At 43.4% G+C, this 142,599-nt stretch overlaps 8 protein-coding genes across 12 annotated transcripts in view; 4 read left to right on the forward strand and 4 right to left on the reverse strand.

Annotated features, from left to right (window-relative positions):
• The first annotated feature begins 3,949 nt into the window (after positions 1-3,949).
• On the forward strand, positions 3,950-8,678 carry LOC104572797 (purpurin). Its single transcript, XM_010219972.2, has 4 exons — positions 3,950-4,067; positions 5,567-5,703; positions 7,160-7,272; positions 8,443-8,678. The coding sequence occupies exons 1-4, from the start codon at positions 3,951-3,953 to the stop codon at positions 8,667-8,669; spliced, it is 594 nt and encodes a 197-aa protein (XP_010218274.2). The 5' UTR covers position 3,950; the 3' UTR covers positions 8,670-8,678.
• A 5,252-nt stretch (positions 8,679-13,930) lies between these two features.
• On the reverse strand, positions 13,931-59,075 carry IDUA (alpha-L-iduronidase). The gene is given in 15 exon segments (XM_010219961.2): positions 13,931-14,175; positions 16,148-16,248; positions 17,043-17,119; positions 17,767-17,892; positions 18,899-19,020; positions 19,602-19,817; positions 20,396-20,612; positions 22,198-22,233; positions 22,235-22,378; positions 22,767-22,969; positions 23,523-23,618; positions 24,265-24,372; positions 24,925-25,007; positions 57,445-57,585; positions 58,918-59,075. Coding segments are annotated over 15 exon segments (1,899 nt in total). The 5' UTR covers positions 59,040-59,075; the 3' UTR covers positions 13,931-14,068.
• On the forward strand, positions 35,106-51,111 carry SLC26A1 (solute carrier family 26 member 1). 3 transcript variants are annotated; one of them, XM_010219960.2, is made up of 3 exons: positions 35,106-35,213; positions 47,856-48,506; positions 49,176-51,111. In XM_010219960.2, the coding sequence occupies exons 2-3, from the start codon at positions 47,862-47,864 to the stop codon at positions 50,697-50,699; spliced, it is 2,169 nt and encodes a 722-aa protein (XP_010218262.1). In that variant the 5' UTR covers positions 35,106-35,213; positions 47,856-47,861; the 3' UTR covers positions 50,700-51,111. The 3 variants fall into 3 exon arrangements, with proteins under 3 accessions (XP_010218262.1, XP_088394018.1, XP_088394019.1); XM_088537892.1 differs by lacking the exon at positions 35,106-35,213 and adding an exon at positions 40,524-40,540; XM_088537893.1 differs by lacking the exon at positions 35,106-35,213 and adding an exon at positions 44,700-44,721.
• Positions 59,076-78,699: 19,624 nt separating the features above from the next.
• On the forward strand, positions 78,700-84,361 carry CHRNA6 (cholinergic receptor nicotinic alpha 6 subunit). The gene is made up of 5 exons (XM_010219959.2): positions 78,700-78,854; positions 79,544-79,588; positions 80,448-80,557; positions 80,672-81,659; positions 84,164-84,361. The coding sequence occupies exons 2-5, from the start codon at positions 79,562-79,564 to the stop codon at positions 84,284-84,286; spliced, it is 1,248 nt and encodes a 415-aa protein (XP_010218261.2). The 5' UTR covers positions 78,700-78,854; positions 79,544-79,561; the 3' UTR covers positions 84,287-84,361.
• Positions 84,362-87,913: 3,552 nt separating this feature from the next.
• On the reverse strand, positions 87,914-94,969 carry CHRNB3 (cholinergic receptor nicotinic beta 3 subunit). The gene is made up of 5 exons (XM_010219958.2): positions 94,829-94,969; positions 93,658-93,702; positions 90,481-90,590; positions 89,414-90,296; positions 87,914-88,099 (listed from the first exon to the last, which is right to left on the reverse strand). Exons 2-5 carry the CDS (start codon positions 93,682-93,684, stop codon positions 87,965-87,967), a joined length of 1,155 nt encoding a protein of 384 aa, XP_010218260.2. The 5' UTR covers positions 93,685-93,702; positions 94,829-94,969; the 3' UTR covers positions 87,914-87,964.
• A 13,063-nt stretch (positions 94,970-108,032) lies between these two features.
• Positions 108,033-113,227, reverse strand: THAP1 (THAP domain containing 1). Its single transcript, XM_088537889.1, has 3 exons — positions 113,076-113,227; positions 112,615-112,810; positions 108,033-109,584 (listed from the first exon to the last, which is right to left on the reverse strand). The coding sequence occupies exons 1-3, from the start codon at positions 113,144-113,146 to the stop codon at positions 109,120-109,122; spliced, it is 732 nt and encodes a 243-aa protein (XP_088394015.1). The 5' UTR covers positions 113,147-113,227; the 3' UTR covers positions 108,033-109,119.
• A 1,819-nt stretch (positions 113,228-115,046) lies between these two features.
• LOC148591273 (transcription factor JunD-like) lies at positions 115,047-116,319 on the forward strand. The gene has a single exon (XM_088537894.1). The coding sequence runs from the start codon at positions 115,102-115,104 to the stop codon at positions 116,317-116,319; it is 1,218 nt and encodes a 405-aa protein (XP_088394020.1). The 5' UTR covers positions 115,047-115,101.
• Positions 116,320-142,069: 25,750 nt separating this feature from the next.
• LOC104572782 (E3 ubiquitin-protein ligase RNF170) overlaps positions 142,070-142,599 on the reverse strand; it is a 12,153-nt gene continuing 11,623 nt past the window's right edge. For all 3 annotated transcript variants that reach the window (XM_010219957.2, XM_010219955.2, XM_088537891.1), the window contains exon 6: positions 142,070-142,599. This exon is cut by the window's right edge and continues 679 nt beyond it. The gene's annotated coding sequence lies outside the window, so the exon portion shown is untranslated.

A 142,599-nucleotide genomic window follows, 5' to 3' on the forward strand; every position in this document is an offset into this window, starting at 1 on the left:
CATTCGATGCCTCTGGGCTTTGGTCTGCCTCTTGCTTCCGTGTGCGAACGCAGCGACAGGCCTACCCGCACCTCTGTGCTGAGTCATGAGCTCCTGGTCTTTAAACCAGGCAATGTGTTCATAAATCACGTCATTTAAAGCTCTGAGGTATCTAAATGGCACTTCAAAAGTCATAGTGCAGTAATTTATGCTCTTTTTTTATCTATTGATGTAACACACCCAAGGACCTTAACCTTCAAGTCATATAGGAACAAACTTCAAATGATTTCCTATTCATCTGTTTTGGGTCACTTTCTTCACCTGGGAAAGATCAGCAGTTTTCAGTAGAAGTCACAGAAACTGATAACGGGTAACCCCTTAACTGATGGCCTTCACATGGTCTGCCACCATGGAAAAGCCTCATTTGTCCTGCTGAGGTAGAGAGAGTACCAATCATAAAAATCATAGAATCGTTATGGCTAGAAACCACCTTCAAGATCATTGAGTCCAACCGTAAACCCTGCAACACCATTCCTGCTAAAACATGTGCCCAGGTGCCTCATCTACACGTGTTGAGCTCCTTGGCAGGGACAGGGCTACAGCCCAGGCTCCTCAGATGCACACTGAAGAAGGAAGCCCTGAATACTTAAGAATACGAATTAGGGCTAAAGCTACCGCAGGAAAACCTTACTGTATGATAACCACTATGATATTTCTCAAAAGCCACTCAAGATGTACCCATCATGTAGCTGTTCTCCAGCCCGCTGAAGAAAACGGCGCACATTGACTGCTAGCTGGACATCAGCAAACTCAGTACCTGATGCAGGAGCTGCTTAGGGACCTCATCGTGCCATCAGTTGCTGAGCTGGCACATCTTGCTCAATCTGAGCTAGTAGTGCAACTGCAGCAATTCCCAGAGCAGTTTACCCACTGCTTATTCCAAAAGCACATGCAGAAGGAAGGGTTTTTTTACTAATAGGAAGACCAAAGGATAGGGCAGAAGATATCATTAAATCATCCTGTCTGCATACTTGTTTTAAAATTGCCATTAAATCTACCAGTTACTCGTGGGCTGAATCCAACAGACTGAACATATATTCTATCCAGTCAGGCCATCTCTTCCAGAAAAAGCAAGCAGACATGACAGCTAGGCTCGTATCAGAGCCTTCAGTCTAGTCTTCAAAAAACAGCCCCTCCAGTGCATGTTTGTTTTTCTAGAATCCATTTCATGTTAAAAGCAAGTTTAACTAATTCAGAAGTATGCCTATCACTTTTTTAGGCTACTCTCTTTTTCTTAAGTTCAGCATGAACTACCAGGGTACTGTGAAACTGAAGGTTATTCTGAATTTCTTTTCTTCTTGCTCCAAACAGCAAATAATGCAGTGACAGATGTTATGGTAACCAACCAAAATCTTGTGCTGTGATTAGCTATTATTAGCATGTCTATAATCCTCAAGGGATTAAGTGGTCACCTAAGCATGGCTTCCAGTGTCCCCTGTGTCTCACAGGGGCATAAACTAATCTGTTTTGTTGGAAATAGATGAAGTGATAAACGTTTTGAAGCCTTTCTGATTTACAGAAAACTCATGTCTTTCATTCTATCTTAGACCACTACTTTGTGGTAGAAAACGGTAGTTCTCCATGTTGATTCTGTTTCAGACAAATGTCCTTTGAAAAGTTAGTAGGCACTCAGCCCTCAAAAACAGTTTAAAAAGTTGTTCTTTATGTCCTTATTTAAACAGCCAAGCATTTTACAGAAATTAAGTGATGCTTCTGTTGATTTTCCTTTATCCCATAGTGAAGTAAATGCTGGTTGCTGAAGAAAAGGAGTATGTTACAAGAGAGCTTTTGGCTCCCAAATCACCGAGATTTCTAGATTTAATTCACAGTCCTTTTGTTTTTAAGCCCATATTCAGTCAGCCTCCCCTCCCCTTCGGTAGTTACGGTGCTGCCTGTGAAGGGTCTGCATGCAAAGAAGGCGCCAGATGACGGTGCGCGTCCGACGCCTTATGTAACCCGTCTTGCCCAAATTAGCCGAGCTGGTTATCGTCACGCTCGGTGCAGACGGCTTCAGCCCTGTGCAATCCCTGCAGGACCCTGCTGATCCCCGGGGCACCGCACATATGGCGAGCAGACAGCTGCACATGAAGGATTACTTCGGCAAACAGCCATTTGGCATCTTTCTGGAAAAACAGGGCACAGGTCTGGGCAGGACAGGGTAGGTCCGTGTTGACCAGGGCATGCAGCACCCAGGAACTTGTGGTGGCAGAGGGGCAGGTGCCATCTAGGGGGAGAAGAGGCAGATGAGAATATTATTCTAATGGTGGGCACAAGTTGCTGCCAAAACTGCTTTTCTAGTCATTCCTGGCATCCTAGTTATTTGTGCATTGTTGCATCCCCATGGAAGGCTTCTACAAAAAATATCTTGGGAAGGAGGGAGCTTTAGTGTTTGTGCAGCTGGAAATGTCCACAAAACAAGCTGGGAAGAATGTGCATAGAGATGTTTCCAGTGCATGGGTGAACTGGGGACTCCAAGGGTTTGCTGTGGTCCTAAAGACCAAACTTTTATTTCTGCAGACTTTTCTGCTTCAGCAGACGAGGCATAGCACCTGCCTGCTCTTGCAGGGATCACCTTCATTTGGTGGTGCTCACGATATATCTATCTCATGCAAGTCGGCAAGTATGAACACATGCCCATGCCAGTGCGCATGCACAGTCCATGAGTTTCTGATTAATGCTCTACGCTTATTCTCTTAACACGTGTAAGGAGCAGAAAGACTTCAATGAGACAAAGGTGCGGTGCAATCACTTCAGTAGATTTACTAGCTTTCGGGGCTGTTTTTCCATTATGTAAAAGCTGTGTTTGTATTAGTATAGCAGTCAGACCCACCAGCGTGAGGATTACAGTTGGTTTTTACATAATGGATTATCCAAGATTAAGCGTTTTATTCAGGCACACGAGCAAAAATAACCAATTAGTGACTTTGCCGATTCATTATTTAAAGGCAGCTGGAGGGCAACTCGCAGAATTCTCTCTGGCTGACTGCAGCCCCAGGACCGAAGCAGAGTAGTCTCAGGGACCTTCAACACCTCTACCCCAACAGGTAGGTCTCTCGCATCTGGTATCTCTTGCAGCAGGAGCCTGCAGCTTGCATGGCAGGAGCTGGGAGCAGGCTCGGGTTTGCACCTCAGCTCCGACGTAGAGGTCAGGTTTATCCATGTTTTAGGTTGTCATCAGAACATATGCTGACAGACGTGTATGTAGGGGCTCTCTTTTTACAAAAATGAGAGCCAAACACGCTGGGGTGCAGGTGAGCGGGGTTTCACCAGTGCCTGAACGCAGCCATGGCCATCTCCTGCCCGCACTGCAGAGGAAGATCAGCCCTCCGGAGACTCCGTGTTATCTGCTGTGACTGTAGGAGGGATGATCTGAGGGAAGGAAATACTGAAATGTAATTTGTCATTAGAGTGGGCTGCTCTACTGCCTGATTAGGTGATGAGAACTGGGCATAATTACAGTTTTGCTGGTTTCAAAGAGTAGAGAAGCACCACAATAATTAGAAATAGCAGGCTTCCAACCTACACTGCTTTACCAGAGCTGACCTTTTTTTTTTTTTTTTTTTTTTTTTTTTTTTTTGTCAAAAGGGAAAAACAACCCATTTCAAATGTTATAAATTATTACCAACTTTACCTAGAGTCTGGCTTGATTTATACTGTAAAAAATGGCATGAATTGAAATACTACTAGCGACAACCAAAATACTTTTGCAAAGTATTTCCCCTGGTGCTCAGATGCACATAGTTAGCTGGATTCAAGCACCATAAAGACTTAGATTTCTCAGTGAAATAGTTCTATAATCAGCATGGGATGAAACAAGTTTTTAAAATAAATGGAATGTATCTGTAGGCACAGCACTGGCTACCACATCTGCTGTGAAATAAGACTCTGCATGTCTGCTTTTGTCTTGCAGAATGAAATACGCACAATATGTTTTCCTGGCATCGATCTTCTCCACTGTTGAACATAGCCTAGCCCAGTCCTGCGCAGTGGAGTCTTTCTCCGTGAAAGACAATTTTGATCCAAAAAGGGTAATTATAGTTATTTAATCTGCTATGTCAAGAAGCCTTACTATATCAAATGTTTTTCCAAGTTATAGGCTATGTAAAGTGGTTTATTGCAACGAAGTTAACCTGGTTCATATGCTGCCTTGTAAACAATATTTCCATAGTTCGCTCTTTTTGGTAGTGTTTGACTTGCTGAAAACAATGTAAACACTGGCCAAAAGAGACCAAGATGTTATTCTACTAGACATAATCTTCTGTTAGCTCAGTTTCAGTATGGCTTTCAGTTTGAGGCAGTCTCATAAATGGAGCACTTTAGATTACTAAACAGAGAAGGTACAAACAAGGTACCCCAAGGACTTGCATCCACAGCTGGCCACTCTTGGGAGCCACAGCAAAATGAGTATTTATCTAGCTGGGTATCCTGATCACAGCCTGGGTTTTTGTTCTAAACAGAGCATTTAATTTGTCAGCCCCTGAAGAGGAAATCACAGCTGTGTGCAGTAAAAGCCAAGTTCTGTGTTCCTGTTTCGACTGGCACCTGCAAACATCACTTCCAGCCTCAAACAGAATCTGTGGGTTGCCAGCATTTCTTCTGTACTAAGTTTCCATTACTGGAAAGAAACTCATGTCTAGGGAGAGTTTTAGGCTCATCAGTATCTTACTAAATTGGAGTTCTGCTCAGCATCTTATATTTCAGAGATAATGCACTCTATTTCACTCCTAAGTGTGTAACTTTCTAGACAGACTTCCTTGACCGAAGAGTCAAACGGAGGAGAGAGAAGTTCTGCTAAGTTCTGCTTTCCCCACTGTTTTTACCAACAATGGCAACTTCTGAGGGTCTTCCTATCTTGCAGTGACTTCTGTAGATCTTATTTTTGTTTTAATAGATACTGCTTTAGAATTTATCATGATCTCCTTTAATTATTTTCTTCTTCTTACTCGGATTCCATTTACCTCATCTGCTCAAGCCTCCAGTCCTTTCTTTCCTCTTCCTAATTCACATAGTCTTTTTTCCCTGCTTCTCCAGGCAGACCTGTGACACCATCAGAGCTCAACCTGGGCTCACAACAGCCAGAAGAATGGCTACAGACAGTTTGCTAAAGGCTTTGCAGCTCTGATTTTGTGTTCTCATTGGCATGTGCCATGGAAAAGCTCGGGCCTAAATGGGAACAGGGAAGAGCCAGTCTGATTCAGAGCAGACATTTCAGGGTGGGATTGTGGAGACGCGTTCAGAGCTCAGTTGTGGCTACAGGAATAGCTAAGTGGCAAAAAGTGAATATGTATAGAAAGGTGGAGGTGCTAGAGCCATTCCTCACGGTGCTTCACGAAGCTCAGAGGCACGGGATTACCAAACGGAGCAGCAGGACCTGTGCGGTGCCTTCCCACCTACAGGAAGTGTGTGGGTGCCTCCCTTCCTTGCAGGCCAGGCAGTGGCTAGCGGGAGGGGAACTGTGTTTACACTGTCCTTCCGCATCAGTCTTGCTGTGGCCCTTAATCCAGGTGTTAATAATCTCTCGTTTTAGTATGCTGGCAAGTGGTATGCCCTGGCCAAGAAGGACCCAGAAGGCCTCTTCCTTCAGGACAATATCTCCGCCGAATACACTGTTGAGGAGGATGGCACAATGACTGCATCTTCCAAAGGCCGAGTGAAGCTTTTTGGGTAAGCACGTACCTGTCAGCTCTAGGTGAGGAACTGGAGGAGGGATGGGCAGAGGTCTACCCTGAGTGCGCAGCTTGCCTTTACCATGAGAGAAGCTCAGCCAAGCTAAAGGTTAAGCTCATGGGAGCCCTGGCTGAGTTCTCAGCCTGCCTCAGCCTAGCCTCGTCGCAAACTACTGTGTAACTGCCAGCGCAATTAGAGTGTCTAATCTTTAATTACAGAAATTTAATTATAGAATAGTAAAAAAATTGCAACAAGGAGAGAGCAGTGTAGCCTGCAGGCCCAGGAGTAGCACAAGCGGTTAGATTTCTTTGAAAAGAACGAAATGAGTATAAATGCGCATTACTTCAGTTCTTTCAACATAGTGTTGGACAGGCTTCTCAGGGAAACAGTTAGCTCTTGGATATTGCTGTGATGCCTGACCAGGCACATGAAAAGAAGCTTATGAGTTTTTCTTGTCAGTAATGGTTACCGTGAGGGATTACAACATGGAAAGAGATTAAATAGATTTCTGGGTGCACAGAAGAAAAATAGGAGCTTCCAGGAGGTCAGCATCAGGTCTGTTCTTTGTTAATTGCCCAAAACTGCCCAATGGCAGGAACAAAAGAGCAGAGCAAGTGGCTGTGGACCTCAGGCTTAACATCGGAGCACTGTTAGGATATTTTCAGACAAAGCTAAATGAGGCTTTGCACATATTCCATGCAATGTGGGTGGGGGGCCTCTTCAAAACCAGGTGGGATTTCAAGGTTGCCATAAATTTGCTTATGTAAAGACAGGGTCAAAAGGAAGCTCATCCTTTGCTAGAAAGGGAACAAAGACCTCAATGGTCATGCACAAAACCAGGCAACTCTGCGTGTTCTGGCACTTGCAATACAGCAAGATATAGGTAGCATTTAAAGCAAAGTAGATGTAGGGACAATAAGGGAAATGGATTAGTATGATGAGCTGTTCAGGTGACAAGAAGACTGTCTTGTAACCTGAAGGCATTTCATCAGTTTGGATGGTACAGTGGCTGTAATCAATTTCTTGTATGTTATAGGCATCTCCTAGGCCAACCCCCAACCTCTACCAGGGGATACAACAAATTTTCCCTATCTGTGCACAAACACGGGCCGGTTCACTCTACAAACTGCAGGCAGGGAAGCTAGAAGCATTCACAGCTTTGCATGGATGTTGTCTAGTTGCACCCAGGCGAATACTCAGAAGCATGTGGAGCTGCAGGAAGGTCACAGCAGTTTCTCAGCCATGGGCTGCACTGATTACCGTGCACTGATGGGAAATCCCAAACTTGCTCTCCTTGCAAGCAGGAGTGAGGCTGTATCAAGAAAAGCTGTTGCTGTGGGTGTGCCTGAAGGCACTGCACCCCAGGCTGGTGCTCCCTCGGGTCCTGCATGAGGCTGTTGTGGGGCACTCGCTCAGCAGGGTTTTGCCTTCAGCCTCGGGGATCTTGTTGCAGGTTCTGGGTGATCTGTGCCGACATGGCTGCTCAGTACACGGTACCCGACCCAACCACTCCAGCAAAGATGTACATGACCTACCAGGGCCTGGCCAGCTACCTGTCCAGTGGTGGTGAGTGAGTTTCTTCAGTTCCCCCCTCCTCGCTCTTAAATCTCCTGAAATGTTGGTCTATGGCTTATAGCTCCCCAGATTTATGTATTTCAATATGGGAGCAGGAAAAAACAGCTGAACAGAGACTAATCTAAATGGAGATAAAGCATCGCTGGAGGGGGATGCTTTTTCCAAGCAGTGTGTTTTATTTCCCCACAAGGTGCAGATCCAGAGTCTCCCCAGGGACCCCCCCACCATCCACCAGTTTAATTGACAGGAAAGATGCAGCTTAGAGAAGATGGGAAGTGCAAATAAATTTCATAGAGCTGAATACGGTCGCCTGGTGCTTCCTGGGCTCCAGAGTGGGCATTATAAAGGTGCTCAAGATCAGGCCCATTCTTGCACAAGTCCCCCTTGCTGAAACTCCTTGAGTTGAATCTTACTAACGCACCCTACACACCTCATATTTCCAGACTGAGTCTCCCATACCCATAGGATAGCACTTGGGAAACTGGGCGTGATTTGGCTTGCTAACGTGTAACAAAGAAATACATATATTCAGATCTGGCAGCTATGCTATAATATGCTTTGTTGACCAAGAAGGCTGGAAAAGAGGAACCAGGCTTTACTGAGGCTTTTTGCACAGGAAATATGATCTGTCTGGGGTTTAGCACCACCCTCCCCGCAAATGCACCTGGGAAAGAAATATAGAGAATTTGTCAGCATGTAATCCTGTGAATACTAGAAAATGCAGGGAAAATGCACTAACCCCAGAGCCTGACTGAGCAATAATTTGTCTTGTTGAGAGGTACCACTGGAGCCTGCCTAAGCCCTCACCTGCAGGGTGGAGATCAGGGAGTGATGAGATGATGTTTAGCCGTATCTGAGACATTCAGTCCTGTTTTGTTTTGTTTTGTTTTTCTTGGCAAAAGTGTCATGTACTGCAATGACATGATGGGGTGCATCGAACAATGGGCTGAATTCAGGAAACACCAAGTTTGTCCCAATTCTTCATCTCACAGTGTGGATATAAGAAAAATGTGGGAGGTGATTTCCATCCATTGGGAAGGCCATCCTTGGGCCATCCTTGCCACATGTTGCTGTAAAGTGTCTCTTGGCTGGATAAGCACCTGTGTCCACCTTTGGCCTGTTTCGCCCATCCTGACAAGCACATGTATTCCGATGTTTCAGGGGACAACTACTGGGTGATTGACACTGACTACGATAACTATGCCATTACCTATGCCTGCCGCAGCCTGAAGGAAGACGGGTCCTGTGATGATGGCTATTCCCTCATCTTCTCACGCAACCCTCGTGGCCTCCCCCCTGCTATTCAGCGCATTGTGCGTCAGAAGCAGGAAGAAATCTGCATGTCTGGGCAGTTCCAGCCTGTGCTTCAGTCAGGTACTTGGAGTTAATTAACAAACTCACAGGAACAGCTGCACTGCCAGCATGTACAGCAGATGATTGCATTCGCTGTAAATGCAGCAAAAGCAAAGCAGGTCCACTCCAAATGAGTTCCATTCTCTCAGCAGTGTGTTTTTTAAAGCCACATTTACTCAGAAAGTTGCTGCAAAAGCAAAGTCCATTGGAGGGTTGTCAAATCCACAAGAGCATGGTTCTGTAGCCTTAATTTTCCCCTTTTAGCAGGGTGTGTGCCGAAGCTGCCACGCTACAGAAGAAAGTAAGGGCTTCTTTTTTCCTAAGACATACACACACACACAAAAGGACTTGGGCAGGTTTAATGGTGTGTTGTTTCTGAACTTGTAAATGCTTGGTTTGGGCATCTGTATAACAGCAACTTAACTCAGGCGTATGCGCTGTGCCATACCAGAAAAGCTTCTTCCAGATGGGAACCCCTTACTTTCACTCAAAGCTAAAAATGTTGTTAAAGAATGTCACAAATTTACTTCAGTGAACTAAAGTTTTTTTTTTTCTTTCCAGGGGCCTGCTAGAAAAATGCTTCTGATTCTATCCTTAAGCACAGAAACCAGACCTCTTGGTCTTGAAGTTGTCATTCAGCTAATTAAGAAAAAAGAAACCATAGTTTGGACTAGAGTGTTTTTCCTGAGGAGCACATGAAAAAACGTTTGTTTTTTTGTAAATTGTGTGCAATACAGTAATGATATTTGGATTTTCAAGGGAATACCAAACACAGCATTTGTCAATAAATGTTTTTAAAAAAGCCCCTGTCTGTTTTTTTGCTACACACTGCTGGGGAGGGGTTTTTCACCTTGGGAAGAGAAGCAGGGAGCCAAGGGCAGCCCCTGTTCAGTCGGGCAGTGTCTCCCCCCACCAAGGGGACACAGGGCAGGGACAGACCCCACTAGCAGTACCATGATCAGCAGGACACCTGCACAGTGACAAGACAGGTCCAGGGTCCACCCAGTGAGTCCAGACTGCGAGTCAGGGCAGAGGGGCACAGGGCTGGGCACAGGCACGGGCACTGGCACATCTACAACGTGGCCCCTCGCTTACCAACATCACTTGTTTACATTCTGAAGCTCTAAAATCCTCTTGAACAACAGTTCTGAGATGAGGTCGATAATGTGAGCCTTGCTGCCTGTATATAAAATAAATATAATTATTTCTGGTACTATTTCTAATAAGATCCTTAATCAAGAACACAGTAAAGGAACTGCTCCTATAAATAGCACCGGGCTGTTTCTTTAATCGAGCTGTCACTTCCATTTTGTATGGTATATATGGTAATTTATTCCCCATTACTTCGTGATCCAGCCTCAGTATCTGAAAGAGGCACAGCTGATGGAGTTTTTGACCAAGAAGCTCAAAGATCTGAGGAACCAAAATCTAGGCAGTTCCGTGTAGGAGTTCAGATGTTTTCCATTACCCTTGATATAATCACATTCACTATGAATGCTTCCCATAAATTTTCTGGGAAGTAAGTTCTCTCAAGCTTGTTTTTCTCAAGGTTTCCAGTTGAGACTCCTAAGCCCCTCCAACCAGTAGAAACTAATATGGAAAAAGTGTTTTTTTCTCTACTGATGCAGGAATGGTACCTTGAAGGAAAGTTAAGGCAATGAACCACCACCCAAAGCTTAGGACAGAAATGGAAGAGCAGCTGGCCATACAAAAGAAAAACATATAGATTGAGACTATCTAATGTTGAAAAACTGTTAGCCTTTGTTCTGGACTAAGTGCAAGGTCCTGCATTGATTGAATGTTCAGCAACTGCCCCCCTCTCCCATGAGGAAGTATTAGGGTGGAGTTCTGTGAACTTAGGACTTGTATCACTATTGATTAGACAACATTAACCCACAGTGAGGCAGCCTAGCCTTTGGCCAAGATGTATAGGCCAATACTACGAGTTCTAAAGCAGTGGGATTTTTAAATGTCTGCAGCTATAGTATCTGTATGATCAGAATAGCTGAGAGTTCCAGCAAGCAGGAATTAGATGCTAATGTCCTTGTTGTGCTTGGTAGAGCCTATCCAGAAGAGCTAACACCTGAAATCTCTTCTCTGCTATGCAGTGTTGATCCTCTGAGGATGTAAGCAGACAGCAGCGTTTCTGGGAGAACACACTGCTCAGCTACACAGGACCCATGAGCCTGCCTTGTCCTTGGAGGAACTGGGGGAATATGTGCCCATCAGGATTGCAAGCCCTTATAGTACGATCTGCTTAGTTAATAAATAGATGGGACCACAGCAATTAGCTAAATTCTGTTTCCCTCCACAGACTACAGAGAATACATAGACTAGTCAGGCATGTAGGGGTGTAATTCTGCTTTGATTTACAGCTGTCTCATCCTATTGAGATAGACATATGAAATAGTGGCCTTGGAGCTGGCTGGCTGTGCTGCAAACAACATTTTGTTATCTTACCTTTAATGAGCCAGGCTGTTATTCCCGATTTTAAGTATGTACATAGGTCCTTGTCCTGCACAAACTTTCCACTAACAAGAGAAAAGAAAAAGCTGTTTACAAATGAAACGGACTGTTGTTTTGTCCTCACAAGGTCCTTTGGTACTGACAGAGTAGCTATGACTGTGCTAAAGCAGGAGGAACCCTGCAAGGATTTTGACCTTCACACACCAGTGAACCTCCTACCACAAGGACACTGCAAATCCTGAGATCTGATGCTATAGTATCATGTTGTGTTAGACCAGTCTCCCCCTTGGGTGCAAACAAGACTACCTAGCACTGCAGGCACTGAGCACAAGGCTATATATGCCTTTACATTTCTACTTTAACCTTGAAGTATCTTATAGACATACTCCCTATGTCAATATAAAGTTGGAACTTGGTGCAAGTTCCACAAATCAAGATGTCTTCTGTACCTTGAGAACTGACTTTACTTCAAAGTCAAGAGAGAGTCAGTGACAGATAATTACAGAAAAGTCAAGTTTCCTGTAAAATAGTATTTTTTTCATTCCAAAAGTTTAGTTACAAAAAAAGAACAGAGCAGCCTAAAACTTACATACTTCGTTGAAAATAAAATGCGTCCTGGAAATATCAAACCATCTCCTCTGATGCCTTTTTTTTTTTTTAACTTGCTCATTGACTAAAGGAGTAAGTTTATACGAAGCTCAGAAAAACAGCACAGAGGTAAAAAATGCTGAATTTCAAAACCTGTTTCAGTACAGTAAGACTACTATTTTTTGTTCAGCTCTGGTTTGTATGCATTTGCCCAAAAGAAAACAAGTGAAAAAGCACTGTGCCATTGACAGAAATATTCAGCAATATGTCTCCATACTCTTGATGATATTAAGGGTAGAAGTCCTAAAGGAGGGAGCTACAGAGGAGGGAGCTTCAAAGTGCTGGAACCTAATTATACTAAGAGATTTGATTATATTCACATCTATCATATGCTGTCCTCTGACCTTGCAAATAAAACTGCTGCCCTGAGGGGGGTGAGGGAAACTGGGGATTCAACAGGCAATATTATAATGTCTGAAATTTTAAATTGAAACTTAAGAAAACAGATCCTGCACTTGAACTTCTAACGCAAAGAAAAGTAATCATGAGAATTAGAAGGCAAAGCAAAGATTCCAAGCGGGATTTCTCATTAACTCTTTTATTTGTGTCTGGGAAATTAATGAATTAAGCAGCCTCATATCTCCTTTTTCTGCTCTGCACTACCACAAGCTTGCGTGGGTGGGAAGCTGGCAGATTAGGATGTGGCACAGGCTTCTTATTCAAAAAATAAGGAGACACAAAACTGATTTATCTGATTTCTGAGACAACGTGGATCTTTCACAGCTAAATTTCAATACAAGCACATCAACAATACAAGAAAGTTAGTAGGTAACAAGCCTCTTCTGATATATACTGACTTTTTATATACTGACCACCGCCATTGGCTCTATCCTACTGTGAAACTTGATTTTCTGTCTGAGACCTGACTGTTTCACCAAATATGCAAGATTTGTTGTTATGCTGGTGAAGCACTCGATGTCAGCAAAGAGAGCAGTAGGGGAGTTGTTTGTGCAAAAAAGCTGCTCCTCTAACAGAAAACACTTCAGCTGTTTTCACTGGCATTATCCTTCCCTCTATAAGCATTTTAAAGGCAGAGTTCAAAGTGTTCTAGTTTTGAAGACAGGAGAGTTTAAAGAAAAACACCCCTGGAATTTCAGGACACTTTTTTGTTGCATAAAAGTGTTTGGATTTTGCATGGATATTCACTGGTGTTCTGTACCCCTTTATCTGAGGCAGTAACACACTTGCAAACATGTTTTGCAAAACTCAGGAGGTCAAGTTGTTCTTAATTTCCTAATCAGTAGCATCCCCCTGCAATATACAAAAGCATGCCCTGCTATGGCCTGAGAATATAAAAGGCTCTACCTAGCATTTTAACTTTCTCCTTGCCACTCAAAACCAAGCTTCATCTCACTTACAGTTTCAGCATGAGATGCTGGAAAGAAGTTCTGCTGGAGAGGGAGATGCCAGCTGTAAGGATGCAGGAAACCGGGCCAGGTGAGCACAGTGAAGATGAAGAGGGGCTTTCAGGGCAAGTGTCCATGATGAGGCAGCAATTGAGGGACACGTATCAATACAAAGACCTCGAGGGTGTAAGCAGATGACTTAGGCTAAAGCAGAGAGTAGGGCAGGCAGGTAAGTCTTGAAGCTAGAGCTTTCACTGAGGATGACCCGCTACTCCTTCCTTTGCCTGTGTGATGGCAATAGTTCTGACATGCAAATAACAGTCGCCAATGCAAAAGCTCCTGTGTGAAAACCCCTGTATGAGGAAGAAAAGAACCTCTTATGTTTAGAGACAGGGCAAATGCATGAAACAAATGATTAGAGCATGTGCAAATAACCTGCAGTCCCACTATGGATGTGTGGGGACTCTTCAAGCTCTGGAGGAGTCTGTGTTGTAGCCATTCACTCAGCCTCCCATCTCCCCGTTCTAATAGTCAGCCTGGATGCTGTGGGCAGGCAGTGCTGTCTCCTACAGATGTCTTTGCAGCCATCCTCACCTGCACAGTGAAGCAATGGTACTGTTTCTGTTGCATTTTGTGGCTTTCATAAATCTTCGGCAGCCCCTGATGTTAGGTCAGTGTGATACAGGAAATAATAGTTATTTTTTCACATAATTCCTAATTCCCAAACGAAATCCCAGTCCTTTAACAACCTATTACAATTCTACCAGTTGGGTTGTTGGATATGCTTGCTTGGTAAAGTTGCCTTTGAGTTCTGAAGAGTTAATAGGGGCAGTTGCTTCTAACTTGCATTCTTAGCTTGCTTCATTGGGTCCGTTCTGTACTCCCTCCTCAGCTTGGGAGGAGTATATTTTTCTGGAGAGTTGTCATCCGCAGGGGAGCATTCACCACCCAGCCACCAAGCCAGGCACCACTCTTCAGACTTGCTTGAAAGTCTCGACATACTTTACAGGAAGAGAGGGCAGGCCAGCCTTCCCCCAGTAGTCAATGGCACGCACTCTGTAAAAGCCGGAGACTGAGCTTCCTGCAAACGAGAAGGTTAGATATGGTCACTTTGAAAGGCTCACATCAATGGTGCTTGGAGGACATGGAGAAGGCACTACTCTTACAAAGCACAGGTTTGAGGAATGGACTGGGGAAGTGGTGAAATCAGTTCTGCTCCCTAAGTAAGTGTCTGGGCCTGTCTATCTATAAGTGGTAGAACCAAAGGTTGGGTTTTCTTTCATTGCACCAAGGACCTCCTCTCTCCTTATTATAATTTGGGAATCCAGTTACAGGTCTGCTTTTCCCCGTAATCCCTTTGGAAATGGGCTATCACAACTTCTCTGACTAATAACAACTACTTTCATTTTTCCTGACTCTCTTGAAATTCTGACTGCTCTTATGCATTTGGAACAGGCAATGTGCGGACAGGACAGTAAAAGAGCAGGACAGGCAGCATGCTGACTGAAAACCCTCTGCTCAGCTCGAGAGGCATCACTACTTAGTCCAAAGGTATGTAAACTGATATTCCATAGCTGTGATGGTTTTCATGCTTGCTCTTGTTCAAAGAAAGCAGCCTTCACTGTCAGAGATTGTACCTCACAAACAATACAAAAAATTTCTTAACTACTGCCTTCTTTTTTTTATGCTCTTGCATATTTCATGATTTTCTTCTGGCAGGCTAGAAGGTTAGAAATAATGAGCTAGGCAAAAACACCTAGCAAAAAAGGATGTTGAGATGTGGGATTTTCTCAAACCTTTTTTCTTTTTTTCATTGAAACAAACAATTAAATCCGGTACATTCTGCAAATGTGAAATACTGCATGATAATGAATTCTAAACTCAAGGACTTGCCTTAACCACGACTTACAGTCTTTCCTTTTCTGTACAGCCTTTATGTTGCAATACTGTCTCTGAACATTATCATGTGCCCTTTACTAAATCCTAAGCATTGCTCAGGTTGAGGTGAGCTCACTTTTCAGGCAAAATTCTCTCTGAAATTGCTCATTTGTATCTCTTTGTTTCATACATCTATGATCAGTGCCTGATTCTGTAATACTTCTTGGACCGAGTGACATTGTGAATTAGACCACTTACAGTAAGACAAAACAAAACAAGACAAAAAAAGAAAACATTCCTACCTTCTTCCAAGTTTATTCATCAACATGTGTTTCTATTACATTTAGAATGTACTGCAAGAGATACAACCACAGACTCTAAGGGAAGGTTTGCCTACTGACAAATACAAAATTCACGTTCCTCTAAAGTGAAGCATCTAAAACCTAGTCAGCTTGTCAAAACTAGCTCTGTATCAAAGAGAGGGATTCATCCATGACTAGGTATTCCAATAGCCAGGACAAACTGTACTACTATAGAGCCTCTTCTCCTGTTCTTACAAGAGGAAGCTTGCATATGGCAAGATGTAATCCAGCCAAACGGTATGGAAGTAGGAGTAGATGATCAAGGGGAAAACAGAAGTGTGAGCTTACTGAGTAGCCCAGCACACAAGAAATCTGCAGGTCAGTTTTGTGTCTTCCCAGTAACTCTGTAAAACATAAGCAGTACTTGCTGACATTTCTTACTGTGTGTCCAACTTAGAACAGTAGAATGTGGAGGATTATTTTTGTTCTAATTTTTGCATGACTCTGTACAAGAAATGTGAGACTAAGTATGGAGACAGAGAAGCTTCCTGGCCCCTCAGGTTGCTCGCCAGACCCATAGTTGGGTGATTTTGGTTTCTACCAAGCAAATTACTCTCAGCAGTGCTACTCCTAACAAAGCCCTCATGAGTGTCAATAAATGCCTGTCCTTGAAAAAAGACTTTCATGGAGAAGTTGGTCCTAAAAGAAGAAACATACTCTCATATGTGATGAGAATGTACATCAAGCAGCAAGGTATGTATTTTCCATAGCCATTAAATGAAACTTCATTAATTTAAATGAAATTTCATTTTTCTTTCATATTTTCATGACTACTACATCACAGATCACCAAACATGTGCAGCAGTGCCTTACCTGGACTGTAGACCCAGAGAGTGAATATTGTGTCTTTGGCATTAATCCTCTGATATGCTTTTCCATCTGATGAGAATTCCACTTCAAATGTTTTTATACATCTAGACGAGAAACCAGAGAGGCTGCTAATTTCAGCTGAAAATGCAGTGAAAGATCATATCTTTATCTCAAAGAAGGACAGAAGTAAGAATTTTTTAGTGCTCATTCCTACCAAATATGAGTTGGTTTTGCCTTGGTCCTGCCAAAAATTAGTTGCAATAGGTTATCAGAATTGGAAGATTCCACAGCTCCAATATCCCACAAAAGAGCACCAAAACTAACTTGCTGATGTTGTATATAAGGAGCATCTGAAGCTGGTAAGTGTCTTTTATTCCCATATCAAGAGTTATCAAGGCTAAAGAGACTTAAGCGAGCCTGGCTTGAAAAGAGTGAAGTCAGTGCTTCCTGAGACATTCTGGATGTGTAATGGACAGCCACTGATAATTGATGCATGTGTTTCTGATCAATATAAATTGCTGGAGCAAGGAAATGGCAGTTTTCTTTTCCAGTCCACAAGCCCACAGAAGAGTGTATTAGGCTTTTATTGTGGATCTTCCTATCTGCTCTGCAGGAAACAAGTCCCCCAAAATGCCACTGGGTGCTTGTGAGCCACTGACTGATTCTCCTGCTGAGATGGCAAAATAGTTAGGAGTGTTCTCCATGGTATTGCATATGGATCTTTGCTTTTGTTTGGCAAGATGAACTGTCAATGGTTCATCTTTACAAAAAAAAAAAAAAAGGCAGTGTAGCATCTCTTAGGGAGTTAATTATTAATTAATGATTGTTCACTTTATAGAAACTGATGGCAACTTGGAGAGTCATGTACTGGTGATTTGGATATATCCATTTTACTTACCTTGAATTCACACAGCCATCATCCCACAACACAATAACCTGCCCCTTCGTGAGAGGGATCAAACGAACACCAGTCACCTGCCCAAAAACAAAGTACCCTGTAAGAAAGCTGTATAAACAAATCAGCCAGGCCAAGTATTCTATACTCATCCTGCCTTTAATGAGACTTCTTTTTTTGATTCATTCCTTTGAATGTAGGGATAAAACAAAATTCCTGCTTCTGTGGCTTTGTTAGCTTATGTCTCCAAGTAGTGAGGTGCTGTCACATACCTGACCACTTGCTAAGGAATATCATAGGTTCTGGATACCACTATGAATTCATGCTCAGGATTGAACAGATTCAAACAGATTCAGTTTAGATATCTAATCTATGACAGTCATGACTCTATTCTTATTTTTAGCTAAAATATTTTCATAGGAGCAGTTGTGAAGCCTGACAGCATATGACGGGGGAAAAATATATACTGCGATTTCCATTACCATGTCATTATTTTAATGTCATTTGTAAGCTTAGATTTATCCCAGTGGTAGGTCCACCCACTTTCTGTGAAATGCTGTATCTGGAATTAAGCCTTGGAGTGCCTTCTCTTTTTAAGGAGTGAAAAACATTTATTTACTAAGTTGTGGTAAACTCAAACACTAGTCTACTTCCTAGTGAGATTTAAGGAAGTGTTGTGGATGCAGTTCCTAGCTTGGTATTACTCATGGTAAAAGACAACACATACTTGATCAGGAACAGAACTAGGTCTTGCACATATGTGGATGAGAAATACGGAAGGAACAGGGAAATCTTGTTTCAGGATCAGGGCGCCACCTTCAGGGACTGGGAATGGGCCTGATGCCAAGGGGTCCTGTGGAGCCAAACAGAAGCCTTGTGAATAATCTTTCACTATCATTACAGCTATTAATGCCTAACTGCTAGATCAGTGTAAAGTAACTGTGTATTTGCTTTGGGGCTGTAAATTTCTATTAGCGTTGTAAACACATACTGATAAATGGCTAATAATTATAAACGCACTCCAGTCCAGGAGACTGCTTTCTAGCTACTCTGTCTTTCAGCTCCTCAGGGAATGTGCTGAGTAGATCACAGATGCTACATGAGAATACCATTGGAAAACTGTATTTTAAGCAGCTGGACTGTTACTTCTTGTAGTCTCCCAGACACACAAATATTTTAGTGACATTTTCCAAGCTCCTCTCCTATATCTCCAGTATACAATGAAAATTATTGCCAATTACAAGGCAGACAGCCAATCTTTGAAGATAAGTTTTCACAAGATGACCAAAAAGATCCAAAAGCTGTTGCTGCTCAGCAGAATGAATATCTCCTGAACTTGTTCTGAGTAGTTCCTCTCTTGAGGAGCTATTTGAGGTCTGTTGGGGAGGGATTTTTTTTTCCATGCTCTATTGAGACAATACCTGACCTGTTCTTAACCCACACAGGGTTAGGTGACTTGTTAGGGGTGACTGAGCAGAAACGGTTTCAAAGCTCATGGAAGTTTCACAGCAGAGGTGGAACTTGCTTCACAGCAGCTCTGCCTTCTTAGCTGAGGGTAGGCCAGTCATTTTGCCAAAGGCAGCAAATAGTGAAGAAGTTGACTTACACTTAGCATTTAACTAACTGGTGCTTTGCATTTGGATAACATGAATGCAAAGGCTTACGGTAACTTACATTTCTCTCAGTGGCTGCAAGTCCATTTTCACACCAGAGATGTGTGTGATTGTGAATTAAGGAAATTCTGACTACCTGCTGTCTTGTCTGCTTAGTTGTAGTTACCACCTCAAAGGCAGTTTACCCGTTACAATGAGTACCCACTGTACCCATTTACAATGTTTCAAGCAATCAGATGGTCATACCTCAGCATCCCTTATTTGCTGGAATTGTTCTGGCGAAGGAAAGTCAGGGCTTCCTAGTTTTTTCCATGTCAGGTAGGGATTTGTTTGGTTGTTGTCCAGATAGTATGTCACATAGACCAGATCTTTCAGAACACAAGCAAAAGAGAGTAAACCCTTCACTTACTTAGATCTGCAGGCTGATGAGTAAATTTAACACAAAATGTTGAAGTCTACCTTCTCAAAAATGTTTTGAGCATTCACAAGTCTGAGACTGGAAAAGCCTACAACTTATATTTTCCAGCTCAAAGTTCGAGCTGTTACTTCCATCTCCAGAATAGAAACGATCATATACATTCATAGGTGTTTGCTTACATCTCTTGAACAATTGTGTAATCATGTGGTCATGTTGGCTACCTTGGACTGACCTCAGTATAGGAAATTGTTGCTTGGAAACTTCCAACCGAGGATACTGAGATGAACAGCTTTCTGAAAAGGTAGCATTTACAGCTGTCATTATAGACAAGGACAAAGTGCAGGCATTAAGAAACTTTCCTAGAGGCACATCAGATCTCAGAAAATCTTGAGACAGCCCAAAAGACTGAGAGTTACAGTTAGCAAATGCAAGTGTCACTTGTGCTACAAAATACAACTCTGTAGAAATGCTTCAGCAGACATAATCTCGTAAGGACCAATGATACACACTGCCTACAAGGTGCTTTCTTACCTTCAAATCTGGGTAAATGGGTGACATTCACAGTGACAGTACTGATGTTGGCTGAAGTCCTGTTATCTTCACTTAAATATAACAGTAGAGTCACTTGCCAGCTGTCGGACGTCTGCTGCTCAGATGGTGTGTGCAGAGATGCCAGGGCGCCAACCGTGCTGTTCTCTGTGCTCTTGCCATCACTGCTGAGTACTTCTGCAAAAATCTGCTTTTCTCCTTTAAAGAAACCCAACAACTCTGTAAACACTACTGCGCTTCTGATACAAAGAAAGAGCTAAACAAGGGGTCGGCTGTAGGCTAAACTGTGCTGTAGCTTAATATACCAGGGATAGCATCAGTCAGGCTTACAGATGGTTTTTACAACTGCAGAGCACTCACATATTACTGCAGTTCTTTTGCTCAACTGTTCATTAGCAGAGCCAAAGCATGTAGCAGTAAAAAAAGACCTTCCTTTAGTGTGCTGTCTATATTTAGGATATCTCAAAAGCCACCTGCAGAAGTGATGGCACATGAGGGAAGTAAGAGACGACAAAAAAGGGAATGTTTGGCACACAGGCGTATATAAACAAAGCAGTAGGGTTAATAAAGGAATGTCAGACTGTCAGAAATATCTCCTGAGCTACTAATTTCTCAGGGGAAATGAAAAGTTCATTTTCTTAACACTCATATCTAGAAAATCAGAGAGCAGAGTAAATCCCAATTTTATTGGTGTGAGATGGATAAAATAATACTTCTCAAACATGAAGTTTTTTGGTAGGTAAGATTGATGTGCTTTTAATCAGTGTTTACTATACCTAGGAGTGCCAGTAAGCCCATGACAGTTAGTACTGGTTTCCGCACCATCTGGACATGTGGTGGCTTTGTGTTGTTCATCTGAAACCGTGCAGTTAGAGTCCTCTGGGTGAAGTAATGGGGGTAGTAGCTCATGAAGGCATTGTCGTTACTCAGCAAAGTATAATTGATGGTGTTGTTAGGGTTGGAAATCAGCAGGTTTTGATGCTGGATGATTATCTGAAAAATCACAGAGAAGACGGGGACTTTAGCCTGGAGGAAATCCAGCAAATGAATTATATCTTTTTTTTTTTCAAAGCTTTATATCACACTAAAAAAAAAAAAAAAACTGTAACAGTGTAATTTAAACATCTGTAGAATTAACAGTTTCTCATAGCTTTTACAGAAACTAATTACTTAATAATGGCTTACACATAACTCACTGAAAAAAATAAGTATATACAGTTTAGCCAATAAAAAGCCTCTGAAATGATTATTTCCTTAGTAGCAATATGCATAAATTTTTAATATATTTTCTTAGCTACTGTAGCTATCACTACAAGTGATATTCCTCTGACTCGAATATGAGAATTTACCTGAATATCTGCATTTACCTGGATAATAAGAAATTAAATCTGAGTGGTTATCTAATTTTGCAGTTTCTTTGTACCTGCTATACTAGTGTCCCTCTGATAGTCATGGATTCTGTTCACTAGTGAGAATTCTGTTCCTCAGCAAGTAATTTTAGCCACTTAGTGTCCATGTAAAACTAGCTTTTTCCCAATATTTCACTGATGACAGTGCTATCCAATGCAATTTAGCACTGCTAAGCTTTCTGTTTCCAGACTGTGCCTAAATATCAGAATGAAACAGACTTGCAGAACTCTGACAACAGAAGAGGTCTCACAACTGTGGGTCCTGAATAAATTGTACTTAACAACACAGGATTCCAGCTGCCACCTACCCAGATGTTAATCTTAAGCTGGATGTGTCTTTTTTCTCCCTTTATATCACCACTTCACTATACTGTCTCATCGCTGCTATTTGTTCTCAGCAGGCAACAGGCAGCCTGAAATGTAGTCAGTGACTTGCTGCTTTGGAGAATCTCCTCAGTGAAGCCTATAGGAGCTGGGAACCACTATAAGTCTCTCCTGGAGCCCTGATGAGTTATATCCTGTTTCTGGGAGATTCTCCCAAGGAGATGCTGTATAATGGCTCACAAGCCAGCAGGAATGCAGTGGGGGCTCTTGCTCTGCAGGAGGAAACACTCAGCTTGCTCAGGGGCCAGGGTACAATTTCTGTTAAGGGTGGGAATGCTGTGCATTCGGCTTTACTTCTGCTTTTCCGATTAAGACTACTGATAGTAATAAGAAGACCATTGGCTGTAATGAAAGAATCAGAGGCAGAGCCATCCAAAGCCAAAGAACAATCCAGTGCTGAAGCTCAACAGATTTCTGAATTATTTTCATGTCTCTCAGTGAGGTGACAGGATCTAGGGAATAATGCCCAACAGAAATGAGTGATTAGTATGTATGGAGAGGTGTGTGTGGATAGTCTTAGCGGTTACATCTAACTAGGCAACTACGGAAAATTTCTCACACATTCTGCAACACATAGAAGGCTAAAAAAAAGTAGTTCTTGGATTTTTAACAGAAAGATGAGGAAAATAAAGACAAACTAAATAAAACTATTGAAAACAGACTACTCAAGCCCACCTGCTTGTATTACTATTCTGGCTCTATTTTCTGACTAGCCATGTAAAAACTGATGGTATTAGCGCTTCAGGAGACTCTACTGCAACAGGACTGTCAGTGATCTGAGTTACCTTTACCACCATAGCTGCATAGGTGACATCGGCTCGGCCACAGCTGTGGAACTGACCATCCAACCATCGGATCTGCTTCATCATTGTATATGGGAACAGAAGCAAAATTTGGAAAGAGCTTCTGAATTTGCTCAACTGTGTCCACTTCTTGTTGCAAGATGTAGTGAGAACTCCCAGCTCCCTGCAACAATATTTTATATCTGCTTAGTGAGAATGAGAAAACAGTGGCAAAGGTACAGTATTCCTGAAAATGTCCCTGAGTTTTCCAAAGAGTTATCGACCAGAAAGAATTAGAAAATTGTACTTAATGAACTCTAGTGTGTGGTGTTTGATGAGGATCTTTTAGAAAATAACATGAAAAGAAATAGAGGAGTTGCTCCCATCTAGGAATAAGAAACAGGCAAGTTTGCTTTGAGTTTAGATCTTTCAGCTAAACATTTTCAAACTTTCCTTGGAATAGGTTGCTATTCTTTCTGTTATAGGCAACACCTCATAAATTAGAATAAAGTCAAAATTTGACACTGAACTGATTAAGAAATAGCTTGTTTTAACTGAATTTCTGGAGTAACCTTTTTATGGAGAGAGATATAGTCCAGCCTAACACCAGTCTCTCCTGTGAAGAAGTTGGTTCCATTGTAGCAGTGATGTAGAAGACTCCAGCATATGGGTGACTGGGGGAAGGGGTGGAAGGAGTCTCCTGGCCCACCAAATTTCAGTAGAGGACTGGCTGCTCTTAGTCCTTCTGAGCAAGCATCATAATAGTTGAGAAACCCTGAAATCCAAGAAGACACATATATTAAAAATGCTAAGAACTCAAAACAGAATCTTGATATAAAACTAAAGAAGAAGTTATAATTCTCTATATTATGCCTTCACTGCTAGGAAACATATTCAATGAGTATCAGAACACAAGGCTACTCTTTTCTATGCACTGAGGACACCAGAATTTAAAACCCCAGCTTCATTCAGGATGTTCCTCCAAAAACTTTGTGAGGACAGGTTCCCAGTCAATACACAGTTTTCCTCTAACTCCACCATCACCCTCTTGCCCCCAATAACCCAACATTTTATATCCAAATAATGAAAAAGGTCTTATTAATGTAACTTCATTTCTGTTTTCCCCGTTGCTATTTCCATATTTACATTGATGTTCATGCAGGGAAAGTGCCTACTGCAGTCAGTAATGTGGCCTTAGCAAAACATACTAGATGATAGACCTCAGTATTTCTTATCTATCTCATTTCTTTGCCAGTATCTCCACTTTCTCCCTGTTAGCCCCCAGCCCTTACATTATTAAAGAAGCAAGTGCTCCAAAGCATGCTTACCTTTAACTGTCATAGACACATTATCAAAGTCATGATGATCTGGTTCATTCCAAGTTTCAAAATTCCATTTAGCAACATGTTCCAATCCATATCGACCTGTACAAGAGGCTTCCTTTAGCAGTGATCTTCAGTTTATGTACAAACAATTTCTATCAGTTAATCTTGTATTGCATATGAGATTTAGCAGACAGAGCTAAAACAAGGTGTAAATATTACTTATTTTTTATAATTAGGAAAATACGATTTGGGCCATTTTTGAACGATTTCTCATTTGAGATAAAATATAGCCATATTTGAAAAAGATGAAAGGATCCACCTCAAAAAAATAGAGAGTGGGATGTTGTGGTTAGGACATTCATCTAACCTACAAAGGATCCAAGTTCAGGCTTCTCCATGGTAGGGAGATATTTAATCTGTCATGTGAGAAGGATCCAGGTTATCATGCCCTAGGGCAAACCAGCTATTTATTGCCACAACAACATAAAGAATGTAAAACTCCAAACTCAGAAGCAGGCCAAGTATGGTGTCCAGAACATATTATTTGTTCAAGGTGCTGCTCCTGGCAGCAGAAACAGAGCTATTGCCCCACTTGCTGTTATGACATGAGTTTTCTGCTCTGAAATACCATTTTTTTGTTAATGAGTGCAATCCTCTCATCTATAGGGGGTAGCCAGAAGATGGGATAAATAGGATAAATAGTCAACCAGTTCTTTTTTTTTTTTTTTTTCCCTTTTGAACTTACCTATGTATCTCCTGGCCAGAAGTCTAATTAAGTTCCTCCATCTTACTACCTGGTCTTTATCTTCAAAATTTACAAAAAATCCTGATGGACTTCCCATCAATTCAAATCCTAAAGCAGATACAGAAGATTAGTTTCCTTTTTAACTGCTTAATGAAGGATAGAAAATGAAGAAGCAGCAACCTTTAAGTAGGGACGCCTGTTTTTCTGCAGGCATATTTCAGATTTGAGGTTGTTCATCAAGTTTCTGATCAATGTCATTATCCAAAGTAAGTCTTAAATCAAAAATTCAAGGTTCAAGTGGAAACTTCAAATAGCGCATGTTTGTAGAAATTCAAAGGGAGATAAATGTCAAAGAACTGCTTCTCTATGCCCTTTATAGGTATACAGTTTTCTGCTCTGAGGAAAGCTCACTTCACAATTCATGTATCTCAGACTAGTGTTGAAATGACATAAAAGCAATAGAAGTGTGTTGTCTGAATTGCCACAATGGCATTTTTTTTTGCACAGAATTTGTATTTACTTTGACAGAATGTAAATGAAAATAGAAAACGGAATTATGATCAAAATTATCTTTGGCAAAGGTCACAAAGATTTATCTGATAATTGCACAATATGGACAAACAGACAAAGGAAGTTGTGGAGGCAGGCAGCTACTCTTACCTGGAATTAATTTATTCTCCCATAGGTGATCCATAAGGTTATCCAAGGCAGTAAAATTGTAGTGAAGGTTTCCATTTGTCATCCTGAATAATACAGATAATAGAAAATGTAAACATAAGTATTGTAGCAAAGACTGTAGAAAATGGCCAGAGGAGTGCACTCCTTGGCCTTCAAAATTTCCATGTAGCTGGGGTTCCTGGCATTGGATACAAATTTCCTCTCTTTATTCAGAGTGCGTAAGTTGTTTTCTCCTGCTCAGCTCACGCTGTTCCCAGAAGCAGGAAAGCAATATAATGAAGCTGAGTGAAGTTTTCAGCAGTGTGTAAGGATCTCTAACTTTTTGCTGAAGTAAAATTCACCCACACTTTCTTTCACAATCTTGCTCTTTCAGTTTCTGCTCGATTATCTACTGCTAGGCCAAATGGCTTCCACCTTAGCTCAATTTTTCTTAATTACCTTTTATTTGCAATATCTATCACAGTTTTCTTAACTTCCAAGTACTTCCAGGTTTAGTTCCAAATGACAAATAGCCCTTTTTTAGGGAATTTATCCATATGACAATTTTACTTTTTACTTCAGTGCCTACGACATTTGCCTACATTTTCTTCTGTGACTCCCTGGATTGCAGCAAAACAAATCCAAAATTTTTATTTTCAGTTTGCATCCGTATTTAAAGGCTTCATCCTTTCAGTCAGGTTTGAGCATTTGGGTTTAAAAACCTTAGAGTAGCTCCATTAAATAATTCCATTGTTTCAGTGAATTTTGAAGAAGCACAGTAAAATTCTGGGAATGCAGTAACATGGAATCACTAGAGTTCTTTTCTGCAGGGGACAAAGACTGGGATTTGCAATTTGTTGACACTTAATTTTAAATTTCTGAAGGCTTTCTTGCCTGATATCCAGTGATTGAAGACATATATAAGGCTATGTGTGGGTCAACGTGCACTTTCCCGTAACACACTCTAGGCTAACACGCTGGCAGATGTCTTATCACTATGAAGTGCCAAACAGGAATTAAAAATAAACTTCTGTTGACAATATTCTGGTAATGTGATTTACTGCTATTTGGCCTCAGCCTTGGCCTGGCGTACAGTTTCTGTCCTCAGAATGACCCGATGAAAAGCCTTTGTAAGCACTCTTGAGGCCAGGGCAAGCCCTGGTATAGGAAGGCTGTTCAATACATGTTAAAGCTGCTCCCTCTAGCCTTGCCACTGCATCAAATCAATTATGTGGTACAGTTCAGCCTGGGCTTTGCCTCTGCTGCCTTGCCTGTTCTTTCCCAGGTTTCTGCTTGGGTGCCAAGCTGTGTAAGGAGCTGCGGATGTAATGACCTAGGTGTGATGGAAGATGGTGAGGCAGTTGATTATAGGGGCTGTTACCAGTGCTAGCAAGACCCACTGGGCACACAGGGGGAATGGGGAATAGGAGAGGTGCCAAAAGATCTCTTAAATCATGGCTGGGTTGTGTACTGAGATTCATGACATGTTTCTTTGTCTGTTCTTAGTAGGGTAGGAGGACTCCAAATCTTTTAGGTCAAAGAGGTTCTTCCTCCATACTTTTTTTGCCAAGCAAATGTTTCATTTAAGAACCTGTAGTAAAAATCCTGAAGTTTTGCAGAGAAATATATGTGAGGTGACAAAATTGCCTAGTGAATAAAGAGGAGAATTATGCCATCTGAAGAGGACAAAGTGCTGTCAACATCTCTGACTGCTGTCTAGTGACATCTGCTGTTACATTCCTAACTAGCAAACTCAGAGGAAATCAGGACAGGGAAAACAAAAGCAACCCAAATCATATGTACCAACCCCATCTGTGATGTAAACAAGCATACAACAGTCCCAACGTGGCCGCAGCATTCACCAAAGATATGAATTTCTTTTCTCTTTTAAAATATGTCCTATCACCAAGATAGAAATAGTTTGTCTGCAGCCACTGACAGGCTTACAATTCCTGTCACATACAAATCATGCAGCTGTGAAAAAAGCACATTGCAGAAAGACATTTATTTACTTTAATAGCCATATCAACGTTTTAGAAATTACTCCTGATTTAAAGAATGGCTACTTGGATTATTTTCTTTTCTTATTTATTTATTTATTTATTTTTTACTTAGAGATTTAAAAGCCTGCCGGTCCCATTCCAAAGTTCAAAGACAAATATTTTGCTGCAAAATGTAGTTCTGCTCCCTCATATTCATTAACTCTATTCTGAGTTATACCCTGTGTTCTATTGGAATATTTGCTTACATATGCACTTACAATCAGTGAGCGTAAGAATCATTAACTTTACTGTCTTGTAAAAACTTAATAATGTTGTTCAAATAATAGAACAGCAACAACTGTCTTCCTCACTCCAGTCTAAGTTCTACGAAGTGCTGTGTAAAAACACAAGTAAATAAGGCTCTACCCATGCACATATACTTAGGACATCTGTATTTTTCCTTCAGTGCCCATTTAAGTAAAATATCTAAAGCAAAACACCATGGCTAACCCTGACAGCAGCAATGACATTTTAGGCTTTAGGTGCTATTATACATGTAAAAACACAGGCGCTTCCTACATCCTTTAGCTGATCTGCCATTTTATGAGAACCTTTTCCTGACTGCAAATTGGCTAGGCAGTATGCTCCTACAACCTGATTACTTTAATAATGACCTTATTCTTACCCATGCTACTTTTCCTACGTAAAATTGATGGGTTTTGCTTTTTAAAGACCTGTACATGACTACTATAATTTAGACTGCATAGCTGCTGATCACGAGGTGTTTGGAAGCTAAGGCTGTTTTGATTTTTCCAAATATTCTGCATTGTGAAAACTCAGCTCAGCTGTCAGGCTGCCATTAGGAGCAATATTAAACATAATTTTCAGACACCAACAACCTGAGCAAAACTGTTACAGACACGTAACAAGGTAAATCACTGATCCAGGACAACTGATTATTTGGCACAATCAAAGTTGTTGAAAACAGCTTTGTACATCTGACCTACAGCCTGTTTGTGCAATTTCATCTTTCTGTGAGTCGGTCCTTGGCAGCAAACTCACAGACTTTTATTGGTCTTTTACCTCTTCTTTGTCTGCTTTCTTTCTGATATCTTTACTCTTAAGTTGTGGTCATGGGATGCCACTGTTTTCCTTCATGAACGGGCAGAAGTCTGTGTCCATGTCACTTCAGTTGGATGTTTGACAAGCTCTGATTGTTCACTGTTTGTTGTTGAGTCTTTCTGATGTGGAACAGCAACCACTGTCCTGGTAACTCCCATGCCTGGCTTTGAAATGTCCCTCAGCTGGGCATTCTTTCTAGAAGACTTGCCAGATAAAGCCTTCTCCTTCTTCAGTATGACAAGCAAACACCTTACCCATGTTTAGAGGCACTCTGGCACCAAGACCCAAACAAGCCCCCCGGGCCTGAAGCTGGTTTACTCCACAGACTGCGTATTCCTTTCCCAGTAATCTTCTATCAAGTATTGATTCTCTGATAGCACTTCAAGCAAACTTCATCAAACTTTACTGTCATATTTTGAACAATATTCCTGGGAATAGGAAATCAAATGGCTGATACCTTGTGGGTAGGTCACAGTCCCACATAAGCAATTCAAAGGTGCCATTTGGCATGACTATCATTAGAGGTATTTCGTTAAACAGAGTTTTATCTGGCCTAGTATTGATATGACCAGCAAATACAAACACACTCACATGTACACAAATGTATATATGAAGATATGTATATATATGAGGACAGGGCCTTTCTTACCCATAGATTCTGACTCAGCTAGTGTGGCAACCTCTCTGCTTTTCTGGTGGACGCAATTACACATCAGAAGATGGGTGATGACTGGTAATTCAGCTTGCTTTGCCCATGCCTGAGGACAGCAGTAGTAACACCGTCAGTCCTGTCCGTTGCCTGTTTGCACCCTCTCCTCTGGTAGATGAGTGGTACTGACTGGCTACAACCACTCCTAAGACAGCAGAGCCTGCTTACGTCTCTGTTAGGAGATTACACTGGGAAAGACTGCTGGACCAGTGGCATATGCAGCCACAAAAAAAGTGACAACAGTGAGGTACAAATGACACCTTTGCAGTAAGCAAAAATCTTCAGCAAGGCAGTGTCTGACCTAAGAACTGAAAGGCACATTCTCTAAGAGAGCTACCCAAGAAAAGCCTGTGTTTGTTTCCTGGGATGCTTTCTCTTTTACAGTCCTACTCAGAGATAAGCAGAAGGTTTAACTGCAGTGCACCATATCAGTGCATGGTGCCTCATATCAGGCACCATGCAGTGTTTTCAGCTGAGATAATGACCATATTATATGCCAGCATTAAGTAGATAGAGATGCCCAGCTGTGTGCCAAACCATGTCCATCCTGCCTGGTAATCTGGTTCGTGCAAGCACCCACTCCCTTGGTCACAGCACCAGCACGTGGACTAACAGTCTTTGGCTGGGAACCACAGTCACTGTTGTTTTTTTGAGTATTAATGTGTATAATAACTACATGCTCCCTCTCCAAAGTAAACAATTGCTGCTGTAGGGTATTACCGTGAGGACCTTCCTTAGATACGGTGCCCCAAGGAACTGTTCACTGCTTTACTAGTGCCCTCATGCCATTTCAGAGACTGTGAGATTCCAGAACAGGTGCTACATAGTTGATGAGCCAAGCTGAAAAAGCTGGCCCTCTACCCTGGAAAGGAACTCGGTGTTCAGAGCTGGCTCTCACTATTTGCAGGTATAGAGAGAACTGCTTCAGGGGGATGCTGACTGGAAAGATGTAAGCACTGATCAGCTATGCCACCTCAATCTCCTACTGCCATCATGTTCTCCAGAAATACCTGTCTTCAGAAGTAACTGTCTTTTTAAACTTGGACACAGGACTAAGCTATGGAAGTGGGCGTGTAGCACATGAGCTTTGGGACTCAATGTCTTTAGGATGAAAGTCAAGAGTACTGGATAGGATATGTTAGCAGGTTTATCTTTTCCAAGACAACAACATGTCCCTCTTACCACACAGAAGGATCCTACTTCTTTGTTTTTCACTTGACTTTTGGTAGCTATGAGGAATGAACTGAAGACATTTCAAAGTTCAGGCTGTTGCAAAGACTTTGCTCCAAAACCACCAGTTGTCTACATAACCACCTTATTCTGCTGAGTACTTGGAAAAAAAACTCCTGACCTTAATACCGGATCCTAGGGGTCTGTGAGCATTATGAAGGGCAGAATATGTTAGCATTAGCATTCACCTTTCCAGAGGCTGCTTCAGGCTTCCTCAATATCAACTAAAAAAAAAAAAAACTACTAAAAATTACTAAACCGATACCTAACGTTTAAGCACAAGATGATTAATGAGTAACTATGTAATGACCGAGCTTGTGGTTTATTAATAAACACCTCTCTCCCGCCTGAACTCAGTGGGGGCCAGCAGTATGGTATTCACTCATACCACACCTGCTTGCATCATGTTCTTGCTCTACTTATTTTTGCTTCTTATTATCATTTAAGCTACAGTAAATCTCTCTCCCTCTCTGAAATTCCTGTGTCCCAAAATACCTATGACAACGTGAGGAGATGGATGGAGCCTTTTGTAGGTTCTTATATTCTGTCTCTTCCTGCTTTGCAGGAAAAACAGAGACTATGATTTTCACACAGGCTCTGCAGACCAAATTAGCTCCTAATTTTGTGTGTGGGGGGGGGAAGTTTCATAGCTGTAAGGCCAGAGAGTACTGCCCTCACCATTGCAAACAGGCATATTTTATCACTTGCACTTTTATTAGCAGTAATGCTTATCTGCATTTGTTTCCCAAATACGTAATTTGTGCAAGCAGGGATCAAAAGTCTGCCTGCTTTACAGGCTGCATGGTATGGCTTCTGCACAGGCAGAATGCCAAAGGCTTCAGCCCGCACTGCGCAGTGCTGTGAGGGCAGGAGGAGGCCTGTGCTGCTGCGCACAATTCGGCTTCCCTGTAGCGTGAGTGAGTCAGCCAGGCAATAAGGGGAGGACGGATTACAGAGCTGCAGAGCCAGGCAGCATCCAGCCCTTGCTGATGTCACGGCTTGTCATAGTTAATCCATCCACACAACCAACCAGCATGATATATGCACATAACGAAGGAGGAGGATGAATCTTTGTGCTTTAGGAACAAATTGGCTTCATATATGCAAAACATAACCTCTGTTATTTATTGGGAATCACTATTTTCTGCACAGAACAGTCAGAAGGCTGTGCATTCAGCTGAATCTCTTTTTTTTCCTATTTTTTCTTCCTTGAATACACAAAGAACAGAATTGATTTTGATATTTTGATTTATGCAGCATCTTAACTAGCTGCTTTCCTCTTTAAAATCAGCATCATTTGACTTCTACCTTGCAAACCAACTCACAAAATCCTTGTTGCAATATGGCTAATCCGACATGCACACAAACGCAAGCAAACAGTGAACGCTCCCGAGCTGCTAGAAATCGCGGCCTGTGATTTACCACTTCTTTCTCAGCCTGCCGCTGTGAGCACAGTCTCAGTCCTTCTTTCAGCAATGCGCGTGCTGTGTGTGAGGGAAGAGGGAGAGAGGCAGACAAAGCACCAGCAGCTCCCTGTGCAGAGGTGAGTTAGCTTGCCAGGAAAATATTGTCAAGTCTCCTGTGTCTCCTTCCCCCATCTCTTCCCAAATTTTAAAACAAACTCAAGATGTGACAGGAAAACAGGCTATGGAAGTGTAACAATCTAGGTGACAGTGCAAGGTTTTTTATAATTTGTCATTTCCAGCCATGTGAACTTATCTAATCAGACCATGTAAAAAAGGATAATTTATATATTGATAATAAGATCTGTTGTGTTTACATTCATTTATAAAGGCAAATAATCCAGTAACAATAAGGAAAATCCAGCAACAGGAAATGCTTTTTGACTGTTGTTTTCGATACTAATTTAAAGGCACTTTGAAATTTAGGCTTAGTCACTCTATGTAAGCTGCTAGATCTGACATTTTTTTCTGACTTGATTTGGTTTATGGAGGTGATTTTGTACCCATGTAACTCATGACTGCAAGTATAATGTTAACGGTGGTTTACAAGCAAATAGCTTCAAGAGAGGTGGTGGGGAGACTAAATACACAGTGAAGATTAAAGGGTAAGCAGATGCATAAAGAATGATCACCAAATGCTAGCACTACTTTGAATTAAACTCCTTTTGGCATTGCCAAGGAAAGCTGCCACTGAACTTTTTCCTTCAAAATGGCAACTTAACTCTTTCTATATACATCCAGAATCCTGACTCAAGTACTCAGCCCAATATTCCTCTTTACTATTAGGAGTCTCCAATGCACATGACTGGCATCATTTTATGGTCTCATATCACAACTGCTATTGTTATTTCCTATGTTTCACAGCTTTTTTGTGTGTTTTTATTATTTTGCCTGTTAGATCGATGTGGCAGTATAATCCAAAAGTATGTGAATCACAGTGTAGTATAGAATATATCTTATTTGTTTTCATAACCCAAAGAATCTGAATTGTTGCCCTCGCTTGAAAAGGGCTGCTACCCAGTATCCTGCAAAAACTGAATTCAGCAGAGTTCCACTAAGTATTCCCTGCATAACTCACATGCACTCATGTTGCAACCATGTTGCTCACAAGTTTCACTCATATACGGTAACTGGATCTGAAATTTTGTCAAATTGTTCCACTTTTTCTATCATCTAGCTTAACTTTCTCAAAGCCTATTTATGTGTGGTAGAATGAAGATTTTTAGTGAGAAGCCTCCAATTTGACACTTAAAAAACAGCTTATGAAAACCAAAAATATGAAACTGAACAACAAAGGTGTGAAAATTTATAGCTAGCTTTCTAAGCTAGCTTTCTAAGCACTTCTGTAATGTCTAACTGAAGTAGAGTGTCTGGTTAAGTCCAGTTGCTCCTTGATCTATTTTTATGATAGCTATACTGTGAGGCATAGCGTTCTGTGATGATTCTTATCTGCAAAAGACCATCATCTCGGTAGCATGTCTTATTTTACTATGTTCCTGATATGCAAAGTGAAAATTAGAAGAGGTCTTCGCTAGCTGATACTGAGTGCATTTCCTAATTTACTCATATTTGATGACATATGATGGTGAAAATGCACAGAGTCAATATCACGGCTGCTTGCTCTTACTCTTTCAGAATTTTTATGATGAATGGTTTCTGTATATTTCAGAAATGATATATGAGTGCTATAACCCAATTCAGAAAGAGCAAATCTTTAAATAGCAGTCCAGTGTCACGTCTTGACTCTACAATATAAAAAAGGCAGAAGCTCTGATGACTGAGAAGATAAAACTAATCTATTGCATTTACAGGCAGTTTTGAATGAAATATGAACTTGTAATTCTCCACAAACTAAGAATTGGTAATTCATAGAATCACAGAATGCTTAAGGCTGGAAGGGACCTCTAGAGATCATCTAGTCCAACCCCCCTGCACACGCAGGGTCACCTAGAGCACGTGGCACAGGACTGCATCCAAGCGGGTTTTGAAGATCTCCAGAGAAGGAGACTCCACAACCTCTCTGGGCAGCCTGTTCCAGTGCTCTGTCACCCTGACTGTTAAGAAATTTTTCCTAAAGTTCCTGTGGAACTTTTGGTGTTTCAGTTTGTGGCCATTACCTCTAGTTCTGTCAGTGGCCACCACTGAAAAGAGGCCAGCACCATCCTCCTCCCTCCCTCCCTTGAGGTACTTATAGACACTGATTAGATCCCCTCTCAGCCTTCTCTTCTCCAGGCTGAACAGGCCCAGCTCCCTCAGCCTCTCCTCATAGGGCAGATGTTCCAGGCCCCTGCGCTGGACTCTCTCCAGCAGCTCCACATCCCTCTTGTACTGTGGAGCCCAGAACTGGACACAATACTCCAGATGCAGCCTCACCAGGACAACCTGCTCTTGGCATTACAAAAGAAGCTTGCAATATATTATTAAATACGGTAAAGAATACTTTTCCACTCCTTGCTTTTCTTTGATCCATAATTAGTCTTTTTTTGTTCTTTCTCTCTTATCCCAAACAATTTATGCTGGAATGGAAGATATCTTCCTTTTCACAATAAAAATGAATTATGTTCTGTAATTACGTGAACATCTAAAATAGGGTTAGTAAACAGTGCTTTCATTTTTTTTGCACACGGAGTATCCAGTTAAGAATGCAAGGAACGCATGAAGGAAATGTTCCTGGAAAACTATCCTCACTATTTTTACTTCTAAGACTTAAGAATGTTGGTAGCAATGTTCTTTGTAAACTTTTCAATAAACAGACTTTGATTTCACAGGTCTGTCTCCTTAGGGTTGAAATGGTTGAAAAGGAGATTTGACCACGTGACAAAGCTGCTATCTGACTACTATGAGCCTTTTACGTTTACATACTCTACAAGTGAATTCCATAGTGGCAGCCTCCACTGTGGGGAACATCTGTCATTTAGATGCCGTTCTTCCAGAGGAGACAAGTGTTGTGAAAGTTTGTAAGTTAATTTTGTTTTTCGTAGGACCAAATCTTGGAAGTAATTTTCACTCATTAAGACTGGTTCTTGACAATTGTTACTTAGGACATCAATTCTGGGTAAAGAACAGTGTCATAAAGTTAACAGATCATTTGTTTTGCAGACAAAAGCTGACAAGCAAACAAGCTCTGGCATTTTACACTTGATGGCACCTGAAGTATGTAAATTCTTCCTAGACATATAATTTATTAGCGATGCCCTTCCATACATAATATGTTTTCATGAAAATCCATTTCCAAACGATATGGTTATATTAACTACTGTAGAGAACCCAGCACTATGTAGGGAAGTTCCACGTACTGCCTATCTTAATCCTGACTACATGCAGTAACATATTTTTAGTTTAAATGAAGCAAATATGCAAATTTCATGAAACTGCCTAGGCAGAGAGTGGACTTTTAGTTGACCTCCACATAGGACAACAGACTGTATTAAAACAAAAACAGAGATGAGTAAGAAGGCACAGATTACTGGTCCCCGAAGAAACATCATACTTACACAAGTCAGAAAATTGAATCTGTACTTTAATGATTTTAACCTTATCTGTTACCTGTAATTACACCAGGACAAAGATCTTTTCCAGTATTACATTTTTTAATGTTATCTGACTGTAAATACTAGTGGAGTAATATAATTGGGCAGACCCAATCTTTATCACAACAGAATTTGTAATCTATTCTGTAGAAATCTTCAGAGGAACTGTGCTACTGTTCTGGGACTACTGTGCTACTCTTTTGGGACTACTGTGCTACTACTGTTGTGAGACTACCGCAGCTCCCCTGTGCCTTTGGTAAGTGCTACCCAATGGCTCTGTGTTTGCAGCAAGAAACAGGAGGGATGCCTAGTAAAGGCTGGTCTTACTCAGTTTAGAGTATGCACATTTGCACTGAACATGGCAAATTTCAGTTTCTTCTGTCTGCAAGGGGTGCAGAAGATATATGTGTATATATATTTTAATCAGTAGCAGTCTTCCACATATACTGTTTCATGCGCAGTAGAAATCTACCACAGCTAGGGAAGGAATATTAAGTGCAATATATAAGTGCATTTAAAAGTGCTGGAAAACCACAATAGATTTGTTTTCCCAGGTGATGCTGGTAGGGACATAGGGGAAACTTTATGCATTTTTAATTAACAAATTCTGTGTTATTGGAAGGATTTAGGTATTGCTTTTATTTTTGCTGTCATGAATATGCCACAGACTTTGTAGCTTTTTTTTTCTGCTGTTGCAGGATCTAAAAGCCATCCTGGGCTGTTGTGGGGAGACCTGTGTATGAGTGGAAGGAGGGAGTAGAAGCTAGGAGTGGAAGGTTTTTCTATATATTGTTTTGGACTGCATGGGTGTGCGTGGCCATTGCTTTCCACAACCAACAGGGTTTAGTACTTCAAAGAGTCCACGTATTTTTTCAAGATACCGCTCCCTTTACGTTATTATCCCCAGTTCTGCATTGTCAAGTGCACTGGAATAACAAAATTTTAGCTGTGATAGCACTGGAGGACACTGACAAAATAATTCTGTAGTGGATGCCTACTTTTGGTGCTCTCATCTTTCTTACAGCACAGCAACCAAACTTTGGCAGCCATACAGAATGATGTCTAGGCCCAAGTTTAAATACATTGTAACATATATTTTGCCCTGAAACTAGAAAGAACATCTTTAACGTTAATCAGAGTCTGAAGATAAAGCCTAATAGTTTTATTCTTGAATGCTGAGGAGATCCGGAATCTAGCCTGCCTTTTGGATGTTTCAGTGTTGTATTTATTGGATCTTTATTCTTAACTTTTGATTCTGGTGTGGGACCACTGCTGGAGCTCTTGACCTGCCTGCAGTTCCAGCCACACTGGAAATGTTCATAATCCCATCAGTAAGCGCTGACTGCTGACACTAGCTACTGGTTCTCTTGAGACACAAAAATCAACATAATTAATGATACTTCACATTGTATGTACAGACTTAAATGTAAGTTACTTTGTTTATAATGAACTAAGCTTGCACCTGTGTGCAAATTGCAGTCTTATAGGATTGTCATTTGAACGTGCTCTTTTCTGAAAAACTAGAATACTTAATGGTATTTCATTTTTATCACACAACTGTTTTAAACTTAGATTGGTTGTTTTGGGAGGAAATGAAAAGTTTGGACTGTTGTCTATACTGAACTTCTTGTTCACAGGAAGTGGGGACAATCTCTCTAAACAAAATTGAGCTTTTAAGTCACAGTATAAAATAAGTATTCTGCTTCAGAAAAATACCACCAATTCATCACAGTGCAGTGCAAAGTCTTCCTCTCTGCTTTTCTGGATTTAAGTAATTTACTTAATCATTTCACAATATTCATTCCTGCGACAGTGCTGTTGGTGTACAGGCGTATAAGCGGAGTAATGTGACCATGAAGCACTCTGAGTCTCTCCTTCCTAGAAACCGTCCTTGAAGCATTAATGAGTTTGAGTGTTGTTTTAAATTCTAGTAGGTAAACAAGCGGTTTTGCCTGGCAAGTATGAATTACCCTGCAGGTCAGCAAACAGAGGAAGCTAAAGAGGCCTGGGTGTACTCAAGCAGCAGTGCAAGACATGCAGTTCAAAGACAAGGGAACTCAATGAGTTCTGTGGTCTTAATACCAGGGAATAAACCACAAAGAATGGCAGACACAGAGTGCTCTGATCTCCAGAAAGAGAATTTCATAGAAACAGAATTTAGCACCACCAGGTACTTTCTGTCTGAGGTAGCTGTTTCAGTTTTTAAGAAAGCTAAGCTACAGTAAGATGAAAGCAGAGGCAGTACTGCACTGCTTTGTGAATTCCACTAATCCTTATGAAAAAAAGAAATAAAACTGCACCGTATTGCAACTGGAAGGACAAACGAGAATGCTTAGTATTAGTATCCTCTGCAAATGACATTATTTTATTAGGCATAGCATATCGTCATTATGGTATAAACATACACTGCAACTAATTCGAGGTGTAAGGGGATTTCAATTAATGAAGGCATTGGACTGAGGTGTATTTTTTATGGATCCTTGCATCTATAGACTAAAAAAAATCATAGAATGAAGAACAAGGCAATTTCATTTGCACTATGTACTTTTGAAGATTTGATGTTACTGATTGTAGCCCAATAAACAAGCACTTTTAACCTTCCCTGTATGACTAATTTTACAGTGCACTATGATTTTTTCAAGCACATAGATTTGTTACCAGATATGAATTGTATGTAGAAATACTGTGACTTGTTCTGAAACCTCATGAAATCCTCAAGTTAACAACAAAGCCAAATGTATTTTCTTTACCACGTTGACTTTCCAAGTGCCCTCAGGTAGATTCATATTTTAAACTTTTACAGTTCTTAATCCAATTAATATCAGGCGTCTGAATATAGGCATAAAGAGGAAGCCATATAAAAGATAAAATCTATAAACTCTCAAGTAGTGATTAATGCTCAGAAACTTTTTTTAATGAATTTCCTCTTCTCAGTGTTAAGCGTTTGTAGCATGTCTTTGAGTTGTTTCAGGTCACTACCATTGCTTCTCAAATACAAAATTAAGTATTTGACAGAATTTTACATAAAGGCCTTTAGAACTCAGTCCTGTTTTGTTAGTGCCAATGGAATTCAGAACGTTAGGATCTGTCCACTCAGAAATTATTGTTGCACTGAAGCTTTGATAAATACATTCATGCTATCGAGGTGCACTAGTGTCTCTACTATTAACCTTCCACTGTCAGGATTTTTGTAGGTTAAGTAAAACTTATTTTTCATAAAATGCAGTTCCTTCCAAATTAGACTGTTTTCACAAATCCTGGAGACAGAATAAAAGAAGACAGCTTTATTTTGTCCTTTTTTTCTCTCTCATTTGGAATTATCCTGTTCAGAGATACCCAGTTTCCATTCCTTCTTTTCTATGTCTATGTACTGTCATCATAAATAGTGCTTAAAGATCTCAAAATTTACTTAATTCAAAATTTCAGAATGTAATTTTTATGTTAGCTTGAAGTAAAAAATAAAAAAAAAAAGTTATACATTTACAAGTGATTCTGTATTGATAGAATCAAATGATACCCTGAACATTCTTTCATACTTATTAGAGCCAGAGATTTGGAAAAGTCGTGTTGGAGGGAAGTTCAGGGAGGTGCCTTTCACTAACAGGCAAAACCCAAACACTGTGCAATTATAATCGCAAATATGATCCTAGTAGATAAAGGCTGCAAAGGAGACAAAGTAGACAAATTCACTTTAGTCCTGAAGCAAATAGCATGCAAAATTTTAGAGGTCACTAGATGCGATGACTCTGGTATTGAGAGACAGGTAATAAAATGGATGAAAGGACAAAGCTGAATGATGGAGGTGGCTCTACAAGCTTGAAGAGAAATGAGCAGAAGTAAAAAAGGTACTTTCCATTCCTTGATGCACAGGACCAAAAAGACATAGTACTCTTCCAGCTTCAGCTATGCAAAATTCATTATGTGGATATGTGCACTAATATGTCCATGTTATATGCACAGTTCTTTTCAAGAGCTACTTTGGGAACAGCAAAGGGACATATCGAGCCTGTTGCTTGTCCTTCCCTACTACTCAGCCCCAGTGAGGGGAATACTGAAGAGCTGGGTGCAGTTCTGGGATCCCTACAACAACAGAGACATGGAACAAGTAGGAGCAAGTCCAGCAGGGTTAGTAAAAAGATCAAGGAACTAGAGCATTTGTCATTTGAGAGAATTATGATTGTTTATCCTAGGGAAGAGAAGACACAAGGGGATCTTCTCAATAGCTGAAGGGAGGTGGTAAAGAAGATGCCTCTTTTCAGTGTACAAACTGAAACACAGAACTTCTGTCTACCGGCAGACATCCTCACTGTGAAGGTGGCTGAGCATTGGCGCAGGTTGCCCAGAGAGGTTGTGGAATTTCTATCTTTGGAGATATTCAAAAGCCATTTGGACACAGGCCAAGCCAAGGTGCTCTACATGACACAGCTTGAGCAGTGGGGCAGACTACAAGATCTGTCAAGGTCCCTTCCACCTCCCCTTGGCCAAATCTGTGCAAAGATGTTTGACCTGTCCCTTTGTAGATGTGTCTGTATGTTTTACTCCTGCAGGGGTACCCTCTACAGGCAGGAAAACAGGAACCACTTTTGATCATCTGGCAATAAAACCTTTTGGGGCCTTGCACTTCCCATCATGGCACACTCACTCTTCTTTGGATGAGAAACATATTAATCTCCAAAACCTTTATTTTGCAGACCAAAAAATTTGACTGATAAGAATATTGAAAAGTGACTGACCTCACACTATACAAAAAAGCCATGACAAAATTAGAAGATGAATACAGTTCCTGTGGGTCCTGGCCTTGTGCCCCATCTATGCAACTACACTGCTTAGTAGCATTAAATAATACTTGTCACCTCCATGACTGGTGATTATTTGTCATTTGGATAAGTATGCACCACTCAGAAGACAAGGTAACAGACAGGTAGCTCAGTCATTTACACACTGTTCATTTACAATCACTGAACATAAAGACAGTCTTTGTCCCACTGATCTCCTGCCTATGTTTTACAGTCTCCAATTTACAAGGAAGAGACTGAGATCTTGTGATCTGAATGAACTGACATGTAAGAAGGGAACTCTGACCTCTAGCAGTCCTATCCTATGTGTAGAGCAGAAAAAAAGTACCTACTCCAGCCTGCAAAATGCACTAATCTGTCTCAGGCAAGATCACACTTCTATTTTTGTACATTGAATATATAAAATTAAAAACTGATGCTACATGAGGATGCACACAACATAACAAATGTGAAATGAGAAGCAGCTTCAAAGGTCAGAGATGCACTAGCCTGTACTCAGCATACTTTCGGGTGAGTGTTAGTTAATTAATAATCTTACCTATTATTTAAACTCAAATTCTTAACAAGTGCCATATATATCTCCGAGTTTTCAGAGGTACAAATAACAACACAATACCAAGCAGCAAGCTCAAGATCCCTTTACTTCCCATTCTCACAATGAAGATTACATAGTTAATAATTATCCTTTATGCAAATAGAGCAAAACCATACTGAAGACTTTCATTCATACCAGTGTGCAAAAACTGTAGGCACAGAGCTGAAACATTCCTGTCAAAAAGCTGCCCAGGTAAGAGATTTACACATCCCCATATGCAAACTCAAGCTCTATTTGTTTGTTGTCTGTTTTTGAGGCTGCAAAACTGCCTCTTTTCTGTTACCTTGCAGACTGGTGTTACTTGTTAAGTTGTGCTGTTATTCTGCACTTCATAAATACTGTTGATAATGCAGATACTGGTCAGAGGTTTGTAAAATGCAGTGAGCTACAATTGGTATGTAAATAACTTTCCTTGCAAAAAATGCTATCAAGACCAGACTCATCTGCATGTCTTGCACTGCCGCATGAGTTGTTCTGTACTTATAAAGGTAGCATATATGAAGCCTACTTAAATCTCAAAATATTAAATTAAAATTAAAACTGAGCATTTTCTCAGTGGTTAAATATGAAAGAGGATATCCGAAGGCATCATACTTATTACCCATAGTAAAAAAAAAAAGCTATCAGCATAGCATGACAAGAAGAAATGGCTTGTTTAGGAACTTGTTTTCCTCTAAAAGTTAAGGTAGTTCAACAGCCATCTTAACAAGTATGTAGCAGAAGGACAGATATAAAATACCTTTAGCTATTTAGCTGTGTGACTGATGACTGAATTATTGAAAAGCTGTCTTGAAAGATTTTTTGAAAAACAGACTTTCATTTTGGACAACCAGCTACTTCTTCAAAGATGAAGAGTCTGATTGCTAAGAGCATTCTTTAATACCACAGAAAAAAATCCTTTTGGTGGTCATGCTCTAGCACTGCCCACAAGAATAAGACAGTCTTATCTTCAAGTGCACGGCAATACTCTGATCAGTATGTTCTGAAAACTCTGAACAAAATTATTCCCTAGAGAACCAGAGTCACTACTTGCAGAAGTTTGATCATTTCCGAAGATACGATCAGGCATGAACCGTAACAACAGCTGCTGGCGGATTCTGAGTTCCGCTTTGTGCTGCTCACAATCAAGATTGCCACCTCGCAGCACCAGCCTTACTTAGGCGGATCCAAGGCTGAAAATTCTTTGAGTTAATATAAATTGAATCATAGCTATTAGTGAATGCATGAGTTTGAAAAGGAGCCTAACATGGTTGGAAATCCTAAATTATACTAATAGGTGGCAGTTAAAGTTGTCAATGGGACACTTTAATCAGAACTCTAGGGGATTGTTCAACTCTCAGAATAAATCCTTACCATAAACTGTGTTAGTTTGTAAGAGGACTTACACTAACCTGTTTTTACCATCTTAGATCTACCACATCTACCACATAGATTATAATTTGTATTTTTTCCTCTTCCTGACTTTCAAAATAAAATAATCTTGAAACTCAAAAGAAAAATGTTTGGAAGTTGCAAGTTTTTGCCCAGATATAGTCAAATATATACCAAGCCCATCAAATTTCACATGATTTTCCCAAAAGCATAGCAATGCTTACAGTACTGTAATGTCTGCCTATAGCCTAAATGTTTGCAAGGTCACTGTTTTAACAAATGTATTTTGGTTGCTGGTACCTTGCTTAGACTTGGTTCTGAGTACATTTAGATCCTGGTGAAGCTGGAAACACAGGAGCTGATGCAAAACAGAAGCATTCATTTGATTTGTTTTGTTGACTCATCCTTTCTAAATCTCAAGGGCTGTGTCTACATTTCCAAGTAATTCTGCACAATAGGAGCAGATCATAAGTCAAAGCAGCATGTCCTGAAGTCCAGATATCTGTATTATAGGCAGCTCAGGACATTTTATTTCCGACTGAATTTAGGATGGTCCGCTAGGCTAAATGTCCTCACCACATCTGTTCAAACCTGTTCAAAGAACCAATTGCTGGCTCAGGCTTTTAAGTCCAATTAGGGTCAGAGTGCACTGGAACGGAGCTTCTAGGTATTTTCCTCCAAAAAAAAAAAAAAGCCTGGTTTGCATGCCTAGCACTCCTCTGCACACTGAACCTCTGCAGAGTAATGAGGCAAACTAGTGTTTTTCTTTCAAAACTGTGTTTTTGCTTAAAACTGGAACACTAATGTGGTCATAGCCAACAGAGACCATGGCAGGGATTCTTATAGGTAGAAAATGCTTCGAAAAAAAAAAAAGACTAGTATGAACAGTTAGATAAACACATAGAAATGTTATAAATAAAGTGATTGGATAAACTGCTGTTACTCTTGTGACTTTTTTGTGCTTTATACAAAAAAAAAAAAAAAGAAAAAAAGAAACCTGATAACTGCAGTGCCTGCTCCACTCACATTGTTTGATGATTGATTTTTTGTAGTCTTCAACACAGAGAAAACTCAGAATGTGTAAAAGGTTTCTTTCCTACCTTTCACTTGCAATGGCTTTGTCAGCAAGCAAGAAAGATAGCGGTACAGAGCCATGATTCACAGCATTTCAGTTATTTCCTTATGACAGAGAAACAGTGTCACCATCCTTATTACGCTTTCTGGAGCAATTCAGTTAATTACTTTGTGAGGTAGAAGATTAGGATGGGAGGACAAGAATATGCACCAGAACGCAGCCTGGGGGAAGTCCCTGAACTATGCGGTCAGTATGTCCCAAAAGGCACAGTCTATCAAGAAATCTGCCAAGAGAAATCCTGCTGAACATGCTGTGATGAATGTTTCCTCCCATGCAGAGACCTTTTTGTTAATTTACTGATGGGATGAAAAGGCAGGAAGAAAGACGGGACCAAGGCCAGTTGGAAAGTAGACAGGCCGGTTGGCCTGAATGGTTCTTTTTTGCTTTGTTTCTCTGTTCCACAAGATAAAGAGAGTAATTGCATTTAAGCTGAAATAACAAGAAATTCAAAGCTCGGGCAGAAAAAGTATCACTAATTCCCATGCCTATTTAGAGTTTTCTTCTAAGCTGCAGATGTGCTAATTCGGTGGCTTCAGAGAAATTTGTATTTATAAGATAAATCCAAACAAAACTTTATAACCATATGATCATGTAGATTTGAAAAAGCTTAACCTAGCAGAATGCAAACATCAAAATACAATTATAAATGACAGACTACTATCACTGCAATGATATAGACAATATATATATATATATGCATATATTTAAGTAACTTCCACTGATATTAAACAGTTTATAATGATTAATACCAAAGTATACCATGGATAGACATGTTCTATATCATACCACTTTAGTTGCACAGCCCTGCTCTTGTCTTTGGAGGTAGAAAGAGGTCTTTGCTGGGAAGTAAAAATGTTTAGGGGCCATCACACAATCAATGCATTCCATTTTCTTTTCTATAGTTCCAGTGACATAGCTAAGTCATTATAAACCTATATGTAACCAGTCTGAGAATTCCTGGGCTATTTAGTTGAAAAACGATTTACTGCAAATAATACTCCCCCAGTATGATTTGGTGTGGCTTTATTATATTCTAAAATCAGTGAATAAACTGTAAACATTAATGATGCCTGCCACAAATGGATACCACTAACACCTAATTTTAGAGCCAAGTATTTTACAGCTAGCATGTTTGTTTTACATAGCATTCTTAAAATTATATTGAGGAAGAAACCCTTATTTTCAGGAGAAAATAAAATTGAAAATAATGATCCCTAGCTAGCATTTGGCTGTGTTTTTTTTTGAGCATGTCAGTTTCCATCAGGAACTGTTTTCTGACCTTTTTGCTAACATGCATCAAAAATGCCTAACAAACAGAATTGTGCTTTAGCAAACTACCTTTTCTGCAATTTATAAGTTTTTGTTGCATTTCAAAAAGAGCTATCATTCTGATTTTCCATCAAGGCAGACGGCCCATATATATTACTATATTATTATCTGGTACACAAAACTCTTAAAAGATTTCCAGGGGAAAAAAAAAAAAAAAAAAGAAAAACTCTGCTAATTGAAAGTATTAAAAGCAATCAGCATCTGCCATGTAGCTGTACAGGCTTTAAATATGCATTATTACTTTTTTTTTCTTTATATATATATATCATTTTTAAGTAAATTGTGTGAGTTTAGAGGGAGGCAGAAAGCAACTATGCAATCAAATATCTAAGTCTAGTACAGATGTGAATGCAATCTTTTCCAAGCAGTCTCTCAAAAGCACCCATTGGATATTGACTGCCCACTAGTTTGTAAGTATGTAAAATAAGGCCACTTATTTCTTGGCTGCCTGAATTCACTTGGCTGTAAGGAGTAGGTGGCATTTGAATAGGACTCCCTGTCTTCGCGTACAGAAATCTCATTTTCCAAACTAATGTAGGTAAGATGTGAAGTATTATTTTTCGCATCTTAAAAATGAATGACTTTGCTGTAGCTTCTAATATTCGGTATTTGGTAAGCTTTAATCATATGCTCTTCAGCATTCCTCCTGGTTTTGTAATTTCTTTTCTTTTATCTTTTCTCTCATTTTTACATTCTAACAAAGATCAGACCCAACCTACTTGTAGTCCAAGCAAATCTTGCATAGTGTAAATACTCAGTCCAAGTTTAAATATAACAAGACAGATAAAAAAGTCATCAGTGTTTCTAGTTAATTATATTAAAAAATATGATTCACTGTCCTTCATGACTGACCTAAGCCTTACTCAGAAACATAACAAATGTACAGAGGAAGTTAAAAACTAATGTAATCTGGATGGACAGAAATCTACTGATTTTTTTAAATATATTTTTACTACTTCCCAGGTAATCTTCAGTATGGACAAACAGTCCATACATCTCCAAAAGTATCTCTTTTCTGCCTTGTACCAAGTTATGAACTACATACCTTAGCACCTCTGCTTAAAGCTGTAGCTAAATTTTGCATACCTTTAAAATTTAGGCTATTACTTAAAACAGTATCTGGGATTTTGCTGCAGACTTTTGCACTAGCTACAGATGTATATCTTTGTGTTACTGTTTTCAGCTATGCTAACTAAGGTAATTGTAAAATCCTTACAAATCTTCCCTTGCTAAGTAGGACAGATAGAAAAGATTCTAAAATGTGCCACTTTTTATTAGAAGTGTTACTGAGCAACAGCTTAAGGGTAATTGGTTATGTACTCTTTTAGTTTTTTATTATGCTTCTAATCAGAGTAGAAGTACACTGCAATTCCTCAGCCTCAACTTCCATACTTTAATCAGATGCTATCAAACACTAACAAATGAAAATACCCTCAACAACAACAATAAAAACAATAAAATACACAGGGAATGGTGAGTCCTGGCAGTAGATTGAGAAACTTAATTGTTAAAATTATTAAAATACATCAGAAAACACCATGACAGTGAGTGACTTCAAGTTTGAGGGAACTGAAGGGTATGGCATCTGCAGATAGAGAATCACAAAAAAAATCAGCTTCAGTTTGGGACCCAGCAGAAGTTTTGTTATTATATTGCAATGCCACACCTGGCATCAGAAAACTTTGTTGTGATAGCTACTAAAATCAGCTATTCTGTTGAATGTGTTAATGCACATGCATCTTCCACCACATAAGAACTCACCAAGCACCAAAGTTATATTTTTTCTGCTGGGAGTAGCTCTACTGGTTATTGGCTGTATTGGCTATTATTTTCATGCATGCTTTGCACACGCCCATTCCCAGCAAAGATTCTGAGTATGGACCAAATCTGGAAATACAGTAATTTAATTCTGCACAATGTAGAGATCTATGTTACCACAAATGAAAGCATTTTTGTTTTCACCTCTGCAGAGCCTAGTTGGTTTCCACTTTATCAAAATAAAGATGTGTAGATGAATTCTGCTGTGTACTTGGACAGATTAATTAGTATCTTTTAGTAATGATGTTGCACAAACAAGATTGGTAGGGAGATAAAATATTTTTATTAGATTGGTTGAACTGGTTGTAAAAAGCAGAGGAATAGAGCTTTTGGGCGGGAAGTCCCTTTGCCAAGAATGAGACAAAATGCCTGATTCTTGCAAGATTTGGGCACCAAGCTAAGTAGGTATTTTTGAAAACTCACTCAGTCCCAATCCATACCTTCAGGTGCTCAGCTAACTCTGAAAATTTGACTTAGGAAGAGCAGAAAAGGTCCTCATTTAACTGCAGATAATTCTTTATTAATTTATCAGAGTTTTAAATACTCTAAAATGTTTTGACATTTGTTGCTTTCCTTCTAAGAGGCCATAACCTTTAGCACTAGCATTAGCAGGTCATCTCTAGTACTGCAGAGATCTTAATTGTTCATGAAATTGGGAAAAGCTGGAAGTGGAAAAGTCGCGCTCCTATATACATTCTGCAGACTGTCAGTATTATCGCACGCTCTCTCTTCTAGGTTAAAATGAGGCATTCATTATTTCTCAGTATTTATAAATAGGCATTCATTCTTTACAGTCTCTTCTACTTTCTTTCCATTGCAAATGTGAAGACAAGATTTGACAGTTGACATAATCTTTGACACTTTCTCTATTCCTGCTCCTATTTTATTAAACTGTACTTTTACGGTTGTTCTGCATCTCAGTCATGTACTCACTTACATGCAAATTATTTATGGGGAGACTAAGCTAACTTTAATGTAATTTGCAACTGAATAAAAACATAAGAATCTAACTTTGGCGAAAACAGTTATGTTGATAGAGTACCTCCTTTAAGAGAAGAAAAACTTCCCCATCCTTTAGTTATTAGAAACAGGTCTATCTTTGTTCCACTGCCCACAGAACTACTTGTTATATTTTATTGTGTGGAAGGCAAAGATAGGGAAAATACCATTTTTCCTGAAAATACTAACATGTAGCACTCTTCAGAGGTGGTAATATGGTCCAAAGATTGCTCAACTGGTGCTTTTAAAGAAATGTTTAGTAATTAATAAAGTTGCATATCAAATGATCTACAGTGCAATGTTATGTAAAATAAGACAATTCCTAAAGGACCATTGGTGGTTTGTGCACAAAGATTACTGGTCTTTAAGAACTCTAGCAGAAGCCATCTCCTGTGCACTGAGAACACCTGTAGTGATAGATCACTATACCATATGTGACTTCCACATCAAACACCACAAATGCACAGAAAGATGACAGCCTTTACTGTATGTTTATTTCACATTGTCAAGTACAGAGACCTCTCTGTTACAGCATTCAGAAGAGCTGATGGAATTACTTATCCATTGGTATGACCACTTTAGCTCCATTTTTCCTTTGAAAAACAAATTATAATCAATTGAATGCATTCTTACATGTCTGCAGAAAATGTATGCAGAAGAATGTCTGTAGAAAAGGGCTCAGCATACAGATTTCTTTCTTAGTGTTATGTGGTTCATCACTGGGAGCCTGTGGTTTGTTCCCATTGGGAAGATAGATAGTTCAATAAAAACACAAGATGAACTTTTAGTATTAAATATCTGTGCTAAGAAAAACTTGACAAGCTACAGCCTAACAGCATTTCCTTCCCACTGCAGGAACAGATGCATGAAGTAAACACTGGCACAATGGAAAGACCACTGGAGGCTACCAGGCTGGAAATTAGCACCTCTTCCTGCTTTTTTATGGAAAGAAAGACTCAGGTCAAGATTAACAGAAAAAAGCTCATGTTAGCCAAGCTTAGGAAGAGCTGTTCTTGCACCCCTGGGAAACTGAAGAATATTATCATGGGCTTCTTTCCTGTCTTACAGTGGCTTCCCAAATACCGGTGCAAAGAGTATATCTGGGGGGACATCATGTCTGGGCTAGTAATTGGGATCATTCTGGTGCCACAAGCAATTGCATACTCATTGCTGGCAGGTCTAAAGCCCATTTACAGTCTTTACACATCATTCTTTGCCAACATCATTTATTTCTTAATGGGCACGTCCCGTCATGTCTCAGTTGGCATTTTCAGCTTGATAAGCTTAATGGTAGGACAAGTTGTGGATCGAGAGCTTCTCTTGGCTGGGTTTGACTTGAATGATGATGCCCTGCCAGGCTTGGGTGATGGCTCCCTCTGGAATAACAGCCAACCCAACACAACTGCCTTCAATCTCACCATTGGAGGAGCAAGTGTAGAGTGTGGGAAAGAATGCTACGCTATCGGCATTGCTACAGCCTTGACATTTGTAGCTGGAGTATATCAGGTAAGTGGTTGCTGATATCCAGAGGAAAGGTATGAAATTCATAAAGTTTCTTTGCATTATTGAGCTTCCTCTATCATACAGGAATGACAATGCAGCATCATTTCACTTAAATGACTGTACTGTTTTCTTCAGAAATCCTAACTCTGTGGGCAACACAGAAACATCCTCAGCCATATGGCTTTATTAGTAAGCACAGGCCAACAGTCTTCTGCAAGACTGATAACACTGTTTTGATTTTCCACTACCTATTGGCCTACCTTCATGGGATAATGGATTTGATTTTGATCTCATGACAAAAGTTCTCAGTACTTAAGAATGAAGAAATAATTCTGTGCCCCTGGCTTTGGTACACAGAAACACTTTGCTATCTACTGCATCTTCATTCAAGAAATAAAACTTAGACAAGCCACTTCTGTGGAGTTACTTTGTACCAACGCTGGAGTTACAGATTTGACTCTATTTTAACCTCATAAATTATTTCTTTTGTATGCAGTATCTCACAACAGTGAAAGGAATGCACTTGTTTTAAAAAGTATCATAAGATACTCACTGTCTTAAGATTCAAATAGGCAAACGTTACTTGCCTAGAGCTAGTTGCCTCCCAGCTATACTTAATTATATGCAGAACAAATGTAAAGCTTTTTTTTCCCCGCCCCGTTATCTTCACAGGTTCTAATGGGAATCTTTCGTCTGGGTTTTGTATCCATGTACCTGTCTGAGTCTATGCTAGATGGCTTTGCAACTGGTGCTTCCTTGACCATTTTAACAGCCCAAGTGAAGTATCTGATTGGAATAAAAATCCCGCGTAGCCAAGGGCACGGAATGCTCGTGATTACTTGGATTAATATTTTCCAGAACATTTCTCAGGCTAACCTTTGTGATGTCATCACAAGTGCCATTTGTATTGTGGTGCTGGTCACTGCTAAGGAACTGGGAGATCGGTATAAACATAAATTGAAATTTCCCCTGCCCACAGAGCTGGTGGTTATTGTTGTGGCAACACTGGTATCACACTATGGGAACCTGAATGAACTGTACGCATCCAGTGTTTCTGGAGCTATACCAACAGGATTTATTCCTCCCAAGGTGCCATGCTTTGACTTAATGCTCCGCGTCGCTGTAGATGCCTTGCCACTTGCCATAATAAGCTTTGCATTCACTGTATCGCTTTCTGAAATGTGTGCAAAGAAATATGCTTACACCATTCGAGCCAATCAAGAAATGTTTGCTGTGGGGTTCTGCAACATCATTCCTTCTTTCTTCCACTCTTTTGCAACCAGTGCAGCTCTGGCAAAAACACTTGTCAAAACATCTACAGGCTGTCAGACTCAAGTCTCCGGAGTGATTAGTGCAATGGTAGTTTTGATGGTGCTGCTCTTCTTGGCACCTCTCTTCTACTCCTTGCAGAAGTGTGTCCTGGCTTGTATTATTATTGTCAGCCTCCGAGGAGCCCTGAGGAAGTTCCGAGATGTGCCAGCACGATATCATGTGAACAAGGTGGACACACTGGTTTGGGTCATTACTATGTCTGCATCCGCCTTGGTTAGCACAGAAATAGGACTTTTGGTTGGTATCATTTTCTCCATGCTCTGTATCATTGTTCGGACACAGCAGCCACGGACAGCCCTGCTTGGTCAGATCCAGAACACCAACTTTTATGAGGATGACTTGGAATACAAAAACCTCTCTTCTGTTCCAAAGGTCAAAATATTTCGTTTTGAAGCACCACTTTACTATGCAAATAGAAACTACTTCCTGAAGTCTCTGTACAGGCTGACTGACTTAGATCCTAACCTAGAAGCTGCAAGAAGGAAGAAATATGAGAAGAAGGAACAGCAGCAACTGAAAAAAGAAGATCAAACTGCTGCTAATGGACTGGGCATGGAAGAAACAATCATGCAACTAGTACCCAAGCAAATTGATTTCCAAGCCATTGTTGTAGATTGTTCTTCCATCTCGTTTCTGGACACTACTGGAGTTAATACTCTGAAGGAAATCCTGAAAGACTACAAGGAGCTAAATGTTTCTGTTCTTCTGGCTTGCTGCAATCCCTCAGTAATAGACTCTTTGAAAAGAGGAGGTTACTTTGGGAAGGATTTTGGAAATATGCAGGAATTGCTGTTCTACAGCATACACAATGCAGTGCAGTTTGCAAAAGACCTAAACCTTCCATCAGACTGCACTGGTGTTTAGTCCATTGTTTTTCCTGCTACTAGCTACACAAGTGACAGATGAGAAGGGGCAGTTTGCAATAATCAAAATTATCAGACGCATAACTGGCTTCATGAAGCAAGGGGCCTACAAGCCATTTTTCCCTTATGAGTTCTGCAGTTCGCCAGGTGCCATATAGAAAAGTCACTAGCACCATCCTGGGACAGACTGAACTATTATTTATGCTTCCACCCTAAAATGCATGTGATATGCTATAGACAGTTTGAGATTGACTTCCCCTTGGGCCACAGTCAAATATATCCATCATAAGACAGTTGTGCTGGAAGTGTGCCCAATACCAGCTGTTTGCCTCGGGAGTTTATTAGCTGATTTGAGTTATGAGGCATAAGCCACCTTGAAGGAAATGCAATGCATTTAGCATTTTGGCCTCATATGCCTAAGGTTGGGCTTGGAAGGCACTTGCTCTGCCCTTGTCCCAGGTATGCTCCTGAAAACAACTCCCACCATTCACATGCAACTGTGTATAAACTACTACTGGATATAACGTGTCTCTTCTTGATTGCAAGGGCTTAATGACACAGTCTGCCCTTGGAGAAGAAATTACAATCCACCACATGTTCCTCTCGAAAGCGTCATATCCAAAAAAATACCCCTGAAAAATAATCACCTACATTGTTACAGTAATTAGTTGATGAAGGTTTTAATATTCTTAGTAACACAAGAAGAAACATGACCCTAACACAAAATTTTATCATGACTAATGAGGCAGCATAAACTATTAATGCAGGCTCTGACTGCCAGTCCCACTGTTATTCTGATTGCTATACCATTTGCCAAAATGACTTGCCTTTATTGGGCAGATGCAAATATAATTCAGGAACACATAAGGATGATCAGTCATAGACAATAGAATTGTGATGAAACATGAGATGTTTGTCCTAAAACTGCCTGCCTGGGAGCTGGTCTAGAAAAAGAAAATGGGAGAAGAAATGGTAGGAGGAGAAGGCAAACCTGTGACCTGACTGGAAGAAGAGTGACAGAGCAGGACTGCTAGGCTGGCCTTCTCTGGTGTAATTCTAATAAAGTTTTATAGTAGCATATCTGGGTTGATTAACTGGGCAATGCTTTGTAAAGTATCCCCACATGCTCAAAAAATCCCACTATTCCTTGTATGACAGGCTTCCTCCCTTCGATCTTATCATAGAATCATAGAATCATAGAATCCTTAAGGTTGGAAGGGACCTCTAGAGATCATCTAGTCCAACCCCCCTGCATATGCAGGGTCACCTAGAGCACATGGCACAGGACTGCATCCAAGCGGGTTTGGAAGATCTCCAGAGAAGGAGACTCCACAACCTGTCTGGGCAGCCTGTTCCAGTGCTCTGTCACCCTCACTCTTAAGAAATTTTTCCTTAAGTTCCTATGGAATTTTTGATGTTTCAGTTTCCGGCCATTTCCTTTAGTCCTATCAGCGGCCACCACTGAAAAGAGACCATCCCCGTCCTGTGCACTCCCTCCCTTGAGGTACTTATAGGCACTGATTAGATCCCCTCTCAGCCTTCTCTTCTCCAGGCTGAACAGGCCCAGCTCCCTCAGCCTCTCCTCGTAGGGCAGATGTTCCAGGCCCCTGATCAGCCTTGTGGCCCTGCGCTGGACTCTCTCCAGCAGCTCCACATCCCGCTTATACTGTGGAGCCCAGAATCATGCTTTTCTTTGATTTGATGTTCATTAACCTTTTTTGCAGGGCTGGATACTTTTTATACCATTTTCTTCCAAGGAGTGTTCATTTTTTGTTGTGTCAAATGATGCCCCCAAAGCCCAGTGCATCACTGTATATTCTCTTTCCAAATAAGCATGGACCTAAATTTTGATTGTGATTTGGTACTCTGTATTTTGACACTTGGCTTTGGTAGAATATCCCTTCTCACATCCCATAGTTACTTGTATTAAAAGTAGGCTTATGATTGCCTACCTCAGAGGTAGAGCAGGTGTTAACCTTCCCTCCTTCCTTATTGCTGGTTCACACACACAGTAAGGGGGTGTGGAAGGAAGGTTTGTCACAGCTGTGCCTGTTACACTTAACAGACTCTAGACTGTCTGAAGCCATTTCTCTGATCTGTGCTTTGAATTGAATATCATGACACTTGCTTATTTCAGTTTCTCAGACCACACAGTGAAAAGAGCAAAAGGGTTCTCCTGTTATACTACATTGTATCACGATTCAGTATGTAGACTGAAAATGTCGAAAACTGCCAATTCTCTTCTCTCCTGTTGTACCAGCAGGAATTAGCTTACCATGACTTGGGGATAGAAGCTGGGGATAGATTTTAATTCCAACTGAATTAATACTAATGTTGGAATAAAATTGTTAAATTATCTGTTAGAAAGAGTTATCGCCATCATGTGGATAGTCTGTGGGCTTGTCCACAGTAGTGCCTCAAATAGATTGTATATTCAGCAACTTTTAGTATTGTTACTTAAGAATAGGGGAGGGCTCGCAACCTGAGGGAAGCCTGCCCAGCCCATGGAGCTGGGCAAGGAATCAGTGTCTTTACCTCAAGCTCTCCCCTTAGCTAAAGCAGGATGGCAAGAACATGTTGTCCAGAGCTGTCAAAATAGTTAAACTTATTCGTACTGGTAATTAACAACTTGGGAACTATCCAGTCCAGGAAAGGCACTTTGAAATCCCTCATAATTGTGAATGTTCTTGTATCATAAGAGCTGGACAAAAATGTGAGCTTTTGATTGAAAAATAAAACTAGCGGTTCTTTGAAAAGGGCTTCTACTGTGGTGTCCTTTCATGGTTGGGTAAAACAGAAATATTTAAAGCAGAGAAGAAAAAAGAATGTGGGCTTAATAACCCAAAAAAAAAAAAGTTATCTTCCAGTAAGTCATCTCAACTCATCAAACCAACAACATAACACACCTCTGTTGTTACAGGATTCTTGTGCAGAACCTCTTCACGTCCTCCTGGAAATTGCTAGTTAAAAGGAGAACTGCATATGCGGAGTACTACATCAGCAGTACTAACTTGTTCTAACTTGCATTCATAGAATCACAGAATGCTTAAAGTTGGAAGGGACCTCTAGAGATCATCTAGTCCAAGCCCCCTGCACACGCAGGGTCACCGAGAGCACGTGGCACAGGACTGCATCCAAGCGGGTTTTGAAGATCTCCAGAGAAGGAGACTCCACAACCTCTCTGGGCAGCCTGTTCCGGTGCTCTGTCACCCTCACTGTTAAGAAATTTTTCCTTAAATTCCTGTGGAATTTTTGGTACTTCGGTTTGTGGCCATTACTTCTAGTTCTGTCAGTGGCCACCACTGAAAAGAGGCCTGCACCATCCTCCTCACTGCCTCCCTCGAGGTACTTATAGACACTGATTAGATCCCCTCTCAGCCTTCTCTTCTCCAGGCTGAACAGGCCCAGCTCCCTCAGCCTCTCCTCATAGGGCAGATGTTCCAGGCCCCTGATCATCCTTGTAGCCCTGCGCTGGACTCTCTCCAGCAGCTCCACATCCCTATTGTACTGTGAGGCCCAGAACTGGACACAATACTCCAGATGAAGTCTCACCAGGACTGAGTAGAGGGGCAGGATCACCTCCCTTGACCTGCTGGAGATGCTCTTCTTAATGCACCCCAGGATCCCATTGGCCTTCTTGGCCAGGAGGGCACACTGCTGCCTCATGGTCAACTTGTCGTCCACCATGACACCCAGGTCTCTCTCTGCAGAGTTGCTCTCCAGAAGGTCGGTCCCCAGCCTGTACTGGTGTCTGGGGTTATTCCTCCCCAGGTGCAGGACCTTGCACTTGGCCTTGTTGAATTGCATGAGGTTTTTCACCGCCCAGTTGTCCAGTCTGTCCAGGTCCCTCTGGATGGAGGCGCAGCCCTCTGGGGTATCAGCTACTCCTCCCAGTTTGGTATCATCAGCAAACTTGCTGAGGGAGCACTCTGTGCCTTCATCCAGGTCATTGATGAATAAATTGAACAGGACTGGACTGAGGACTGACCCCTGGGGGACATCGCTAGCGACAGGCCTCCAACTAGACTCTGCACTGCTGATCACCACCCTCTGAGCTCTGCCATCCAGCCAGAATTCCTTTCAACCATTTCCTTCTTTTCCAGGTCCAGTGTTTTCCCACAGGTTCCAAGCTCTCTTCCTGCAGTTGCTCAGCTCATTGGCTGTCCTTCCACAGCTTAAATGTCTTCTTGCCTTTGACAAATTTACATTAATGCAATATGAGCACTTTTAGCTAGGTTCTTATCAGCAGCAAAGTTTTTGTGTGAAAGGCAGGCTAAATATTGAAGCTGATGGGCTAGTACCTAAACTAGGTAGCACTATAGCTTTTCTGGCACTTCTTGAGTTCCTACTTGACTAAATTTGCAGACCCCCAAAATTTTTACTATGTCAGGGAGGTCCTACTCTGAAGAGCTTTAGCCCTCTAAAAAGACTGAGCAGAACTTGTAACAGAGTTATTCTTGTGCCTCAAAGATCTTTTTTAAAAAGTCCAATTCAACACATGACACAGCTAAGACAGGCTACAGGGGGCGATTCTGGCCTTTGATATGCAGAGGTGGCCATGGACCCAAGGCATCTCTCAGTAAAGACCCTTATGGGTCAAACATCATCTTTCCTACTGAAGCTGGTCACTGCAAGATGACAAAATATGCAGGCCAGTAAAAGAGGGAGGCACAGCACAGAGAGAGTTTTTACAGGGAAACATTCACAGGGAAAGACGTGAAGGAGAAGCTGTTGTTTTTGCAATATTCACAGATGGCACCCTAAGATACAGGTGTCATACTCATCTGTGTGCAGCATCACCTTCCCAACATACACACAACAAGCACACCCAACAATCAAGAAGAATCACAGAACCATTATGGTTGGAAAAGACCTCCAAGATCATCAAGTCCAACCATAGGGAAGGGATGCCCCAGCAGGGCCAGCCCAGGCAACTGTGTGCCAGGATCTCAGCTCCTGGTTGCTCCAGCGGATGAGCAGACTCACCAGCCGCCAGACTTCCCAGTCTGCCACTCGTGAGCAACACGGCATCCAGATTCTCAGATTAGGGTGATGACTTTCCCCCATACACTCATGGGCATGTGAGTGGCACAATCCCGGCTATTCCTAAAGCATATCCTGAGATCCTCCACTCCTCTACTCACATGCTTTTCTGTGGTCTATATGAGCCCTTCTTCACCTCACTGATGCCCCAAATGCACAGCTAGTAAATTTCCACCTTACTGTGCTTGGGCCTGCAGAAGCAGCAGTGACGTGATTGTAAATATAGAAGAAGAGAAAAACAAGCTCGGCTACAGTTTGCACCAGACTGTAGTAAGAGATACTACAACTCTTTGTTTTCCCAGTTTGTCTTTCCTCACAGACTAATTATGCCTGTCCTAGGCATCATTTGCATTTCCCATATCTCCCTCCATGCCCCATTGTCAGTGCTGTCATTACCTGCCCCTTGAGGGTAGGGCACAGTTAACATCAGGATATAAAAAGAAACTCCAAAGTTACATGTAAGAGAGCTAGAGGTAATGATTTATTTTGGATGTCACAGTTAGTATAGTTAACCAGTTTGAATCTTTGCTTTTCTTTATAGATATATTTTGCTTTTTGTTTTTGCTCTGCAGGATTTCCTAAAGTAAAATACAGAAAAGTAAGACATATTTTTGATTCCTCAGCACTATTCTTAGAATGACCAATGGTTTGCAGCGCGTACACCTCTTAACAGGTCTGGTGAGAAGTCTTATTTGAGGCAACACTGCCACCTGAAGTACTTTGGTAAAAAATGCACTGAAGCTATGTGTATTACTCTATTCTTGCCCCATTCTTAGCTTTTCTCAGAGATTCATCCACTATCCATCTAGAAGGGACATAACTCATAGGCCTGAATATTGAACCAAGTTTTAAGGCTGGAGAGTGCTCTAGACACAGATGGAAGCAGTCAAGCTGTTGATACCCAGACCAGAAAATGAATTCTCAAAGTCTAGCTTCTCCTGGGATCATCGCAGCCAAACTTTTTCACACTGAGTAGTTGCTGGTATTACTGTATTACACTGCTAGGCTTGAAGGAACGGCAGTGATGATCCTTGTACGAGTTCTAAGAACAGCCTCAGTGACTGCTGTTTGGAATCCACCTGAGACTAGCTGTCATAGATGCTCTGGCTGCAAAATAGAACATCACTTTACATACATGAGAAGTAGAGGCTCCTCTAGATTTCACTTTTCCACATGGTACCAAAAGGAATTCAGAGCAGAGGTACCCAGTTGAAAAACCTGAATTAGCACTTGAAGTATGTACTGGTCAATGAGATCCATCTCTGCTAGCCTGAGGTCTCTCTGGAGGTGATGTTACGACTGGGACTCATGGGCCTGAGGGCTGGGCATGGAAGCATGGGAGAGGTGGAATGATCATGAGGTATGATCTGAGAGAGTCTCAGTAACACTTGAGCAGGCTACCCACAGGACTCTTCAGATGAAAGTAAACCTTGAATTTCCCCTTAACCTGTGGTTATGATATCATGTGTATAACATTAGTATATCTTTCTCAATACCAGCCTTCTCTGTCTTAATTTCATATATGACCCAAACTGATTTCCTCCCTGCAGCCCTTCCTTTAAGTACTTACCTTACTCCTAGGAAAATACAGACATGCTCAGTTTGCAGCTATGCTGAGACAAATACCAAAGCGATCACCTGATGAATCTTTCTGTGGGTCACAACTATTTCTCTGGGAAATTTTCACTGTAATGTTTGCTTACCTGACAGTAACTAGTTCCAGTAACCAGTGAATTCGAACTTGCTCAATGCCATCATGCGGAACAGAAGAAATGTAGGCAAGATTCATCTCTTGGTCTTTGCTCAGGTCAAATAGATCAGCTCGGCTATGAGGCAGAGGAGGGCTTTGGGAAAGAGGGACATAAAGGAGAACATCAGTTGCCCCAGCAGCTGCCATTTGGTATGCAGAGCAATCTCTGCTAAGTCTATAGTAAGGTTATGGTAAGCAGGAGGAGCACTGTCTAGTATGGTAGGAAAGCAAAATGGAGCCGGGAGGTAAGGGATAACACACATTTTTGGCAAAATGCAGCATAAATTGAGTGCATCTCTTTACCAAGCTCAAACGAAAGTGTAAAAAGTGGTCAGAGTTTCCTAGGCAGCAAGCTAAGGCAAAGCTGGTTTGAGGACATTAGACAATGATGGTCAACTTGTCTCTGAGTAATTAATGATATAGAAACCTTTGAAGAGTCTTTTAGGTTTTGGAATGGAAGTCAGATTTTCCCAGGACTGTAGTAAGACAAATATGGTCTTGCTCTTCCTGCCAAAGTCCATATAATGACATCAATGCTTTCTTTAACACAAAAACTACACCTTTTGGAGGCGGGATCAGAGCTTCCACACTCTTCTGCCATGCATCTGATGCATGTCCTTCACAAGAGAGCATGGAAGTAAGTGGTTTGAGATTTCTTGATGCTATTTATCTGCTCAAGGCAGTATAGCAATAGTCATGTTAATATGATTTTGGTGTCTACTTACTCCATCAAAACTAACATAACACTAGAGAAAATTCCACATGGAGGGATTGTTCCCTCCATGTTCCCTGTTCCCAGGGAACAGGATCCCCTGTTCCCTGGGCTTTGACATCCCTGGAGACTCCTCTTGCAATACCACTCAGCTCAGCTGGGTGAGGCAGAGAAGCAAAGCACTGGCAGGGAAGGTGTACAGGAGCTGGGGTCACCCATGACTTCTGCTCCCCTGACCTAGATCAGCCAGACTCAAAGCCGCATCAAGAGGATGGTGCAGGCCAACAGCTAAACATCTTGCAAGATGAAACTCCCAGAACTAACTGACAGAGAGATTCTGCCTGGATCTATTTAGGGACTGTAATAATGGAAACACTTGACAATGAGAGGGAACATCATGTGAACATCAATCAGTGTGCCATTCTGGGAGAGAAGAAAACACTTTGCATGTTCATGGGACTTAGAAAGAAAGGCACGAGGCAGGGATGCCAATTAGCACCTGTTTTATGGCCCACTCTCAGCTCCTGCTTTCCAACACACACAAGCAGGCTGAACAGCAAAGGGCTGTCAGGGACCCGGTCTTGTGGCCCCACAGCAAGAGGCTCCTCCAGAAAGTCAGGGCTGATACGCCTTGGGACTCCTGCTCACAAGGACTTCTCTCCAACTGTGGGGCCTACAGGCAGCCCCTTCCTTGCGAGGGCTGCGCTCGCTTACCAGAAGCCAGTGCTCCTCCAGAAGTGCCGCAGGGGCCGCTCGAGGCGCCGCGCATCCATGTTCACCACCACGGCGGCGGAGCCGGCGCCGAGCTGCAGGAGGAGCCACACCAGCGGCCGCATGGCGGACGGGCGGCGGGGCGGCCAGGGCGCCTCCGCGAACGCCCCAGGACGCGACGCGACGCGAGCCTCCCGCCCTGCGGGGCGGAGGGCACGAGAGGCGGTATCTGCCCATCCCCGCTCCCAGCGGATCCCGCCTCCAACGGCTGCCCGCCCTCAACGGCTCCCAAAGGCTCCCGCCTCCAACGACTCCCCGCCCTCAACGGCTCCCCGCCCTCAACGGCTGCCCGCCCTCAACGGCTCCCAACGGCTCCCGCCTCCAACGGCTCCCCGCCCTCAACGGCTGCCCGCCCTCAACGGCTCCCAAAGGCTCCCGCCTCCAACGACTCCCCGCCTTCAACGGCTCCCCGCCCCCAACGGCTCCCGCCTCCAACGACTCCCTGCCCTCAACGGCTCCCAACGGCTCCCGCCCTCAACGACTCCCCGCCCTTAACAACTCCCAAAGGCCTCCGCTTCTAACGGTTCCCCGCCCTCAACGGCTCCCCGCCCCCGACGGTTACCCGCCTCTAGCAGCTCCAGCGCAAGTGGCTGCCGCCTCCAAAGACTCTCAACGGCTTTGGCGCCGGCGGCTGCGCCTTAACCCGCCTGCCGGCAGCCTTGCCCGGCCCGGCCCGGCCCGGCCCGCCGCGGTGGCAGTTGGTGAGGGAGCGGCGGGTCGTAGGCTGCTGCCCTGCCTGCCTGAGGAGAGCCGGCCCATTCACCTCGGCGGGAGACTATTTAGGATGGTTATTATTAGCAATAACTGTTCGAAGAAAAAAAATGTGTGTGTGTTGCTATCGAACTTGACATTGTCCCCTCCAGCTGCTTGATGTCCTGGTGCAGGCTGTGCTCAGGGACAAACGCTGCGCACTGGTTACATAACCTCTGTGCTTGCATGTTCCTGGGCCTCCACGCATAAACCAGCTGTACAGTGAAAGGATTTTAATTTGTCTAACAGCATAGACAGTGGTTGTGTCCTATCACCTTTGTCAACTTGCTGGTGACACTCTTCCTAATGTACCCCTCCAGGACATTGGCCTTCTTGGCTACAAGGGCATCTTGTCAGCTCACAGTCAGCTTGTCCACCAGGACCCCCTGGACCTTCTCTGCAGAGCTGTTCTCCAGCATCTCAGCCCTCAATCTGTGCTGGTGAATGAGGTTATTTATTCCTCCCTAGGTGTAAGACCCTGCACTTGCCTTGGTTGAATTTCAGTAGATTCCTGTATATCTGAGGAAGTGTACACTGCTATGACTGGAACCTCTTTGTGCCCTTTTGTGTGCGGTGTTGCACAAACTACGGTGCCTGTTTACCTGGTAGAATCATAGAATCATGCCTAGAAAAGACCTTCAAGACCATTAAGACCTCCTCAGAAACCTTCTTGGTCTTGCTAGCCTCTTCCCCGCAGCCGCAGACCTGCTTCCCCAGGTCTCTGTGTCACTTCAGACTGGTGAGCATTCTTTGATAGGTGGCATAACTTTCGCTAAGTTTCCGCTTTTCTCTCTCTCTCTAATAAGCCCATGAAACAGAAGCAGAGCTGCCTGAGTTCCCCTGTGGTTTCTAGCTAGCCTTTGTAGTGGAACAACCTTTAGGAAGCTGCTGAGCTCAGGCTGAGAAGCTTATGTGCCTGCATGGTTTGTCTTTCATGGATCCTGGCTGTGTTTGACGACCCAACAAAGTGCTGTTTTGCTAGGAAAACCAAAGGAGGCCCACTAGGAAGCACATCTGGGCACGTGCCGCGGCACTGACATTTGAGGCCACCATTGGGCCCCCGCCGCTCTCCTGGCAGTATTCCTGAGAATGGACTTTGGGACAAGGTCGGATCAGATTCCTTCACAAGGAACAGGGAACTCTTCTTGCTGCATTTTCCTTTTTCCAGCAGGAGGCATCTGGGCACCACAAAGGAAACAAGTGCATAGGAAGTCTTTGGGCTCTGCGAGTTTCCTGGCTCTCTCGAGCCCTTAATCGAAATATAAATTTGGCCCTTGTTACATAGCCATCTAATCATACCATGTGGCAAAAAAAAAAAAAAAATTACTACAAGTTATTAAACATGGGGTGTGGGAATCTTACAGATCATGAATTCTGCTTTTAGTCCTCATGCTCCTGCCCTTTCCCATGTGCTGGTCCTGGTTGGAGGAGGCACAATATGAAGTTATACTCTGAGTTCTGCATCTCCACAGCTCCCGTGTGGAGCTGCTGTGAACTTTCCATACTTTTAAACTAAGGCACTCCCTCTCTACACAGCAGTGACATCAATTCCTGGGACAGAATATCAGTATTAGGCAGATGTGAACAGCTTGACTCAGTGATGAAAGTGCTTCTTTGTTCTTTACAAGGGATGTCCTTGTTGTTTCTTATTTTACTTGTTGAATTCAAAACCCAGCATAAGTAGATAAACTGATTAGGCAGTCTTGTTATCGTCTCTGCAAAATACAATAGATTTAGCTGAGCTGAGGCTGCTTGCATTTCTAGAGATCATGAACATGCATACTTTTAACATCCCAGAGGTGGATGCATTCAAGGACATAAATTAGTACCTCGGTACATTGATGATATATCTCATTCCACCCTGGCTTTTTCCCAGGCGTGTTTAGTCAGAGCTGTTCAATGCACTCCTGGACTTTTTTTTCCAGGGACATTGATCTTACCGTTGAGGCAGGGAATTATCGTCCTAAGGCTGAACTGAAGTGGAGCTGCTGTGCCCAGGGGCAGCTGAGAGTGGTTCTGTTGGAATGACCCCATTAAGGCCCACAAGTGCACTCAGGTCTTGGCAACGTGGAAAATCATCACATACCTCCTTATGACTAAAATGTTCCTCCTTTTCCAGTGAAAACTTCTTCCATCTCAGCACTGTGGTGCTGGGCTTGATTTAGCATTTATCCCAGGAGACAAATGAATTAAAAAGATTTTACTGATGGTTGTAGAGTTCTGAGTTAAGACCATTTTCCTCAAGGGAAGAGCTACCCTGTGTCCAAGTTTCAAATTTTAGCTGGGGACTAATGAAAACAAAACTTTTTTTTTCTTTTCTTAAGAAAACAGCTGCAAGTTAAAGTATAGGCAACCAGACTACAACAGAACTGACCTTCTCTTGCCAGAGAAATTAGCATCCCAAAGACTTGGTATGATAGATTCATAGAATCATAGAATGCTTAGGGTTGGAAGGAACCTCTAGAGATCATCTAGTCCAACCCCCCTGCACACGGAGGGTCACCTAGAGCACGTGGCACAGGACTGCGTCCAAGCGGGTTTGGAAGATCTCCAGAGAAGGAGACTCCACAACCTCTCTGGGCAGCCTGTTCCAGTGCTCTGTCACCCTCACTGTTAAAAATTTTTTTTGGCAGCTTTCAGTTTAGGGAGCTTAGACTTCGAACTCAGAATGGAACAGGTATGCTAAGCATAAGGCCAGAGAGAAGAAGTAGGTATTAGGTATTATCAATCTTAACTTTGTTTTCAGGGTGTTCTGTTCCTGTTATCCCTAGAACTGATGTCAACGCAGAGGGTGGGCACAGCTCTGCACTCCAAGGATACTTCCAAGGAGCCTTCGCACTGGAAAAATGATTAGTGCACTTCTCTGGCAAGGAAGCAGAAGGAAAAAAATGTCCTTGACTGCAATGTGGGTTGTTAACAGGACTTTCTTGGGAGAGGATGCTCAGGGACAGCTCCTGTTTTACACTGTTGCATTGTTGCAGGTGCGAGGGGCTGCTCCACCTCTGTGGTGGCATAACACATCTCAGATAGCTTGTAAAGCTGTGTAGATGACTCTTCCGTGTCAGACATGACCATTTTGTGGAAGGCCTTCTTGACAGCACGGTATCTGCAGAAACTGAAAGTTTCTCAGTCTCTGCTGGACGTCACAAAGATGAGGCTGAAAGCAGGATGGGCACTGGCCTATTCTCTTTATTTTTTTGTTTGCTTGTTTGTTTTCACTTTCTGTTTACTTCTTGCTTGGTGAAACTTCCTCCATAGTCGTTCAGAAAACCTCTGTGAGTAGCCTTGGAGGCCTTGGGCTAGAAAGCAGAGTAGTTCTGCTAGCAGTGCAGACAGAGAAGCTGCATGGTCTGCGCTCCCTCAGAAGTTTTGGGTCCAGTTGTAGGAGTGAACCATCCTGCCCACAATACCCTGGTGCCTTAAGTGCACTGGTTCTGCACAGAAAAGGATGGTAGATCTGTTGCAACTTGGTCAGCACCTCCACTTTTCTTCTGCCTGAGTCAGTATTCATTAAGACAAAGGAGATCTTCTAATCTTGTGGTCTGACCCTCTGGGTACCACCATCTGAAGAACTTGACCCAGCAGGGCTATCACAGCATGTCATGGTGCTAACCAAGTGGAAGACGAGTCCAGTCACTCATAGTTGGGTAGGAGCATATTTTTCAGCAATGGTCAGAGTTTCTGGTTGCTCCCAGTTGTTAGAAAACTTGCTTCCATTTTTGCTGTGGAACCGTTCTTGGAGGAAATATTAATTTTATTCATCTAGCTAGCTAGCTAGCTAGCTGTCATTAATGGGTCATTTAACCCACTGTTAGTCATGGCACTTGTTAAACAGAAACCTACAAGAACAATTTGAGTCAGAAGGAGTATTGCCTGCATTCGATCTGACAAGTTTCAGAAACCTGTAATAATGGTTGAATTACTATCAGTGATGGTTCTTTAAACGCTGAGTTGTGGCTAGATGCTGATCAAGGGATTAATACAAATTTGGAAGCCTGCCTAAAATATGAAAAGACACAAGATTTACACATTCTTCCTTGTTCCTCATGGCTTATTATTTTTGTGGGAGCTGCAGAAAAGTAGAGGCAATAAGAATAACAAATCATAAGGTCCTCCAGAAAATTCAGGATGACTGATCTCTGAGTCCTTAGGAAAGTTTTCATTGGCTCAAATTACCTAAATAGACCAATCGGAGCATACTCCACCAAGACTATATCCATTACAAAGCAGTTTGCCATTTTGTCACCAAGTATAGCTTTAATTTCCATATGAGATCTCCTGTGACCATCACATGAGCTCACAATGCAAACCCTCAAAAGCTCTTCCAGGTAGAAGCCCTGTTAATAATTGAGAGCATAAGTGCTCTCCAGCACTGTGCTGTGGGGATAGCTCAAGGCAACTTGAGGGTGTTGTGCCATTACTCCTTGCAAGACAAAGATGCTTTCTCCTGTCAAATGTCCTTCTCAGCTGCAGGTCAGTCTTGCTTGTAATCGGTCAAGAAATCGAAGTTCAGAAATAAAGGTGCTGGCTTTCATTCTGCCATTGCTACAAGGCTAAGCTATTTTATATACACACTTCTTGTGTAAGCCCTAATTAATGTTTAATACCTTACCAAGTCTTCCATTAGGGATCCGCTTTATTTCTGGGAGGCATAGAGGCATCACAACTAGCATGTATCATCTGTTTGACAGTTTTATGGTTCAGTTGGAACAATTTGCAGACCTGTCCATCAGTATCTTCCCAGCAGCTTTGCAGCCTTTCTATTTTAATTACGAGCTGTAGAACAGAGCAGAGTAACAGGCCCTTAAGTGATATTTAGAGGCTGAAGGGATTAAGTTCAGAAGAGCAACTGGAAATGCTTTTCCTAATGGTTTATTAATTTGTTTTACTTTGTATTACTTTGTTTTGCTAGGCTTAATGCTAGAAGATTAGAAGAACAGCTGTGCTTCAGGGACATCTCCTCAGCTGTGCAGGACTTGCACTACTTTCATATCTTGAGTTTACCCAGCTGTCCCACCATGTAGTAGCAGCAGTTTTTGCTTGCCCTCTGAGTGGACTAGAAGGTGACAAATACTTGTGCACATCCCTTCTCCTGCACCGCTGACTTCAGGCTCATTGTGGACCTTGAATCTTGTTAAATTTACCTGTACTCACTGTTGTACACCAGATATTTCCAGATCAGGCAATAAATTAAAGACAATGATTTGCAATAGCCTTGCCATACCATTGCTCTTCCAATGGATAGCACATGTGGTATTTATGCTAAGACAGGATGGACATGAGGACCATGCTGTTGTGTGTCTGGAATGATTGTCATGACCTTTGCTCATGGCTTATCTGATCAATGGAGTATGTGCAAATAATATTTGTGGATTACTGATGGCAGAACTTCTCAGGCAAGGTTTCCCAGTTGTACAGTGGTGGAATGCCTGTGATCCAGTTAACTGAACACTTCTTTTCAAAGAACAGAGCTCTTAAAATAATATAGGTTAAAACTTCTGATATTTTAGATCTAAAGGTATATTAAAAGAGGACTGAAAGTCATTCAATTTCAAATGTTTCCTAAATAGACCATGTGAATTGTTTTGCCCAGTCTGACTTACCTCCTCAAACTGGAGTGCAGCTGCTTTCCTCCAAAGCTTAAAACTGCCTTAGAACTCAAATGACACTAATGTCACGAGAGGTAAGGACACATTTCTTAACCTTTACACTGTATTGCAACCAGACCAGATCCGGCTGGCACAGGACTGGATCGTGAGAGCATTCAGATCTGCAGAGAGCACAGTTTTCCTATATGGCTTGCACTCTTGCAGTCTTACCAATCTATCACCATGATATCTAGAAGTTCCCGTGCATGCACATGCCCAAACACACAAATACATATTCCCCTTTCCAATGGGGTTGTTTTCACTTCATCATTCGGAGGCCGCTGGGTCCTTGGAGAGATGACAGCTGATTGTTTCTTCAATGTCATTGAAATTATTGGATTAAAGGAGAAAGAATTACCAAAAAAAAAAAAAAGAAGAAAGAGAAGAAGGTCTAACCAGGTATTCTGGGAGTACAGTCCACCAGGGCAGTAAAATCATCTGATTTTAAAAGTTTTCAAAGTTAGTAATTTTATTTTTAAGGGAAATCTCTTTCAAAGTTGCACTTCTGGATGCTTGAAAAAAATTAAATTGCCATAGAAGTGGCTAAGGAGAACGAGGTGTCTGCAAAAAAACATTGTTTCCCTTTCCATCATTTCGCTCTTTCAAACTTTGAGCTTGTCTTAATGGCAAATCTTTCAGCCAGCTTTAAAGGGGATCCTGCTGGGTGAACCAGCAACGTTTTAGTTCCAGCAGATGCTGCTGTCGTTGCTGCTCACTCCCTATAACTCTGCTCAGGCAGTTGCGCCCTTCACTCTTTGCTGGCAGCTTCAGCTAATTGATGATGTAAATAAGTTGGACAGGCACTGACACTCTCCCACCTGCCTTGCTGCTGGCTTTTGACATGACACCAGCTTTCAGTGTTACCTAGTGGATGATCCATTTTATGTCACTCGTTATCATATTTTCCTTTAGTCTTTCCATTTGTGGCTCTGGAACTTTAAATCTGCACCCTGAGGTCAAGGGGATATCTTACCAACTGCTTCTCCGCTTTTATTTCAGAATTGCTCCATCTTCTGTAATATACATGAATGACGGTCAAACTCCACCTGGCCACTCTGCAAATTCCTGCTCAACACACGCATCATCCTGGAATTTGGCTGCAAATTTGCATTCCTTCCCTTCTGTCCACGAAACTGATAGTTCAGGGTGATTTAACATGCTCTTAATAATATGCCGTCAGATATTTCGCCAGAAAGCAAATCCAAGGGTTTTTCACTGTTACTGTTAAATGTTTAACACATAAACATGTTAAATGCTTTGCGCCATTTTCTGCTTCACTCAATCTTCATATACGAGCCATGAGTTCAAACAGTGTGTATACACAATATTGGAATGCCTTAAGGTGTATGGCACAGAAAGCTCTCATAGGACCTGCTCCACAGCCTCCAGAGGTCTGTCAGGGAGCTGTCATGGTTTTCCTCACTTCTGTCACTCCCTGTTACCTCCTTAAACAGAAGAGAATTCTTTCCACCTCTTATGAAACAGTCTGCCCTAACTATTATCCAAATGTCTTCCTAGCTGCTGCCTACACTGCAAATTTTAGGGGGCATTTGGTGGTACAGACATACAGAAACAGACAGTCGTGTGCCAATCTCAGAGTCTAAAAAGATGCAAGAGACAAAGCATTTTTTCCTACTGTACCAGAAGAGACAAGGGGAGGCAAATGATGAGCTAATTTAGGCTGTTCGCAAGGTAGGTACCTGTGCTAGTCCCTGCAGCATCAGGCTCTGAGAGGTCCCTGTCGTAAATCACGTCCTGGAACAGACCATCATTCTCTACTGATGACAAAGAAAGCTTTAAAAAGCCACCTATTTTTTTATTAGCTAAATGGAATTAATGTTTTGATAAGCAGTTTGTTTAATTTTCTCTGGAGCAAAGATAGGAATATCTCTGGTCTGCTTCAGCATAAGTTCAACTCACAGACACCATAGCGTGGAAACTCATGGCCAAACACTTGTCTAATCTCAAGCCTATGCACAAAATGTGAAGCTTGTCCCCTTCAGACATTGTCTTGCTCACTTAATAATCAGTGGTCATACTTATTTTGTTTTTTTATACTTACATTATTTTTTTCCACTTCCTCTCTCTCTTGTTCACAAATGTTATTATGAGGTTGCTGCTGCCTTCTAAGTGTTCTTCCAAAAAAGAACAGACAAGATGTTTTTTGACCATAATGACATCAGACTTTCTCCTTACACTTTTTGGCCAGAGGCACAAGAGGTATTGATGGTTCATCCTGTCCTAGAAATGTCTGAACTCATAACATTCACAAAACCATGCATTAAATGAAGTGTACAGAGTTATCTTTCAAGTCTCTGTAACTGTCAGACAGTCATTTAACAAAAATAAAGCACTTTCACATAAAGACAAGAAAGTCCATCGGCCTCTGACAGCCTCTGTGCCTCCCTCACAAAAAGATGTCTATAAGAGACATGGCCATGTCCACTTACTTACCAAAGGCAAGGTCATGCCACACGGCTTTATATATATATATATATATATGAATGCACCAATTTATGGCTTCAGTTGCACAATTACTCTTTTCTTGGCAGGATTGCTCTTCGCATAGTAGAGGAGAGGTTTTGCTTCTGAATTAACATAAGAGTCAGATCTCAAATAGAAATGGGCAGCTAGTTTCTTCTGGCAGCTTTGAAGTGATCTCCCTGAGGGCGCAAACTATGACCATCCCCAAAAGGTTAAAAAACATCACATATTTCAGGGCCATTGTTAGGAGCTGTGGTCACTCTTACAACACAAGTGTTGTCTCTCTGTGACCAATGGTTGCTTGAAATTGTCGTAGTTGCTTATCTCAGTGCACTTTGTTTGGGAGCCAGCAATTTTAATGTAATTAATGGAGGAGGTTAAAAATATTTTCAGATCAAGTCTGACTTTTGGCTAAGTGATACTGTTCACAAAAGGGTGGTACTGTTTTCTGGGGAGAAGGAGTGTTCTGTCTCCTCACTCGTATAAATCAGGTGAAAATCAAAATAAATCACCCATGGTGTATCATGATGAAACTTCATGGGAAATATCAGTCTTCTTACTGTCTTCGTGTGCTGTGGCTCTGTGCAGTTGCCGCTTGCTCCTTTTCACCCCACCAAAACTCTACGAGGGAGCTTAAGTTTAGCTGAATATTTCTTTTCCATATTTTGAGTTTTTAGCAGAAAAGGTTGAAATACTTTGTGAATATGTGCATGGCTTTCTGATAAGCTGTAGAAATAGCTTCAAAAACCAACTTCATGCAATTTAAAACAAATACTGCTAAGACATGTAGGCACAATCTGAATATAAACTCTCTGGCACTAATTCAGGGCAAATTGTTTAAACCTTGTGACAGACATTTTCTCTTTCACACAGGAAGAAACTTGCCAGCAGCTGCTTCAGTTTCATCTGGAGGAGAAAGTGTCCCATGAGAAGAGTTCTGACGAAAGTGCTCAGCTGACAGGAAAACCAAATACATTTAATAAATTTCATTGCATGCCAAGACCCCACTGCTACTCTGTATCTGCAGACCTTTCATTTGAGAGTTGTGTGAGTCCAAAGAAGAATATCTACAGAGCTGCTGTGTCTGCATGTTTTTTTTTTTAACACCTTAGACTATTCAGCCTGTCAGAATATATTTCTGCTCATTCATTTTACTGCAAAGTTTCTGAAGGTTTTATGTCTTTAGTTTTTGACACAGAATTGTGAGACTGGGATTTTCCTGAATGTTATGTAAAATAGAAATAGGGGTTGAGTATCAAGGAAAATTATGATTGGGAATATACCTGATTGCAAAGTAAGTGTTTCCTTCTGTTTAGTCCTGTGGAATCCACATTTTCTGGTTTGATTGATTTTGCTGACTCCTTTGCTTGCTCTTCTAGCTGGTTAACACTGCCAAGGAGATTTTGCTTTTCTTCTGCATCTTTTCCCTTATGTCAGTTTGGATACCAGCCTCTTTGAAGATGGGCCATCTCTTGATGTGCTTGTGCAAACCTCATGCAAAGTCAGTCTTTTTTTCCCTGGAAACCTTGGCAGTCCCTGCAATTTCAGAACTGCCTGCTGAGCTTTAAGAAACTCCATAAACTTTTGATGATAGGTTGGGAAAATGGGTAGAAACAGAAAAGTCAGACTCTCTCAGACCAAAAGATTTTCATTATCATTTTTGTTATTCCGTAGTGAGTACATTTTGCGTCTTTTGGGTCAGAAGGGGAATAAGTAAGGTTAAAAAGATAACACTATACTTGCTAATCAGGGGATCAAAATTACTCGTCAAATTCAGCACAGATAATCCTGAATAACATTCTTTCTTGAAAAGCCACAGGTTGTAGGGAAGAAAGTATGTCACAGACACTGAAATGAACAGGGTTATTTAATCCCTCTAGCTCCCTGGCTGGTCTTAACAAAAATAGAAGAGTAGAAGAGCAGAGTTTATCAGATTGTTGTTTGCTCAGCTACTTTCCATTCTTTCTCACTGAACATGGGAAATTCTCACAGAAGCTTGGGAAAGCATAAATTTAATTTATTGAACCCTTCCAAAATATTATAGCACCTATCCTACTTCCAGAAGGCTTCTTGTTTTCGAGACAGAGGTTTTCACATGCAAACCCCCTTAAAAATCCTTTAAAATCTGTAAAAATACTGTGATGTCCTGGAAAATGGTGTGGCTAGACATGGAGAATTTTTAAAGAAAGCATTTGTAAATCTCCTTACTGTCATAGAAGCAGAATAAGAACTGAAGGGCACTGCTAGGTTTCAAAGTTCATCATCTCTTTAAGATCAACTGACTCCTTCAGCAGCTTCATTACCAAGGAAAGTTCTTCAGATTTTAGGCTGAAGTGGCCTTTAAAGGTGCCTTTAAAGAAGGGTTGATCCGAGTTCATTACAAATATCAAAGCCCTGTACAAAAGATGGGGGATCAAAGATGCAGGTGCAGCTTGTTTAGCTGGCAGGAGACAGACTTCCTTGGCATATCTGTACCACGCTGGATGAGCCTGAGGAGAGTGTCTGCTGTTCCTGTCTCTTTTCAAAATATGAGCAAGGTAAGTGTCACCTGTGTGACACTAGAATTAACTTATTAAGGCAACCTATCACAAATTAGTAAAATAATGTTAAATAGCTTTTTCCCACCAGTCAGAAATCCATCATCAGGGTGTAGAGGAGAAGACACATGTAAGAGAATAAAGTAAATAAACCGATTTCAGTGTAGTTCTGATTCAGTGTAGTTTTGAGAATCTCCTAGCTATACTTATTCAGAAGCTGCTTATATAGAATAACCCAAATCTGCAGGTTATTCAAATCAACTTGCAGACATTTTGGCTGATCAATTTGCTAGGAACTGGTGTTCCCACAGGAAGGCATTCCTGCACACATGGATACAGCACCGTTACCAGCCTCGGGCCAGCACAGGTCATCAGAAAATCTAAAGGAGCTCCAGACAGACACCTTGCTCCATGCTACTAACCAACCTGCTGATGCTGTTCACCTGGATGACTTGCCTCGTGTGCTCAGGTAAGGGCATAATTTGCAAATACGTTTGAAGAAGACAGGAAGTGTCCTTGGCAGCTCTAACATGATGATGTTGCACTCTGAATGTGTCTCCTTTTTCTTTACAGCAATTCCTCATGGAGAAGATTCATGAAAAAAGCAATGTCACTTTTAGAAATGCATGGTCTGGCTGTGAAAATGTTACACAAATCGCTACGGTACCTACCTAGAATAGCTTCACTAGCATGTTTTTCAGATTGCGTTTTTAATATTAGGCTTTAACACCACATGCAGAATTTATTTCTGCCTGCTTCACTAACCTCATTTTCAAATCAGAAGAACAATCAGTGCTTCACCCTAACAACAAATCCATGCAACCAGCCAACCTACAAAGGCTGCCATCAATGTAACAGTGTTCCTTCCATTACTTCCTGCTGACTGTGTGGCATAAATTAATAACTGTGGTCTAAAAAAAAGCCTTTGGTCCCCAGCTGCTCCAAGGAAAACATGCCCGCAAGCATTTGGGGAACCTAAGTGCCCAGTTGTGCCACAGGGTCGCAAAGGATCTAGGGCTGTCTAGATCCTTTGCAGGACTGGGGCTCAAGGAAGCCTGGCCACCCTCTGCTTTCTACAACACAACCAAAACAGGAATCTGAACAAATGGACACAACCTATTGCATCTGCTTTGAGGAAGAAATTATACTAGATGATTTTCAAAAAGTCTTTTCCATTTGTTTCTGATTCTCTGATCTTTACAAACACATAGGCAGTAATTTCGCTGCTCTTCCATGGATTTTTGCCTTAGGTGCTATTTGCTAAGTAACATACTTAATACACTATTTCAGGTAGAATTTGAATTTTGAAATGTTAGATCGTTGAGCCTTTTCTTCAACATCAGTGAGATTTAAGGTGTTCCTTACGCATCAGGCCTGACAAAATCTTTCCCCCGTTTACATCTGTTCAGTTTCTGTCCTCTGACAGAAGACCAGTCTCAGGGTAATGTCACACTGCTTGGTCTAGATGTTGTGAGTTTTTGAGGTTTCTATCCCAGATGGAAGCTGATGTTTAATGGAACATGAATGGATGCAATGTTTCTTGTGATGTAGGGAAGTCTTTGTTATCCCCCTTGCACTTGGACTTTGTGATGGGCAGGTTTTTCCTGGAGATTCTTCCATATTGAGAGGACCTATCCTTCATAATCTTTCTCCCTCTCCTGCTTGCTCAAGCATTTGGTCATCTTCTTACTCCGTATTTTGGGGAAAAAAAAAAGAGAAGATACTGTATTTTATATTTTACTTCTTTTCTGTCTGAAGACTTTATTTTATTAAAGCAGGGATAGAAAAACTATTCCTTAGTTCAGTCCAGTTTCCTACAGAAACATCACTCATGATGCTGCACACTTTTTCTGGCTGACCACTGGGCCCTCCAAAGGACACTTAATAATGACTCTTACAGATAAGTAAGTTTGATGTGACGATACAAGTAAGATTTCCGTATGCTGCAACCCAAAGGAGGAGCAGACAGATCATCTTTTTGTCTCTCATTGGAAAGCAAGGAGTCAGCAGAGATGTCTGCTGATGAGCACATACATTGCTCCTGCCTAGCTCCTACATGTTCTGCTTTAAGCCCAAAACCAGTCTGAATGGGGAGGCATGAGGAAAGGTTAAAACTGTTGCATTAAGGGATGTTTGGAGAATCACAGAGGCACAAGAAAAAGTGTTTCTCCAGTCATTCCATTCTCCTGCCTGCTGAGCAGCAAATTTTGCTGGTAGTGATTGTGATCATTTTACAATTTTTGCTATTAAGTTGTTCTTAATAGACTCTGTTTTTTTCTACGTGCCTTTTCCCTACCTATGAAGTGGTAAACGTTCTGCAAGGAAGATGTTGTCTGTATTAGCATGCCCAGAGACATTGCAAGTGTCAAAACAAAATTATGTGAATTCAGAGAGCTCCTCCTCAAGATTGCATGGCCTTTACATTATTGATGTTACCAGAACTAGGTGTGTAAACAATGCACAGCTTCCTGTTGGGGTTGTCTAGTGATTTATTTCCATTGTATGTCTTAAAGATTGCTTAAAACTATGTCTTGATTTTCATTATAGGCTTAAATAAAAATGTCAGTTATGGCAAAGGATCTAAAGGAAGCACAGAAACATCCCAAACTCTCATGTTAAAGTATATTTGAACCAGCAAAAGATATTTATATTACTTAAATGCAAAAGTATTTTGAAGGAAAAAAAAACACATTCACACATTCCAAGGATTTTTTTTTTTTTTGTCTCTGAGAATGCTGAAAAGTCAAACAAGGATGGAGGCTTTTGGCTTTAGTTCCTTGAAATGAAGTAGGTTTCATCAGTCTGTATAAAATACTACTAATCAGTGCTATTAGATTCCACATGCGCAGTGGAAGGGGTCCTGGAAATGCTGCCACCAGCGATACTTTGGCTTAAAAAGGACTCATCTTTGTGTTTGTGTTCTGGCTCCTGCAGCTCCTTAGCAAGCAGCACCCTGGGAGCAGGTGTCCTCATTAATATACTCCTCTATTTAGTGCAATATCTGGCATTATAGCCAGGAAAACAGGGTAGGCTGGCAAGAGTTCAACCCCTTTAAAACACATGGAGCAGGAAGGTCTGTATCACACAGCAAACTGGTGAAGTGACAAAAACCCTCTATGCTGGATATGAGAACGCCCCGGCCAGTTTTCGCTGCGTAGCCTCTTCCCACCCATCATTTAAAACAGCAAAAGTAGTAACAAAAAAAACGCGCTAACCCTGCAGCGTGCGATACCCCCTCGGCTCCTTCCTCACGCACGCAATCCCTACCAGTGCACCCATCCTGGCCAGGGGCTGAGCTATGGGAGAGCTAACGCTGCTGCAATGGGCTGAGCTATGGGAGAGCTAACGCTGCTGCGATGCCCAGAGCTACGGGAGGGCAGGGGACGGGCACACGCGCTGCTGCGGGCGCTGCGGAGGCTCCCGGGGAAGCAGACGTGGGATGAACGGAGGAGGTGACCCAGAACAACGTCCCATGCGATGTCAGTTGGCAAGGGAAATAAAGGGAAAAGGACGGATGCCTGGCAATAAAGATGTTGCAGCAGGTATAAAGTGGGCAAGAAAAGAATAAGAAAGGGAAAAGGAACAAAAACAGAAGGCATAGAAAATTTACCGCTTATTCTCTCCCCACCCCGTCTTTCTCATCAGCTCTTTCTGCCCTGGTGTTTTCTTCACAAGAAGAGAAAAGTGATGAATATGGGCAGGTAGAAAAAAGAGAACAAAAGAATGGAAGAGTAAAGAAAAGGTGAAATTGAAAGAGTGTAAAAGAAAGAAAGCGAAAGGTTGGGAAAAGAGCAGGTTGCAGAGGGAAGGTTCTTTGGAAGCTGGACAGATGCAAGGTGAGGAAAAGAGAGAGGAAAAGGAAGTCAGTGCAAAGGAGCCGGCGCTGAGATCCTAGAGCACTGGGGCTGGCACAGGGTATTGGAACAGTGTTGTGGTGCCTGAACTATAATGCCTCCCCCTCTGAGAAATTTATTCCCTATCTGTGGCTTTTATCTCATCATCTTTTCCCCTTCCTTAACTTCAGCTAATGCCCAGACAGACCATAGCTGAGTGCGAAACCATCACTAAAGCAGGATAAATAGACTGATGCTTTCAAGGGAAGGAAACTGCGCAGGGGAATGAGCTCCAACCGAGGGGACAGGCCCCGGGAGCCATGTGGCGTCTGCGCCAGCTGCCTGTTGCAGCAGCGTGGGCATCCTGCTGGGGTCCCTGCATCTTCTTCACAGTTCCATCTCCATGTGAGGAAGAGCTTCTTTCCTGTGAGGGTGACAGAGCCCTGGACAGGCTGCCCAGAGAGGCTGTGGAGTCTCCTTCTCTGGAGATCTTCCAAACCCGCCTGGATGCCACCCTGTGCCACGTGCTCTGGGTGTCCCTGCTGGAGCAGGGGGTTGGACTAGATGATCTCTAGAGGCCCCTGCCAATCCCAACCATTCTGGGATTCTGTGATCCTGTGATCCTGGCTGTGCCATGGCGAGCCAGTGTAGGAATTGTCCTGGGCAGGAGCACAGCGAGGGGCAGCTCGCCCTCAGACCTTTGCAGCAGGCAAGCTGTGCTCAGCACTGCCTTTTCCTAGTCTTGTCCCAGGTGAGCTCATCCGCTTTGAACATCTTCTCTTTGCAGACAAATAATTTCCATTTTTTTCTCCAGTGCAGACTCCTTCCCTCCTGCTCCTATTTTAGCAACTTATGTAGAAGAGAAGCCACTTTCTCATCCCCAAAGACTTCGCTTCTGTGCTCTGCACTGTGAAGGGCGTCCTCGTACTTTTTACAGCTCTTCCTTTCTCCCCACGCTTTTACAGTGTTACTGCCTGGAAATCAGCAGTGTTTCTGTTTTGATCAAATCATCCATCCAGTCGCTCTGACTTGTTCATGCTGGGTTGAGCACACATAAAGGAGATTCCCCCTTGGAGCCGCTTTCAAAGGGGCTGGAGGGCACCAGGTCACCTCTGGCATCATCCACCCCTCCCCAGTTAAGCAGGGCACGCACATGCTGAAACCCTTGTGTGCAGTTTCTTTTGAGGCTTTCTTGCTGCAAAGAAACCCCTGCTAAATGTTTGGGGAACAAACACAAATTAATCTGTACAGGATCAGGATTTTTTTAACTTCTGTGATCGAGTGTCCTAGTGAATCTGCTTGCTGTTTCTGTGACAGCACTCGATGTTTTTCCTTCAGTCAAACGCTCTGCTTCCGCACCAGTAGCATGCCAGCACATGGGTGATACTACAGAAAAAATACCATAGGAAAACTGGTTCTGTGAGCTGACTTGCCTCTCAGGAAATAACTTAGTGCGCTTAGGTGTTCCTATCAGATGGCAATAATAAGTCTATTTACCTTAGAGTTTTCCACCAAGAAAACTGCCAAGCAACTCTAGCACACGATGCTCCTATTTCCAGGCTCAGTTTCTGGTAGAGGTGTTAAAACCACACAGCATCCACGTTTCCTGCAGCAAAACTGGTCCTCTGCCAAGAAAGCAGAGTTATTTCCTCCCTGCACGTTCTGGCGGAGTCGCTCAGGTGGCACCTGCAAAGGAATCACACCAAGCAACAGCTACAGCAGCTGCCTTTGGCTCTCGGGTCTTTAGGCAGCAGGAGGAGGGCTGGAGAGCTGCCTCCCCCCTGCACAAGCTCCTTTTCCTTCTCTCCGCGTTCCCCCAGGGATGAGGGCGCGGGTGGCTGGAAATGCGGAACGTCACCTGATCGGACGAGCGGGAGCAGCTCCGCGGGGCTTTGCCGCGCTCAGCAGCCGGCAGAGTTTGCTGTGGATGCAGCACGGAAATCCTGGCGCCACGCGCTTGCAACCCGAGGGGCTCCCGTGTCTTCCTGCCTCCAGGCTTTCCCAAGCCTGTCTCCTCGAAAGGAAGGTCTATCCCGCTCCTGGCGATGCATCCCGAGAGGTGGCTGTGTTGGCGTTACCCTGCTTTCTGCGCGTGGGCGTTTGTGTTCACATCCTTGATTAAAGGTAGGCTGTCTTTGATACTCAGCTCTAAAATACCTTCTAGCATTAGTCTATGCTTCTGCTTTGCTGGAGTGAATTAGTTGTAAACTTTCCACCGGTTATTTCTGCCTTGAAATCTGTGATGTTTTAGCAGTATTTTAAGGGAGCTGAAGCAACAATTTTCACACGTAAAAATACTCTTTGTTTTAATCTGGTAACTATTTGAGGAACTACTTCTAGCGCAGAATATAAAACAAAATAGGAGCGCTGCTGATATTGCTACACGCTTGAATCTTGCTGTTGCTTAAATAATGCAAGCTAAAGATGCATCTGTTCCCTACTCATGCGTTCAGAATATTCAATATATTCAGAATACAATATATTTTATTCACTATTGTTTGTGGTTTATTGCTAAACGCGCTAGAGTGATTTCCAATACAGGACTCACTAATTTGGAACAAGATTTCAGCTTTTAAGTCACTACAGCTTGTTGAAAAGTCTTGCTTCTGCTGATGACCAAGACTCATCTTTATGAATTACTGTGCTTTTCTTGGCAGGGAATTAGGCATTGTCTTAAAGTATCACAAACAAGTTGAGAATACATAAACGAAGAAAAAGAATTAAAGGCCTGAAATCTTGCATGTTTTCAAGTGTTTCTTTATTTTAAAACATTAAGAAGTCAAGAGGAACATTTCAAATGAAACCTGACTTTAGACTCACTGACTTTCCTCCTGAGACTTTGGTTGTGAAATGTCCCCACGACAGAGTCACAGTGATGCTGAAGTCACAGGCTGGTGATTGATAGGGAAATCTGAAAAGGAAGCTACGTGTCCTTTTTGAACGGCACATAACACAATGTACAAGCATCCAAGCTCCACAGACAGTAATGTGACTTCCCTAGGTGTTGCTAAAGGGGTAACACAAAACGTCAAGTCATGGAAAGACTGCTGGAATTTTATTTCCATAAACGAAAGTCACCAATGACCAATATTTAAGTTTTCAATTGTGATAATTCCTGGAATTGGAGTGTGCTCTGTATCACCTTAAAGGCAGAAACATTGTTTTTTTAACATAAAGAAAGGTTGGCCCATGCATGAAATCAGTGCTGCATGCTGAGAACAAGCATCTTCCTATAGGACATCTGTTCAATCACAGGACACTGTGCCCTATAGAAAATGCAAAATGCAAATGTACATTTTGTGCATACCAGAGACCTGGTATCTAACACAAACTTGGTCTGTGTTTAAGGATTTTGCTGACACCAAGGCCAACTGTGATTGCTTTCCTGAAACATTCTAATGTCACTTGGGATTAATGCTAAATGTCACGAAGATGTATCTGAAACATTAATTTTTCCACACTCACATCAGTAATCTCCTTGGCTGCATCGTGCAGCTTTGACAAGATGTTTTTTTCAACACGAGGAGCAACTTCTAAATCTTTTCGCTATGAAGTTTTTTGACTTTAAGTGCTGAATTATAGAAGTGGATTGTAATAACCAAGTCACCTAAAAAAGATATTTTTCCAATGTTATGTCACTAGAGTCTACGTGATCTAATCTCTCCTTTTAAAATAAAAGTTTTCTAGCCACTAGCACTCCTAAAATAACTATTTCAGATGTGGGCTGTGTGTAATGGATTCAGAGCACTCCCCTGGAGTCTGCAGCGAGGCAGCTTGGTGCCTGTTACATGGTTTATCCCTGCTGAGCCAAGCAGCCTGTCCTGCACTCACTGAGAGTTAGCACCTACGGCCTGCTTATTCCTCAATAACAGCTTTGATGTCAGAAGTGAACGCTATTTAATGAGGAATTGCAACATTCTTGCTTCTTTTTCTTAGAGTTTGACAGACAAACATCCTTCTGAGCAGAGATTGCCCCGAAGAGCTGAAATAGCAAACCTGAGCTATGTAGCCATTGTTTTTAAGGCGAGGAGGAATCATTATAACAACCTAATCAGACTTTATGATGTACATTTAGGCCCACTAATTACAGCCTCAAACTTTCAATTCCAAGTAAGAAAGTTATGTTTTTTACAAACTCTTAGTTTTAAAGTACAAGCACCCAAAGGTGAGTTTGTTTCCAGATAAGCTGACCTTCTGTTCTTTAGGCTGAAAATGTGTGCCTTGCTTCTGTTCAGAATTTACTTGGACCCAGCTCCTAGTCTCTAGACCTTGTTCTGCTTTGGTCTGATGTGAAGATGCCAAATGGACAATAATGGACCATAACCAGCTCTGGAGACATCTCTGGAGACCTTCAGCTTTGAGGATAAAAGGATCAGTGAGCAAAGTCCTCAGGAGAATGCTTTTGACAAGAGGAATTCTTATCCAGAATCCTTTTTCTCTCTTCCTTACCTCTGAAGCAGTTCTGCTTGTTTATTTTTATCAACACAGATGCCACTGCCTGTGAATCAGAAGAACGACTGTTTCATAAACTCTTCTCCCACTACAACCAGTTCATCAGACCAGTGGAAAACGTGTCTGACCCCGTCACAGTGCATTTTGAAGTGGCCATTACCCAGCTTACAAACGTGGTAAGACCAACTACAGGAGGCCGCTGATACAGAGGGGTGAGAAGAGAGTTCAGGTGTGAAAACACACACACTAAATGCTAAAACAGAAAAAAAATGCAGTGATTGCACCTGTGTTGCATCCTGCATGTGAGGTAATGTTTTTAGACATTGAACTGGGAATGACTATTTTATGTCGTAAGATACATGTCTCTATACAAGAGTGAGTTTCTGTAAAGTAGGAAACCTGCTGGGATAGTGTAGAGGGACTGTGAAAGAAGCAAAACCTGGTACCAGGTTGTACCAGGTTGTACCACGTTGAAATTTACTCTGTGAAGTTGAATTATTGGTGAAACAGGACCTGGATTTCAATACGTTGAAGTGTTTTATTACCAGATTACAAGCAGATTTCTGGAGTTTATTCTGTCCTGCATAACAATATATCCTGCATGCTCCTGGTGTGTCAAATATTTGTGGGTCACAGTCCCTAAAAATTCCGCAGAGCTGCAACCTGCTGTGACAAAATGTGGAAACAGCTTTGCTTTGCCAAGTTATCTCTCACAAGCACCCTAAAAATAACCTATAATCATTTACCTAAGAGTCATAGACCAGAGAAAGCTCATTTATGCTTGTGTGGAATTCTGGTTTCCACTTCTATCTGTGAGGAAAATGCTTTCATTTATGAAGATGTGAATGTCTGTTTTTGCTGCTAGGATGAAGTCAATCAGATTATGGAAACCAATTTGTGGCTCAGACACGTAAGTGGCTTGAATTTCATGCGCGTTTTGCATTGATATGATGAAATGACACGTGTTACATGATACCTTTAAAGTTACATGTACAGAATAAGAGCTTGTTTAGCAACAAGAGTTTTAAAAATACACATAAGGAGAAGAATCTCCATTAATGAAAGCTCCATTTCTAAAAGTCATTATGTTAACTTATTGCTGAAGAGTAAGAAAGTGCAACCTGTCTCTCCCATGTGGTGCATTTGCTTCCGACTCCATTATCATTTGTTTATCCAGTGAATTTCACTTAGCTGAACGTACCTGTAATGGATTGATTAGATATACAGCTCTGCAATCCCACATCTTCTGCAACTGATGTTTCTAGCCAAAACATGTACTAGCAAAAGGAACATACCTTCTTTTCTGTTGGTAGTTCTGGCAGTCATAAATAGACAAAGAGCATTGGAGCACCAAAACAGCGAGAAAAACAAGCCGTCCTCCAGGCTTTTATCAGGCTCCACTCTGCTACTAGCAGTAAGGTCTGTATTTCCTATGTATTCCTAATGGGGGAACTAACCTTGCACAGAGGAGGACTGGCACTTCTGCAGTAAGTAAGTCAAGGGGAGTTTCATCTCAGCTATCAATTTCCTAGCTCACCACAGAAAAGGAGACAGCAAATCAGTGTGAACACAATTCATTGTATCTCTGGTGTTTCTCCAATGCCCTACTATGTCCATTTCTCCAGAATGTCCATTTCTCCATTGCCCTCTTCTTCTTCATATGCTGTGATTGCAGTGTCCATTATAGCCTGTCACTATCCAGCCATACCTGAAATGCACATATTTGCTGATTACATTATGTTTCTAATCCTAGTTCCTTCTACCTTCAGATTTGGAATGACTACAAATTGCGATGGGATCCCACAGAATATGACGGCATTGAATTTGTTCGAGTACCAGCAGATAAAATTTGGAAGCCAGATATTGTCTTGTACAACAAGTATGATTTTCCCTTTCTCCCTTTCTGTTGGACCTTTCCTTGTGCACTGTCCCTGGAAGATATTGGTTTACTTTCATGGTAATTTGCCTTTCTTTGCCTCATTCTTCTTTCCAGTGCTGTGGGAGATTTTCAAGTTGAAGGCAAGACCAAAGCCCTCCTTCGCTATGATGGAATGATCACCTGGACCCCACCAGCTATTTTTAAAAGCTCCTGTCCTATGGATATCACCTTTTTCCCATTTGATCATCAGAACTGTTCACTGAAATTCGGTTCATGGACCTATGACAAAGCCAAAATTGATCTTCTGATCATTGGCTCCAAAGTAGATATGAATGACTTTTGGGAAAACAGTGAATGGGAAATAGTTGATGCTTCTGGATACAAGCATGACATCAAATATAACTGCTGTGAAGAGATCTACACAGACATAACATATTCCTTTTATATTCGAAGGCTACCAATGTTTTACACCATAAATCTAATCATTCCCTGTCTCTTCATCTCATTCCTGACTGTGTTAGTTTTTTACCTGCCATCTGACTGTGGTGAGAAAGTGACTCTTTGCATCTCTGTTCTCCTTTCTTTGACAGTGTTTTTACTGGTCATCACGGAAACAATCCCATCTACTTCCTTAGTTATTCCTCTCGTAGGTGAATATTTGCTCTTCACCATGATATTTGTGACTTTGTCTATTGTTATCACTGTGTTTGTCCTCAATATACATTACAGAACCCCAACCACTCACACAATGCCCAAATGGGTAAAAACCATCTTCCTTAGCCTGCTCCCAAAAGTCCTGCTGATGCAGAGGCCTCTAGAACAGCAAAAAAAACACGCTTCCAGAAAGACCAAGAAAGGATCAACCAGTAAATCAGGAAAGTCAAAGCACAGCGAGCACAGAGATGCCAAATTACAGAAGGAGCAGCGATGCCATCACTGTGATAGAGCAGCTGAAGTCACTTCCACCAAAAGCCGGAGCCTGAGCCACCAGTCGCTGAAATGGACGGCAGAGCACGTGGACTACTCCCCGGAGGTGAAGGACGTCATTAGCAGCGTTCAGTTCATCGCAGAGAACATGAGGTCTCAAAATGAAACCAAAGAGGTAAGCGGGTATGCGCCCAACTGGGCCGCACAAAACCACCACAAAACCACAGGGCCATGAGTAAGAGGACAGCAAGTGAGGCCTGAAAAACAACATGGCCTAGGAGGGCAGCCCAAAGGAATTGGAAAACGTTGGGGAAGAGAAATGTGAGACCTGCAGATGGGTCAAAGTTTCCGACATGAAGGGAGGAGATAAATCATCCATTGTGAGGTACAAAGAGTAAGTTCGTCTGTTCTTCATCTCTTCCCAGGAGACAATTTAGGCATCAGGAGAGTTTTAGATTAGGCATGAGGACAACCCTTCTAGGGGAGTAGAGGAGGCCAGGGGCTCTGAGGTCCATGAGCAGAGCTGGTCCTGCTGTGGGACAAGGGACAGACTAGATGATACCTTCAAGGCCTCTTCCAACCCTCCTTCTCTGGTCCCTCGGGACCCTTCTGCTGCCTGCTCAGCCCTAGTAAGTGACAATGTCTTGATGCCAATGGTGCTACTTGCCGAGCAAGGTGCTTTTCTTGCAAAAGGGAATGTGGCCTCCCAGCTCCCATAGGTCTGAGGTGCTTCCGAGTTGTCCTCATGAACAGAGTCACATCGGAGAGGCTTCCAGGCCCGGCAGAGTGTTTGAACAAGCAGATTTCCTTGCAGATGAGCAGGGCTTGTCTAGCAGCTCGGTGGTTAATGTGGAGAAAAGCAGTGCTGAGACAGTGAAAAATTTGGTAAATATATCCTTTTCAGGATGCCATTGTCTCTACTTTGTTTCAGTCTGGTCCTTTTTGAATTTTTTTACACTGATTTGGCTAACTGCAGCCTCAGCAATGTATTATTTTCAGACATGACAACCATACTCAGAAAAACTGACTTTTGGGCAAGTCAGCTGAATAAAAACAGAAAAGCAGTGAATAAAGGTAGGCTGAAGAAAGAGAGAAGGGGTTTTAAAAATGAATCCTGGCATTTGGACTCATAAAATAATACATGCTAGTATGAAGTTATAAATAGTTCATCCTAACAAGGATTACTGTCACAGAAAATAAAGCATGTTGATATTTTAAGAACTCAGTGGCCAGGTCCACAGGTGTAAACCAATGCAACCAGCAACAGCTCCAGTAAAGACTGCTGGACCACCCATGCCTCACAAAGAACAAAATATCTGTGTCAGACACACTGAGATTTTTTTGAAAGAGTTTCAAGCCTAATAAAACATTTACCTTAGCCAGTCATAAAGTGTCCGCTTTGGGAGTTGAGTCGTTAGATGCTATATGAAGGCAAAATCCATTTCAAAATGAAATACTGCTGTTTTCATACTGAAAAATGCAAATATTTTGTGAGAAAAATGTGAGTGTTCTTATCAGAATAATTTGTTGAGATCAGCAGAAATTCACGAAGCTTTCATGTCACCTGAAAATAACTTACCTATTTTATTTCTTTTTTTTTTTTTTTTTAGTGCAGTGAAAATGTTTCTTGCCATACCTTGTATTTAACTTAGAACACAGAGATTTGGTAATTTGGGAGGCCTGGGGACTGGGATACGCAGAACGACCTGGCAGCTGTGCCAAGCCCAGAGCAGACGTCAGGAATCACTCAGCGCAGATGGAGAATGGAGATGGGAAATGAGGGGGGCCTGTGCCCTGGTGGCTGGCTCGACCCCAGCATTTCAGATTTCTGCATTTCGGATCTCACTGCTGCTCCTGCTGCATGAGACCCAGCCATGTGCCACATCTGCCTGGCTTCTTGGATGCGCTCCAGAGGGGCAGAGGTTGTGCACGAAGCTGTGCTGGGAACACAGCAGTTTGGTTATACAGCTCACGAGACCTCTTCCATTGCCAGTTTTGCTGACGTGCGTTTTGCAGAGCTCCCCCTGCCACGTGAAATCACGTTTGCAGCCTGTCGTGTGCATCAGCAGCTCTGTCTCTTATTTTTCAGGGCGTATTAGAGGGTTTTTCATCTGTGAACAGTCCTTCTCTTTAGAGGCAGGGGAAAAAAATAGGATTTGTCCTCAGGCAAGCAGTGAGGAAACTCTTCTGCAGGCTGCTTCCTGCTTCAGACAGATATGGAAAACCACCTGGGCAACACCATGCACCAGCACTGTATGAATAACAGCTCTTTGAAATGGTGGCAACATTTACAGCAGATGGATTCTTGCTGCGTTTTCTCTCCCAAAAAGCACAGTGGCAGCCTCTTGGCAGAAAACATACAGAAACTGGGAAAAGAAAACAGGGGTGGAAAAACACTCAGGAGAGATTGTTTAGCAAGCAAGATTGTTATATGAGTGGCAGATAGTTCAGGGAGCAGCACAGGAAAGGGCCTATATCTTATGTTATAATCAAACCTAGTCTTGGAAAATCAGTCCCCTCCAAAAAGGCTTGAAAAGAATAGCAAATACAAGCACCACAGTCTCACCTGTGTGTATGTCCTTCTCCATCCTGTCCAAAAGCATAAGGGGCACTGCTACGATAGCTGCCTTACATATGCATTACATGTATTTAATCCTTCTTTTTTTCTTTCTCTTGCAGGTGGAAGATGACTGGAAATACGTAGCTATGGTGATAGACAGAGTGTTTCTCTGGGTATTCATAATCCTCTGTGTGTTTGGGACTGCAGGGCTCTTTCTACAGCCACTAATAACAGATAAATAAGCCACGACTCTGCACCCATTTTTGTTTTATTTGCCTAGTAATTCAGTGCCATTTCCTACATTTCTCTCCTCTTATATCACCCTTGTCTCAGCTCCTCCTCAGTATCCACCCACAAAAGGAAGGAGAGAAGTGAGGACAAACAACACAAAGTATCAAAGAAGAAGACATAAAATTGGATATCAGTTCGTGATACTTTTAAGGCACAACTGTTAGAATTTGGTAGTGTCTATCTGACTTTCCCTCAGTATAGCCAGCAATAATAAAACCAAGGGGGCCACTAACCAAAGCTGAAGAGTTTTTCCCTTGCCCTCAGATCAGAGGGGTTTTAGGTCAGTTCGGGCACTTCTGAGTGTCTTGCTCAGAGATGATTCTGGGTGGCTTCATTTTTTTCCCCACTGGTCATAACCCTTCCTGATCTTTAGGTTAATTCACCTTCCCTCTCTCCCTGACTCTCTCCTTGCACAATACTTAATCCACAGTACAGCATTTGGATGAGGAACCAAGGCCTCACCGGCAGAACAAATGCTCTTTATTGTGATCTTGTGATGGGAAAAGCAACAATCCAAATAAAACTGCACCCAAACCGATCCCTTGATCCTGTGATGTCTTGGATATAATTTGAAATGAGGCCTCCCCTGCTCCAGCAAAGCATGTGCCCCAATGAGAATTCCAGATGGACACTGCGCTCACGAAGTCACACAGGTCCTAAGCTCGTGGATCGAGGGAGACCTGCCTGACAGTGAGCACTGCACGTAGTTTGCCACCACCATCCAGAAACACCACAGAGGAGTAACTTGGCAGCAATGCAGAAAAACAGAATAAATTCTGTTTTATTGCAGAAAAATGTATTTTCTGCAGCCTACCCGAATGCAGCGTGGCTGTGGAGTGACTGACAGGCAGATGTATGAACAAACATGGTTTATTCTGCCGGCCTGTTAATTAAATACCACGCCTGGGACACAGCTGCTTGAAGGATATGTATTTTTTTCAAAAGCCCACAATGGTGTGATATATGTGGAGATGTTACCAAGAGATCCTTGCTGCGCTGGCTGCTAAAACAGCAAGGAGGGAGGGGGAAAAGCGGGGATTCGAAGAGAAGAGCCTAAAACTGAGCCCAAAACCTTCATTCCTATGGGAAAGACATCTGGCAACCAGCATCTACTGATGCAATCTGTGGCCACAGAAGCCAAGAGCAGTATCCTGGCTGACACTGTGCTGCACTGGTGCCTTAGGCACCACAGCTGGAGTCCCGCAGCCAGGAGGGCAACTTTACCACAACGTATGGGTCTTTAACAAAGCATTATGGTTTATTTAGCTACCTGTGTCCTGTCAGGAGGTGCCCAGAGAGCCCAGCCCAGCCCTTCGTGCCTCAGCATGCCATTTGTATACCATATAAATGGCATACCATTTATATACCAGTCATCCCTCTGCATTTCCTGAGGGCCTCAAACACAGTTTTGGGTAGCTAGGCTCGTCTAGCTGGTATCCTAAGAAAATAAGCCTTATAAAATCTTGATCTGTCTTTCCCTGGTGCTGATGTACCATCAATGAGGCACTTAGGGTCATGGTTTAGCAGGCATGGTGGGAATGGATTCACGGTTGGACTTGACGACCTTGAAGGTCTTTTCCAACCATTCTACGATTCCCAGGGCACGGTGAGCACCCCACGCAGGGCGAGCTGCAGCAGGGGCCACCTCTGAGCGGGCACCGAGGCACCCACGCGAAACAGACTTTGTATTTATCGCCCTTAGGTGTCTGCAGACCAGTGACCCCGGGTTCAAGGGAGCTCAGGAACAATCAGTGTGAGGAAATAACAGGCGGTGAGGCTGTGGCTATGGAAAGCCTGAAGGCAAGGGGGAAAGGCCAGGGGCTAACAGCCCTGCCTGTGTCGAGCACTTGCACATCTCGCACCCCGATGACGGAAGGGAGGAACAACTGACCTGAGCAAAGCAAGCAAAAAAGACATCCCAGCAGCCCGGAATAAGGCCAATATGTAAGATTTTTATATAGATAGCAGTGTTTACAAGAAGACATCTTTATATATTAGTGGCCTGTTACACATTTTTGCTATTAATAAACAGCTCTGAATGATGTAAAATGTAATGAGCAATTTCCAGGAACATGCAAAACCCTCTATTTGAATAGATTTGATGCAAGGCTTTTTAAATGGGCTAAAATTTACACTAACCAAACAAAGAAACAACAGTAATAGCTGGGCATTCTTCGCCCTTGGGAATCCTTTACTAAAAACAGTTTTACTAATGTTTGCACAAGTAAACAAAGTTTTCTGCAGTGACAAAGCAACACCAGGGATAATCTTAACTCAGAAAGGTCTGGTGAGCACACATAACCCAAGCACACTATTATAGTCTTGTATTCTTAATATCTTTTCATTTCTACCCCTAGGGAGAGAGTTTCAAGGTTGGCTAGAGACTTAATGCTAGACTTGCACTGATATTCTTGGAAACAGGATGTTTCTTCCCTCATTAGCCTTGAAAGCATAGGAAATGTCTAAGTGGGATTCTCTAAAAGACTCTATATCAGTGCAGCTTCACACCAGTGAAGGTGGTGGAAAGCTCATCTGTACCTTTTTTGCCAGGTTGCATTTGCAATTTTAGGCAGTTTCTAACAAAGCAGAAGGATCCCATCTGAACGAACCAAAGGAATGAAATTCCAGATTGGCAGGGAAACAACACCCAAAGAGACAGCTTTCTGGTAGCCAGCCCTAGGAGAAACTCCACTTCTGCACCAACCACAAGCTTCATTTTCCAAGAGGCATCTCCATGGCTCCTCTCCATTCCCCAGCGGATCGTTATGGAAGACCACGGCTGCCCCCAGGAGCAGTGTGGCCACCTTCCCCCCACGGACACGCTCCAAGTCTGCTCCCACTTCCAGCCTTGTGAAAGGGTAGGTGCAGAAATCACCGTTTCTAAAACCAAACTTCTTCAGCCTTTCGGCATGTTGCTGAGCAAAAGGTACAGATGCAAATAACAGAGAATAGCAGTAACACGGTGCAGTGCCCCAGCAGCCAGGAGGAGGGACAGCGTGTGCATGACAGGAAGGCTGGTAGCAGGAGAGCTGCAAGTCCCCTCTGTGCTGAGCCATGCCGAACACAGGGGAGACCACAGACTTAAGGTTCCAGCATCCCATCTAAAGGTATTTGTGCTTTTTCTAATGCACGTGCAATGGCCATTTCCCAGCACGTGCTCAAGGCAATCTGTAGAGCCTTTGTGTTTTTACTTGAAAATGTAGACAGATAAACTGAGTATTGATTCAGTGTACCTACTACAGTCTATTTCTTTTATAACATAGCATTTTAACCAAAGGATCTCACTTTTAAACGTATTCGAAGCACCAAAAGTACTATTTCCCTTCCAAATTAATAGTCCGGGCTCATGCTGTAATATTACCAGGCTACCAGACATAATACTTATAATGTGGTTGGACACCCCAGTTCACTCGGGTACTTGGCTGCCTCCAAGTCCTTCTCTGATCAAGTCAGTAACTGGTAGAGTTGTATGAAGACAGAGAGGGCATCGATCAGCGCCCGTTGTTAGTGTCACCACCTTCACTCAGTCTTGCTTTTGCTTCCCATCCTGTACCATAAAAAAGGGCAAGCCCCAATGCTCCCACATCCCATGGCATTGTGCTTGCTGTACACTAATTTGGGAGCATTTTCTACAAGCTACTGTTCAGCCACATCTGTAACGCTGGGGTAAAGATGAGAACTGAACCTGTCACTGACACCACCAGAAACAACCACAGGAAAATCCGATCCAGGACTTGAGCTACAAATTTCCAGTCTTGGACCACCTGGGAAGGAGAGAGAGAAAACAGCCAAAGACATTAATGAGTGTGGTATACTGAAGATTTTTACATATATTTCAGTTGTAAAAATCTTGTTTTAAAAAAATAGAAGTGTGTAGTGTACTGTAGCTTGAAATCAATATTGCAGAAAAAAAAACAGTTCTTTTTCAGTAGCAATAGCTACCATCCCTCAAGCATAAAAGCATTCCCATGGCTTTAAGTCCATGGTAATCAGAGACTAATTTCAGCCCCTGCAAAAGCTTTTAGCTAAGCGCATATGCAAAAATTTACAGACTGGAGGTTCAAGATGGCTTCATAGTGATTTGCATTTCTTTTGAAAGAACTGCATTTCCCTTTGAGTGCTGGTCCTTGGCTCTAGCAAAGCCATTTAGCCCAGACATTGCTCCCAGCACAAAAGGTCCCATTTGTTTCTTTTTCTTAAGTGCTCTTCTGGCTCAGCTTGTGTGGGTTGTGAGGAGGTTTTGCTCTGGCCCTACCCTGATCACAGGGCCACAAGCTATTTGTAAATGTAATTCAGAGGACTTCTTTTCGAATGGTCTCAGCTTCAAACAGAAGGCTTTGGGCATGGGCATTGTATGTTCAAATGCTTTTCTGCTGCTCTTTCCTGCTCATCCCTGAAATCCCTCAGCACACTTTGGCCAAAGGTTTTTACTAGGAGGCTGCTAACAACACTTTTTTTCTCTTTCCATACTCTGTTGTATGCACTCCCATCACTGCTGTCTTGGCCTTGCATGGAAGCAAGTCCATGCACTGAGGCTGAGCTAACTTCTAAAATTTTGGTATTTTAATAGCAAGGTAAATGCTGGGAGGAGGAGAAAGGTGACATCTAGGGAGCAATCTAAACTGGGAATAGCATAAATCAAGAAGACCCCTGCTTTAAATGGTGCAACTGCTCTTGATAGAAGAGCTAGGGGGCCCAGACCGAGTCCTGGTGATATATGTAGAGCCTGCATACGGGTGTTGGAAAGGCATAGTTTGGGAGCTCAGAGATCCACTCATCAGGACAAGGTTATCCAAGCAACACGGGAACATGGGAGTTCCTAAAATGGTGATTCCTCCGGGAGAGGCTTCTTGTGAGTGAGGACCAGGGGCTCAGCACAATACAACTCCCCTTGGAGCGATGTGTTTTCCCAAAACCAGGTCATCTACCAAGTGAGGAAAGCCCCCAGGACAGGTCTCAGAGGAGGGCAGGAGGAAGGGACAAATACGAAGCCATGCAGAAAAAAAAAAAAAAAAAAAAAACTCAGAAACTGACACTGTCAGGGAAGCTGTGGTCTCTTCTTGCTTCCCTTCACCCACCTGTCTGATGAAATGCTCCTTCTTAACATGCCTGGAGATGTACCGGATGGAGTCAGCTGCCTTCTCCAGAAAGGCAATAACAACTTTCTCGCCATCTTTTGCTTGCTTGTGTTTCTGCTTCCCTGGGGGCTTCGATTTCAACGTGGTTCCCTTTTCCTCAGCTTCTGAGAAGGAGTAACGATCCACGTGCCCCTTCATGCAGAGCAGCCGGGGAAGCTTCTGCAGGAAGAGTCTCTTCACCCAGGGTGCCATGGGGTGGTAAGTGGCGGAGGAGCGGTGGTGGACGTTGATGACGAAGACGGTCACAATGATGGAGAGGGTCACAAAGATCATGATGAACAGCAAATACTCGCCGATCAGAGGGATGACTTTGGAAGAAGAAGGGATTATTTCCTCGATCACCAGCAGGAACACAGTGAGGGAGACGAGAACTGATGTAGACAGCGAGAGCTTCTCCCCTTCATCCGAAGGCAGGTAGAACACCAGGACAGTCAGAAAGGACAACCCCAGGCACGGGATTATTAAGAAAAGGGTATAAAACAGTGGAAGACGCCTCAAAACGAAGGAGTACATGACAAACGGGTAGGAGTACAGGCCGTCCTTCCTGTTGCCTTTCATGCCTTTGGCGTTTAAGATCTCCCACTCTCCGTTATCAAAGAAGTCTTTCCTGTCCACATTTTCATCCACTAGAACCAAGTCCACCATACTGCCGTCGTAGGTCCATGACCCGAACTTCATGGAGCAGTTCTGCCTGTCAAAGGGGAAGTAGGTCACATCCATGGTGCAGGAGCTCTTGTAGCTGGCAGGTGGCGTCCATGTTACCACTCCGTTGTGCTTCACTATGACCTTGGTCATCAAGGAGCCCTCGAAGCGTCCGTCGGCACTGAGAGGTGGACAGGGAGAAACACTGCCAGGTCTGGAATCATGCTCATCCCAGCCCAGCCCCATCACAGCTCTGCTCTCTTCCCCGGGACACAAGGGAAGAGGACATCCGCGTGGCCCTGATGCTCCTGGCATGCCAAGCTCATCCCTGGCCAAGGCCCTGGGCGCATAGCCATGCTACTCACTTTTCAAACAAGACGATGTCGGGGAGCCAGAGGGACTCGGAAGGCACACGGATGGCAGTGATGCCGCCGTACTCCTCTGGATTCCAGGAGAGCTTGTGGTCCATCCATTCCTGCAACAAGGCAGCAGTCCTCTGCCCACTGGGACACAACACTCATCCTCCCACACGTGTTCCAGAGGATCCAGTACCGTGGGCAGGACAATCCAGCTGCGGAGGGGATGCCCTGGGGGATCCCCTGGCCGAGGATGTTAATCCCCACGAGCACTATGGGCACAGCTGGGCCCCGTCACCCCATCCCATTCCAGACAACCCCAGGATGCTGTTGGGAAGCACCAATTCTCACTGCACCTACAGCCCTGCACAACCCACCTAGTCTTGGAGGGCAGTCCACAAAGAAGGAGATAGGTCCCGTGGAACGTTGTTGTGATGTGGAAGAACACCCTACAGCATTTTCAGTTGGCACCAACCCACAGAAAAGTCAAATTTCATGTCTACTTTTGCCCCATGGACAGAGAGGTTGGCCTTTAATTACTTTTCAGTGAAAACCTGGTCTTATTCTATGCACAGGACTGACATCTCCCAGTGTGTGTGCACTGGTCTTCCAAACCAGATTATTATTCTCCCAGTACAGATGCCTGCACACCACTGCAGGTTAGAAAAAGAAAAGAAAAGAAAAGAAAAGAAAAGAAAAGAAAAGAAAAGAAAAGAAAAGAAAAGAAAAGAAAAGAAAAGAAAAGAAAAGAAAAGAAAAGAAAAGAAAAGAAAAGAAAAGAAAAGAAAAGAAAAGAAAAGAAAAGAAAAGAAAAGAAAAGAAAAGAAAAGAAAAGAAAACCCACAAGATTATACTGTTTTAAAGCGTTTGGTGGCAACTCTGAAGATGTAACATTACAAAAATAAATAAATAAATAAAGACAGAGAGACTGTCCTGGCCATATTCATTATGCTGAGCCTTAGAAAAATTTTCTCCATCCGAGTGGCTCCAGACACCTATAGATTTCCACAGAAGAGCACTTCTCTGATCCCTGGCCATTATAGCTGGGGCTTCCCATTGCCCTGGGGATTGGCAGTGAGGGGAAACAGGAGCCATGGACTGTCATCCATACCGATACCCAGAGACAGGATACTTTCCATTAAGCTCGCTGGGGATCTAGGGGCCTCAGGATCTCTGGGCACTTTCCTGACTGTCTATGGATGGACGCAAAAGCAATAATCTCTGTGCTGCTTATCCCACCCTGCTGTTCCCATCTAGCTTCTTGGATTCTGCGTGTTTTCTCACAGCCAGCCCTACCTACTCGTGCTGTTGAAGTCCTTTACAGAGCCAAGGCAGAGACCGAGGCAGACACGGAGACACCAAACATTCCTCCCTGGGATGGAGAAAGGGCCCAAGGCCACGAGCAGAGCGAGGGCAGAGGCCTCCTGAGATCAGGGCTGACCCACGTGGAACTGGAGCTGTTCCTGGGCTTGGGCTTCCTGCTGCCTCTGCCGCCCTCCTCGCTCCCCATCCCCAGCCGGCATCGATTTCTGCCGCAGCTAAAGTGCTCTTCCATGTCTGCGAGACGGGCGGCTGCGTGTCTCCTTACCAGAGACAAAAATAGGCAGCCTGGGGACTTTGGAGACGAACAGTTTAAAGTGGGACTCTCCCCACAGGCTCTGCGCTGGTGTGAGTTGCACCGCTCGGATGTGGGGCCCTCTTCTCTCTTCCCTCTCCAGGTCCTCTCAGGGTTCGTCTCTTCCTCCAGCTCTGCCTAATTCCTGCTCCCCAGATGCTACCTGCGCTCCCCAACTCCCACAAGAGAACAGGATGTGCCTCACCAGGGAGTTTTTTGAGTTTGGTGGGGGGTTTTTTGAGTTTTTTTTTTTTGATATTTTTTCAATTTTCTCTACCCAAAGGAAGGAAAAAAAAAAAAAAAGGTTTTAATTCTGCTCAATTTTAGACACCACTTCCCAGCTGTCATCTCACACTTTCTTGCAAACCCCTGAGCACTGGTTTGCTTGTGGGGCTGGTTCACGCTAGGCGAAGCCTGGAGGAGCACACGCATTCCCAAAGCAGGACATTTGGGTCAGACCAGGGGTATCTAACACTCGGCCTGACCTCCTGGGAGCTCCTGCCTGTGTCAAAATGGGCGTCGGTGTCTCATTAATTTTCTGCATTTATTTTCTTTGCATTTTGCTTGGGCTGTGCTGTTCTCAGACCATCAGACAGAGAAATGGTAACAACTAGTGAAAGTCCAGCTCAACACTTTGCAGGAAAAATCTCTGTCCTGATTTCCTCCTGGGGGGAGAAATCCCTGGCTAAAATCTGAGCACCTTTTTCCAAAGGCCTCTGGAGAAATTGCTGTGTCCTCCGTGCAGTCTCCCAGGTAGGTCCTTCCACATGAAGGGGTAGAGGGAGGGAGAAGGTGGTTTGGGGGCAGACTCTCAAGGCTCAGGTTAGCAGGGAATTTCCTGAAATTTACTCACAAAAGGGGGATTCCACTGCTCCCTGTAGGAAGCAGAGCTTGTCCTTCTTCAAGGGACATCTCTGCACACTAAGCCCATATGATATTTAGGGGTCCTGATCCAGCACAGGGCTGCAGATGCCAAACTAAGAGCAGAAGATCCACCAGCGCAGTGACCCCTGGGAATCACTTCCCATGGCACCGTTTCAGGCAAGACCTGGGTTTTATGCCCTCTGCCTAGGATCAACTGATGCATTTATAAGTATTCAGATGCCCAAGAGACTTAAAATAATTGTCACAAGGTCAAAAAAAACAATGCACTGTAATCTAAACCAAGCACAGTGTTCTCCAGGAGTGAAGAAAGGAGATCTAACTGTTCAGCTCTCCTCCATCTGTATAAATATACATCACTCACAGAGACAAGTCTATCATGGAGAGGTGAATAGCTTGAGGAAATCCCGCAGATGTTAATTTCAAGGGCAACAAGCTGGCCTTGCCTTTCTCTTTAGTTACACCAAAGACAAAACCTCAGTCTCTGCTGGGAAGAGTAAGACAGGGCTTGGGTGACCTCTAAGTGTGAGACAGGACAGTCCTCCGGGACACTGCAGGATCGGGAGATGTCACATCCCAAAATGCAGCTGCCATTTCTTCAGAAAAACAAGAAACTCTCATTCTTTCCCCTTTGAAAGAGGCCTCTCTCCAGGCCCATAGAGGCCGAGGGGCAGGAGGGTCCCACTCACCTGCTTCAGCCACACGTTGGTCGTCATCAGCTGGTTCTTCTCATCCTAGGGTGACAGGAGGGGAGAGGACTGAAATGCCGGAATAGGAGACAACCCCATCCACTGAGCAGCTCCCAGTGTCCGGCTTCGCCATGGGATGCTGCTTTCCCAATGCCTCGGAGCAGAGGCACCCACAGGGAGGAGAACCCAGAGCATGGAGCGACCGGCCATGGGACTCAGCAGCGCCGGGAGCTGAGGCTCACGAGACACCGTAGTGCCCCCTGCCACCCAGACGGACCAAGTATGGGGAAATGCATGGAAATGCCCTGAGCGTGGGCACACAGCACAGAGCTAACGTGTCCCTTCCTCCGCCCAGGGCTTGTCCTGTCCTGCGGGTACATCTGCGCCTGGCCACCCCACGCAAACGTCCCCATGTGTTGCAGCAACGCAGGGGGAAAAGGAACGGAAATTTTCCAAGTGTTGGGAAAGACAAAAATAATAAAAAAAAGGATTGTCTCTTCTTCACCTGCATTATCTTATCTTGGTGGCTGGCAGGGTGTAGATATCAGCTGCCTTTGGCCTCCATGAAACCTTGGTTGGACTGAAACAACCAACTCCACCCTTCCCCTCCCCTGCCCCGTGGGGGCAGCTCCTCAACAGCCTGACGCAGGTGCCAGCGATTGGCCTGGAGCAGCTGGTTAACACCCGGTGCAACAAGGCCTTATCCACCGAGAACAGCAGTGGTAACAGGGAAGGAGGTCACGCCACCACCAGCACTCTGACCACCACCATTACCACCAGCTCCACCATCACCACCACCATCACCACCACCAGCACCACCACCATTGTCATCACTAACTCCACAACCTCCACCATCACGACCACCACAACCATCATCACCGCTACCATCATCACCACCAGCACCACCAACAACCATCATCACCCCCATCACTATTGCTACAACTACCACCACCCCCCACATCGTTGCTGTCATCACCACCATCACCAACACCTCTACCCGCACCACCAGCGCCAGCACCACTGCCTCATGCCCAGTGCGTTGTGGCCCAACCATCACCTCGCACTTCTTGTCTTTGGAAGCAAAAGCAAACAATGTGGCCGGGCCTCCCAGATGGATACAAGTCTGTCCATAACGGACGGGATCTTCCACCAAGCCTGACATAACACTTACCACATCCACCAGCTGTGAGATCTTCAGCCCAAAGAGGACTTTGATGGTGTCGTTGGAGTTTTCCACCGGACGGACCCATTTCTGATAGCCCTGGAATAAGTGCTTCAGGAGCGCATCCTCGTTTTCCGCAATCGAGCCAAAGGAGGCTGAGCCTGGAAGAGACCACGGAGAGCAGGGGAAAGCAGAGCCGGGACATAGCGTGACCCAGAGGAGAGACGCGGCAGGGCAGCGATGTGAGAGAAACGCGCCCGTGGGCAAACCAGCCTCGTAAATGCCACCCTGGAGAACGCATCTGTTTCTGCAGATACTTGCAGCGTGTTGTGGAGAGTCAGAGCCATGGGGAAGGTCGGGTTGCTGCGTGGCTCTGAGGGCTCCTCTCTCCGGAAACCCTTAGGAAAGGACCCCCCAGTCCTTCCGTGTTCCCCTTAGGATGTCCTTAGCTATGCACAGTCATCCAGCGCAGGAAATTTATCATGGATGCCATTGAATAGAGAAAAAAAAAAGAAGAAAAAAGAAAAAAAACAAACAGAAACAAATAGAAACACAACCCCCAAAAGACTTGTGTGGCCACAACTTTGTTTCAGGGCTGGGGCATAACACTCCAGCTTTATTTCAATAAAAATCCCTGCACATGTACATGCAAACACACAGCGTCCCACAGCCTCCCTTGCAGCAAAATGAGGCTGAGCCCCGAGCCAGACGTGCTGCTTCGCCACTGCTGCAAAAGCCACAGAAAAGAGTGAAAAAGAAAGCGGACGGGAGGAGGGAAATCCCACAGAAAGGAAATACAGAAGGGATAAGGTCAGTGCTTGTATAGCACAGCCTCAGTACTTGCACACTTGCACGGGGGGAGGTTTAAAAGTGTGTGTACGGGGGCAGCTTTTAATGAGGAGGAAGCTATATCAAGGGGGGAAAATAGCCTGACAGCCCCTTTGAACAAGCCCCATCTGATGATGAGGATAGAAAAAGCAGTGGTGACTGTGCTGCACGAAAGAAAAATAGAAGCAGAGAAACAAGCTGCAGGTCAGACACATCCGTAGGTAGTATATTAACAGCAAAAGTTTTCTAGCTGCCTGCCAGCTTGCCATGGAGCAGCGTTTTCCTGATAGCCCCCAGGTGTTGAACACAAACAACATTTTACAGGGGGGCCAAGGCCCTGGTATTTTACTTCAACTTCCATCCCGCAACTGCTATTAAAAGCCCACTTCCAAGCCGTCTGTGGCTGCAATGCCAAGCTAAGGCTTAGGTACAACCCTCTTCTGCAGTTATCTGGGTGACAGGAAAACTTGGGCATCTCGCAGCCCGGGAAGGAGAAGGGATGTCACTTACCCGCGTGGCTCAGACACAGCGCGAGGAGCGTCAGACCCAGCATGGGCTCCTCCGTTGCGTCTCACCGTCCTTCTTCACAGGGTGCGTGGTCTCCCCCTCGCCGGGGACCAGGATATCCTCATTACAACGAGGCGGCCGACGACCGCCGATTCCTCGCGAGCTGTCACGTCCCCCGAGCCCGGAGCGGGGCTCCGGGCGCTACGTGCGGCTGTAGCGGCGGCGGCGGCGGAGGGAAGCGCCGCGTGTCGGCTGGGAGAAGCTGCAGCTGAGGGAAAAGGAATCGGCAGGTCAGCGCTGGAGAGGGGTGATGCGCCTGAAAGCTTGCCCGTTTCCTCCGGCTGCGCTCATCGGTTTAATAGGAGATGGATCCTCCCTGCGGAGTTACCTAATTCCTTTTTCATATTACGGCTGTCCTTTTGCGGCTCTAAAAATAGATATTGGGGAGGGGTGGAAACAGCGGGTTTTGTGCGGGAAAACAGGGCTGATTCCGTAAGGTTGCCTCTTATCACAACGCACACGAAATCTCACGCAGCGCCTCGGAAATGCCTGCACAGCTTAACAGGGATGTGGTCCCGGGGCCCTCTGCTCTGCCGTGGCAGTGATGGGACCTTCGACTGTTTATCAAGTTCCTCTTCAGACATCATTCCTCCTAAGTTACTCTGTGGACCAGGCCTCTTTAGAAGCCATCAGAAATCATGGATATCAGGCAGGATAGTGGATCGTTTTTCCCCCCTCTCTACTCCTCTTTTGCCCAGGGATTCAGGATTTTCATCTACAGGAAAACTTTCATTTTCTTCCCAAATGGGAGACACTTTGCCACCTATCTCCAAAAATAATTTGTTTTTTGTTTTTTTTTTTTTTCTCCAAACATTTCAATTTCAATGAAGACCGTGCCAAAATTCCTGTAACTTGCACCCACACTCCAAAATGTTTCTGCCTTGACTGATTCTTTCTGTCTACTTTCTGTGTCACTGTTACCACAGTTACCCTACACATTTGCTGCAACAAAACTGTTCATGGCTCTCTGCATATTCTCAGTTTGACTTTTTTTCAGGTGCTACCTGAATACCCATACCCCAGTCTAGAGGATTTCATTGCTTGCTGACTTCTATGTCCAAAGAGAGTTTCTTTGGACAGGCCACAAGAGAGATCGGATACGTGGACATCTGGCCTTGTGTAAAGCTCACTGGGACAAAGTTGACATGGGACAGTGCTATGGAGACCTGAGGGAAGGTCTGTTTTCAGAAAGCTTTAGCTTTTTGCTAAATCTGCAAGATGAGGAGGTTAATCATCAGCTGGCAATTGGAGGAGGCTCTTAGGCACCACTTGGAGGAGGTGGTTTGGATGAAAATCTCTGCAGTCGCTGCTCTGGCAGAGAAATGACTGATATGGGGGAATCTTCTCCACCATCTCAGCTTTTCCCAGATTTCAGAAGATTCCTAAGCGACATCAGGTCGCTTGAGCATCAGCAGCATCTGACCTGGGCCTCGCTCACTGCACTGGTTTAGCTCAAATGCACAGAGGCGAATCCACCTGGATGTCACCAGCTTGAGCCAACATGGCTAAACTAGGAGCATCTGAAAACGCGAGGTGACGGTGGTGCCTGCCAAGCTGTGTCACCTGCAGGCGCCAAGTGTTTCCCTTCCCCTTCTCCTTTTTTCCACTCGTTCTTCTGCGTCGTTTCAGCACCCCTACCTGGCAGGACACGCACAGTGCAGGCAGCACAGCGCAATATCCCACATCTGACTGTCCGGAGAGACCGAGACAGCTGGGGCTATGGGTATAACTGGTCCATCCAGCTGTTTTGGGGGCTGCAAAGCAGATTAAAGTGTATTTTAGGTGTGTTTTTTCAGGTGTGTTTTCAAGTTCAATATAACACATGGGGTTTCGAAAGCTCATGCTCTAAGTGATTCACTTGCAGCTGGAACTTTGTATGATGTTAATTGGGGCTGGGTAACTAGCTCAAAAAAAAAAAAAAGAAGAAGAACAAACAATCAAACAAGGAAAAACACAACTAAGAATTTAATGCTTGTGCATGGACATTTTGGTGAGAGCAGTTCCAGCTTAGGTCCAAAGATATAACCTGCTCACCTTGCGGAAAAGGGAAAAAACAGTTTTTGCATTAGTAAGGAAACAAGCAGCCACTTAACCACTTGGGAAACAGCAGATGGGACCCCTGGATGGAGGCCACCAAAACTCCAGAACTGCCCCTTTCCAAGCTCCAGCAAGACAGACAATGTAGCCATGCAAAGTGAGATTTTGCAGACCGAGAGCAGCCCCCGACACAGGCTCCCAGGTTTCCTTCCTGCTGTGGAGAATCTCTGCCTGCCGTCCTTCCCGTTCGCAGTGCTTTCGCATGGATGCAGACCTGGGAAGTCCCCCCCGACGCTGTGCTCTGCCCGTCACCTTAATATTTCTGATGGACGGCGCCTTGCCCTCCTCGTTTGACTCTCTGCTTCCCTTAACTCGGTCTCAGTGCTACAACAGGGTCCTGTCCAGGATGTTGCCTCTCATCCTGCGACTCCTGGATCAGCTCCTGAATGTCAGTGTCACTAAATACTGGTGAGATTTGATGATTTCCATGGCTGCTTCGTCCAAGTTGGTGGCTGCAAGCCAAGATCTGGCTCTGCTCTGCTGTCTTGGTAGCCTGTCTTGCCGTTCTGAGGCTTCTGCTCCCCCTCTTTGCAGCATCGTGGTCTGGCTGTTCAGGTGCCAAGGCCTGGAAGACCTCAGGGGCCGGGAAGGGCCCATCTGCAAGAGCCAGGACTTCATTGCAGAGTGAAAGAGAAGGCTCTGATTTGAAGATAAGCACTCTGGAAATAACAAAATAACTTGGATCGTGTTTCTTTCTGCCTTGATGTCTCAGTCCCTCATTCCCACGGATTTCAAACAGTGCCTAGAGACCCCTACCCCCATACCTCTCTGAGGCAGCCGGGACCACCATCGCCTTGTCTTCTGCTTTCTTCTTCTGATTCATTGCAAACCTTGTTTTGCCAAAATAACAGTAAAACGCCAGGGGCAATTGCTGCCGCGTCCGGTGGCCTCGATAAGCTGCCTGGATCCTGGCAGCCGCTTTATTCATTTCATCCACTTCCCTCCGCACTCGGTAGCCTCTCCACACGGCCTGGATGGTGGTGGCCGATTGATCCTCTCTTTGGAGCCTCTGGTGTTTTTTCCTGTGCTGGATTTAGGGTGGAAGGGTGAGGGCCCCCTTTGGAAACACCGCGCTGAAATCAAACACTTCACCAAAAACTGAAGAGCCCCGATATGGATGAGTGTGGTTATGTCTACCAGCTCCATTCCTGCCTGTGTTTGATGTTATTTCCTTCTCATAATAATTTCCTGAGTTATCAGAGATGCTTGCTCTGTAGGTGCACATCTGTAGCTGTACCTGTTCACGATCAGGTTTCTTCTTAAAATTAGGGTTGTACCTTGTTGCAGGTAGATTGTAATTCTCTTATTTTCTACAAAATGAAGGTGCAACATGTTTGCTAGAAATGCCTGGAGGCTCATATTCTTCTTTCTCTTGGTTCATTATGTTAGTGGGTGTTATTCTGGCCTTTGAGGCTTTTTTCATGGTATTTCAGTGAAAAGAAATGAAATTGCTGTTATATAGTTTATACTCTTTCTCCTTGTCTTCTGATACCTGCTTAGATTACAGAAAGAGGATTATTTTCATGGTTCAGTTCAGACATTCTCCATCATGAGCATTTTCAGCCCTTGCTGAAACCGGGATTTCCATTTCTGTGGGGAAAATGCTGGATTAGTGGCAAATTCTCTACTGAAATCCACACATATGCAAGAGCCTCATTATTGAGTGCTCCGTGAACAGAACCCTGCACTCAAATTTTGTGTATCAATCATGGGTGATTCTACCACCGTGGTTTCTACGCCTTTTTTGCTGTTTTTTTTTTTTTTAAAGCTACTATTTTCACAGAGTGACCAGAATACGTTACTGCAGCAGCAGCATCTCGGCCACCAGATCTCAGCATGGTCAGTGCGTATCACCAGGCCGTGGGAGGGACACCCATGCCCTCGCCTTTGGCTTTCTGCAATAGACTGGAAAAGGGCTGAGAAAGGAAAGCAAGTGCTAAATACTTCCTTGGCTGCAGAGGTGGCCACTCTCTGTTTGATTCTAACTTGTTTTGACAATTTCCCTTCGCTTTGAGTGCTCTTCAGAAGCTCTTTCTCCTTTCAGCAAGCCTCATGACCGATCATATGCCTTCCCCGTCAGAACTAGAGCCAGAAATGCTTGAAAGGCTCCCTGGGCTGTGGGCATGCAGTCGGGTTGCCTTGTTTGGGTGCTATTTTGGTGAGTTTTTATGTGCCTTCTGGGTGGCCACCGAAGGAGAAGACGTGTGCTTCTGAAGTCCTGCACAGGGAAACCAAGTCTGCCCCACTTAGAAATGTTCTGGAGATGGGCAGGTATCTAATGTGGGTATAGATAGACTGTGCATTTCTATGGTGGAGATGATAGACAGAAATGAATTGGAGCCTGGTGGAGGTTGGAGCCGCTGGAAAAAGCCTCAGACATCCAGGATCATCCTTAAACACTCCTCTCCAGATTAGTATTATTTATCTCAGCTACAGATTAAGATTAAGTAGGCATGTTTACAAGTAGGACCCCAAAACCAGCATATTTAGGGCCAGTGTTGTGAACATATGCATTATATTTGGGGCTTAACATTTTAACTGGCTTATGAAAAGGTACCATGAGGTGCCTTATTTAGATGCTTTAATGCAGACCCAGAAGCCTGCTTTCATGTGCAATGACTTGCAAAGAGTTATAAGATCTCTAAGATCACTGAGTACAGAAAAAATAAGGCCACAATCTTGGAGACGCATGCTTAATAGCCTACCAATGTAACAGTTTTGAATAGTGAGACTAATCAGTCTGTAAGATTGCTAATATACTGTGTTCAGGGTGATTGTAAACAAATACTGGGTATCAAGTGCCTTCACAGAGTCTGAGTATAAAGTCAAAGTATGATTTTTAAGTAATTCGCAAAATTAATTTTCAGGCAACGTATAGCTGCAATAGAAGTGATATGAAGGCAGCGTTGGTCAATGGAATGAGATCCTGTAAATACTTGGTGGTATATCTAGCCAATGGGTATAAGTATACACATTAATTGAATATGTTAGGGATTTAAAACAGCAAAGTGGGAGATTTTTTGACACCAAAAGCTATTTACACTGGATTACATCTCTGATACCTGCTTGTCTTGCTCCAGACAAGCCAGAAGAGCTGCATATGACAAATGTTCACGTTTTCACCTCATCAGAAAGCATGACTGATATCACTTTTAAAAGTGTGTAAAATCTGAGTTCCCATTTTCTACTGTGCCAGAACACCCCGTTTCCCAGAGCAGTTTTCATGGCATGCCTGTGACGGGTCATTAAAGTAAGGGTATTTGAGGTGCCTGGTTCCAACTAACAGTAAACAAGGGCTGGGCTTGAAAAACTTGCTGAATTGGGACCACAGTCCAACAGGTTGTTTATCTTGGGAGGAAGAGGAGGAAGAGGAGGAGGCGGCGGCGCGCGCGGCACCCGCTGACGGGCTCTGCCCTCTGCCCGGTGCCGGAGCAGGAGCAGCTCCCCGGCACGAAGGCCGGTCTCATCACTTGTCTGCAGATGTTCATAATCTATCTATATCTATAATATCAGTTAAATAATCATTTGAAATGACAGTTGGGTTTTTCCTTACCGTGATGTCCTGGTGCAGAGCAGATCTCCGTGCAACCGGGAACCCTGTTCTGCTTTACGACATTGCTACCAAGTATTTAGACAGTAGGGAACACATACGGAGCAATCCCTGCTCCAAGGCTGCCCCAAATGTTCAAGGAATCCATCTCCCTAAGCAGATCTTTTGCTATTCATTACTTTCTGAAAAGAAAGTTTTGTTCTTTGGTGAACACATTACCCAGAAAGCTCCTAATTCCTTTGAGAACCACAGGATGTGCCAGAGCTTCACCTACCCTAAACAAACATTTCTGTCTGCACATACATTAGTATACCTGAGAATGAAAACCCATATGAAATAAAAACACAAAATGGATGTGTAAACTCATCCTGAAAACAAAAGGAGAGTAAAATCCCTTGAAATAATAAGTAAACCTCCTGACTCTTCAGGTGAAGCACATCTAGGTGAACCGAAAGAGTCACAACTGGAAACTTTGCTGTTTAAATTTTGATATAATGAAATGAAAAGACAAAAAGAGTCTAGAGTAAGACAGAAGCAACGCTGTAGAGGAGAAAGGCAAAGCATGCAAGACAAGACATAGGAAACAAGGTAATGGTCACAATTGGAAAGGATTTCTGACAAAAAAAATAAAATAATTATTTCTTCTATTGTCCTGTCTCAAGAGAGCTGAGGATCTAGTAGGCAGAAGGCTCAGAAGACCGCATGGTGCCTGAGTGCTACAAAGCAGAAAGACCAATGTCATGTACGGCATGTAGGGGCTTCCATTCCGGTGTGAGGGAGTAAAAGACATCGAAGCCGTCTGTTTTTTAATTCTGTATAGGAATCCAGTCTATCTGACAGCATTGGAAGCAACACAGAAAGCACCATTTGCAGACAGTAATTTAATTTAATTGTATATTGTCATTGAATATATACATGTCGATTATGCAGCAGATATTTATTTGGAATACCATGACCCCCAAAATCTGAAGTCATAACAATCTCAGTAAACAGGGCGGGAGGTAAATTTCAGTATTGACAGAAAGATAGTTATTAACAGGGTGACACTGTTAGACTAATCATAATGTCATCATAAGCTTGCTTGAGCATTCGAGTTTAAAAATTGTTCCTATTTAGATGTGATCTGCAGAGAAATTATAACCTTGACTTTCACGTTTGGTTATCTTTTAATTATATGACAAGTCACTGCCAGGAAATCTGATTTTTGTCATCCGCTGACAGTACCAAAGAAAGATAACCGCTCTGAACCTGCAGGCGATTTGTGTGCGTGCATCTGTCTTTGTACACGTGTGCATGCGTTTTAAAGAGATTAATTATCAGTAACCAGTGTTCTTCAAGCTGAAAGGTCCCCATATACACTCCCCACGTACCCCAAACCAGAAGATTTTCCTGCATCAGAACCTGTAGGGAATGCCCAGTTCTCTTCCATACCCAGCAAATGAATAAACTCTGAGGCATTTCAGACCCTTCTCAGTGAACCCCAGGCACCTCAGTGAAATAAAATGAGTTTAAAAAATGTTCCTGTCTGAACTCAGAAGGAAAGAAATGAAGGTAAGAACTGAATGTACATGCAGACTACAGAATTTGAGATTACTGATAAATAGACTCCTTTTCAGGTTTTGAGAAATGATTTGTCTATAAAACCACCCTGGAGGTGACAGCCAGCAGTAAACACCACAAATGCTCCTTTATCTGCTAATGACTATTGGAGTCCTTGAGAGAAAACTGCCAGCACGAAACGCAAAGAGAAACGCATCAGATCTGGATACCTGTGAGACAAGCACGCAAGCACAGATCAACCTTAAAATGTTAGGAATGGAAATATTTATCCGTGAGGTCACCTGCTGTGGCCAGAGCTCGTGTAACACGGGATCAAATGAGAGCAGAGGATTCCCCTGTGGCACCTCACAGCCAGCGTGAGAAGACCTCTCTATCCACTTTGGTTTTCTATGCAGGGCTGACAGCACCAGTATCGACAACTTCATAAATGAAGCAGCGGCTCCTATCAATATAAGAAAAAAGAGAGAGTGAACCCCGGACTCCATTGTGAAAGTCAGTGTCCTGAGGTCTCATTCTCTGCAGAACCAGCTGCCAGGGTTAATCATCTTGAACTTGAACAGGCAAGTGAAAGCGGACGTGTGAAAGGAACCTCATGAGGTTCAACAAGGACAAGTGCAGGGTCCTGCACCTGGGGAGCAATAACCCCAGGCACCAGGACAGACTAGGGGTTGACCTGCTGGAAAGCAGCTCCACAAAGAGGGATTTGGGAGTCCTGGTTGACAACAAGTTAACCATGAGGCAGCAATGGGCCCTCATGGCCAAGAAGGCCAATGGGATCCTGGCTGCATCAGGAGGAGCGTTGCCAGCAGGTCGAGGGAGGGGATCCTGCCCCTCTGCTCAGCTCTGGTGAGGCCGCACCTGGAGTGTTGGGGGCAGTTCTGGGCTCCCCAGTACAAGAAGGACATGGACCTTCTGGAGAGGGTCCAGCAGAGAGCCACGAAGGTGATTAAGGGAGTGGAGCATCTATCGTATGAGGAAAGACTAAGCGAGCTGGGCCTGTTTAGCCTGGAGAAGAGAAGGCTGAGAGGAGACCTGATCAACATGTATAAATACCTGAGGGGAGAAGGTAAAGAGGATGGAGCCAAACTCTTCTCGGTGGTGGCCAGTGACAGGACAAGAGCTAATGGGTACACGTTGAAACACAGGCAGTTCCATCTCCATGTGAGGAAGAGCTTCTTTCCTGTGAGGGTGACAGAGCCCTGGAACAGGCTGCCCAGAGAGGCTGTGGAGTCTCCTTCTGTGGAGATCTTCCAAACCCGCCTGGATGCCACCCTGTGCCCCGTGCTCTGGGTGTCCCTGCTGGAGCAGGGGGTTGGACTAGATGATCTCTAGAGGTCCCTGCCAACCCCAACTGTTCTATGAGACCATAAGGACAAGTAAGGATACACAGGGCGATAACTTCTTAAGAGAGCCCAGAAATGTGTTATCCCAGTGTTTACAGGCTGCCTCCCCTGTACAAGTGCAGGGAGGATCATTAGTCCCTCTCGCACTGCAGACAATAAAAGGTTGATAATCGGTGCTAATGAATTAACACTGGCAGGGTGTCGGAGACATTTAATTATGGCTTAATATAGTATGTCTCTTTTCAAGAGATGTCCTTGAAAAGCTTTTCCTGAATAATTTTTTTCTTTGATTTCATATGATTACTTAACATGACTTTGTGAAATATTTCAGTCCTGGACACAGTTTTTTTTGCACAGTTAAAAACTTCTTCTGTTATCTGTACAACAGCGCAATGAGCTGCCAGCCCCACTGGAACAGCAAATGCTGTGGTTCCTTCTGAAGGAGATTTCTATTAAAAATATGTTATTTCACCTGGAAGCACACAGAAACACTAAAAGAATTCTGTAATGACAACTACTATAACCATAATGTGTGTCCTTGCACTGCTGTTTTTCTGTGTATTTGTAAATCATTATCATGGCTAAAGTACTTCAAATAACCTGCTGCACTTAAAACAGCAGGAGTAGCATCCCTGAATTTGCAGTCACAGCAGACTGTAAGTATTAATTGACTTGCTTTGCAGACCAAATTTCAGTTGTCAAAATGAGGGAATAGTCCAAAACACCCCCTTCCATTCTACCAACTACACACTCTAGTGAGTGTGTGCTGTGCTGGGAAACAGGAAAGTCTGTGTACTACAACATAAAATAGTATCAGGACAAGTTACAACCTGGTTCCAAAGAAGCATATGATAGGATAATTCTTTTACATGGATTTGGAAACTGGATTTCTGGTTTTAGTTTTGCCCAAACATTTCCTTAACTTTCCTCCTAAACTTTCCTCCTTCCCACATTCACTCTGGCATTTGTTTTGTTGTGTTTCAGATGCGAGAGAACTCCTTCAAAATTCATAGTAGGCGCCTGCGCTCTGAACACTATGCAGGCATGAAGGCAAATAAAAACTAACAAGAGGTAAGATTTCATGGAAATCTCCATTGTGGTAACATGCTGTATCATCATGCGTTTTGCTCCCCAAAATGTGGGCCAGGTTTCACACAGAACTCTGCTACAGGACATTGGAAACTGCACTTAGATAAGGAAATCTAGCACTTCACAGAGATGTAAGGGAATGAAAGAAAGTAAACACTACGTACAACTCAGATACCCTATTAGGGAAAAAGGGAAACCAGAGCAAAAAGGAAGCTGGATCAATAGCAGGAAGTCTGTAAAACAAGCACTTCTCTTACTGAAAGCAGTTCTAACGCTCTGCCTGCAGCAACATCAGCCCATTTGAAAACAGAACTCAGTCCAGATCTCAAGGCTGGGGCATTTTTGCCAACTTTAGCACCTTCTAATTTCCTCAAATTGTTGCTGAAGTGTAGCTACGGGCATTTAAGCAGAATTTAGCTTTCTCATGAGCATCTAGCTCTTCTTTTGCAGCTCCCAAGCACTTTACTTAAGACGTGTTCACAAAACTGCTGCTCTGTGCCGATACTGGCTGTGAATAGTGAAGGCAGGAAGGGACACAGTCCTTACTGAGAGCCTTTTGTATGAACAAAATCCATTTAAAGAAAAAAGGTGGAACTTTTACCAAATACTTGGGAAAAGCAAGGGAGTTGTCTGTGGGACATGAAGAGCCAGAATTCCCTGTGAGAATTGAAAATATCATTTTCTTCAGTGAAAAACAAAGCCATTTTTCAGTGTTCCTTGCTGACTAATCCCTGCTTTGGCCGAGTTACTTTTCTGGAGGGTCACCGAGCCTGAAGCAAGGCCCAAGCACACTCAGTAGCCACTGCGCAGAGCAGTGAGAAACGGGAAGACGTGGCCAGAGGCGGAGGGAGCAGAGATGAGGCGTTGTCAGCAGGACTCTCCTGCGTAGCTTTGGCAGGACCGAGCTTCCCCAGGAGCAGCTCCTCGCATCCAGAAGGGAGGAATCCTTCGCCCTGCCCCATGCGCTTTTCCTGCATCAGCTCGGGCACTTTTCACCCTTCTCCATCTCATGCTGGTGATTTGCTGGCTAGAGAAATAGAAAATCTGGGGAAGACACAAAAAAGGGTCAGTGGGCACTGAGGTACAGGAGTCGTGTGGTAGACAACAGCTGCCACGAGAAAAATCTCCTGCTTTTTAAGCTGAATGGGCTGCAACCAGCACCTAAACTGGTGCAAAGTAAAACGGGAAAATGAGAGTGGGTGGCCAGTTGTGCGGGAGAGATGCCAGGAGCAGCCCATCCCCACCTGTGTGGGGGAGACGCGATTTTGATTTTGTGGAGAGAACAAAAACAATGACCATGCTGTTGCATGGTCAAACATGCTAAAAAGAGTGGAACAGTTTGTTAGACTTCTCTCTCTCTTGCTTTTTGAATCTGAGCATTTGCAAGTTTATTTAAGCACATAAACACAACAGCAAGACTCGGGAACATTGATTTGCACACCTTTATGCTTTGTATTTCCAGAGGCAAAGCAAAACAAAAATAACAAAAAACATCATCCGAACCACAAAATGTTTTATAAAAAGATATAAAGTGTCAAGCCAGCTTTGGCAAAGTCCTGGGCAAAGAGCAGTTAAAAATCTAACACACCATTTGCTTTTTTAAAATTTTTAACCAGGAATAATAAATGTACACGAAAGGATCAAACAGGATTTTTGTTCATCTTAAACATATGAAGGGGTAGTGAGGCCAGATACTTCAGACCTCGTTCCTGCTGTGTATCAAGACTGGTTCTAAACATCTCAGAATGTCAGGCTGAACAGATTTGGTGAACCCTTTAAACCCATCATGAATACGCCTTGATTAATACCAGAGCAAGAATTTGCCCTGCACACAGTTCAGTGTGGGCCAAGAAAAGTCTTTTTTTCTTTCATATCTAACAGATCTTTAAGTTTCAGCTCTGAAATCTACAAGAGGTCCAATGCAACAGTCTTCTCTGATTCTGGATGAGTTTGAGACAACAGTGTTGTTTTCCAGACTTACTAGACAGTAACTGCAAACTGTAGCACGACTTTGTAATGCCAGATTTATTTTCAGAAAAGACTTTTAATAAGGCTGTAGGGGAGGCAGCAGCATTTGAGATATTAAAAACCAGCCTAGCACCAAGCAACTTCCAAAGTCCAATCCTGCATCTGCCCTTGGGTGGATGCCTTTTGGGGAAATAAACAAAGCAAAACAAACAAATGAAAAAAGGATCACAGTGTACTGCAATAAAAGTTGCAAATGCTCAGCACCCTGGGGAAGAAAAAAAAAAAACAAAACAAACAAACAACAAAAAAACCCTTAAACTTCCTGACACTATGCACGTGTTCGGGATGCAAATTAAGACCAACGATTTTAAGGATGAGGACTACATGCAACCCATTACAGTGCTTATAGGAGCAAATTAACCAGGGGCTAACCTTACTCATAAAAGGGCTAGTGTGGCCTTCTCTGGCACACGGAGGGCTGCAGATGACTACTGAAGTATTTTTGAAAGGCACACACTCATTTCCTGGTCCTGATCAGGTAATATACACCATCACTGCAGCACTGCCTGTCAGCAGTGCCCTCCCAGCAAAGCCTCTTCTATGGCTCCAGTTAATGCTGTTAGTAAATTCTCCCCTTCTTCCTCACAACACACACACCAGTAAAGGTTACTGCAAAGCAACAGGCTCATTTACATACATCATCAAAGGGATCCAGGAATTAGAGCTCATGCAGTGCTTTGAAGGCATAACAAACTGAGGTTGGAAGCTTTCCCAGGATGAAATATGTATCTTATTATTCCCTGTATAAGGTTGCACTTTATATCTTCTTAACTGGCCTAGCTCTGCTTCTTCTGCAAACAATGAAGATTATTTCTTGGGGATCAAACAAGCCAATGCTAACTGCCTTGACAAAGCTTTGCCCTTAAGTGTACCGCAAACATGGACTTGATTCATTCCCAGACAGATTCAATTCCCTGTCCCCCTGTAAGCACGCAACAGCCACTGTGAAAAGATCTTACACATTTTAAATGTATTTAACCCTGCATCCTTTTCTTCTGTAAAGCAATCAGCTTTCATAAACTAAATGCATTCTAATTCTGAGATGCTTGCATTTGCAATGTATTAAAAAAGCATCAAACTGAAATGATAATGAAGAAAAATAAAATGTGATCTCATTTGTATGACACCTTCTTTATTGATTTAGAATTATTGGAAGCCTTACACACAGAATTAGAGAGCATTTAGTTTTTATACTAAACTTCTTGGCCTAGCGAAGTGAAGGCAGATGTTTCTGACGTTTAGGCAGGTACTTCCACAACTTCAAAATAGTCATTGGGCAGAATAACATAGCCTTTGCCTGCCAATATGTCTTTTTCTTTCTGAAACTGAACAATTTCTCGCAGTTTTTCAATTTGTCTTTCCTGGCGCCGGCACCGCTGTTGCGCAGTCTTGAGCTTCTTTCGCAATTTTTCAACTTGTTCCTCCAGTTGCTGAATTCTTTTTCGCTGATGAACTGTATCCTCTACGGTATAGTTGTGATCACAAAAAACAGCAAGATTGCTGGGTGTCTGCAGAGGAGGCATCAATAATCCAATACTTGGATCCACAAATCTTGCATCTATTTGAGATAAATGAAAGGAAGGAGTTGATGGAGATGGCGGCAGTACGGGAGTTGCTGCTGGTGGTGGTGGCGGTGGTGGTGGTGGAGGTGGCGGTGGAGGTGGTGGTAGTGGATCCTCTGGTTGCTCTGCAAACTCTTCAGGCTATCACAACAAAATAAAAGTACACATTCATGTTGACGCTGCTCACAAAACAACTCCAGGTGTACAGCCCCCATATAATGTAAATGGCCAGGACTGGAATTAGTAAAACAAATTTTAAGGCCTAATTTTTCAAAACTAACAAACAGTTCTGGCCTGGCTAATTCTAAACTGGCTATATTTTGAAGGAGCTTCATTTTCAAGGTTTCCTCAGATTTGTGTCCCTGATGCCTTGAAGAAAGCAGAAACTGAAGAACCTGGATGTCTCACAATCTCACTTTGGAAGATTTTGGACAACTACATCCACACTTAGCTGAAAAGTGAAAACACAGGTTGCAGTTGTGCAAGATGGGAGTTAGCTGACCTAACAACTCACCATGGCCATCCCGTCCCCTTTTGTCCCTCCATTTTGCTGCTTCAACTTCATTGGAATATGTCAATCAATTTAACACAAATCCAGCAGGAGTGGAAAATCTCTGAGGAGGAGGAATAAGAATCATCTTACTGAGGGGGCTGATAAGTTGGCAGGAAAGGAAGGTAGATATAGCAAGGCCTGCTTCTTAACAAATGGAAGTGATTGTCTCACTGCTTTAGGACTGCAGTGTAAGGGTTTGGCTTAACAAGACTGGCTAAACCAAAATAAATAAATGAAAAAGAAAGCAATTCCTAATGCCAGAAATGGAAGAAACAGGTCCAGCTTTCCTTACTCCCAGTTCTGGCATTTACCCTTTGCTGCAACATAACGAGCTGGTAAGATGACAGAAAGCTATTCACTTCCCCATCACCACTGCAGAAAGCTTCTGCAAATTTGTTAAATTAATGCAGCTCAGGAACAGGCGTGACAACACCTGAGTCGGTATTAGGAGGGAGTGGGAAGTAGAACTGAACAGCTTGCAGATGGGATTGAGAAAGGAGAAGCACAACTGGACAGCCGCAAAACGTTAGATGAGCTCAGCTGCACGTGAAGCTACAGTCTGTATCACACTGCCCTGGACAGATTCGGTGCACTTGCACGGTCCAGGATGACACAGCTCTCACCCACTTGAGTAAAGGCCAGAGGAAAGAATCACATTCCTTTTACCCAAAAAGAACTTAGGCAATTCAAAAACCCTTCTGTTTCCACGATGGCTTAAAAAAAAAAAAAAAAAAAAAAAAAAAAAGTAATTAAAAGCACTCTTCTTACTTGCTAAAAAGAAAGCCTAAAAAATTATTGGTGAAAAAGGCACTGAAAGCAACTTTCTAACTACCTGTGCCCAGTCTTATTACTATCCATGCAAGCACAAGGGCATTTGCAATGTGTGTTAGAGAATATGAGCACTTCCTGCCCTCCAGAGTATTAAGTTCACAAGACTTGAAGCTCCTGTCACAACGCTGAGTCAGTTAGATGTACTATGCAAACAACCTCACACTTTGGAGGGCCAGGCTCTCACTCTTGTACAAACTGCAACATTTGACAGACAATAACTGCAGAGGTGGCTTTGCAGCTGGCACTACACACAGAGATTCATATGTGGGCAAGAACTACCCATCACTTTGAAGTACAAATCAGCCAGCCATCAACCTGAGTAACTTCTCAGCTATGAGAAGTCTCTGCTCATACTGTGTCCGTCTAATTCACACATGAATCTGACCACATCAGCTACTACTCTCAAATCCTTCTGCCAGGAAAACTACTCGGCAAAATCAGGACCTGCAAGGAGAAATCCATTCTATTTCCAGCTTATAGAGCACGTGAAATCTTTACAGTGATGTTGTTACCTCAGTGCATCACACATGGCAGATCACTTATTTCACTCGTGATGTGCCCACGAATTCTAGTTACTCCTTACAGACATTAAAAGATTCTCAGTAGAAATTGCATTACTATGAAAAAATGCAAGAAGTATTTCAAATAATATAATGCAAAAAATATAAAGTTGAAAAGTATTTCGAAGTTAGTCTGAATTCAATTGGAGAAGCCCAGCCATTGCTACTGATTTAAGATATGTAGAATATTCCTTTTCCCTTTTCATCTCTGCATCACTTCCAATACTGAATTTAAATCAAAAATAAAATAAAATAAAATAAAATAAAATAAAATAAAATAAAATAAAATAAAATAAAATAAAATAAAATAAAATAAAATAAAATAAAATAAAACGAATGCAAAAACCACTGCTTTCCTCTGTACACTTCACCCTGGTACCTTCTGCCATTCCCCAGATCTCCTCCATCACAAGGAGTGGGAAGAGACACCTACAAGGTATCCTTTTACAGAAATCAAGAATCGATCTTCTTAACCATCCCCTTGCAGCTATTAGGTCAAGAAGGAAGAGCTATTAATCCACTCTTTTCTCATTTAGAAGCACCGTGAGGATAGCATTACATCTGGGAGACTATCCTAAGATGTGCAGGGACAGTAAGAGACTAGTGTGTCCTACGAAAACAACGTAATTGTTAAGACAGAGAAAGTTTCAGCTTGCACAGAGAGCACATGCAGCTACCACGCTGCCCCCGCGTTTACCTGTCATTTTACCTTTGCTAAACCAGTGGTCTGAGTGCTTTAGAAAGGATAGCTAAATCCCAGAATTAGCCTACACCAAGTTTTTAATGATAGCAGTAGCCACCAACCAGCCTAAGACAGTGAAAGGTAGTTTGCAAATGAGATTACTGAAGGCTTTGTAACACTCCGGACATACCAGAACAACTTAATTATATGGCAACAACCTCTTACTCTGTTGCTGTGCTGGTTCAACATAAGGCTTCAGTCAAAATTATGCTGCTGTGATTTAGTTTTTGTGCATACACACACAAGAGCAGGTTAGAGCCTGCTCTGGGGCCTCTGCTCTTCCCACAGCACTAGGAACAGCTCCTGAGCTTCTTTAGCTTCCCCAGATTTCTCCTCCAAGTGCCTCTGAGCGCTCATGCTCCCCAGACAGCATTTGCAGCCTGCCCCTGCTCCCAACTGCTCCTTTACACCAAATCCTGCAACACAAACACGAGCAAGAGACCCATGCATTCGTGTTGCTATAACTAAGAGTGCTTCAGGTTTACCTTTTCACTGGGCTCAGTGTAACAAAATATTGTGGGCACAGCATTTTCCTTCAGAAGCTTGTTGTTGCACTCTCGTTTAAAGCAGTCGGGAGTAAAGTGCTCCGAGCAGATGCTGCTGTACTTGGTCGGCTTGAAGTTTTTCCTTTTCACCGCTGCTTCCCACTTCTTGCAGAGGTCGGGTCTGGTGAGAGGAAACCTGCGGGCGGGAAGTCCCCGTCAGCCCCGCGGGCGCTGGGATGGCGCCAGGGCCGCCGGCGCCGCCGCTCGCTTCCCCCCGCGCGGGCGCGTCGGCCGCGGCCGGGCGCACGCGTCCCCCCGGACACAGAGTTTCGCCTCCCCGGCGGGGTGCGCAGAAAGCCGCGGCCGTTGGCGACCGTTGGCGATCGTTGGCGGCCCCGCCCCCCGCGGCGCGCGCCCCGCCCCACCCCGCCGCTCCGTGCCGTGCCGCGCCGCGCGCTCACTTGTGGAAGGAGATGGGCTTCTCTTTGTCGTATCGGTTCCGGCAGCGGTAGGCGGAACACGACTGCACCATCCTTCCTTCCTCGCCTCCTTCCTTCCTCCCTTCCTTCCTTCCTTCCGCCGCCGCGGCCGCGGGCGCCGCCGCGGGGAGCTCGCAGGCGCCGCCACCTCACGGGCGGGCGCCCATGTTGCCTGCCTCCCGCCCCCGCCCCCCGCCGGCGACCCTCGCGCAGGCACGGGAGCGGGACGCGGCCTCTCCCAACTCCAAGATGGCGGCGCCAGCTTCAGCGCAACTCTCGCGGTGACTGCGCGCCGCCGGCGCCCATTGGCGGGGCTCGGCGGCGGGGCGGAGCCGCGGTGACGCGATGGCCAATCGGGAGGCGCGAGGGGGCCCGCGGCCCGCCCCTTCCTCCGCCCACTTTGCGGCCGCCCGCACATCTGGGCAGCTGCGGTGGGGGGCAAGGGGGCGTTAGAGCTGGGCTGGCGCCAGGGGCTTCTTGCCCCAAACCGCAGCAAGAGCGACCAAAAAGCAAAAGAAACAGACCAAAAATAAGGTAAAATTAAATTAAAAAGGCTTTTGCGAGGCCATGTTGACATAACGTGTAGTTACATTCACGAGATACTGGAAAAAAGCAAAAATTCACCGAAAGTTTATGAGCAGGCCCCTAATATCAGCAGCTATTATACAGAAATTAAGTAAATCATCACGACATTAAAAACATGTCTGTTTATTCAAGGGTGCTCTTGTGTTTCTCCGTCCTGAGCTGTCGGGCGGCAGAGGGGCCCGTTTCTAGCGCCATGCAGCGCAGGATTGTACGTATTTTAACGCCGGATGGAGAAAAGGGAGCAGCCCCAAGTGCCCTGCAGGACGGGATCGGCTGCCAGCGCTGCGGGTGTTTACTGCACGTGCAGCGCGGGCTGGTTGCTCTTCCTGAAGCGCCGCTAGCTAGGGCTTAAGGCACGCCAAGGACAGTGGTCCCAGCACGGTGATTCTCTGTTCGGGATGGTTTTTAGTCTCCTACCAGATCCCCAAGCTTCCTCCATACTTAGAAATCCTCTTCGTAGGTCTCCCACCTTCCCTCCCATCTCCCCAGGATCCTCTCTATGCTCTCGGCTGGCTCTCTCCGTCAGGGCACTAACTCCACTCTCAGGATCTCCAATTTAAGTGTCTTCCCCATGTTTTTCGCTTTCCCTAACCAGCAAATCTGCCAGGGAGTGGCAGAGATGGGGAGACCCCAGCAGGGAAGAGGAGCAGGAGCCAAGCAAAAACAGGGCCTGTGAGTAGGTTGGTCAGAGGCACCACCGCTATAGGTGCCCTTTCGGGCAGATCCGGTCTCTGCCCAGCATGGAGTGAGTGAAGCATGTGGGAGGAGACACACAGTGATGGGGAGAATGGGTGAATGTGCCCTGAGTTGATAGCCGGCATAAACAGCCATGACAAAAGGAACTCTCAGCAGCTCTGCCAGGAGCGTGTCAGTATCTCCTGACAAGAGTTATTTTCTTCCTCTCTTTCAATACACTGAGCAGGAAACAATTTCCTCATCCCACAAGAATTTCAGCAGTCAGAGGGTTGTCTCGGATAATGATAGACGATAATAATAACAAAAAAGGACACAAACAATAATATATATATGAAACACAGCAGAACTTGCAGATCTCAAGAACCCTCCCAAAGACATTTCTGCCATCCAAAATCCACTCCTCCAGGTGTTTTATGGGAAAGAAAAGAAAAAGGAAAAGAGGAAAAACCAGGCGGTGGTTCGAGCCCCCCATGTCAGCGAGCCCGCGCGCTCCGCCCGCAGCGCCGCTTGCCGAGGGGCAGCGCGGTCCCCGCCGCGTCCCCGGGGGCAGCCGGGGGGCTTCCCCGCGCGGGCCCGGCCGGGCGGCGCCGCGGGGCGGAGCGGCCGCTCGTCCCGCCCCGCGGGGAGGCGGCTCCGCGGGCGCCTCCGGGGCGGGCGGCGGGTGCCCGGGCGAGCGCGTCCCGCGCCGCCGCCCAGCGAGGGCCTCGGCGGCGCCCGCGGAGGCAGCATGAGCGGCGGGCGGAGCGGCCGCGCCGCCGTGAAGATGGAGGCGCCTTTCTACGGCGACGAGGGCATGGAGCTGCTGCCCGACTTCGCGCCGCTGCCGCCCTTCGCTGGCGCCGGCGCCGAGGCGGCGGCGGCGGCGGGGCAGAAGCTGCTGCTGGGAGCCGCCAAGAAGCGCGACGCGCCGGGCGCCGCCTCGCCGCTGCCGGGGCCCTTCGCGCTGCGCGCGCCGGGCAGCGCCGCGCGGCTGCGCCTGCCGCCGGGCTCCGCGGCCGCCGGCAACGGCGGCGCGGCCGGGAGCGCGGCCCGCGCCGAGGCGGCGCTGGGCTCGCCGGCGGAGCTGCCGCTGCTCAAGCTGCCGCCGGCCGCCGACCTGGAGCAGCTGCTCATCCAGGGCGGAGCGCCCCTGGGGCCCGGCAGCCCGGGCCCGCCAGCGCCCGGCGCGGCGGCGGCCGCGGCGGCGGGGACCTTCCTCTACCGGCAGCCGGTGACGCAGGAGCAGGAGGGCTTCGCCGACGGCTTCGTGAAGGCCCTGGCCGACCTGCACAAGCAGAACCAGCTGCTGACGGCGCCGCAGCCGCCGGGGCCCTGCTGCCCCGCGCGACCCGGGCCGCCGCCGCCGCCCGCCGCCGCCGCGGCCGACCCGCCCGCCGTCTACACCAACCTGAGCAGCTTCACGCCCGCCGCGGGGCCGCTCAGCCCCTCGGGCAGCGCCTACCCCGCCGCCGCGCCGCCACCGCCGGGCCTGGGCTTCGGCGCGGCGGCGCTGGGCAGCGGGCGGCTGCCGGCGGCGCGGGGCCTCGAGGAGCCGCAGACTGTGCCCGAGGTGCCGCCGGCGGCCGCCGCGGGCGGCGAGGGCGGGAGCGGCGCCCCGACGCCGCCGTCGCTGTCGCCGCTGGACGCGGAGAGCCAGGAGCGGCTGAAGGCGGAGCGGAAGCGGCTGCGGAACCGCATCGCGGCCTCCAAGTGCCGGCGACGGAAGCTGGAGCGCATCGCCCGCCTCGAGGAGAAGGTGAAGGCGCTCAAGGGGCAGAACGCCGAGCTGGCCGCCACCGCCAACCTGCTCCGCGCGCAGGTCACGCAGCTCCAGGGACGCGTCCGCAGCCACCTCTCCTCCGGCTGCCACATCAACGCGGCCGCGGGGCCCGCCGCGCCGCCCCGCGACCCGCCGCCGCCGCCGCCCGAGGCCGCCGCCGCCGCGCCGGAGACCAGCGCCTGCTGAGGGGGCGCCCGGGCGGCCGTTGGTCCCGAGGCGGCGGCCGTTGATCCCGAGGCGGCGGCCGTTGGCGTCGGCCGTTGATCCCGAGGCGGCGGCCTTTGGCGCGCGCTCCTGAGGCGGCGCTGCTCTCCCCGGCGCCCCGCGTCGCGGCCGGCTTTATTTCCACGCTTATTATTATTATTATTAATATTTTTATTCCTTATTTATTCGCGCCCGGGCAAGGCGGTGCCGGAGGCCGGGCGTTGCGAGCGCTCCGGCGGGTTTTATTTTTGTTGCACTAAGTACGCGGGCGACGCCGGGCGGCATCGAAGGAAGGGAGAAGCCCCCCGGGGGTGGCTGTGCTGTGGTGTCCTCGTCGTCCTCCTCGTTGTTGTTCGTCTTTCTCCCCACCGCCGGCACCCTCCACGTGAAGGTCTGTAGGGATTTGGGGGATTACAATAATTCCGGTTTACAGAAAGATTGAACTTTTTTTTTTGTTTTCCTGGGGAAAAAAAAAAAAGAAGAAGAAAAAGAAGAAGGAAGGAGTTTATTTCTTCATACACTTTTGTCAAGTGTTTAGCTGTGGAGGAGCCTTTCAAAGTTAAAAGCCAGAGTCATACCCTTTTGAAAATATATGTGTGTACATAAATGTGTATATATATATATTTAAAAATAATATGGCAATGTATATTTTCTTGGTATTGATGATTTTTTTTTAATACGTCTTTCTCTAGAGCTTTAATTTGCCATTTAGAGTCAAGACAAGTATGTGAGTGCTCTTGTAAGTAAAGCACTTAAATGGCTTCAATTCTAAAGTCAAATCCTGGAGGAGATCAATATTGTTGTAAGTTTTGAGCAGAATGAAATGTATTTCCAACTCAGTCACAGGAAAACACTTCTCTAGACTGTAAGCTCCATATTTCTTGTGCCAGTGCAAACTTGGGGCATTGATGGTTATTTATTGAAACTTGAACACTTTTTGGTGTTGCCTAGACCTTATTTTTATAGAAAACATGTAGTAGTGGAAACGGTTACTTTGACAGAAGAGCTTTACTTACTGTTTCTTTCACTGTGTACATTTCAGTTGTGATTGCTCTTTCTATAGTATAGTGACGATTCAGTACTATACAGAAAAGGGCTCAGATAAGTGGGGATAATAATGGTAATTCCATTGTACTCTGTTTGAATAAATTACAAAAATATTATGGAAAAGTAGATTTATTTTTTTCCAGTAGATATCTGTGTACATTTCTTCTTGTTCTACTTTATTCTAAAGCAACTTTTTGTAATAGCCTAGAGATAGGAAGAGTTGATGCTATAATGTGAAATGAATTTCTGTTTGGGAAAAAAAAATGATGTGCTTTATTTCTTTGCCGAGGTGTTATGAGTAGGAGAGAGTAGAAAAGAGACCATTTTCTCAGATCATACGTAACCCTTTAGCAGGTTTTGGAAGCTCTAGATGGACTGCTCAGTGCTGAGGGGTACCTATTTTTCTGTGCACCTGCATGTTTCGAGCGTAGCTGCTAAAGAAATGCTGCTGAGTCCTGTGGTTGGTGCAGCTGGAGCGGTCCCTTCTGCAGGATCCCTGCTGGTACTGAGGCACCAGTCCTGCTTCTGCTGCTCCAGAGAGGGTAGTTTATTGTTAGAGGATCCAGTTACAGAACAGCCTTGCTCTGTGAAAACGGGGAAAGAAAGAAAGAAAGAAAAAAAAAAAAAAAAAAAAGCCCTGTGCTTGAACTCGGGGGCAAAACTTATGTATATGCACATTAAACGTGGGGCTTGGGGAGGGGACCTGAAGGGGGGGAAGGTGGATGCATCTAAGCCATTCCTCAGGTCTGTTAAACCCACTCAGCAGCTGCTGAACACATGTGTTACCTCTCCTGAAGGTGGCCGCGCTTTGCAAACCCAAGCGGGGAACTGTGATAGCTGCACAATTCCGTGCTTTTTTTGGGGATACGCTCTCTGTTCATAAAGTTTAGTTGTGTGTGAATATTTTCCTCTAGTGCGTGGTCATTCATGCTCACGTGAAAAGCCTAGTACTTGTGGTGTGGTTGAGTCGCTCTGGGGATATTTCTTTTCATAATGCATATGCAAATTAAATATTAAGCCATATTAATCATTTTATAACTGTTTAATCACCTAATCAGAGTCTATTTCACTGGCTTAAATGATTGGTTGTAAGAGTACTTTCTGCTGGGTTTTTTTTTTTTTTAGAATTACATTGGAGATCCTAATGAACAGCTTTGGAATTATTTGATCTTAAGGCAAGGTTTTCTTGCCAAAGGCATTCTGAACAAAATGGAATGCTATCTGTAGCAATGCCTGCAACATAATATATGTCTAAAAATGAAGTAGTTGTTACTATGTAGCTGGTTACTGAGGAGTATCTAAGGGTAGAAAACACCACGCGTTATCTCCCCATCACCTGAACTTTCTGCAAGAGCGGTTCTGAACCTAGTCTCTTCTCAAAGCTCTCAAAACGTGAGTTAATTTTTTATTTATCTGTGTTAATAACCTGTTTCATGCTCTAGTGGACATGGTAGAAGTGCTGTCTAGCTCTTTTGAAATAGTGGAGGAGTGACTGTCAAGGGGTCAGTGATGTACCTGTCCGTACCAGCTCTCTGTCAGATGTTACTATCCTATAGTAGAGTAGGCAGAGGGAAATGTGTGGCTGTGCTTCAGCGTCTACCACAGAGTAACAGACACATTCATAAACACGTCATTTGAGGTAGTATGTAAGCTAAGACACAGGATTTGACACTGATGTTAAACACTGACCAACATCTGGGAATATAATATATATATATATATATATTCCCCCCACCTCTTTGTTGATTCTATTAGAGGTTGTTGCTGCCATAAGATGGTTAAGCCAGTAAGTTTAAACCAAAATAGTAAAACTCAGTAGTTCTTACATACCACATTTTTTTATTTAGATTTTTGATTCTTCCTTTATTGTCTTCTAAAACATGCTAGTAGTCTGATTGTCACCCCCCGTAGTCTTCATGAATCTTCAAATATGACTTCTTTAGTTTGTCTTTTTCTTCATTCATTACAATGTATTTGTGTGTGTGTGTGTGTGTGTTGTTTATTTTCTCTATTCCTACTAGAATTTTTGTCTTTATTTTCTTACTGGATTTTGGGTCTCTGTGAGAGGCTAAGAGAAATAATCTTTCCAGTCTGTTTATATGATTTGAATCAATATAGTTCATTTGCAGTAACCGCAGGCATTTAGGTGTCTTAAGTTTTGCTAGTGCGGGTGGCGTGGGTAGAGAGAATCAATTTACTGAACAGAGACCTTAGTATTTTTCTCCTTCCCTCAAAACTAGTTATATTTTGTTATGCTTGTGCTTGCTGTCAGCCAGTCCCCACAGACAGTCTTGCTGTGGGTCTTAATTTGAAGGCTACTTTCATGCCCTTCTGATTTGTTTTTGCATGCCAGACATGTAGTCATGACAAATCAGCATTCCTCTTTGTTTCTTTGCCTTAGGTGTAATCTTTGCTCTGGAGATTATCTGTTCTCTTATCTATTTTGGTTGTTTGGGTGTTTGCCTGTGCACATCTTGCTTGCTGTTCATCAGCAAATTTTGTATATAGCTGAACTGATGTCTTGATCTAGCAGCGGCAGATCTTCCTATCCAGCTGCTCCAACAAAACAGTTTGATTCATAAATGACCTTAATCTTCTCATATCGGTATCAAAGCATAAGGCAGTAAAAGCAAGAATATTTGTCTCATTCGCGCTTTCCTTGGGGAAATTCAAATTATGTCATTGCTAGGAAAGCTAATTAATTTCCTTGCCACTGTAGAATGGATAATGAAATCTCTTACGTCCTTAAGGTCCATGTGGTTAGTGAATGGTTCATACATTAACATTTGCTATAACTGTGGCTGGCAGATCTCAAAACACAAGTACTGTCCATGTTCTGAGAAGCATAGGTCTTTGGACTCAGTAAGTCATGATTAATGAAAGGGGGCCATTCAGTTTTACTATTAGCTGCTGGTACTCTTACAAGAGGCAAATACCTGAAAGGATTTAGACTCTTTACTTAATGTGATAAATCAGTATGAAGTATTACACACCTCTTAAGATCAAAGAATGGCCCTACAACAATTCTCTGTTATCCTGGTTTACATATATGTCATAAGTGGAGGATGAGTCTCAAATTTTCCTTTTCTTTTTCTTTAAAATATCTGATTGAAAGTTCTCATCTTACTTTTGATACAGGAGTGATACCAAGCTGAAGACCTGAGGCATTCTGCAGGATATAGCTGTGAGAGAGATTTTATTCAGCACTTAATTTCTAATCAGTTCTGTAACTAGATGATATTTTCTGAATTATTTAATAGCATTGTTCAGTGGTTTTTGAAGTACAGATCCATACTATGTCTGAATTACCAGTTGTGCTGAAAAGAATATCTTGGTTGCTGTTACCTGTGTTGTAGCTGTTTAAATCTGATCTAGTATCTTCTTAGATAAACTTGCTCTATACCTGAAATTAATACGTTACGGGGATTTTTTTTTTAAGTCATTCTCTGCTGCATTTTATGTGGTCTTTGGTAGTGTAAGTTGGAAAAGCAGTGTGTTATCTTTTCGTTTGTTCATATGTGAATCTGTAACTGCTGCTATCCTTGCTTGATTCTCAAACTTTCTATGTTTAGTAAGCAGCCGTCTTGGAATGTAATGATTCTGTGTACATACTTGACTTATACAAAACTTCTACCATTTTCCAAGCGAGTTATTTGCAGTCTTACTGTAACCAGTAATGAATGCTGGAGAATTCCTAGGCTTTTTTGATGATGTCTGGGCATGCAGCACTTCATCTGATTGTTACTGTGTGCAGTGACGGTGTGTGTTCACACAGAGTTGGACAGTATAATCTGTGAGAGAAGCGCCTTGTTTAACATTTGGGGAAAAAAAGGGGTAGGCAAAAAGCCTTGGACAAAAGATTTCTCTGTGTTTAATAGTCCTGGAAATGTTGATTGATCACTGTAGCTCCAGAGTTACTTGTAATGATGCCACTTTGCAGTTTACTGTATCTGGTTTAGCATAAGAAACATTCCTGTGAGAAACATAGAAACTCAAGTTTCCTATAAACTAGATTATCTTACTGCACATGGTTAAACTTTACCCAAAAGTGTTGATAACCTAAACTTGAATTAAACGTCAATTAAAATTGAATGGCTGACGTTAGCTGTTAGGATACTGCATGGTAGACAAGAGGTCTTATTAACTCTCAGATATTTCTGTCCTGTTGTTTCAAAGGTCTCTCTCTTTTTAGCCTGCTTGTGAAATGACTTGTAGCTGTTTATGTTTCAAAACTCTCTCTTTTTAATGGCTGGTAGTAAATCAGATTGAGAACAAAAGTGACTTCTGCACAGTGGTCATCTGTGATGAAGGTAGAATGTAGGTTTCTGAAAACTCCTACAACAGTGGGTGGGTACGCAGTGGAGAACTTGCTGCTAAAACAGTTTTAAAATATCTACAGCTAAAACTTTTGAGTAGGGCAGTTTCTGAGATGACATCCATTTAACTTACTATTGGTCCTTTACTTTGGAGTTGAAATGCTTTTCTTAAGCTATTGCATGATAGAAGGTTTGCTTGCATGTTGTTTAATCAACATGGTCACAATTTGGATCACCACGAGGATGCTAAGACAGTCCACTGGAACAGAATAACCAGGTTGACATGTTCTAGCTGTATTAGTAGAGCGCTACTAGCCGAAAAGTGACAGGGGAGAGGAGGGCAGTCAGTCCGGCATCTGTATTTTCACACAAAGACTGGGTTTTATAAACGAGACTTTTAGTTGAGGGATCTGTCAAAAGTACATTACTGATGTAATGGTACTGAGTCTTTGTCTTATGTCTCTAGCTGGCATGAGCTCTTAGGCTAGAGTTCTGATTTAAGTGATATCTCTTCAGATTGGTGGCAGTCACTGAGACAGATAAAACCACGAATCAAACATTTTTAAACAAATTCTCTTGAAGTACAAAAAAACCTGAAATACCAAAAATACATACATCCATGTGTTGTGCATGGACAATGGCTTGCATGGAGATGGTTCTACCCGAATAGATAAACACTATTTTTTTTAGGTGTCATGGCAATATGATGGTGTATCACATTCATATTCTTTGTGGTGACTGAGATCTCCCATAAAAACTAAGCTGCAACTCCTTGTGTAGTTGCAGACTCATTTTTAGATCTCCAGTGGAACTGGAGATACTGGCAAATGCAGCAATATTCAATCAGTGAAAAATAAAACCAACTGAAAAAAAAAAACCCTTACTTTAAAATCAAACTTAGCCCTAATACTGTCCTAAGTACTGCAGTCCCTATTCCCATAATTTGCTGCAAAGTGAAGGCTATGGTAAATAATGATTACAAGGGAGTAGCCATAATTACTTATCTACCCGCTGTTTACTTTGTGTGTGTTATTAGGTCTGCATTCATAGCATGACTATCTGTGAATTGAGGATGTTTTATTCTGGACTTTGTACTTACAGTGCTCATTGTCTACACACACTAAATATCTTAAGAAATATCTGTAATAACTAAATAGTTTACCTGTAGAAATTACAGCTGCCATAGGTATGCTTTGAAATGATGATTGACTATGAAGTCCTGCTAACACAGGCCTCCTAACCCATAGAGGTAGTGGATGTGCAGTAATACAAAATACAGAAAAAAAACTTACTTCCACTGTACTGGTTAAGAACTAGTTCAAGGTGGAATTATAAGCAGTATAAATCTAGTCCAGAGGGCCTTCCTATATCAGTAAGATCAGTAACCAACCCTCTATTCCATTCCAAGAGAAAAAAAAAAAAAAAGATTGCACAGTTTTGTTTTGTTTTGCTTTTAGCAACTCTGATTACTTTCTTTTTAAGATGAAGTCCTATGCTCCTCTTCCTTTAAAATATATATTCAAATACATTTGAAAGCCTTTCTGCTGAGTATCTTGAAGCGCTTCCTGCAACGGTTCAATTACAAGAATCTTACTATCAGTGAGATTGTTGTATCATTTCTGACGTAGTTGGAGAAAGCAGAAGGAGTTATAAGTCTGGTTTCTCGCTGCATCCCTATTCTTTGACTACGGACTAGTCATTGAAAAATTCATAACCAATACACAGAACTCTGCAGAATTTATTGGTACCATCTTTCTGTCCCTTTCAGAAGTTTTTCTGCAACCCCTAGGTTGTTTCTTCCTGAAAAAATAGATGTTAAGAGGGAACCGTTTAAAAAACTCTGCAAAGTTCTGTGGATCACACTGAGTCATACAAAGGGAAATGTGGGACTTGAGAGCCTTTTCCCCCTAGCAGTTTTGTAAACCTCTAGACTCATTTATTTGTTATACAGGACACAAGCATCTGGTGGCATAGAGTAAATGAACTGTTTAGAAGCTCTTAGTTGGCGTACCCTCTTTTCTAATGCTTGTTTTGTTTCTCCTTAGTGACTTTAAATGATGCAAGTGATACAGATTTAAAACATGTTCATCTTCCCAGAGTCAAGAGAGGTTAAACTCTCGATCCTTTTTCCATTTACCTTTCTGCCCTTTAACATCTTTCATGGAGGAGTGATCTGTACAGAAATAGTGAGAAACTACTGACTAGTCTCCAGCTAGGGACCATCTTGTTTTTTTTTCTGTCACGTGTTCACCATGAGCACTTAAGGCATCGATATCCAGTCTTCAAAATGACACCTTCAGCAATTTTAGTGCTTTTCAAAATGCTGCCTTAAAGTCAGACTTTGTACTAATTTGTTCAGGTTTTGCTGCCTACTGAAATGACATTGTAACTCCATGTGATGTTCAGAGTTCTTCAGGGCACATAGTAACTGAAAGCACAGCACAAGACGGTAGATAGCTGCTATGCAGTATGATACCACATGTCCCAGAAAGTCAAGAATGTGCTATAATCTCTAATTTTTTATTTCTTTCTCCATAGTAATGGATGGAGATTATGTTTCCAGAAAGCAACAATGCTAAGAAAAGGAGTCCAAGGAAGAAATAAAACAGTTATGTCGAATACAGTATTAGTAGTAATAACTATTATATGTTTAGGCAAGTGCGGGAAAATTATGATTACTCTTAAAAAATGCTTTCTCTCTCATTTTGTTTTGCTAATATTGCTTAAGTGTCTTCTAATGTGGTCCTCTAATTTGGAAACTCTGCCCCTCCTTGTTTTGCCTCATGACTGGTAATTTCACACTTTCCTTATTTACTTAAAGCCATGGTAACCAATGAACTGAAATGTCATCCAGTGGAGTCCGACTCTGAATGCTGACTGGTGATGCAAAGTTCTGCTCTCTAATAAAATGAACCTTATGAAGGAGCAATTCCAAAAGGCAACACGCCCTGTCTTCAAGCATTTGTTCTCATTTCAAGGCTTTCCCATGTGGTGTTGCTCAACATGTAGGAAAACATGTTTTTTTGTTTTTTTTTGTTGTTGTTGTTTGGTTTTTTGTTTGTTTGTTTGTTTTTGTTTTTGTTTGGTCCCTTGAGCATCCTCTGTATGTAACAGATAAGTTATTCAGGCTTCTTTTTTTTTTTTTCTCTCCTCCCCCATTTAAAAAAAATCACAAAATGAACAAAACACTCCTCCCACCCTCCCTCTCCCTCAAAAAAGCAAGTCTTGGAGAAAGGTTTTGCTTTATTGCAAAGTTCTATTGATTCTAGAGACATTAAGGCTGACTCTGACATACGAACCACCAATGTAAGCATGTTATTAAGAGTTTTATTGACACATATACTTTTATATTGGTTGCACTTAGCAACTTCATGGGGGGGCAGAAAGAAGGGATGTTGCAATATAGTATTATGAAATTGCTGGCTTTCAAATAGCAGATGATGAACAGGTCTGCACAGGGCTCTCAGACACCAAAATGGTCACTGAATTCTACCACACCCAATATTCTTAATTAAGACTGTGTCTTCTGGCTTTTTAAGGTAAAAGAAGAGGAGAGATGTTAAGGAAAGGCAGTAGAGCAAGGGTACTCTGCTGCTGTAAAAGGCTGTGTGCATCCAGAGCCTTAAAACACAAGATAATTTGTTAGCTTCCTTCTAGCTTGTGCTTTCTAAGTGAATGTGAGTCCCAGCCTACTTATTTCCAATGCAAGCTTCCATGAATCAGACTGCTGGGTGTCTGCTTCTAAATAAGTCTGATGGGTGAAGTAGCTCATTCACTTCCTTGCTTCTCAGTCCGTGTAGTTGTGGGGTGTTCTTCCATTGCTCACCCTTTCAAATGAGGTGATAAATGGCATTTCTTTCCGCGATTTCTGTTTAGCCTGAAAATCTTTCAAAGTTTGGGGGAAAGCGTGTATGTTCTGGCTATGTGATGTTCGTAATGGCTTGTGCTATCATTCCAATGGAACTCTATGGAAAAGAAACTCCATACAGATGCAGACTGGCAGATTTACAATTCATCCTTTTTCTTTTTCCTTTTCCTTTTTTCTTTTTTTTTTTTTTTCTTTTTCCTGCAAGAGGTTTTTTAGATCACCTGGCTGCATTAATTGAAGAGATCAATTTACTCCCATCAGTAAAGAAGGAGAAAACTCTTGGGGAATAGCACCCAGCTTTGAAGGTGCTCAGCTGATCCTTTTGCCTGGTTCTTGTGAAATTTCTAGGATATAGGAAGTTCTTAATACTTAGCAATATAGTGTGCATGAGTTACTGCAGGAACGCTTGAGCTCTGTGGCCCTCAGTAGGATTGCAGTCATTCAGTTTGCTAATTAGCAAACCAAAGGAATCTATTAAAAAGGAGAAGCAGCCCCTCTGAAGTTGGTAGTCACACCGTTCCCACCAGCTCCATTTTTGTCCAAAAGCAGAAGTGTGAACAAACAGTCATTTGTTACAACTCTCAAAATTCAAACCAGTTCTTTCTGGGGCATTGGGGCACAACATAGAAACAACTCAGGATAGTTGTTCAAAAACAAAAAACGGAGCTTGAGCAGTTCAAATTTGGCTTTGTTCTTGCAGCGGTGCAGTTGTACCTAATGGTGGGTGGTTGTCTGCCTACATACTCTTCTGGGTTCTTTTAAGATGGGTTTACATGTACCGTCTTATTCTGCCTTATTTAATAAGCTGGCATAGTGAAAGCATGTAAGCATCTGATAAACCTTTCCTTTTTTTTTTCCTTTTTTTTTTAATTAGGATATTTTAATAGATTACAAGCAAACTTGGTGGAGATTCAGAAATACTTCTGCCTTTTTAATGCCTGTTTTTTTTGGTTTTGTTTTTAAGGTCTTCAAATGTATGCTGTCAGATGTCTTGCACACAAACTGAATAATAACAAAATTTGTTAGTTAGTTAGTAACTTAATGAGTTTGGTCAGGAAGGGCTTAACAAGGGCACGCCTAGCAGCTTTTTTTTCCTATTTTTATTTTTTTTTACATAAACAGAAGCTACAGGGCTTAGTAATGCAGAGCTAAGAATTATGTCAACTGTATTTTTTTTTAGTTAACTTTAACAGACTGTAATGTTATAATCAAAATAGTTATTATTGAGATAAAAAGTATTGGTAACTTGCACTTGATCATATGTAAATCAGTTTCTTAATTTTGCTGTGTTTTTAGGATGCTACTGTAATTTTCTGAATGACAATGATGATAACTTTGTTTACAAGAATATTCCAATTTTTACTGTTCTGTGGTAGCCAATTTGTTTAAGAATTAGAAGCAAGACATGCTGCAGTTGGCAATCTTGGAAAAATTAACTCAATCCTGTTATTGCTAGAAGCTGTGGAATTTAAATTGCAGCAGAGTTGTGTTCTTCAGTCTCTGTCTTAAGTACTTTTGACTAAAAGGCGACTTGCCTTATGCTCATTTATATTATTCCTGGATGTAGTACATCACTTAAAAATCTGTTAATGATTGATTTGTAACAATAGGACCTTTATGGGGATCACTTGTTTGTTTGTTTCTGTTTCTAAACAGAGGGTTAGACATTTTGGAATGTATAATGTTTATCCTTGTGCTGGAATAGTTTACATGCAAAAAGGTATTTATGATTTTTTGCAAACTGCAATGTGCAATTTTGAACACGTGTTTTAAACTAAAGAGTTTATAAGGAGGACATTGTATGTACAATTCTTGGTCATGAGTATTTTTTCTTTGATATGACTATCTAGAGGACAATTAAAATTGCTTTATATTCATATTTTGGGTTATTTTTTTCCTTCTTTATTTCCCATCAAAATTTAAAAAGTCAATTTAAGGTGTGACTTTGGAACTTCTCTGTTGGAGAAGTAGAATATTTTGTTCCAGGCTCTTTCTTTAATATCTTCTAATTGTGCTTAATATGTGATTTCAATTGTATAAATATTTTGAGGTATACAGAAGGAAATATTTTTTTTTTAATGTTGCTCTTTAGAATGACTTCTGTCCATCACGAATCAAATAGCATACTCTCAAAACAAGCAAAGGACGAGAAGAGAAAGTCCAGATCTTGTGCCATCAGATTTCAAGACATTAATAAGAAAATCTGACTGGGGATGATGGTACTGTTGGAGTGAATTGCAGTTGCCTGTGTCTTGCCTTCTTGTCTTTTTGTTTGTTTGTTTGTTTCAGCAGAAGTAGTTTCTGTAAAACTTCATTTACCACTTTTAAACTGTTCTGAAATAGCATCTGCAACAAATATGTTTGGTAAGGCAACTTTTTAATTTTTTTCTCTCCCCTGATCATTTCTCTGCCCATAACTACATTTCAAAATATTCCCAAAGGAGAGCTATTCAATAAGCATTGCCACATGCTAAAAACGCTTCAGAAGTTCCACTTACATATTACATATTTAGTAAGGCAGCCCTGCCTTCCCGGAACGTCTTTCCTCACTGAATTACTACCAAGGGAATAACTGAATGCCTGCCTCCGAGGAGAATGCTGGGGAGGATGCCAAGCTCAAGCAAAAGCTGGGAAAATCTGTGGTACCCTTAGAGTATGTTACGCTTGCTCTCGTGTTGTGCACTTGCAGTTTATGAGCGCATAACCTGTTTGGTGTGGGGTTACTGCGACTTCTAAATGGGAACTATGTTTCTTTCGGTGAATGAGCTGTTTAATGCTTTTCTAATCTCCATGCTGTGCATAGTTGTAGACTGTTTTTCACACACACTGCCCAGGCAGCTCCTGAATACACAGAATTTTTCCTCAGGGAGTTTGTCCTACTCTTGCCCTAATACTGTTGCTTTCCAGATTAAATGCAGAGGGGAGGGAGGGCAACTACAAGGTGAGAGTATTTTAATGCTTTGATTAATGCTTGAGGGCATTTGTTTCTAATCTGGATGTCAATTCTGAGCTACAGAATGTGGTTACATAGGCCAACCAGTGTTTTTATATATGGTATAGGAACAGATCTACTTGATCAGATTTTTAGAGCTTTCAGTTCTTCTGGCCTTTGGTGTCTCACAGTGCTGTGCTGAAAATCAGAAATGAGAAGATAGTTTAGACGACTATGTTCTGTTTTCTGAAGGTTGTAGAGTAGTAGGAGCTAGATGCTTTGAATTAGTTGGATGCTAAGCAGCAGCTTAGTGTCCATCTCTCTTCTGAGGTGGTCCCTCTGTCTTCCCCATCTGTTGCCACAGGCCCTTCAAGAGCAGGACAGGCATGAACTGTCCCTTGCAAGGCCTCCAAATATAAGATGTCTGGAAGTCATAATTCATCACATCATCAGATTTATTCCTAGGCACTGCCCAGCTCCTAGACAAAACAAGGTAAGAGCCCTGTGGTGTTTTTGCAGCCTATTATTTCTTCAGCGTGTGTGATTCATACTCTGACATAGTCCCTCCTGGTATAACTGGCAATTGCATCACTTGCCTTGAAGTCAAATAGCAGGTGACACACAAAATCTCCAGACCTTTCTTACTTGTCTTCATGTGGGCTGGTTACTTTCAGTTTTACTTGCGTCTGGGTGAGATAACAGTCTTTAAATGTCGGCATTAAAGTAGTTTCTAAGTGTTTTCATCTTCTTTTGATGTGACGTGACAATGTGCACAGTATGCCACAGAAGTTGTGTTGTGCTTCCTCTCATCAACTGTAAATCAGATCAGGAAGTGTACGTAGTAAGATTTGAGCAGATCTGAACAGATCTCTCGTTATCCAAGCCACCCTGCTGAATTGGAAATTCATGTTTTCATCATTCGTTCATGCTGCAGCTTTCAAGTGTCTTTCCCAGAAAGACCATACCACAGGGAAAATGGGAACTCATGGCAACTAAACTGATCAGTACCTCTGTTAAATGGGTTTATTATCCAATGGAGGATATTTCCTAGCATCACTCTGCAATGCAGAAGGGAGGAAGGCCCAAAGGCTTGGTTCTGAAGAGTCCAAGTTACAGAGGACAACTACAGCTCTTTGGATATGCGTGAAGTCCCATTAGTTGACTAATTCCTGTATTCTTGTAATGATCAGGTTTTGGCAGGTATCTCATTCTTCAGGACAGAAGTAACCTCAGCTAGGAGGACAGATGAAAGCAACAGAATATGCCAGTTCTGTTTAAATCATCACATCTTCTAGTGATCTGCTGATGCACCCCTCAGAGCTATACTGCTGTGCTACATGGGCTCCTGCTCTGATCTGGTCTGCTATCACACAGCCGTCAGCATAACAACTCTCAACAGTATAGTATTGGAGTTAAACAGACCTTGGAGTTAGCCTCCATCTTTGCTCAACACATTGGTTGCTCTTTTTTTTTTTTTTTTTTTTGTAGTATTTTTAAACAAGCATTTTTCTCCTGTGAGATCTAGCAGAGCAGGCTCTCTGCTGGTAAATTTCCACAGGGCTCCCTGTTCCTAATTACTAGCAGACGGGACAACAAAAGACTTGGTCTTCCATTCTCTTGAGCTGTGCCAGTTAAAGGGCCCAGCTGGAAGGAGGATGCAATCGGATATTAGCTTTGAGGAGTATGTCGGCTTAGCAGACATAGCTCAGTGAGGGGGCCATAGGGAAATCCCACCCCAGAGGCAGGGTTCCTGCTGCACTTAGGCCACTCTGCAGTGCAATAGCAACGTGCCTGCCTTACTGTGTTCATCAGCAAGCAGCTAGGCAGGAGTCTGCCCAATGCTCTGCGCATCCTAGTGCTTATGCACTGTCATCAAGAGAAACTTCTTGCCTTTCCCCTCCACCCCTTTTCCATCCTTTTTCTATGCCTCATCTCTCCCTTGGTGCCTCCCACTTACTGCTTTTCTCTAACCCTAATGCTGCATCTCCATCTGCTCCCTCCAGCTGCACCTGGCAGCCTCCCCAGCTCCAGGGCTCCTCTCCCTCCGCCTCTTTAGTGCCTGTCTTCCTCACCCAGGTGTGTTTGGATATTTCTCTGCAATGCAGCTCTCTGGGTCCATGCTCCTAAACAGAGAAGAACAGAGGAGAGGCCGAAAGGCAGGATGGTTCCCTCCACACTTTTATCTGTGGATTTAGAAATGAAAATTTCAGTTCACTGAGCTAGAATAGTGAGTGCACAGAGGGGAGGAACTGATTAACACGTTTTTGCTGTAAGCACTGCCTTGCATTTCTGTGCTGGGGAAGAAGCAAAGGAGAAAATGTGGCTGTAAAATCAGGATGGGATTTGCAGTCTTGATTCTCGGCTCTACAAACTTCCTAGATCGATATTTTCTTCTCTATCTTGTCTTGCATGCTTTAGCTGGGGAGAAAAAATAAAGGAAAATCCCAAAGGAAAAATATGCAAGGCTGAGAATAACAAATACTTTGGAGTAAAACATTACAATTTGGCAGCTTCAAGATGAATAATAAACATGTACTAAAGGTGCCACATTATCTGTGCTGTGTTGCCACAGGGCAAGACTCTCCTATGTTTATACCTGGATATTAAATGTGCATTGTCAAGGGGGTGTCTGACCTTTTCTTTCCCTCTTATTGTAGTCTTCGGGGAGCTTTGGAGTTTTAATTACAGGTTACAAACTAACTCCCCCTCTTCACCTATAACTTCCTTTCTTTTTACAGCACGGCTATTTGTAATAGCTAATTGACAAAATACTTTCTCACTGGCTGTTCTGAAACCTTCTACCAGACAGCCTGAGCATGCGCACTGTGAATAAGGCCTGGGCCAAAACCTAGCTGTGCCAATGACTGGTCATCTCATTAGCTCCTTGAACCATCCTCAACTCTCATATCACAATGTGCTTGTGATGGGTGACAGGCTCCACAGACCACTTTTGGGGACACAGTTGATCATGGGCTGCTGTTTGGGAACAACCCTCTGAGCTTTCTGTTGCAAGGGCTGTGTCAGTGACTCATGGCAAGCCTTCCTAAGCAGCCTAACCAGTGAATCTTTTCAGTTTCTTTAAAGGAGGCATAGGGCAAATGTGACTCATTGCCATTTTCTGGAAGGAAACAACAAATTTACAAAGTATGGCCCAGCCAAGCGTCTGCCTAGTGCAGTGCAGCTGAGATCAATGCATAGTTGCCTCCTGCCCTATCCCTTCTGCTTTTAAAATTAGCTACTTTCCTTTTGATAGCTGAAACCACAAGGGGCATTCTAGTTTTATACATGGCTTTTCTGTATGAATGTGCGGGGCTAGAAAGAGAAATTGCTTGAAGTGAGGTGTTCTCTGCATGTCAAACAGTGTGCTGGTTCTGCTCTGTTAAATACCTCAGTCTCCCATTACACAAGCAGAAAAAAAAAAAGAGAGAAATGAATAAATAAAAAAAAGAGCAGGGAACTTTTCCATCCAAACTGAGGATGCTCCTGAGAGAGCTCTGTGGGGGAGGGACAGGAGGCTGCCTTAACCTGGGACCTCGAGGCCCTGAGCCCACCCCCTGTCCCCATGGGTTGTGTAGGTGGCACAGCTCTTACGCTCCGGGGCCCCATCCTCCAGGAGCAACAGGGTGAAATGTGTGGATGAGGGAGTTCTGTTGCCACAGGGTCTGCAGAACCGTGGTACTTCATGGGACAGGGCCATGCAAGCAGGCTGCAGAACGAGCCCAAAATCACCAAGTGTGAAAAAACACAGACCGGTCCCCACGTTCCTCCTCCCCTCCTCGCTGCAGCATTTTAGCGAGATGAGGAGACCCAGGCAGCCATCCAAGATATTTCAGGTGGAGCCCTGCTCGTGGTATGCAACTAATAATTTTATCTCACTCACATCACCTCGTGGGGGCACAGCCTCGTGGAATAAAACCACATATGTAATTAAGTGCTGTCCTCAGTGACAATCCTGCTCTCAAGAGGGGCCCTTACACCTACAGTTTGGGTAAAAAAAGCAACCGACTCCAAGCCTCCGTAACCTGCCACTTTACTGCTGTATGGCTTTCTCCTCCCTTTCCCCTGTCCTGTCCCCCACAAATGATGGATTTTCAGGACTCCGTGTGGGTTTAACAGCCTGGATACCTCCTCCTCTGAGCTGTCTCCTCTCGCTGTGCCTGTGCTAAGGCCAGGGGAGGAAGACACGTGGGAAGGCAATGGACACAGCACCTTTGCTCGTTCCATCTGCACACATTGAGGTGCAGAGGGGTAAGCACTGCATTCAAGGTGCCAAATTGAGAACCTGGACAAACAGGAGTGAGGTAGTGTCTGAGGGCGCAGAGCAAATATTTGCCTGCAAAGCATTTTGGCAGACAGCTGAAAGGCAGCCAGCACAGGGTGGAGAAGTCCAGCGCAGGGTGGAGAAGTCCAGTGCAGACAAGGCACTACTTGTTTGCTCATCTACACAGAGGGGAGGAGTGCAAAGCCAAGAAGACCCAGGCCTCTCAGGCAGTCCTCAAATGTGGAGGGGCAGGAGCAGGCCAGTCCCCATGTGCCTAAATGCACAAGTGTGGGCATCACCTCTGCAGCAAGAGCTGCCTGCTGCAGGGTCCAGCCTGGGCAAGCCAGAGAGCAAGCTGAGAACCAGCCTAGAGCCCTGTTATTTGCTCACTGCAACCTGTCTGGTCAAACAAACCCCATTTACCTTCTGCATGCCCATGGCTCTCAGTATTTAATGTTCCACCCTGCTGGGAACTTTTTGCCTTACCTGTAGTGGCAAGCACAGAATCAACCCCCTCCCCGCCGAGCCATGGGCTGCACAGAATTAGACCCCTCTCATGTCAGGAAAAAAAGGCTTCCTTGTCTTTTGAGTTGCCTTTTGCTGGGAAGTCATAGAACTCAGGGCCTGTCTGGAGCAGGAATGTTTGGGGAGAGAAGAGCATGCTTTATTATCATTATTGTTATTATCATTATTATTTTGTAATATGGGGGAGGCATCCTCCTCCCGATCACGGTTGCCCTGGCCCCAGAATTGGATGCCTTATACGACTGTTTTTCTCTCTCTGTTTCATTCCTTGCCAGTTCCAAGGGATCCTCTGGTGCAGGGCAGCCCTGACTCTGCTCCAGGCAGGTTGCATTTCTACGTGTTCCTCTCCTGAAAGATTTCACATGGTTCCATTTTCTGCCTGTCATCATTTCATGGTGAAAAATCCACACTGAATTAGACAAGTGAGGATATGCATTTGTGGGGGTGGAGGCAAGGGGAAGGCTGTAATCTGCACAATATCCCAGGCACAAAACCTTCTGGCCCCTCTGGAAATGAGGAGGAGCATTCCCTCCTGCTGTGTGGCCATGTTTACACACCCCAGGTTTGCTGGTCTGCAGGAAAGGGGCCCCACCTTGGCCATTTCCTAAAACAAGCCCTGTTTCCACCAAGATAATGCAAGAGAACTCCAGAGTTTTGCCTTTGTTGCCACACATTCATTTGTTCTCCTGATTCTTTTGTAAGCTGAGAACATGAGATTTGTTTCTGGGAAACCACTGGTCCAGGTTTGGTGAGACCATGGGCCCTCTTAACACAGTTCCCTGTCTTACAGAAGGTAGCTGGCACTTAAATACAAGGCAAGATAGAAGATCCTGCCCCAGCATAACTTCTCAGTTCCTGACCTTGAGCAGTTGGGCACTTTCAGAGAGACTTGGGGACTGCCATGTTTAATAAACCTCACGGAACCACCAGAAATCTGTGGCCATCCAGCTTGTCAGATTTCCTGTCAACGAGCAACCCTTGATATTATGATTGAGGAAGCAGGATCCCTGAGTCTGCAAAGAGTCTGCAAGAGGAGCACAATATCTAATGCATCCCCCCCAAAAACACAGCAGCTGCTTTTTGAAGAAAACAAAACAAAACAAAACAAAAAATAGAGCAAGGTTTTATAGGCAGAGATTTACCCGTCCACTGTTCGTTGAGTTGTTCTCATTCTGGGACAGCCTTTAGGACAGGAGAGAAATGAGGCAGAGCTGATTACATGTTTGCAAAGTCCCAGGCTGCTCCAAACCCTACATTACTCTGCGGGACCCAGTGTTGTTGCTGGGGGATGTTGACTTTCCCCATAGCAGATGGAGAACTCATGTGACACTCTGCACGCTATGTATCATCTATTTACATCTTTTTTTTACATTAGCAGCAGATGGCTTGGCATAATTATTTTTTTTTAAATTAGAGGAAAATATAATTAAAATTTCGCACATTTTGGGGGGCCTGTGGTTTTGCTTTCAGAGTACCAATACTGAGGTCTGTAGCAAGGGGACCTCCCTCACCCTTCTGTTATCTTCTGTGAAGAGGCAGCACTGTAATGGTGCCAGTAAACAAGCAGAAAATCTTCTAGTCATGAAGGGGACGGGGGAACAGGCCAGGCAGAGAGACGAAGGGAGAAGGAAAGAACTTATTACTGGTAATACCCAGAAAGGGGAAGAGAAGCAGCAGGGCTTACAACCCTTGCATTCAAAAGCTGATGTGAATCATGTCGTACAACATCATGAGTCTCGTCGTGAGTCTACAGAACACCTGCAAATCTGGCATTCTGCAGGTGTTTTCCTCTCCCAGTTTTGGCAAGCAAGGCTTTAGGAAGCACTGGGCCCCACTATCAACTTTGGACAAGTGAGGCGTTTTGGTGAGGGAAGGTGGAGGACTAATGTAAGTCACAGTCCTCACAAACACGTGTGACTCCAGAGCCTCCTCAGGGCTGCAGGAGCAGGTAGCTCTGGCTGCTGGGTGAGTCTATGGGCCATCAGGAATGGGTAGAGGACAGTTTTAGGAAGAAGTTCTTGCTGGTCTCTGCAGTTTGAATGAGACTTCTCAAGGGAAGCGGTACAAGCACACATGGGTAACACTGAGATCTGCAAGCAGAGCTGTGAGCAAAAGCTACAAAGCAGCTCAGGGGCCCGCAGACCACCTGCACTTGAAAACAGGCTTTTCCCAGGTTAATCACGTGCATCCTTTGACTGAGATGTTGTTCTCTTGCTAGATTATTTTGACCCATGGATCTTTGCTGCAGTAAATCAGATGATGTGCCTACTAGTTCTTGCTTGGTATGTCTTAGCAATCAAACATGGTATGGTGGGTGGATGCAAAGCTAGTTTACATTTTTACGCTAGTTTTACTCCTCTGTAAATCCTACTCAGTAATGACTAATTCCCAAGTTGATTCCCCTTTCCCGTTCGGCTTATTTTATTTTCACTAGATTTTGGTACCTACTAGAGTTTAACCGTTTAGGGTCTCGCTGCTGTGATTTTTCAGATGCTACGAGGCAGGGGCTGGCTCTAACCAGCACCTTGGTATTGCCACGTGGCAGCATATACCAGTGCCATGGTGTGATAAAGCAAAAGCGATGGGAGCTATAGGACACCAACCCTCCTCTACTTCATGCATAGACTGTTTTGCATTTATCTCCAAGGCTGCCCCAAAGAAGTGCAGGAAGAAATGCACAGAAAGAGCAAGTTGCAAAGGAAACTATGGCGAATGACTACAAGAAGTCAGACAAATAACCAAAATTAGGTTCATCACTCAGAGAAGTCCAGCAATATCAGGTCTGTTCATTAAGCTTCCCATAGGGGCAGAGGAACTTGCACTGTGCAGTCTCTGCTTGCCTTACCGCAGGGCAAAAACCTGCCTATTCCTTTCTCCTGTTCCCTTGAAGAGAAAAGCGGTGCAATCTCATGGTTTAGGAGGAGATGTTTTAGCTTGCCCCTATCCACAGCGGCGGCACTGTGGGATGAGGGAATAGGCTAATGCAGCTATTTCTGCTGGTGCATATCTAACATGTGACTCTGCAGCCTGTTCTTGTTTCTGTTCACCTGCTTCTTGGGAGCAAGAAGAAATGAAGCAGCGCAGAGGCCTGAGTCCAAGAAAGGGTTTGACTAGTTGTCCAGGCAGGAAGTTCACAGGATTTCTAGAGGAGCATCTCTCATGATGCTGCGCTGCCAACCAATTCTGGTTTTAATTATGAGTCTTCGACGTTTTTTTGCTGGGTTTTATGCTCTAGTGTTTGGAATAGGATTGCTGAGATTTCCCTCTCTCTCTCTCTCTATTTTTCTGGACTACATCAGGAGTTCAATCATTTAAACCAGAGACGTTTCTGACAGCCCTCAGTGTCTTTTGCAGGGGAGCTGAAGGGTTAGGTGCCTAGGTGTCCCTGCTGGAGCAGGGGGTTGGACTAGGTGATCTCTAGAGGCCCCTGCCAACCCCAACCACTCTGTGATTAGCTGGAAGGGACATTCAGAAGTGAGGTGGGAGCTGCTGTGGGGTATGAGCCAACGGCCCAAAAGCTGCTTGGTCCTTGGGCATGGTAAGAAATTGGGAAGGGAGTAAGTAAAACGACAAATCCTGCAAGAGTGAAAGAAGTGAGAAGGGAGCAACTTCAGGCTGGGTGATGGATGTTGAAGAGCCTAGAAGGGATGAAAACATCATTTTGATTTAAAATAGTTCTCTAAAGAGGCATATTTTTATTAGCTGTTTTGAGTTAACCTGCATTAAATACCCATGACTTTTCTCAGTGTGCCCAGGATCAACACAACTGCGACACTTCGAGGCCAAGCCCGTGAAGAAGGCAAGAAATCCAGTTACCCAATTCCCCCTTACTGATGACAGCCTTTCCCTGAAAAAGGTGGTTTACTGAGCACAGCTTGCACTAGCTTTTCTATATAAAATGTGATAGAGAATATTTTCAAATTCTGCTATCTTCCTGTCTTGCTATTCACGAAATAAGTTTCCAGAGTGAACGGACACTGGACAGGAGCATTTCAGATTTTTGACTGTGAAGCACAACATATGTTAATGTGAAGCTGAACAGCTTTCCATGCAACTTACTCTAGCCAAGCTATTAGTAACACCTGATGCACCATGGTTCCTCATTAGTTACCTGCCAGCAATGAGCAAGTAACTTAATTTTATGAATTGTGTTCCTTTCCTCTCTCCTTCCCTCCCACCAATCAAGCATCTGTTAATCATGAAAAATAATCTGCTTGAAAAATATGGGACAAAAAGTGAGTTTTCTAATAAAATGGAATATTATTGCAAATAATCTCTAAGGTGACCCAAAATAAAGTAGTGTCCTATTATTACTTCAGGGAATTTAAGCTCTGCAGAACTCCTGGAAAAAAAAGAAAAACAACGTGGTCAGGAGTGCTGGCTGATAAATGCATAAAAGTATTTATGTAAATACTAAAGGTATATACAGGTAAAGTGCATTAGAAATACCAGTAGAAAAACAGGCTTGATCAGGTCAGGACTCCTCTAATCCCATGGCTATTAATGCCCACAGAAAACTATGCTGAAAGCAGAAATCTTTTCAAGTATCTGCCTTTCCCAAGGCAGGACTAGCTGCACTGAACTCCATCCTGGCAGATGTTAATACAAGCATTAAAAAAGTCTCTCAGGACAGATTCCACCAGTGCCCCAGGTAATATCCTCTGCTGGATCACGTCAGCAGGTTTTTTGCAATCTAAATCTCATCTGATGAAATTTAAGCTCACTGCTACTTCCTCTATTCATACCAGACGTAGAGAATGATTCCTTGCTCTCTGCTTGCAATGGCTTTTTAACATATTTAAAAACTTTCCCAATGTCTTTTTCAGTCTCCTCTATACACAAAATCTTTCCTCTCAGAAGCATTTTCTAGACTTTTCATTATTCTTGTGTTTTTTATCTAGTATTTTTTTACAAAGAGCTACAAGATATTTAAGTGTTGTTGTAAGGGCTCATGCAGTTCCAAAAAGAGTACAGCAGACAACATGGATTTTTTTAACGTGGAGCCTTTTCCTACATCGTCTTCTCTGCCTTGGCATCCTTCAATTTAATACTAACTCTTACTACAAAAGTTTCAGTAAAAGGTCCCAAGGCAATAACTGAGATTACCTGAAGAGCCTGAACCCAAGCTACAGTGTAGGAAATTCTACTCCCACCTCTAGCTTGCACCTTATTTTGTAATATTAGTGTCTTGTTACTTGGAGTATAATCCTCTGAATGAGCCAAATCTCTGGCTACAGATGTAATCTCTACTTAACCACAGCACCACCACATCCTATGCAAGTGGGAATAGGTTGTGCTGCTTGGGAAGGCTGCACCTGCCTTGGCTCTTGGAAAGAAATTGAGCATCTTCTTCCCCAAGCTTCTGAGTCAGAAACCAAATTCCACAGAAGGGAATATATTTTCTGTGGCTATTTTCTTTGCTAAGCTGTTTCTAGGTTCTGTTGAAGGCAAAACACTGTGGTGCTGCAAACAGGACCTGGGCTGCTCAGGGAAAGAGAAATTTGAGCTCTTCAGGCATTTTAGCCGCTCTTGAATATTTTGGCTGGGGTGGCTGAAGTGTTTTTTACAAGCATTTCTACACTGATTACTTTTGGAAGTCCATTTGCCCTTGAGCAAGAGCAAGCTCAAACTCCCATACTTAAAGTGACTCGGATGTTTTCCCCGCTCCGACTTTCAGATCCACCCTCTCCTGCAGGAAAAGGGGAGGAAAACCAAGCCTACAACTTCTCCAATTCCAGCATCTCCTTGCACTAATCTTCTCACAGCTTCCCTAGCGTCCTTCCATCAGTTTCTCCATCCCAATGTGTTTGCAGTTTTTCGTAACAGGTGGCCATGTGGCACAACAGACCTCCAGGAATGGCCACTTACCCTGTCAGCCTCAGCCAAGGAGCCATCTCCTTGCATGTGCAGCCAGCAGTAAGAGGGATCTTCATTCAGCCGGGCCAGTCTCACCCGGCTCCTCTTTGCCCCACACCACCCTTCCTCCTTGCTCTGTCCCAACAGAGGCTGATTCAATTCACCTCATTAACAGGATTCTCATTCACCTCCTTTCTGCTTGGCAAATTGGTGTGCGGATGACATTCAATAAACAATCTGCTCTCGTTTATCATCCTGAAAACCCAGAGTCTGCCCATGAGTCTGAAGGTACCAATTAGGCTGCTCAAGGAAAGATGCTCAGTGTCCTTTTGGACATTTCCAAGACCCTGAAATGTTGCTATCCTACAGCCGCAATAATCAATAGAAGCACTGAGCTATCTCTGACCATCCTGTCTAGAGGTGCTAGGATGAGCAGCAGTGGAGTTTTTATTTTCTTTGCAGAAGAGCTACCACCTGCCAAACAGAAAGAGCAAAGGAAAGGCTGGAGTACAACACATTCCCACCCAGAAAGCCGATAAAATCAGTCAAGAGAGTCCATTGCCTTAATAACAATTTATTATAATTACAAATAACAACAGGCAGATTTGAATCCTTTTGTCTTAAAAATCTCGTGAAACAAGCACATCACAGCTATGAAGAGTTCTATAAAACCCATGGAAAATTGTATCCCCAAATTACACCACGCTGCTTCGACCTCTCAGATATCGATAGTGTGGATCACAAAACAACACAGAAGAATATTGTTCTGTATGGTAAATGCAATAAGGGTCATCACCTGGCCTTAAGATGCTACAAGTTTTTCATAAGAGCTACAAAGTAAAACTTTAATTTTCCTCTTTTTTAATACTGTTAGATGAAATATTTGACATATTTTTTTCACAAAGCCATAAGAACCTTTTAAGAACAGTACTTTCCCCCACATGTCTTCTCTGCTACTAGGTCTTGCACTTACTGATGTATTTTTCTGCCTTCAGGACACAGCTGCCCCATTCCATGAGCCTTGCCCTCCAGCGAGCCACGTCTGCAGTGCTGCATGCACAACATCAGGTATTTCTTTCTAATTCTGAAACTACCGCTCAGCTCTGCTTATTACACTTACCACAAACACTTGCTATCAAAATAACTTGACAGGACATAGTTTGGGAAGACAAAATACTCGCATGGCCCTGCAGCTTGGACTAAGCTCCAGCCATACTGCCAGCATTATCCAGGAGAGCTAATTCACAGCTAGTTCAGACTTGCTAAAGTAGCACTGGCCAAGCGCTGGCGGGCAAATGAGGTCTTTGATATAAGACCCTCTTACGTTACAGCTGTTCACTCCACAAAGGTGTCCACATGCAAACAGACATGTATTGGTGAAAAGCAGAGATGGTCCTAATTCTGTCAAGCACTTTGTATGTTGAATTAAAGCTTATAATGCTCTTTGCTACCCTAAATTAAGCAGAGGTATCAAGTGAGACCTTCCTGGCTGGCAGAAAGGAAGAGGTGAAGGAGGAAATGGAATACAGGAACTCTTTATATAGATGCATGTGGCTTGAACTTGAGTTCAGCTACAAAAGAAGGTCTGTTCTTCAGAAATTCCTTAGATAAATATTTCTCTGTGAACTTCTTTATATAGCATGTGAAATTAAAGGAGCTGACTGAGGACATCAGCAGGCAGCTTGTCAGCCAGCTTCAGATACTTCTACATCCACTCAGGATTTAGAAGGGCATGCGAAAAAAAGTAAAAATGCAATTACAGAGTAAACATACGAGGGAGGTATTAGATCAAGCGATTTTATAGACAGACTCCAATAATAGCTCGCGCTGTTCTCTAAGGAGACCCACTAGCTTAATTTAAAGAGAAAAGGGAGTGTTAAATTTACTTAATTAAAAATAATGAAAAATCTGATAGAAAGCATTGCTTTGGGCAAAACTGCACAGTCCTGTCTCACCAGCATCCTTACTATCTTGCGTTGCACATATATTTAATAGTTAATGAATATCCCCCAGTTGCTCAATATTACCCTAGTGACTTTTAACTGAGGTAGTCACCAAATCATCATTAATGATGCCAAAGCAAAAGGAAAATCTCAAGACAGACACTTAAGAATAGGTGAAGTTTGCCGAAAGTAGCAGAATTTGCTTAGAAAACTCTTTTCCTCTGTCTCTCTCCTCCCCTCACCCTTATCTCACTTCCTTTTTCTCTTCTTGTCCAACTCAAAACTAACTAGAGCAGAGGGAAAAATTAAGCTTTCCAGTTCAGCTGTGACATGGCTTTGGATTTTCAATACTAAATTTTCAGATGAAGAATCACTGAATTCACTTTTAAATGAATGTCACTTTCAAAACACTGACCTTAAGGGAAAATCTCCAGCATCAGCCACAGAAGAGGCACCAGTCCCACCACTTTGCTGCACACACCTCAGTACCACGAGCATATGGAAAGATTTCTGCGCGTGTCCAAACAGCATTTGCAAAAACGTCCCTTTATCACTGAAAGTCGCTCCCCATATTATGTAAACATGCAAAGGATCCCCTTTCTAGTTACTGTCTTTCAAGTACTCAGGAAACTAAAGTGAAATGGCAAACACTATCTTTCCTCTAACTAAAAATACATAGATTGAGAATACCCTTGAGTTTTCTAGTGGCACAGAATTCATATGAAGAAATTATTTTCAAATTACTGCTGCAGCGATGATAGAATATCTTTGAATTCAACAGAAAAAAAGAGTCAACATTAAGGATAATTAATATTTTGGCAGTCTGAAAACTTTTCCATGATTTTTTTGTGGTCCCCTTATCACAGGACTTTCAAGTTAATTCTGACCTCCTCTACCCATCCCAAACCAACCAAGCAAAGAAAAAACCACCAACGCCAAACCAAAAAAACCAATACTCAAGTCATTTAATCGCACCTCTGCACCTGCATTGCAGAATTCATATTCAGGGTAAAATTCTGAATTGTCAATATCCAGTTCTGCCTACTTTTTCTTTAATCACTAACTGAATTCTGTGGGTTCTTTCCATCAATTAAATACTTTAATGCAAATATAGGGGTGCAAACTTAAATTTAGATATACTGCATTAACCCAAACCAGCACACAAATCAACATGAGATAACCCACTATGCTTTCCAAATAAACAAGCCTCCAGAGACAAGCTCTGCTGCCATTTAAAAACAGAGCATTAGCCAGTCTGGTGTGCAGCATATTGGTTGTTTCTCCACCTAGATGAGACGGCATATGCATATTCCAAAATATATTAAAAAATTGTATGAATTTCATGCAGCTGTATGTTGTACAGTTCAAGGAACAGTGAGGTGTTTGATTTGATTTGGGAAGCATGAACTGTGGACATCAGCAAACTGCAGGGTGGGACCTGTGATGCTTTTTCTTTGTTTTTTTCTTCCACAGAGAGCCCACCACAGTGAGATATTATGTGATTTTATAACTGC

Source organism: Tinamus guttatus, unplaced genomic scaffold (assembly GCF_059628265.1).
Source record: "Tinamus guttatus ecotype Peru unplaced genomic scaffold, ASM5962826v1 Tinamus_guttatus_pri_ptg000878l, whole genome shotgun sequence".
NCBI classification, from domain to species: Eukaryota; Metazoa; Chordata; class Aves; order Tinamiformes; family Tinamidae; genus Tinamus; species Tinamus guttatus.

Excerpts from the sequence above, each read along its gene's own strand:
- LOC104572797 (XM_010219972.2), top strand. The coding sequence starts at position 3,951 with ATGAAATACGCACAATATGTTTTCCTGGCATCGATCTTCTCCACTGTT. Across the intron at positions 4,068-5,566 it reads ACAATTTTGATCCAAAAAGG|TATGCTGGCAAGTGGTATGC; the intron begins GTAATTATAGTT and ends CTCTCGTTTTAG. Across the intron at positions 7,273-8,442 it reads CAGCTACCTGTCCAGTGGTG|GGGACAACTACTGGGTGATT; the intron begins GTGAGTGAGTTT and ends CCGATGTTTCAG.
- SLC26A1 (XM_010219960.2), top strand. The coding sequence starts at position 47,862 with ATGCATGAAGTAAACACTGGCACAATGGAAAGACCACTGGAGGCTACC. Across the intron at positions 48,507-49,175 it reads TTGTAGCTGGAGTATATCAG|GTTCTAATGGGAATCTTTCG; the intron begins GTAAGTGGTTGC and ends TTATCTTCACAG.
- CHRNA6 (XM_010219959.2), top strand. The coding sequence starts at position 79,562 with ATGGAAACCAATTTGTGGCTCAGACAC. Across the intron at positions 79,589-80,447 it reads CCAATTTGTGGCTCAGACAC|ATTTGGAATGACTACAAATT; the intron begins GTAAGTGGCTTG and ends TTCTACCTTCAG. Across the intron at positions 81,660-84,163 it reads CTCAAAATGAAACCAAAGAG|GTGGAAGATGACTGGAAATA; the intron begins GTAAGCGGGTAT and ends TTTCTCTTGCAG.
- CHRNB3 (XM_010219958.2), bottom strand. The coding sequence starts at position 93,684 with ATGACGACCAACGTGTGGCTGAAGCAG. Across the intron at positions 90,591-93,657 it reads CCAACGTGTGGCTGAAGCAG|GAATGGATGGACCACAAGCT; the intron begins GTGAGTGGGACC and ends GCCTTGTTGCAG. Across the intron at positions 90,297-90,480 it reads GACATCGTCTTGTTTGAAAA|TGCCGACGGACGCTTCGAGG; the intron begins GTGAGTAGCATG and ends TCCACCTCTCAG.
- THAP1 (XM_088537889.1), bottom strand. The coding sequence starts at position 113,146 with ATGGTGCAGTCGTGTTCCGCCTACCGCTGCCGGAACCGATACGACAAA. Across the intron at positions 112,811-113,075 it reads AAGCCCATCTCCTTCCACAA|GTTTCCTCTCACCAGACCCG; the intron begins GTGAGCGCGCGG and ends TCCCGCCCGCAG. Across the intron at positions 109,585-112,614 it reads ACACTGAGCCCAGTGAAAAG|CCTGAAGAGTTTGCAGAGCA; the intron begins GTAAACCTGAAG and ends TTGTTGTGATAG.
- LOC148591273 (XM_088537894.1), top strand. The coding sequence starts at position 115,102 with ATGAGCGGCGGGCGGAGCGGCCGCGCCGCCGTGAAGATGGAGGCGCCT.